The sequence below is a fragment of the Amphiura filiformis genome, chromosome 2 (assembly GCF_039555335.1).
Source record: "Amphiura filiformis chromosome 2, Afil_fr2py, whole genome shotgun sequence".
Lineage (NCBI taxonomy): Eukaryota > Metazoa > Echinodermata > Ophiuroidea > Amphilepidida > Amphiuridae > Amphiura > Amphiura filiformis.
This window is the reverse complement of record NC_092629.1, coordinates 77493171-77615011: the sequence shown is the minus strand read 5'-3', so window position 1 is coordinate 77615011 and position 121841 is coordinate 77493171. Positions and strand designations below refer to the sequence as shown.

The window sequence follows — 121841 nt, the reverse complement described above, 5'->3', positions numbered from 1 at the left end:
TGGTATAAAACGTTTTCATAACATTAAATAACATTTGTTGATAATTTACTGCACAGCAAACATAAATTTTTTACAGAAAACTTTTAAATGTCGGGTTATATAAAGGGTATAAAAACATTTTAATAACATTCCAAAAACATTTTTGAAAACATGGTACAAATCATTCTAAACGGAATATTATTTTGGGGTTGAAAAATATTTTGCAAAAAATGTTTGCCCAAAATATTTACAATAACGTTTTTAAAATGTTTTCACGACCTTTATATAACCCGACATTTAAATGTTATTAAAACGTTTTGTAAAAAACATTTTAAGAACATTTCTGTATTTGCTGGGTGCAAATATTTTAACATAATGTTATTTAAGTGTTGACAAAATATTTGGCCAAAAATGTTTGCAAAATTATGACATTTCGAAAACATTTTAAAATATTGTTGTAGTGTGTTTTCATACAAAACGTTTTAAAACGATTTCATGACCTTTATATAGCCCGACATTTTAATGTTATTAAAACGTTTTTACCTAAACCAAAACCCAAAATATAACTTATTTAAAACGTTTTAATCAAACTGGCGTCAAGAGGATACTAATATGTATAGGAACAAGAACTGTAGTCATGTGAGTGTGTACGTCTTCTATACTAAACATAAGTATTGCAACATCGCCAGGTTTTCGGTTAAAAATCGCCTCCATCAATTTTGCTTTAGGCAATATACCGTAAAACCTCGTCTACAAGCACATAGAGTGCTTTTGATGAAAGCTAAATTTTGAAAATTTATGCAACATCTCCAGGTTTTCGGTTAAAATTCGCCTCCATCAATTTGCTTTAGGCAACATACCGTAAAACCTCGTCTACAAGCACATAGAGTGCTTTTGATGAAAGCTAAACTTTGAACATTTAACACCATTTAACATTATGCAATTCGAGCAAATAAATTACCGATACAAGCATATACAAACAAGTACTATCGCAAGATAAATGTATTGTATTGGCATATTAACGGTACTGATTTAGCTTTAATAAAAACACTATATATGCTTGTAGACGAGGTTTTAAGTTATGTCAAGATTATTCCAATGACACAGTTAAGACCTAGTCACAGGGAGAAGTGGTGTTCAATTTGGTGGTAAAATATTTAGGTTACGAGAGCTTAAAATGACGGAAGTCGGGATGCATATTGCAGATACGGTGAGGCTTTGGGGTCATAGAATATCTGTAAGGATCCTGTATTATGGGAGCCAAAGTGTGTATTTGGCTTTGATGAGGTGTTCAGGGAAATGGTGACGTTAGAAAGTAGCATAGAAGAGGTGGTCAGAAGAAACCAACTTGACATGAAGGACAGAAGACACACTCATAGAAATTGTTCATTGGCATTACTCAGTAAGTTGATGTAAGTCGTTGCGTCAACTTTCCGAGTAATGCCAACGCGTACAATTTAGAGTAACGCTGACTCGATATCATTATGTTGGTCGCACTCATTTGCACTTCATTTATTGAGTTGTTACAACTGAAACTGATACATGTCATGATATAGGACAGAAAAAAAATCGGCTTTGATGAAAAAAAAAAACTTGTGTAGTGTAAAGTAACCATATTCGAAAAATTGGAGGAGAATAATTGTGTAAATCAGCAGTTGAAATAAGGAAGTCTAGGAAAATGCAATCACTCATGAAGTTTTTGAAGATAGCAAAATTTACTAGAGGTGTGCTATAGTTTTTGCTCTGATTACAAAAATAAATATTTGAATACTGCTAATTGTGCAGAAAATTATCCAATTACGTGAATTAAGTAACAAAGTACCAAATTGGAATAACTCAAAACAATAAGTACCAGTAACTTAATATGAACGAGTTACATCAACTTACATGTTGAGTTACAATAACTCAACTAATTGGTTCTTTGAACCTTGTTTATTTTTCTAAGTTCTCTGAACTTGAATTCAGAAGTTGGCATTACTTAAAAAGTTGACGCAACGACTTACATCAACTTTTTAAGTAATGCCAACAAAGTTGATTAGTTAAATTTAGTTGACTGAACTTTTGAGCTTCTTGAGCTTTTTTAAGTTCGGATAACTAAAATGAATTTTGTTTTGGCAACTTTTACACTATTTTGAGTTGTCCAAACTAACTCCTTTTGAATTGCGCCAACAAGGCGAACAAGTCATTTCTATGAGTGCAGAAGTATCCCAAAGATCGCGCGCGATACTAAAAATCTTCAACTGCAATAATAAAGTCACGTGACTTTTGCAAAATAATCTTAACAACTTCAATGACATCAACAGCACTACGACCAAGCTCATGACGTGAATAGAAATATTTGTGCGGAGGCTCACGTGACCTATAATAGTACGAATTTTAGTCTTTTTCAATTTCGCAATCATTGGAATACTTCTTTCTGTCTGCTTTCTTTCCCTGTGAATTTTGACATGAATGAGGTTTTCTTTTACGTTTTCAATCAGCAGTTGTTTTAAACTGATAAAATCACTAGGGAGGAGAAATGAGTTCTCCATGCATACATTGGACCAAAAGGGTGAACATATCTAAGGCCTACCTGTAATGGGTATGCATCTTGGATCTTGCGTCTTGGTCTGAATTGATGGGTTTCTTGAATAATTTTTGGTTGGTTTGGTTTGCTTGGTTGCATGCAGATAAGAGGCTGGATGCTGACAATCCATTCCAACCTCTTAATTCAACCAATATGTGATTGGCATTGCTTCTTTGACGAGTACGCCTTTATCATAAAGATTCGTCGCTCCAGATCGTTGCAACTGTTTTAGTCTATCAATTACAAGTAAATTGCATCTGTTCTTGCCAACGAATGGACTAAGCATCACACTACAATCCATATTTTTCCTGCTATAGTGAGTTTGACTTTATTGAAACACCTGCTGAAACTTTTAAAAACAATCACCTTCATGTCCAAATTCATATCAATGAATCATTGTTGAAAGATGATTTCATGGATGAGTAGTGACTGAGTTATTGGGCACATAAAAGAAATAAACAAACAAACATTTAAATTGAATTAATCAAAACAGTAATAAAGTTAATATCAAGAACGTTTGTGTATATATTTCATGTATACTATGTTGAATTGTGCAACTTTTTCTGAAAGCATCAATTTTGAAACATGTGATTATTTTGGACAAAAGTAATATGATTTTGAGAAGGAGGAACTTTTTTAAAAATCTTTCGACAGTTTACTGTCTATGATTTATTAAACATTTTCACACAAAAGAAAGAAGGCTGATTTTATGATGTTTTTAAACCAGAAAGACAAAACAGAACGAAGACAAACAGCACACAACAACAATGACAAAGACAAGAGGACCAATTCCCCATGTTATATTTTCACCAGCTGCAAAATAAGGAAAATAAATTTGAAAATAATAGTAAAAAACAAAAGTGCAATTAAAAACAGGCTGGCAGGCAAAACGACCTCATCAATCCACCATAAGGTCAAATGTGAATTTCTTAAAATGTTTATCCTATTTACCTTTACCTTCGGCAATCTTATATTCAATATTAAGTTTCATTCTTAGAAAGTTCATGAAAGCTTGGAAATTGGGAGAGGTATTTTGAAACTCACATCTATGAATATAAAACTTCAGACATAATATCAAAAAGTTTATGACATTTATGTGCTAAGAGTCGTAGATATTAATCCAAAACATTTTTTGGTAGTTAGATAGTGTAAAATTAACACCAGCTTTACTTTCAATAAATTGGGTCAAACTGTTCCACAAGCACTTGGTTTTGTCACAATCACAAAATAAATGCACCAAGGATTCCTTAGAATTATTACAAAAACCACAAAGTGGAGACTCAATTCTACCAATTTTATGAAGGAAATTGTTTGTGCAAATTGCTCTGTGAAAAACCTTACACTGAAAAGCCCGAAGTTGAGATTCAATACTGCAAGAAAAGTTATTATTATGAATTTCATTCCAATCCGTATCCTGATCCATATTTAAAATATCAATCCAAAAGCTCTCAGATTTTGCAGGTTTGAGAAGATAGCAAAATGTTGTCGATAGTTAGTAGTGTCATATATGTACAAACCAATTACTTTCCCACGACTAATGCATATAACCAGTTGATTAATATGATATCTTTAACACATGTATTGGGAAACTTCATTTGAAATCCACACACCCTCTATGGAAGGCATCACGTTAATCTGCCACACAGGGAGTGTGAGTTTTTACCAGGGCTACCTGAATGGGTGACTCCATTTGAAGTCCACACCCCCTGTTTGTGAGATTAAGGTCATGTCTTCCATAGGGGGTGTATGGATTTCAACTAGAATAGCTCATTATTCCTCTATTGGTGTCATCGGATAAGTTAAGGATGATGCACGTGTTTACTTATCAACAAATAAACTGTTTGTCCAATCATACTGCAGTTACTGTTTATTTTCCTATACACAATACACTCACCATTGACGCGTGACCTCTACAAACAGTGTATGTTATAGGTATAGGGGATTGCCTAGTTAACGTCACTGTGTAAAAAATAACCATCCAATATTTAAAGTACTCTCTGAAATTCTAGAAAATATGATTTTGTAACATGTCCTAAATTTTTAGCTAATTTAGGTGTTTGGAAATATTCGCACTTTGTTGTTTTAGGAAGGAAGGGCTATCACTCACTTGTGTACCGCTCTCTTGCGAAGGGCATTAAACAATGCTGGTTTACAATATGCAGACTATTGTCTCATTTGGGAAACAATGGCCAACACATTATTAGTACCTTGCGTTTGCTTTATAATCGTTCACCCAACTAAAACTATAATACCAGCTCATTGCAATATCGCACAGGTAAAACAGAAACATGTGTAGTGTGGATATAACCAGAGAAGATCTGATATAACATAGTTGAGCTGTTTTCAATGAGTGTTATCTTTGTTTAATAGCTTTTAATGGGGTTTAAGTCCTACAAAGGTTGTGGTGAATTCTACTGTAGACATAACTGCATCATGTATTCTCTTACCGCTGATTAATCCGGTATTAATGTCAAATGTGTACGATGTAAAAAAAAACCAACTTATCTTATTTTGTCATCATTAACCTTATTTTCTGAATTATTCAATGAGAAAGTGACCAGCTGACCAGACTCATCCCCCGAGTAATGGATTACATAGAGATTGTCCTTTCCCTTCGTTATGTATTGTAACTTGCAATGTTTGCATAGACGTTGGCTAGACTCAAATACTAATAGTCAAGTCAAGGGAAATGTATAACCTCTTTTGTAAAGGTGGGACACCGTTTGTTTAATATACAAATATTTTTTCTTCTTTTTTAATCGGCTAATCTCATACAGAAGCAGAGGTCAATACATATAATTATTTAGATTTAATTGTCCTTAGGACCATCCCACGGTTGTGGGACAAAGGTAAGTAACGTGGGTAAACCAACACTGTGTCCCCTCTCTTGTACATGAAACCAAGCCACACAATATTAATATCATAATTATCAAGATCAATACTTTGAGTCTTGTCCTTGACATGCTACAGGGTATCCAAAAAAACACTTTATTTAGGGAATTATGGGCTTTACCGGCTTATGGGCTATGCATGGATTTTGTTAAGTGTCATTAAATTGTCCACAAAATGGATGTGGGATGGGACATCTTTTGCTCTACTTGTAATTACTAAATTTCTTGGTTATTTATGCTGTTTTGCTTTATGTTGTTTTTTACTTTCTTACTTTGTTGTTTCTTAATTTTTTATTTATAACAGACGTCATTTTTCTTCTTGGGACAAAAAAGGTCACCCTTAAAAGGGCTGTTTAGTTTGTTTTTGGTTCTTCTGAAGTGAGTTTACCGTGCTCTTCTTCCCTCTACCTGCAACCTTGGCGGAAAAGGTTGCCACACCTGAGCGTTAATTGGCCAACATCCTTCCCCGCTCCCCTATTGTAATGTTGATTTGGACAAAATTGTCATCATTTCTACATTACAGTCTCCCAACATTGTAAAATGGGGGGGGCGAGTGTAAGCTGCATGGACATTTGCAACTATTATACAAAATAACACACAACTATCCGATTGCGTGCTTTTAACACCAGAACGTGCAGGTGTGGCAACGAATTTCCGCCAAGGTTGTGGTTGCCTCCTTGACGAATACAGGTTTAAGCCCTGAACCCCATTGCATCAATTGCGTTGCGTAATATCCTTGTGCGCTGGATACTTGCGAATACAGTGGTAACACGGTTGCGAAGATGTTGGTGGCTAGCTTGTGATCATCTCATCATGAATATGTTCCGAAGCCTTATGCCAGTATCGTTCGATGCCATTAACCGTGTGTTTCATTTTAAACTTTGATGTAGCCAAACCTCATCCATGGACAGAGTGAAAAAAAGGGGCATATCTCCAAAAGTTGTGAGCCGATTGAAATAATTGTTTTAGTTTATTAAAGCTATCAATTAACCGTTTGTTTATAAAATATATCTGATCAACTGTTCACAAATAGGAGAAAAAAGGGCGCAATGATGCTTTTTTTTTTTTCTTGTGGGTGGGGGTGGCACCCTGTATTAGAATTCGTATGACTTGCTCTATGTACGCGTAACGTTGGAATGTGGAATAACAGTGCGTTAAAATTCAGCAAAAAAGCAACAAGTCCGCAGGTTTGTTCTGATGTATCGTTACTCATGCGCTATTTTAGTGTCTACTTATCATGGTTATCAGTAAACAAAATTTCCATGGTGCACAAAATTGCAAAACCATTCACTAATCCACTACCAAAATGACTTATTCGGACGAGTCGCGCAAATAATTGCAATTTTAATGCAAAAAAGGGGCCAAAATAAGGTAATTGTGGCTTAAAAAATGCCATAGGCAAGAAAAGTATCACAACTTTGGTCAATTTTGTCCTTGTATTTTGGTGGTCTGCATGGTCTCCACTAGTATAGTGACAACATTTTAGGACGTCGGTCGGAAAGGCTGGTTGGGAAAATAGCACGTCCGCAGACAAAGTAGTGCCTCTGACTTGCGGACAGGCTCTATTTTACACACTGGGTATAACCCCTTATAATATTTTAAATATTTTCTGAAGAACATTCTAAATGTCGGTACAAATAATTTTGATATAACTTGTGTGTATTCTCATGTAATCAGTGTAATTGACAGTGTTACACTAATTGGTAATTTTGCGTGACAAAACCAGTAAGTTTTTACTTACTTAATATTTCGTCCATCTCATCGGAGGACTTCATCAGATGTGAGAATCTGATCCACTTTCCGGGGAAACTGACTTCCGGTTGTGTGTAGTCTCATTTCCAGTCTTCAAAAGTAGGTCATATGCGTGCTATCCTCTCTATTCATGGTCTTTGTCCCCCTCTTTCTGATCTCTAACGCTTCCCGTACTTCGCCAGACTTTCTGACAATAGCTCCTTGCCAAGTATCTTGGAGTCCCCCAATTGACGACATGATTTGCTCACATCTGATGAAGTCCTTTGATGAGATGGACGAAATATTAAGTAAGCAAAAACTTACTGGTTTTGTCACGCAAAAATTACCAATTGATTTGAAGTACAAACAATGAATTTATTCAGTCCCTCATTTCAATATATAGTTTTGGTTTCTCTATTGTTCAGAAACCAAAAATCAAGGGATTAAAATGTGGAGATGAACTGGTATGCAATCATAGCACTATTGTGCTGGGAGGACACAAGAGGGTATATATAATCAAAAGTATAATGGCCTATAACCATACGTATATAATAGCCTATTGTGCTAACATTTTCATTATCGATATCTATCAACGCGGGCGACTTTTGCCGTAGGTGGCACACTTCCATGACACCGTAAAATTACACCCGAGTTCCGAGATTCGTTTGATAAGTTATGCATAGACATCGTTGAGACACAAATGATGGAAATATACGAGACCTAGGCCTACATGTAGAAATCATGTGCATATATTGAGGGGTGGGGGGGGGGTGTTTTGTTTATTTGTCTGAAATATAAACGATGCATGATGATGTAGATGATTTGATTATGAATTAGATTATTCCCCGGAAAGCATAACCCAAATGCATACCTCTTACCTATGTTCCCTCCGCCACCTATATATAACCTCCTCCTCCCCCTCCCACACTCGATATCGACTCTTCCCTATTATTCCACTCCACTCTTGAGCCCCTCTCCCCTCCTTCCCTTCCCACTTCCAATGCTCTCTCCCTCTGTTTCTCTTTCTCCCTTACCCTTACCCCCTCCCCCCTCACACACACACACACACATACCCTCTTTCCCTGGCGATCTCTTCTATCTCTCTCTCTCTATTCTCCAATAAATAAATTGAATAAAAGTTAGTTTAAACCAGCTTTCTATGATATTGATCTTCCGTCATGCGACATGCACATAAATAGAGTTATGTATAATAGTGTTGATATCAATGAAGTCATAATCTGTTAAGTGGCTATTGTAATGTCTGTGGAAATATTTCGATGGTCTATATATTTTCACAGTGAAATCAGCTTAGGCTAATTCGTAGTCTCAAGTCAATGCTTTCAAACTAAATCAATGCTTTCAAATGTAGACTGCTTTGTTCGACTTCTCTGCTCGTGAATATTGCACTGCGAAATTTAAACATTTCTTTTGTATACTTAGAGTAGGTAACTTCAAATCAAATAATTTTACGATCCACACCACTTATAAGAAACTGAAACCAAAACCGAAACTGACTGACACAAATGTTCGGTTTTAAACAAAAGGTAGAAACAATGAGTTCGATATCTTATGATTCAAGTGGTTAGGCAGGACAATAGGAAACCACGTGACCAAAACCAAAACCAAAACTAAAACTATATATTTGAAATGAGGCACTGACCCGTACACGTTTACCCTTTAAAGCAACTGATCTGATAGCCTTACTAAAAATGAAAGGTGATGTGATCAGTGTTATGAATGAGTGAATTGTTTATAACAAGTATGGGGTTATGTGGAGGCTATATTGCCCTGTGACATTTCAATTATTGGCTGATTGAATTTACGGCTCACATTATATAGAAACTATATAGATAAACGGTCTATATAAAAAGAAAGCTACACCTTTTTTTAATTATTTCAAGAGTGACGGAAGACATACAACAATGACAAAGAGTCAGCTTTTATGCTCATATCGGGGTTGATAAGGGGGTGATACTAAATTCATGGTTTTTGTATTAGCAACCGAACGCAAACCTATGACGAATTTTGTTGGCTTGCTTTTAACAAAGTGAGACAAGATATCGATCGGGTTTACTTCTATGATTCTATCAGGCAGCAGAGACTTGTTTTTCTAAACATGTACCAAAAAGTAATTACCCCCCCCCTTTATTATGAGATAATATCTACGCATCAAATTTTAAAACTGAAATAGCAAAAGGAAACCCAGTTTTTTTTTACAAATTTTGATGCCCCATTTGTCTTAACAATTTGTTGCCATGGTGGCCCTTTGAATGAAAAAGGTGCCCATTCAAAACCTATTGATAATGTTGCTTCTGTTGTTAGAACAGTCCTTGACCAGTCATGTAGCTATACTTCAGTAGCCTTTTAGTGCAACTTTTGAAAATGCATCTTTTCAAAGAATCACCATGGCTACAAATGTTGAGCTATCAAGAAAAATGAGGTACATACATTTACAGAATCTTGGGTTGCTTTTTGACAGAGGGGGGGTAATTACTTTTTGGTAGATGTTTAGTTTGACAAGGGGATTTTTTTGGCTTCAGTAATGTCGATATTAGGACTTACTATCAAACATACGAAGGAAATGCATGACAAGTATAAGATATGAACATATTTGAATTCACAACAAGAATTCGTTCACGGAAAGACAAAGTTCACGGATCAGGGGTATATTCATATCTAACCTACTCTGCACTGATTTGACAATGAATAAGTGATTTGAGGCATAATGATACCTGCTTCTTGACTCTGGAAAATAATTTTTAAAAAACTTTATTTTGCATTTAGGTTTTTAAGCCATCTACAAGAAGCAGATTTTGCTATTACTACCAAGAAAATCAAAGATACATCAAAATGTCTACTCTATCAGCACATCAAATGCTATTTCCCATTGGACGCCCCATGCCTTTTTAAAAGAAGTTTATTTGGAAGCAAATGTGCTTCAGGAAGACTGCATGGTGGCAATATCTCAAATTTGTTCAATAGTTTTCTACACAGATGCTGGATGACTTGTCACTAAAGTAAACAAATTACACATGCATTGTGGTCTTGCTAGCTTTTGTCAGGGATATTTGTCTCATATCCCTCCTTTTATGAACACCAATTATTATTTTGTAACAGAAAATAATTATATTATGCATGTTTATACACACATTGCTGGGTTATTACAAAAGTCAATAAACATTCAACTTGACTTAGTTTTGTGCACTGTAATTATTTTGAACATTTTTCTGAAGTAAATCGCCTATTGTAGCTTGCTGAATAGTTTTCTATACAGATGATATGCCTTATCACTAAGTAAACAAATTATACTGACCATTGTGACCTGAATAGCTTTTATTAACCAGTCAGTTATGTATATTGTCAGCATGTGATGGCTATTAGGCAATTGCAAACATGTTTAAAAAAAGGCTAAACAATTCCTACACAGAACAGTCTCACTGCAAGATTAAATAGGCTAAATAGTCCTTGTCATGCGGGGCAGGATTAGATAAAGGCATACAAACGAGGGTATGAGATATAAGGATTTATTTCCTAACCTCTTAACCACATGGCTGGTGGGCTACACTAGCTATTCACGATATAGGGTATGTAAGGGATAAACTGTGCATAAGAGATGTGGGTGCAAGTGGCATTAAAGTTCACTGGGTGAACAAAAACATGTGATACCTCACGGGACCTTGTATTATGGCGCCATATTTGTATCTGTGTGTTCGTATACATGTCCACCTGTAAAAAACAAACAATCTCCGCTATTCAGATATAATGGTATTTGGCTCCCGGCATGAATTTTCCTATTGATTTTATCAATAGGTAAAGAAAATCACACAATAGTGCCTACGGTGTTAGAGTATTAGCGTAAAGCACAAATGAACCAAAAAAGTGTGACTGGGGTCAAACTGAGGTTGCAGTGACGTGCCTGGGATTAAAAGGCACGTGGACCAGCCTGCAGTATTTTAAGATGGCGGCTGGTTTATGTGTAGTTAATTGTCATGTGCAGGGTCCAACGATATTCGCGGCGCGAAATCGTGCGACGTGACGTGCTGTATTAAATTGTCAGCCTTGTTTGAAGCGTCCTAGTAATGTAACCATTTGATAATCTGCTCGTACCGGTGTTGCTTACTTTCGGGTATTTATCATGTATTAAAATTGCGTGTGAAGAAACTTTGAGGCACTATTTAGGCTATCTTGCAAAAGCACACACGTGCAATTAATAGTTGCGGATGTATAGTAGGGGCAACAATAATGATTCCGTGACCAAATCATGGGGCATATGATTTTGTTTTGTGTACTTTTAAGCATGTAAAATGTATGAAATGGTCAAATGGTGTAAAACTCCAGATAGAGGGGGCTTTTCAAAATGCCGCCAAAGTGCCTAAAAATTGCCACAAATTGTGTGATTTGGATATGACATGGTATAATATAATTTCTTATTTTGACATGTTTTTCTTTCTTCCTGTGTTTTATGTGTTTTATGTATAAAAGTTCCGCGCAATTTGTAATTTTTTTCCTGCGCAATTCTCGCGCATTTGGCTATTTTTTTCCCGCGCAATTGGCTATTTTTCCATGCAAATCATTCGTCCCTGCGTGTAAACTCTATTGTTTATCGTGGTGAGTTAACATCTCTTTTAAATGCTGATAAATCGTGGTTTACCGCACGTCTATCTGTTAGAATTCAATTTTTTTAAACAGAATTCTATCATCCAGGCGGTGTGATGCAGTAGAATTTGACACTACCAGATTTAGTTAGATTTCACCCGAGTTCGGCACTTCAGATGCTAAATATTCACGTACAAACTTAAGGTTTACGCACAATAAATTCCACGGTTACATTTTTTGAAATAACGAAATGGGATACTATGGACAGTCGATGAACTAACAGATATTTAATTGCGCATTTAAGGGCTGGGGTATGAACGTTTGGACAGTATTTATTTTGGGACATTAGAGCACCTCAGACCTATCGAATTGCATTCTGAATACGAAGAATGTCATTCTGATATCAAATAATTTTGATTTTGTGAAATTCGCAATTTAATACACATTTTATGGCAAATCATTAAAAATTGATATTTTTGATATTTAACAGTACTTGAAGTAAACTTTATAAATCTGATGATTGATACTTAAAGTGTATGTAGGTGGGATGAAAAGCCGACGATCAATTGAAAATTTTGACCTTTCGTATTGAAGATATGGATTTTTTTCCCAAAACACCAAAAAAATTAGGTCTTTTTGGGAAAAAATCCATATCTTCAATATGAAAGGTCAAAATTTTCAATTGACCGTCGGCTTTTCCTCCCTGCTACATACACTTTAAGAATATATCATTAGATTTATATAATTTACTTCGAGGACTGTTATATATCAAAAATTTGAAAAATATCAAATTTTTATAATTTGTCATAAAATTTGTATTATATTGTGATTTTCAAAAAATGAAAATTATTTGATATCAGAAAGACATGCTTCGTATTCAGAATGCAATTCGATAGGTCTGAGGTGCTCTCATGTCCCACAAAAAATACTGTCGAAACGCAATAAACGCTCATTTTAGATCCCTTAACTCAATATGGAATTCGAGCTCTGTTTGCGGATATTATTAGCGCCCTCTAGGAAGGTCAGGACAAATTATTTTAATAGCAATACGCTATTTAAATCATAATTTTCCAGATGTTAATGAGCAAATGAGCAGTTGTCACACCCTGATTTCTTTTATCCATGCTCACATGCTAAAAGGGCAGCTAGTCATTTCCTAGTTTCAAGTTCTGAGTTTTAGTTTCTCTTTGTTCATAAACCCAAAAATCAGGGGATTAAAAAGAGGGGCAGAACTTGTCTACAATAATAACATCTAAAGCTGAATTTTTTCTACATCGATGAGTGACAGCCATTGTTTTTTCCCCAATGAAGTAGAGCGCTTTTGGTTGTGTTGGAAAAAGAGCCACTGTCTCATCGATCAATCGCTTTTCGCTCAGTGATAGAGTAATAGAGTAATAAATTCAATTATAAAATAGCCTATTATCATGATTGTACGATACTTATTATCGAAAACATATCCACCTTTGTGTTTAAATTAATTGAATATAGACAATTATAATCGATCGGATATCAATCACGCGTGGACATCAGACATGGATGCTAGAAATATAAAACATTACATTTTGGTTTGTATGCTTGTTTGTTTATTTGTTTGTTTGTTTGTATGAGACATAAGCGATGCATGATGATGGATATGAATGATTTTATTATGAATTAGCTTGTCTCCGGAAATCACAACCCATACCTCTTACCTATGCTCGCTTCTCCACTCACCCATATTGTCTCCTCTTACTCCTCAGCTCCCCCCCCCCCGAGCTCCTACCCTCCCCGGTGTTTCCTTCTTCTCCTCGCTTCTCCCCCTACACACCATTCCACTCCTTCCCTCTTCCGATCATCTCTCTCCTCCCTTTGTTTCCCCTTTTCTCCCCACACATCCTCTATCCCCCCCTCTCTCTCTCTTCTCATTTCTTTCGAGCAATAAATATATCACTGTGTATGCGATGTACACATGAATAGGACACTTGAGCATGCTGAGTGTCTATTCGTTTATAATCTCGGTTGAAATATTTCGATGGTCTATATTTTTTCGCAGTGAAATAAGCTAAGGCTTATTCGGAAATCGAACCCACGCTTTCAAATGTAGATTGACTTATTCAACTTCTCTGATCGTAAATATTGCACTGCGAAATTTAAAAACTTCTTTTGTATACTTTGATCAAGGTAATTTGAAACCTGATATTCTGTGTTTGCAAACAGACAAAAAGGTATATCTAATAGCGTCAATCAAGAGCTTTGGCAAGATAATAGTAAACCACGTGACCAAAACCAAAACCAATCCTGAAACTCAGACCTGAAAGCAGTCTGATATTTTAACCTTAAGGTCCCAGCAAACACAAAACGTTTTCGACATCATTGGCAAAAGGTTATACAAGTTTGTCAGAAAACGTTTAAATGTTGGGTTATATAAAGGGTATATTAAGGGTATAAAACTTTTTCATAACATTAAAAAGCATTTTTTGATAATCTACTGCCAAACACAAAATGTTTTATAGAAAACATTTAAATGTCAAGTTATATAAAGGGTATAAATTCGTTTTAATAACATTCGAAAAACATTTTTGAAAACTTCATAGAAACTATTCTAAACAGAAAAATATTTTGCGAAAAATGTTTGCCCAAAATATTTGCAATAACGTTTTAAAAACGTTTTCATGACCTAAATATAACCCGAAATTTAAATGTTATTAAAACGTTTTGAAAAAACAAACATTTTAAGAACATTTCTGTGTTTGCTGGGTGCAAAAATTGTAACATAATGTTATTTAAGTGTTGACAAAATATTGGGAAAAATGTTTACAATAACATTTTGAATACATTTTAAAATTTTGATATTTTTAAGTGGATGACCAGAACGTTGTGAAGAGTGGGAACGCCAAAGTGGACTATACGACCCGCACACACACACAAGCTTTGATGTCTGCCGCTGAGTCACGTCATCATCGCCGCAATCCACCGACAGCTGCCGTTCCTTGCCGCCAGCAAATCCGCTGCTAGCCGTCTGACTTCGTTGCTTGTTGTCGTGCTCCGTCGAGACATCGTCACTCGCCGCCCAGACAACGGTTCAGGCAACGTCGCTAGTCTCCGTTTCCTGCCGCAGCCTTTCGTCCCTTGCCGTCGTGTTGTCGTTGAAGGTCGTTCCCACTCGTCAGCGAATCTTGTTTTTCCTCTTTTTGCCGTCGCTTTGCCGTCAATATTTTGTGATTTTCATGTTCGTCACCTTTCGTTGGTTATCTGCCGTCAGGAGAGGAATGATCTTGAGAAGCTGTATGATGTTCTAAGAGAGGAGACTGAGTTGTAAGAGAAGCTCTTAATCAGGCCTGGGTCACTTTAGTGACCATAACAAATAATAATAATAATTCATTCATTCATTGTATTTTATTAAGTACGTAGGCCTCCAGCCCATAGTACAAAGCAAACAATAATTACAATAATAATAATAATAATAATAACAACAACAACAACAACAACAACAACAACAACAACAACAACAACAACAACAACAACAACAACAACACCGATAACACTAATACTACTAATACATATTTTAATATACTTTGAAATACTTTTAAAATACTTTTTATCTGTTCCATTTCCAGTGACATCTCATACATATAATTGTCCTGGGTAGTATTAGGCAAATGTTCACATGAGGGGCATATAATCTAGCACTACATACGACATTGTTATACTGATTTTTTCAAAGTAAAATCCTAATACATACTACAATACATGCGAAGGTCCAAGGAAAATTAATGTGGTGTCACCGGAGCTGGAATAGATAAATAATAACAATTATAATAGTAACATTAGTATACAAATATTGACTGCTTAATATTCGGGGCACAGTTAACATTATAGGCCCTCGGTGATGTCAAAACCATGACTATGCCCGAAGCGAAGCTGAGGGCATAGTCATAGTTTTGACATCACCGAGGGCCTATAATTTAAAACTGTGCCCCGAATATTAAGCAGTCAATATTTGTTTTATATACCGAATAATATAGATTCTTCTCATTTGATTGGTTAAAAGAATTCCTGAGGCTGAGCTGACAAGGCCTTTCAACTGCATAGGTATTTAAGCATGTTAAGCTTAAATGCACAGTGCATGCAAGAGCATGGGTGCAGAATTTGGACCGATATCTACCGATTTCATATCTAAAACCCTACCGTTTCTGTGCTAACATCACACACTGCCGAGTCTTCAGATCGTAGTAATTTGTCTAAAAAGTGACATTTGGGAGGTATAAATCCTTGACATGTAACAGATTGTAAACAAATCACTGCACTCACTACGGCGGTGAAAGGTCGTACGTCGTCTGCATGGTCAAATTCATCGCGAACTGTGACCACTATAATCTCTTGTACAACACTGTAATCAACGCCGACCGTATAGTGGGTGCGTAATGTATACGAGCGATCTGTGTATTCGGGGTTGCGACTATTCAATTATTTATCGGGCACAGTTGAATCTATGCCCCGAGCATAGTTGCTTATGACGTCATCTTGAGACATAAAAAGGGGGCACAGCTATTTTAATGACTCCATTTTTAACCAACCAGATGAGAGGAATCTATATATGAGGTATATAATAAATTATTGTATATAAACAATATTATTTAATAGAATACCATTATGACGTGAAAAAAATACATTTTTTTGTGGCAAGCATAATCAATTTCCAAACGCAAGTCCTCATTTCTTTGACCTGTCATTAGTCTGGCCATGTTAAGACATACAAAGGATGTGTGTAGTATCTTGTTAGAGCCGATTTGATACCACATTAATTTAATTTGTTAATTTAATAAAAACGCAATATTTCCAGTACTTTTGTCCTCTCTCCTTTTTGGCAAATATTTTAAAAATCAAAATAGTTTCTTTTGTGCTTTTTGTAACTGCTTTTATAAAATATGAAAATATGTTTTTTTTGTGGGGGAGTATCGACGACCATCATAGTGTTCCGAGAAGATCTCGCCGAGTTTTGTGGAATATAATGTAGACCTATTAGAATCCGCCCGAAGAATAAGGCCACGGCCGGTGTGTAAAAATCATTTGGGAGGGGTGGGTGGGCGTTGTGCACTATTTTTGTCCAAATTAAAGTTCAAACTTAATGTTTACTGGGCCAATTTTCAAATTTGCACTATATTTGTTTGGGGGTTCAAAGTAGGGAGTTGTTTTAGGGGGGGTTGAAATTTTATGGGTTGAGTTAGAAAACCAACTCATTGGGAGTTTAACCCCCCCTAATGAAATATTGATGCGGTGTGGGTACTGGCTTTGGCATACATTTCACAACGACGTCTTGATCGTGTACACAGTTGTTAGTACCCCATCCTGGAAACTTGCATTGAGATAAAGATGTTTCGTTTCCCACACATTCCACATTGTGCATCCATATTATATCTGAATCAGGGATTGCATTGAATATGATACCGCTGATCCCCTCCGCGTCCGCACCAGGGTACCCCAACTGATTACAGACCACATTAGCGTCAGCTAAATCCCACCCGTCATCACATATTGTACCAACAGCGCCATCATGGTAAATTTGTACTACACCTTCTCTTCCTCGTTGATAAGGTAGAAGTCGCACATCACCTTCCTGCCCTGTAGGAAAAACACCAAACATTATAAATTGGAATGAAATGTATTAACCCCATGAGAACTACCTGCCTATTGGTCAAAAAGAAGTTGTCCTTATCAATTGGACCAATCAGCAACATTGTAAGAATAATTTCACCACGCAAAAAAAATGGGGGTGAATTATTTGCAAAACTCCAATTTGATTGGTGATTAAAATGAATATAAATTATCATGTAATTGACCAATCAGACGCAATGTTAGATCGGCAGGTAGTGCTTAGGGGGGTAGAGGGTATAGTGTTTACATTATGGTCTACCATACATGCCATAAGAGGATATTTTGGCCTTCTTTGCTTCTTTCTATTTATTATTATATACCTCATCTAAAGATTCCCGTCATCTGATTGGTTAAAAGTGCGGGCATAGTTTTGACTATGCCCGCAAAAGTAACTATTCCCCGGGCATAGTTCTGCGTGTGCTTTTTCCCAGCGTAAAATGATATTACGCACGCGTTAATGTTTTCGCGCGCTATAATTACCCGGAAATCGCAGATTGTAATCTGTGCCGTTCGCATTGAAATTATGTATTAATTTCTCTTACCATAATCGACGCTTTTAAACCAAACAGATGACAAAAATCTTAAGATTTGGTATGTAAAACAAATATTGACTGCTTTTTATTCGGGGCATGGTTAAAATTATAGGCCCGCGGTGATCTCAAAACCATGACTATATGCCCCTCGGCTACGCCTCGGGGCATAGTCATAGTTTTGAGATCACCTTGGGCCTATAATTTTAACCATGCCCCTCATAGCAGTCAATATTTCTATACTATTTTTGCTTTTAATTATAAGGACCAGCATGTTAGACTAAGCTATCCTGACTTGTGTATTTTGCATTATGTCTGGACCATGCATTTTCCATTAGATTAGATTTATTATTATCTTTTCACTCATTACATGATATAAGAATAAGAATAATACATAAGAATAATACATTATAAAGATATTAGGAATAATACGTAATAAATTATAAAATGCATAATACAACGATGAGTGAAGGAATTACAGTACCCTTGATACAGGTATATGGCATTTATTTGACATGGCAGCAGGTTGGTAGACGACAAAAGATGCTAAGTCCAACCAACCAACTGTCATGTCCATCAATGACATATCCTATGTTGAACATTTAAATAAAAATAAAAAATAAAATAAAATAAAATGCACATGTCAAATACTAATTATTGGTAAAAAAGCAATAATTTAAGAATAGCTTTGCATAAGATGATGTTTATACTTTTCCGGAATTGCTGCACTGATGACTAGCATTTAATACCAGAATCAATAGCATTCCAAAGCTTTATACCTGCACGTCTGTCTCAATAAGTCCACCTCTGAAAATTTTGTCATAACATCGTAAAGTAAAACTTTGTACCAATAAAACTTACTTAGAAATAATTATATGACTGTTTACTAAGTGTTGTGTGAAAGTAAAAAAATGTCCATGACTTCATGGCTGAATGAACCCAAATTGAAGACAAAAAAATGCCCTTTCCAAAAGTCACAAAGTAGGTCTATAGACGAATCCAAATCCACGCATTCCTACACCTGACTAGCAGCCTTTAGTTGGGTAGCCATCGGCTACAATGCACCCAAAATGTGAAATGATTCGGCCTTGGCGGAAATTTTAAACTGCATTCCATCACCCGTTTTACACCTTCCGCGAAAACACAGGTAGGCAAAAGAATGATTAAAATTTACAACACAATAGGCCCTACAGTTCCCTTCGGCAAAACACACAGCTTCTACATGGTCTATTCGCTGTTGAAGTGACATAATAATCGGATTAACTACACGCGGTATCAAACGCTACAAATGGATGTACTTGCAAACAAAAGGACTATAACAACATTTATTTTCATTTTAGACTTTTTATAGTCTATATTTTCTTCATTTCAGCTTAATTTAGCAGTTGTCATGGTTGTGTGCAAATTCCTATTACTATTAGATACGTTGTAATAAAACATGATTTTAAACATTTGTATATTACTTTTCTCTGAGGGCTTGCAGCAAAATTGATATTTTATTTTCCTTGGTATGGGTTTGTGGCTAGTAGTCAGGTAATGATGATGATATGATGATGATGACGACGACGACGACGACGATGATGATGATGATAATGATGACGATGATGATGATGATGATGATGATGATGATGATGATGATGATGATGGATAATACAACTGATGTCAGATGATTATTAGAGTCGTGATGGTGACGATGATGGCAGTGATGAGGGATTTAATTTAGTATGAAATTCTCCCCCCCCCCCCTCCCGCACCCATGTGACATATTTACAGCAAGGGCCCGTGCCAAGGCCAAATCGACTTTTACAATGTTTATTGAAGATATAAGATATGCATAATCTCAGTTTGCGAGTAGATAAGAGGTCAAATTCATCATCATCATCATCATCATCATCATCATTATCATTATCATCATCATCGTCGTCATCATCATCATTATTATCATCATCACCATCATCATCATCATCGTCGTCAACATCATCATCATCATTATCATCATCATCATCATCATTGTCATCCTCATTGTCATCATGATCATCCAAGTCTTCATCATGCGAGGCATCGTCATCAACAAAATTTCACGGTTGATTTAGCTCTTATTCCTGCTAATAGGGTAATTAGACTACTCCCAAAATAGCGCTGTCCCATTGCTTTCGAGAACCGCCTTATTACAAACCGAGACAAATTAAGGAAGAATGATACGTACGAGGATGTTTAGAAAGAAAAACAAGTCCGAAAACCGCACTAACACTAACACTAACTACGGTAACACTCAACTTTTCGGGGATCCCCTAATTTCTATAACGCCAATAAAATGACACCTTCATTCATTTTGTCATTATGCTTAGGCTTGGTTGGGGGAATTTCCCGGTTGATTTAGCCCTTATTCCCGCCAATAGCGTAATCATCGTCGTCATCATTATCATCATCATTATCATCATCATCGTCGTCAACATCATCATCATCATTATCATCATCATCATCATCATCATCATCATCATATTCATCATTATCGGAGTCATCATCATCTAGGCATCATATCGGAGTCATCATCATCCTAGGCATCATCATTATATCCAATTCATCATCCAAGTCATATTTAATTTGAGGCATCGGCATCTTGTCATCCTCATCCTCATCATCCTAGGCATCATACGGCAAGTCCTGCCGGCGAGTTAAAATTTTTACCACAAGCACGGAATAGGCCTGGAAGCGGCACTAGAAATTAGCATGAAGCCGCATTTATATGTAAATAGCGTAGTTGTTATTTAAATTTGCGCCCAGACGTATTGAGGGCGACAGTCATGTTATCCAGACAGAGAATGTCTTGATGCGCCAGGCATGTCAAATTGCTGAGTGAATGTGTATAAATCCCCTTTCTGTATAGGTAATAAGCTAGTACATTTCGTGTTCCAGTTTGTTATAACAAAAAAATAAGTATTATATTAAATATATTAAGTGTATAAACTTTGAAATTGACGTGAATTTGAAGTGCTGAGCTCCAAATCTAGCTAAATCGTGTAGTGTGAAATTATGCTGTGTGACCCCCTCTGCGTGGTAGAATTATATTCATAAAACATTGAATTTAACATATAATATGGGCAGCCAACCACGATTTATCAGCATTTAAAACATATATTAATTAACAAAGATAAATAATCAACAGTACAAATGACAATTTAACTAGTAAACAAGTCTGAAATCTTAAAATGTTGCCACGTGATTTCCCGGTCCCGAACACATGATAATGTCTACATGTGACCATTATTCAGATTTACCGAAGTATTTGGAGTATGGTGCACGGCTTGCAGGCAACTGTGTATTTCTTTACCTCCGTATAAAATCAATAATTCATGCTGGGAGCCAAGTAACATTCTGTCTGCTTAGTGCATATTGGTATTTTATTTTACTTGAGAGCATATAGAAATACATAAAGACGAATAAGGCGCCATGATAGAAAGCTATGGAAGGTCAGGTCGGGTATCAAAGGTTATTTTAACTTCAAATACTACTTGTGTTTCACACCTTGCCTCTGTCACGTATTTCCTTCATATTATTGACCTCAAGTCCTAATTTTGACTTTGTTATTGCAAAATGTCATTTCATATCAAATTAGTAGACTTTCTTTGAAAAAAACATATCACTGGTGCCTGATGGGAATATCCGTCCGCCATTTCATTAAACTGGATCGTTTTCGCCTGGTTTGCGCCCAGATGTATTGAGGGCGCGCTATACTCTCATTGAACAGGCAAAGTTCGCAAAACTAACAACGTTGTTATTTGCCAATATCAATTAACATGATCCAAGGGGTCGAACATGAATTATTCATAACGGATCGATAACTGGCCTCACTTTCTAGCTAGTAAACCAGCGGAATTTTTCATAGGTTTTGCGTTGCTAATAGAACAACCGTGAATTTAGTGTCACCCCCCCTTGCCACAAGGTTTGCCTTGCAATTTACAGCAAGTCCTGCCAGCGAGTTACAACAAGTCCCATAAGCGAGTTAAGATTTTTACAGTAAGTCAATTCGCTTACAGGACTTGACGGCATTGCTGTAACTCGCTTACAAAACTTGATGGTGTCGTTGTAACTCGCTAGCAGGACTTGATGGTGTTGTCGTAACTCGCTTGTGGGACTTGTTGGTGTAGTAGTAACTCGCTTGTGTGACTTGTAGGTGTTGTCGTAACTCGCTTGTGGGACTTGTTGGTGTTGTCGTAACGCGCCGCTGGGACTTGATGGCTTTGTTGTAAGTCGCCTTTAACCAACGCACTGAAGGGTCTATTGTGTCCGATTTGAGCGCTGACATATTGGAAAATGTTGCCAATCAATATTCATGAGGGTGTACATTCAACGTCCAGTTATCTAAATTGGGTGACTTGTGTTTGGCAGGTGTGAAATATATCTGACTGGGTGTTTTAATTACGTAACCTAATAAGGTTTTGGCATCATTAAATGGCTGCCTAGTGTTGTTATATGCTTAGATTCTATAATAATAATTATTATTTTCTTTATTCATTCATTTCTTTTCCTTTCTCTGCACTTATTCTTTCTTATGCACACACTTAAGCAGTGGCATAGATTTCTTTTTGACATGGAGGGGGAGGGTGGATTTTTTCAAAGTACTCGGTACATTGAACCTTATGGTACAAATGCGCGGGAAATTTTAGCATAGGCCTATTGAAACTAAACTGGTGAAATATGGGACAAAAGTGGAATTAATTCGCGCGAAGCACTAAAAAATGGCATTTTGTGGCTAACATGGTGGTCAAATATGAGGTTATTTTCAACACAGTCGTCAATATTGGGGGGGGTGGGGTGATTATATCGACCATCCCTCCTGGCAAAATATTGGGGGATCCCCCCCACCACCACCACCCACCCCCGATCTACGTCTATGTAATTTAGAGCCATGTGACTCCATCGCTCGACATCGCTCTCCTTCTCCCTCTCTCTCCATCTCCCCCTCTTCCTTTCTTTTTTTTGTCTTCCTCCCCTCCCCTACAATCTTGATCACCCATCCGCTTCTCCTCTATTCACCTCTCGACCCCTCCTTCACTACCTCAATTGGACCTGGCTTCTAAAATGGATATTCGTGATATTAAGAAATCCATTTGATTTTATTGAACAGGCCTATTACCATGATAACAACATAATACCTGCGAAGTAGTTAATTATAAAAAGTGACACAGATGACCTATATACCTGGCAGCAATGACACGTTGTTACGGATAATCGATCAGCAACTCTATTGGATTTATTTAAATGAGGCGCCTAAATTAAGATGGGTGTAGTTAGGGGAAAAAGTTCACTTTGGTGACCACTCTCTGGCTAGTAAGGTTTGACGATTGATTCGACTTCTATGGACCATTTAGAAAAAAATAGCCACCATGTCCCTCGCGAAAATCCCGGCATTTTTCGCTAGAGGCCAAAATCCAAAATGGCCGCCACCACCATTTTGAAAATTTAAGTTTTGAACCAGAGCACCTATAATCATGCACAAAGACACTTTTTCGGATATGTCGAGTACAAGGATTCCGATTCTGACATTAGTTTGACATTACGGCATCATTTTCACCCAGAAATCCAAGATGGTGGCCGGCACCATCTTGAAAAATTTAGTTTTGAACAAGAGGACCTTAAATCGTGTACAAAGACACTTTTTTGGATAAGTCGACCACAAGGATTTCAAATTTGACATTACTTTGACATTACGAACTCATATTTACCCAGAAATCCAAGATGGTGGCCGCCGGCGCCATCTTGAAAAAAATAAGTTTTGAACCAGATTACCTAAAATCGTGTACAAAGACACTTTTTCCGGTAAGTCGACCCCAAGAAATCCGAATCTGACATTAATTTGACGTTACAAAATAATTTTTGCCCAGAAATCCAAGATGGCCCCCATTTGGTAGAGCGTAAATGTGATTTTTGAATGAGAGCAGAAGCATAAGTGTGTCATTTCCGCCTTATCTGGGGTTCATGTCTCTTATATGGGGTTTCAACTGCCTTATCTTGGGTTTACATCCCTTATCTAGGGATAAGGCGCCTTATCTGTGGTTTAGACGGCCTTATCCTGGGTTTACGTTCCTTACCTGTGGCTAAGATGCCTTAACCTTAGCATATCGCAGTCTAAACCCAGATAAGGCATATAAACCCCAGATGATGCGCCGTAACCCCTTTCGTTCGTATAGGCGCTTTCACGTGACTTTCTTTTGATCACTTATTGACAGTAGCCTGCCTATTATAGCGTTAATGCGCTGTCAGGTCATTAACCGATTTAATGGCGGAAGCCCTTTGTCCCGAACAAAAGGTACCTCTCGATGAATAGCTTGGCGCAAACTCTAATTGGCGCAAAGGAACAATATGCGTTACGTAATCTATTTCCTCTCCTTTCTATACGCTGGCGTAATAATCGGATTAACTACCATAGCAATAGGTGAAAACAATTTTTGAATATACCGCGCTACACTGATACGTTCACGCGGTACCTCTTCATTGAACCATATCATGCTGATTACTTGCACCTGTAAGATTAGTATCTTTGAAAAGACCAGTATTGTATTCAATCTATGATTGCAGATATACACAGGTGATGAGTGTAACCTGCTTGTAGTGCAGCGCGATATGTTCAAAATTGTTTTCACCTATTGCTATGGTAATTAATCCGATTAATTACGTAACTTCGCCAGCGTATATCTAACCTCCTTGGATAGACCTATATACCTGGCAGCAATGACACGTTGTTACGGGTAATCGAGCAGCAACTCTATTGAATTTATTTAAATGAGGCGCCTGAATTAAGATGGGTGGTAAATAGTTCTATATCGACGGTAAAGCGTGCTTTTTGTGTGTGTGCGACAACTCGAGCACACCCTTGTGTGGTATTATAACAAAAGGTACCTCTCGCTAGAGTAGGCGCTTTCACGTGACTCTCGTTTGATCACTTATTGACAGTAGCCTGCCTCTATAGCGTTAATACGCTGTCAGGGCAGTTACCGATTCAATGGCGGAAGCCCTTTGTCCCGAACAAAAGGTACCTCTCGATGAATAGCTTGGCGGAAACTCTAATGGGCACAAAGGAACAATATGCGTTACGTAATCTATTTCCTCTCCTTTCTATATCTAACCTCCTTGCCTTTAACCATGTTAACGTATACATCGTGGGGTTAACTCGCCTTTTTAACTCGCCTAGCATTCCTGACCAACCGATCCTAGTTGAACACCAGTGATAGCGCTCATTCGAAGCAACCCAAATAAGAAACAAATTCGAGCATGTACATGAAGCCCTTTCCACCAATTGCACAGACAGGCCCATACGCAGGATTTCATTTAGGGGTGCTGATTTTGAAACAGTGGACTTTTTTTTTTGCAAGGGGGGGTAATTGCATAAATTGCACAAATTGCTGACGGCTAGAATGGACTTTGTGATCAATGTCATAATTTCTCATATAGTCGGCACGTTAAAGCCCTTTCCACCAATAGCTACTTAATTGCACAAATATTGGAAGCAACTAGGATAAGAGAAAAGTTCAAAATTGCATAAATTGCACAAATTGCTGACGGCTAGAAGGGACTTGGCAATCAATGTCATAATTGCTGATATAGTCGGCACGTTAAAGCCCTTTCCAACCTATTGCACAAATTGCACAAATAGCTATCATTGGAAGCAACCAGGATATGAGAAAAAAATCTAAGTTCAAAATTGCAAAAATTGCACAAATTGCTGACGGCTAGAAGGGACTTGGCGATCAATGTCATAATTGCTTATATAGTCGGCACGTTAAAGCCCTTTCCACCAATAATTGCACAAATTGCACAAATAGCGATCTTTGGAAGCAACTAGAGAAAAAATTCTAAGTTCAAAATTGCTTATATGGCCAGTACGTTAAAGCCCTTTGAACCCTTGTCTTTTGCATTTACTTCTAGCTATTTGTGCTATTTGTACAATTTATATATGTGGCGAATGTAAAATTTCCCTATACCTTAAGTATAGAAAATTTACTAACACAACCAATCCTGCGCCTTTCTCTCCTTCTGATGGTGAGGCTCTGTTCTCTGTTAGAATATATTAGCACATACCTTAAAAGTTGTATTAAGGGTGCGGACCGTGGTTTAGAATCTAGAGGGAGGGTGTCTGTATTATTTCAACACGGAAAGCCCAATTCAACAAAAGTTGTTCTCCCTTGAGGCCGTGCATAAACAAACATACAAAATAACAAACAATTATTACAAAAGCTTATTATCTGGGCTTAAGGGATGGGTATGAGCGTTTGGACAGTATTTTTGTGGGACATGAGAGCACATCAGATTTTTTTGAAATTCGCGATGTAATACGATGGGGGTTCAAAATCGTAAGTGAAAAGAAAGGTAATAGCCAATGTTATTAAAAAGAGATACAAATTGTATATAAACTCCTCAAAAACAGTTTGGAAACTTTCAAAAACGGCTGTATATTAGAATTGTTTTAAATTTATTTCCATGTTGTTTCATATCAGTGAAAACATTGTTGTCTCCTTTCAAAAATGACACCTCATTTGTGACGATAACGTATTCCACGGCTGAGTAACTTTCTTTGAAAGACAGAGCGGTCTCAAAGAAAATGTGCGAAACTGACCTTTATCTGCGCTCATCTCATTGATTTGAGTGAATAAATGAGTGGGTTAAAGCATGAATAAAAGAATGAATGAGACGTTGTTTGCAGTATATCATTTTGAATGAAAATGCTTGGATGTGATTAACAGTTCTTCAGGTGAATCGTAATGGATCAACGCACTAACGCAGTCAATTTCTCTTGCTGGTAGTTCTTCAAGGCGGACCACGCTCCATTTAATACGATAGTCCACGCCGTCAGGCGTGGGTCCTTCTACCACAGAGCAGAGAGTTGATATTCTTGAGAGGGCACTCTATTCACGTGGTTTCCTTTCCAACGCTAAAAGATCACGAATTTTGGTGGTTTGCAAATGAAAAGTGTCCGCACTATCGATTGATTACGTAACTGTTATGAATAATTTATTAGGTTTTTCAATGCAATCGCCTCGACCCATTAATACATATTATCTGTATTATCAAAGTACTTGGAATAGCAATCCGGTGAGTTCACTGAACTACGCCCTAATACTGATGGAGTTTTAATGGCGTTTAATGGCGCTAATCCTCTCCATACACAGATGAACAAATACAATAGATGAAGGTCAACACGTATGACCTCCTATGTGACATGTTATATGTGATGTACAAAAACCTGAATATCATAAAGATCAGTATTCGTTTGTGCATATGAACTGCACATTTACGTTGCTAGATATTACTCATTATATATAATGACAAATATTGGTATTATGACAATACGGTATATACATTGTATATAAAACGACTAATAGATCCTACTATCATGGCGTCATGTCAATGTTCATCATACCCCGTATGTTTCTTAAAATTCATTGATATTTGAGACAAATTGCTGTGCCAATTTTATTGGTGCACAAGTAGATCCGTGTTTTTTTTAATTTTCATTTCCTTTTAATGAACGAATTAAGGTTTTCCACTGCACGGGGGCCACAAGGGTGATACTAATTTTAATGCTATATTTTCAAAACGAATACGTGCTCCTGGTTGGCTCTATAGCGATTTCACAGAAAAGGTATTTCTAGTGCAATGCAGCGTCGGACTCTAGCTGAGAGCGTAGCCTAAGTCATTCCGGACTCCAAAAAGGGCTCTCCATACACAAATGAACAAACACAAAGGAGGGTAGTCTCCTCCGTGACCAGCTTGATTTCGATGGAGCGGAACCAAATTGGCTGCGGAGGAGACGGGTCATTTTTCCATGCAAATTTTTCAGTGTCAGCCGCCTGCTTCTACATTCGACATAACCTTCCCGGAAAGTCGGGAGAAATGTCAAACTGACTAACCACGCCTTCTGACAGCTACTGACGATATTTAGCCAATCAGATTAGACTTGCCTTCCACCCGCCAACTACTAGCTTCCAGCTTCGGATTTACACCACTATTGCGTAACAATATTGATAATTATGTTCATTCATTAATTCAATTTATTTATGTCCTCTTCGATCGCGATCAATGTTCATCATCCACGTGAATGAGCATTGATCTATTTTTACTTCTTCACAGGGTTACCAAACCCGCGAGTTGGTAGCCAATTGGACAAATTCCTGTCCCATAGAAACCAATGGTTAAGAAAATATTGGGCGTCTTTTCAACATTGGCTCCCGCGACTTCGGTAGTTTACTGTCCGTCATAGAAATCAATGGTTAAGAGAAAACTTGGACGACTTTTCGATTATTTGACCCGCGATTCGGGCTGAAATGTTCTTTTTCAAGTTCTTCACTTTGTAGGGCGCGCACATTATACAGGTTTTTTGGTTTGACCATCGCACAGTGTCGACGTCCTATACGATAAATATAAATTTAATACTCCGTTGGTGAGCGAAGGGCGAGTGGTATTTCACCGAACGCAAGAAAAGGAGTTCTATCTGATTGGCTAGCAATCGATCGCTTACGTCGCTTAGTAGTCAACTACAAACTCAAAACTGAGCAATGTATTCAATTCGATTGAAATCGATATTCTATTATTGACGTAGATAAAGAGAGTGATAGTGTGTCAATAATGTACATTGTGTTGCACCTGGATTTTACACGCATTCCTTTATATAATTATTTTCTCAAAGAGTTGAATATGATCACAATTTTTACCCAGGATTTCAATTTTTTTACCGCAAAATTGCAGTTAAACATATCCACAGCAGAATACCGGTCCTCACTAATTAGTGTATTTAATTTCCAGTTAGTGTATTTAGGATAACACCTGTGATTTACCTGACAACAAATAACATTTTCTTGCAATAGAAATATCATATCAAGAAACTCATACAGTATTGTACATAACTATATAGCTAGGCAGAGTGGTGGTAAACCATGCACACAGTTCTGCGATCTGCAGTGTATCACCGGGAGCTAATTTGTATAACTTGCGCGGTGTGGCCTGCGGAATTCGACCTTCAGCAAACTGCAAACCAGTTCGGATTTACTTTATATACTAGTAGTAGGCCATACATACTGTAGTTACTGTCCGTTTTCCTATACACAATACTCAGTGCGCTCACCATTGACGCGTGACCTCTACAAATAGTGTATGTTAGAAGTTTTTTTTTTTCTAATGGCGTCTCAACTGAACGGTCGGGGTTAACCACCGCTGCAAAACTTTTGCGTTTACGGTCCGTCTCAGTTTGTCTCTGTCTTTACGTTGTCGCCACGGACTTCATTTATTCATTCAGGAAGGCACTGGTGAGCTCATTAACTGTTTTTGAACTTAATTTCGCCGGGAATTTATGGTTTTCATAAATGTATCTGGTTTCATATCTCTAGCGCCATTGTGCAGTGTAAAGCCATCAAGCACCAACCCGGGGCTTTTCACCATTACTCCCGTGATTGATTTGGCGTACTATTCAAACTACGATCTGATGTGCATGAGTAGACATTACGTAACTCTGATACAATCGTTCACATCACTGTGTTAACATTTATACTACCATGGCTCCATGCAGGATGATAACTATAGTTCTCACAATATGTTATTCGCAATGCATCGCTGGTTTACAATTCACCATCCCAACTTTTTGCGGGGATGAATGGGGAGATCACGATTCGGCTATCCGTCGTCTAATAACCCCTATTCATTTCGACCTTAGCAGCGAGGATGTTACACCTGCCATAGCAGCAGAACGTTTCTCGGGTATCTTAACTGAATATTTTAGCAGTCACCAAGAGTTTGTTAAAGACCAATCTTCGAAAAGCTACATCTCCTATGAACCGAAAACTGTTGCCGAAGCACGTAAAAAGAAAAACCTTTTACGTAAAAAAGCTTTCTCTAAAGAAGCAACGCCCGAAGATAAGCGATTGTTTCGCTTGGCTGTCAAGACCGTTTCCTTTCTTAATAAACAGGCGAAAAGGAAGAGCGAACATAAATCAAAAGTCCACCATGAAAAACAATACAGAACCGACTTCTGGGGATACTCTAAAAAGATTGTGCAGGGTACATTTGGCCAACAAAGTCCAGCGCCAACCTTCACTAAAGAAACAGCGGACACTTATTACCCACAAAAGTACTCTACCCAGCAAGTTCTGGACCTATCCCAGATAACCTGGTTCCCGTATGTAAATGTCCCGGAAGAGCGCTACATACCTTTTGATATGTGTCCTGTAAAACCCAAAGACATTTAATCCATCCTGAAGCAAAAGAAAGCGACCTCTGCTCCGGGCAACGACGGACTTCTTTATGGGTTGTTGAAAAATTTACCATCAACGCACCATTTCATGGCAACATTGTTTACCAAAATCCACCAATGCGATCCCAACCCGCCGGAATGCTGGTCTGAGTCCAGAGTTGTATTGATCTATAAAGCTGGGGAGACTGATAAACCTGAGAACTTCAGAATGATCTCCTTGACTTCGTGCATTAGCAAGATATTTCACCAAGTTCTTGCCGACAGGACAGGGGCATAACTAACCAAAAATGGCTATATTAACCCAGATGTCCAAAAAGCGTTTTTAAGGGGGATTAACGGCTGTATTGAACATAACATTCTTCTCCAGGAAGCCATCGCATTCTCTAAATCAAGGAAAAAAACCTTGCACGTGACCTTCTTTGATTTAGCGGACGCGTTCGGCAGCGTCAGTCATACCCTAATTACTCATTCCATGAAAAGATTCAATCTTCCGGAAAATACCATCACCTACGCTGAAAATTTATACTCGCGGCTTAGTGGTTCCGTTCGCGGCCCTGACTGGAGTTCGGAAGAATTTCAATTTAGGAGAGGAACATTTCAAGGGGATCCTCTATCACCCATTATTTTCTTGATGTGTTTTAATCCCATCCTCGAATACTTAGAAAATGTTCGTGACAAGCGTGGATTTAACTTAGACGGTACTAAAGTTATTACAACCCCATATGCGGATGACTTTAATATCCTAACAAGTAACAAAGTTCAACATCAAAAGATCATTAATGAACTTCAATGCAAAACCCAGAGTATGGGTTTGACTTTAAAACCTAGTAAATGTCGTTCTCTGTCAATATGTAGTGGTGTTCCTAAAGTGGTTGAATTTGATATTAATGGTGCGCTTGTAACCCCTGTTAAAGAAGATCCTCAGCGCTTTTTGGGATCTCTGATTACTCATTCTGGCAGTCAAATTGATACTTATGAAATGATCAAGGCCAAATTTGAGAATAGCCTTCTGAATATTGACAATTGTCCGGTAAGAAATGAGTTTAAGGTTGCTATTTATAGTAGATATTGCTTACCATCTATGCGTTTTTGCCTTACGGTGCACGAACTCACAAAGTCCTATCTGTCTATGCTAGATAGAAAGACTGATATTTTGTCAAAAATGGCTTGGGATACCCAAAAACGGTTCCAACATAGCGCTGGTCCATATGAACGAGGGGCTTGATATCCCCAGGGTATCTGATATTTAATATACATCGCACTGCCTAGCGTATAGCAGAACCAGATGTCTGGGTGACTCCACAACCAACAAAGCTCTTGATCTGAAACTGCAAAGAGAAGCTATTTGGAAAAAAAAATCTTCCACCGTCGCCTTATGTGATCAGATCCATCAAAGATCTACTGATGGCGATCAGCTCCACCTTTGGAAAATAACAAAACCCAAGATCAAAAGTACTCTGAAAGAGGACACCAGTATTTACTGGAAGTCGGTTGTGGAACCACTCGTGACTCAGGGGGATACAGCTAAACTTTTAAACGAATGTAATACAAATCTTACTTGGAAATCTATTATGTACAGTCTTCCGGAGAGCGTGCTAAAATTTGCTATCAATGCTGCCATTGACAGCCTTCCCACCTTCACAAATCTCTATAAATGGGGAAACGACTGAACGGGAACTGCCCCTCTGTACATGTAAGGGTACCCTTCTTCATATCTTGAACAACTGCAACCATATGCTTGATCGGTACCTCTGGCGTCATAACAACATCATCCGCATCATAATTACCGCTCTGGAGAACAGCCAACTTTTTCTCAATAAACGTGTTCTCATCACGGCGGACATTGAAGGGTACCTTACTGCAGGGGGACGGTTCCCCTGACGTCATACCCACAGTTCAAAAACCCGATATTGTGTTAACGTTTCCGGAGGAGAAAAAAATCATTCTGTTAGAACTCACCGTGCCTTTTGAAACGAACATTGATAAGTCTCACAAGCTTAAGGTTGACAGATATGCTTCCGTGGTAGGCGACATTTCTGACACTGGCTACAATTGCAGTTACATTCCATTCGAGGTTGGTTCAAGAGGTCTAATTACAAAATCGAACAAGACTCGTCTTAACCGCCTCCTGCATGTAGCCAAGTCGCACATCAAATACAAAGATCTGAGGAATGACATCTCCAAAATGGCTCTCACGTCTTCTTTTCCATCTTCCAGGCAAGACATGAAAAAGAGTGGAATGTCAATATCCCCAGATAGCCTACCAGGGTGGCGTATATCTGTCGCCTGATGATCAATGTCATTAATTTGTTGGTTAACCTTTTTAAAAAAATATATATATTTATATTTTTTTGTATCTTTTTTAGGTGTTTTAATGATTGTGTATGTGTAATTTGTATTTCGTTCACGCCATGCCTGGTGGTCAGTAAAGGCCCCAGTTGTCTTGGATGTTTGTTGGTTTCTTTATTCTTTTAAATTTGTATGTTTAAATTGCTTGAATAAAGATGATGGAATAATAATAGGCCATTGCCTAGTTGACGTCACTGTGTAAAAAATAACCGGCCAATATTTAAAGTATTCTCTGAAATTCTAGAAAATATAGTTTTGTAACATGTCCTAAATTTTTAGCTAACTTAGGTGTTTGGAAATATTGGTACTTTTGTGTTTTAGGAAGGATATGTAAACGACAGATAACACCAACAAATATGAAGAAATTATTTCTAAACCAGTCATTAAGCTTCTCATTTTCACCTTGCGTTCGCTTTATAATCGTTCACCCAACTGAAACTATAATACCAGCTCATTGCTCATTGCACAGGTAAAACAGACACAAGTGCAGTGTGTATTTAACCAGAGAAGATCTGATGTAACATAGTTGAGCTGTTTTCATTGAGTGTTATCTTGGTTTAATAGCTTTTAATGGGGTTTAAGTCCTTCAAAGGTCGTAGTGAATTCTACTGTAGACATGACTGCATCATGATTATTTTAAAGTCAACAACATTCAACAATATGATCACCGTGATAGTATGACAGTATCAGTACCGTGGGTGTCAGTGATCCTGGCCTGACACAGTAGACAAACAAACAAACACGCCACACACATGACACATGCATGCAAGGTAACATTGACTATACACTAATCAAACAATGGTATTGATCCTGTACAACTGGTCGTGGTTTATTTACAATCGATTCATTTAAAATCCCCATAGTAAACATAAATTTTGGCAAGAGTTTTCTCTCTCTGGAACGAGCATACATCCACTGGCTCCGCGTAATGAAAAATCTAACATGATTGGTCAATTTAGCTCCGCGAAGCGAAAAGTAAGCTACGCGTAGCAGCTCCACATTGTGGCGGTTACGGCCAGCCATATACTGAACATGCGAAAATCGTAAAAACATAGAATAGAAACAGTGTGGCAGGCTCTCAAAATCTCAAATTGTATGCTTAGCCTGAGTCGCTCGGCCTATCTCGAACAAAATCACCATGCGTAGCTGTTGAAAAACGTGATTTTATCATTAGGCCTCAGTTTATTATTTTTGTTTTACAATTATAAATAAAAATGAATGACGCTGCTATTTTGCATGCTTCGAATAAACTAGGAATTCAAGAAGTTACCCGCCAACAGACGAAGGCAGCTACAAGTTTTTAACAGGGACATGATTTTCCGACATCTGGGGAGCTTTATTTTCCAGTCAGCGCCAATTCGTATTAATTTTCTTAAACATGTCGGCATCGCTATAAAATTTGCCGATGTAGTCATTTGCCGAGCTATTTGTTTTATTCCTTTATGATATAATTAGAATGTAAACTTATAACCATATTATTAGTGTCTAAACTGCAAAAGAAAAGCAGTAACAAGTCGATTTTTTTCTGATTAAATTACGGGTTTTTTTCTCTATGATTTTCGCATATCTTTGTGTGAAAACACAGTAAACGGTTATTTACTGTTTTTATTTTCTTCAAATGTGAGAGAAAAAAAAATATACCATTTAGACATCTGATTTTGAATTATGAAAAAAGTAAATAAATAGTTTTCCATTTTCTGTAGGTCAAACTGTCCGAAGTCGAGTTATCTGATATTCCCTCATGCAGTGAAATGTTTGCAGCTTAAACCAGGTACTTACCGTTCGTTCGTTTTCCTATCTCTTTTTGCTTAGAGTAAAAACTAAAAACACACAATTTGTTTCATTCTTTTATGATATGATTAGAATGTAAACTTAAAATAACCATTTTATTAGTGTCTAAACTGCAAAAGAAAAGCAGCAGCAAGTCGATTTTTTTCTGATTAAATTCGGTTTGTCTTCTTTATCCTTTTCGCATATATTTGTGACTAAAAACCGTAAATGGTTGTTTACTGTTTTTATTTTATTCAAATGTGAGAGAAAAGATAAAAAATATACCATTTAGACTTATGATTTTAAATTATGAAAGAAGGAAATAAATAGTTTTCCGTTTTCTGTAGGTCAAGTTATACGTAGGTCGAGTTATCTGATATGCCAGTATGCAGTGAAATGTTTGCAGACACAATTACGTTAATTATTCATCACTATACATTAAAATATCAAATTTGCATATCAAAACGGTAAAGGAAAACAACCCTTTCCGTTTTCCTATTTTGAATTTATAAAAATAGAAAAACGGTAAATGACTGTTTTCGCTTTTCCGTTTTCATCAAGAAAACTAACCGTCCGTTCGTTTTCCTATCTCTTGTTACTTTGAGTAAAAACTAAAAACACCCAATTTGTTTTATTCTTTTATGATATAATTAGAATGTACACTTAAAATAACCATTTTATTAGTGTCTAAACTTCAAAAGAAAAACTGTAACAAGAATCCAGGTACTAACCAATCGTTCGTTTTCCTATCTCTTTTTTTTTACAGTAAAGACTAAAAAGACTCAATTTGTTTTATTATTTTATTCATATGCCTAGAATGTAAACTTAAATTAACCTTTTCTTGAATTTTATTTTGGTATAAATTGTAAACGAAAAACTGCAATAAGTCGACTTTTTCAGTTTCAATTGCGTTTTTCCTTTTTCTCTTTCACATATTTTTGTGTCGAAAAACGGCAAACGACTGGTTACTGTTTTTCATTTTCTTAAAATGTAAGTGACCCTCCCCCAGAAATATACCGTTCAGATTTCTGATTTTGAATTAAAAAAAAAAGAGCATAGGTCATTTTCCGTTTTCTTAATGAAAGCGGAAAAGCGAAAACAGTCATTTAATTACCATTTTTCTATTTTTATAAATTCAAAATAGGAAAACGGAAAAGGGTTGTTTTCCCTTTACCGTTTTGATATGCAAATTTGATATTTCAATGTATAGTGATGAATAATTAACGTAATTGTGTCTGCAAACATTTCACTGGATAAGGGCATAATCAGATAACTCGACCTACGGACAACTTGACCTACAGAAAACGGAAAACTATTTATTTCCTTTTTTCATAATTCAAATTCAGAAGTCAGAAATTCAGAATATTTTTATTTTTCTCTCACTTTTGAAGAAAAATAAAAACAATAAACAACCGTTTACTGTTTTTGACGCAAAGATATGCGAAAAGGATAAAGAGAACAAACCGTAATTTAAAATCCAGGTACTAACCGTTCGTTCGTTTTCCTATCTGTAAACAGATAGGAAAACTATAAATAGGTCTTTTTTCTTTATGATTTTCGGATATCTTTGAGTCAAAAAACGGTAAACGATGGTTTACTGTTTTTATTTTCTTCAAGTGTAAGAGAAAAAACAAAAATATACCATTCAGAATTCTGAGTTTGAATTATGAAAAAGGAAATAAACAGTTTTCCGTTTTCTGCAGATCAAGTTGTCCGTAGGTCGAGTTAATTATGTTAATTATTCATGACTAATACATTTAAAATATCAAATTTGCATATCAAAACGGTAAAGGGAAAACAATCCTTTTCCGTTTTCCTATTTTGAATTTAAAATAGAAAAACGGTTTTCGCTTTTCCGTTTTCATTAAGAAATCGGAAAATCCCATTTTCTTTTTTTCGTAATTCTAAATCAGAAATCTAAACGGTATATTTCTGAGTTCTTTTCACTTACATTTTAAGAAAATGGAAAACATTTACCAGTCTTTTACCGTTTTTCTACACAAGAATGTGTGAAAAGGAAAAAGAAAAAGCGCAATTGAAACTGAAAAAGTCGACTTATTACAGTTTTTCGTTTACAATTTATACCAAAATAAACTTCAAGAAAAGGTTAATTTAATTTTACATTCTAGGCACATGAATAAAAGAATAAAACAAATTTAGTCTTTTTAGTCTTCAGTCAAAACAAACGAACGGTTAGTACCTGGATTACTAGTAAGACCTATCTATAACTTTGCCTCCTCCACAAAATTTCCGCGTCGTTGAACAGACGTTTCAAATGGACAAATCATATTCAAAATGTTCAGGAGAGTCTGGAGAATCTTTTCTGCCAGTTGTCAAATCTGTAAACCGCGATATTTAAGGATTTTTTACCTGAAAATGGCACATTTAAACTAGCAATTTCTTGAAAACTAAATGGAGTAAAAACTTCATATTTGGTGTGCGGAACACATGTCTCAACGATATTTGAAGTATGTAAACAAAACCATCGCTTAATTCAATACATTTAATTAAAAGGGCAAAAATGTCATTTTTTGGTGATTTTTGTTCAGTTTACCAAAAATAGTTTTTTTTTAAAATTTACATATGTATCTTACAAAGTGTATCAGTTTACTAAGGTGGGTGTTTTGGTCAAAAACATTTTTCTGCGACCTATAGTTTTTGACCTATGACCTCTTGGAATTCATAAGTAGGCCTAAAATGCACGTTTTTAGTGATTTTGGTCATTTGGACCCTTTTTCACCATTTTTAGGAATTTCTTGCATTATAAAAGGTTGAATTACACTTTTTCTATAAACAGGTCTGTGACATGTGCTCAGCACACCAAATATGAAGTTTATACTCCATTTAGTTTTCAATAAATAGCTAATTTAAATATGCTATTTTTAGGTAAAAAATAACAAAAATCCTTTAAAAGCGTGAAGTTGCCATGGATACGGAATAGAACGCGCGGGTTACAGATTTGACAGCATGGCAAAAAAGATTCTCTAGACTCTGAACATTTTGATATACTAGCGGTCACCCGTCTTTCGCGATCAGGGTCTTTCGCGGTTGGTAAATTTTGTTATATTTTGTGTACATGTAAATGTTTTATTTAATGTGATTAATGGTATGAGAGGAGATTATCATTTATAACTTAGAAGTATAATATTTAGTATCTTTTCCATATAAATCAATGGCTTGAAATTGCAATTAGATCATGACCGAAGCAAGTCTTCTTGCCACCATATCATATCCACCGTGACTCCGTGAGAAGTCTTGCCCTGTGGGATGCTGGCCGCTCTGCTATTTAAGATTTTTATGCATTTGTTTCTACAGTACTTTTTAGCCCATTTTGGACAAATTTGTTGTACCTTTTAGCTCATTTTTATCATTTTCATCCAAGTTTGTCCCCCCCCTTGCCCCCCTCTCTCTCTCTCTCTCTCTCTCCCCCTCTCTCTGGAAAAGTCCTGGCTACACCACTGTGCAGCTGAAACAATTTTATTCACATTTCCTTACACTCTATTTCATATAAAGTTATGATTTTTTTTTGGCAACCCTGATTAATTTGTCCTTCAAAAGTTCACTAATTCAATAAACAAACACTCTACTGTTGACTATAGGTTCTCCATAAAAACACAGAATACATGCTAATGTTGATAAATTAGTTGAATAAACAATATATGTTAATTGAGTTTCTACTGTGTTTGAGACTACAGGCATACTTCTACTGTGTCATGTAATAGTTGAGACTACAGGCATAATATCCTCACACCGATGACAGGATCTTCTCTGGTCAACATTAGTGTATTGTGTTGGCCTGAAAAGTTTTAGCATGGAGGTGCTCTGGTAGTGGCATAATTTGACACCCTTAACGTAAACAAAAACAAAATTTGACGTTTTATTGGGGTGCGGACAACTTTACTCTACACAACGCAAAAATCCGTTTTCTGAAATAATGTAAAACGTAGAAGTTTTTAGCCTTACCAAGTCGCCAAACTCAGTAATTTATTATAGATGATTTGTCCATTTGAAACATTTGTCCTACGAAACCGTTAAATATAGCCCTTTTGGCTACATGGCCCCTATACTGATAGTTATTATAAAACTTAGTGCTTTCTTATCCCAACACAAAAATAGTCAATATAGAATTCATTGCGCTAGTTGACATTGTCCTATTTTGCTTTATTACCAACATCATACATGGGGAAAACTATTCTTTTTCTGATTTCTCATGGCGAAACAAATAGTAGAAACCATTTTCAACAAAATTGGAGCAATTTTCATTTTCGTCCCCTGCGGAGCCAAAATTCACCCTATGACGTCACAATGTTACAAATGTGCCCATAACTTTATAACCGTACGTCGTAGATAGGTCAAACTATACTTTTTCTGAAACCTTATGACTAGATGAACACATATGCACATTATTGTTGTTTTTAACCAAGTTCGAGCAATTTTGAACTTGACCACCGTGTAAAAGTTCTATGACCTTTTCCCGCAGATGGCCCATGATTAGTGAATGTTCATAAATACCTTGGTGGGGGATGGAAAATTCCAGGGGGTCACAAAAGTTTTTGACGTTGTAGAAGGGGGGTTAAGAAAGTTTTGACACCCCTAAGTAGAGGGGGGGGCAAACTTTGAAAGTTGTTGCTTTTTAGATATCAATTTCATGGACCAAAATATTGTAAAATACACAAATTTTGCTCGCTACGCGCGCACATTATTTCATCCCGATCATGGACGAAAATAATGTAAAATACAAACTTTTTGCTCGCTACCCGCGCACATTGTCCAATAAAGACATTTTTTAAAGCTCGAAGACATGTACAGTCTCTCTAAAAACAAAAACGGTATAGATTTAGGGGGCACCAAATTTACCAATTCAGCCTCAATTCTGCGCCCCTCCAAGCGATGAAAGTCAAAATTTTCTCGCGCTTCGCGCGCATTTCAGCACAATATCAATTAAAAGAACATTTTAAAGCCGATATTCAACTTCTAGTAACTAAACATTAATTAGTGGTAGGCCTTATTTGTCCAAAAATTCGCGCACTCCGCGCGCAATGGTTAAAGAATTGCCTGCGTCTAAGATATTATGGGTGGGTAGGTGGGGTTTAGGGTCGCCAATTTTGTTTCTTGCCCCGCGCTACCAAACCTAGTTACGCCACTGGTTTCACATGCATTTGAAATATCAACAGTATTTGTGAGTTGTATCACCTTTATATTATTTTACTCACTCTGTTATTTCCAGTTAGGTTTTAACAAATCAAAGTTAAGTTCAAATAAACGGTGTGTAGAATTAATGTTTATTAGTTTTTTAATATTATCACGGTTAGGCCTATCGACAAATGTGACAATATTAAATAAGAGAAAACAAATCTAGAATCATACAAATGACTTTTTGTTAACACTGATTAGGGCCACACGGGTAATGGACAAGAAATATTTGGCAATACCGGATTTACCAGAGAGCCAGTGGATAAAGAAATTAATTAAAATTAAAACAAATTAAATGAGAAAATGAAAGCAAGGACATTTGGCGAAGTATTGTTTTAGAATTCGAAGGAGTCCTAAATGTTATCCTGGCCCCAGGACACTGATTAATGTAAATTCGACCCATAGTTATTGTATCTACTTTTGCCATCAGCATTCAACCTGTTCAATGTGATTTATGCCTATTTTTAATAAAATTCCGAAATCTGACGTATCAATCGTTGTATCGTGCACAAATTATGATTCGAGACTATTTCATTTGACACGGTTGTATGGATTTCAGAAGATCGGTCCTATAATAGATATCGATTAGAGAATTACAGCAAGAGGCTTTGAGGATGCCGTAATCCCTTGACCATCAACCAATCAGAGAGACATATTTCAGAATTATGTTCGTATATTTGAAACTCTTTCAACTCTGAAATATATATTTCAAGTAATCTCGTTTCACATTATAGGTACTACACCCCTGTGGTAAATTTGTGACTATTTTTGCATTTTTCTCAAAAACTAATAACACAGTGGTAACAAAAATTATTCATATTATTGGGGCAAGGAATCCAATTATTACACTGAAATTTCAGTGACTCAAGACAAGCGGTTCAGTATATATGATAGGAAATGAGGTACATCGTAGCGGTACCTTATTTCTTATCATAAATAACGAACCGCGTGTCTTGGGTCACTGAAATTCCAGTGTAGTAATTGGATTCCTTGCCCCAATAATATAAATAACTTTTGTTACCACTGTGTTATTAGTTTTTGAGAAAAATGCAAAAGTAGACACAAATTTATCGAGGGGTGTAGTACCCCCTTAACACGTTTATGGATGTATTGGGATGATCATAAGTAGGTCTATAACATACACCATCATAACATGCCTCAACGATATCAACATGTAAAAAGCTGTTGCAAATTCATAACACAACGTGTTATAATGTATAATGTTATATGCCAAAACTTTAAAAAACAATGAAAATATCAGTATCAATCAAATCAAAACCAGAATGAATAAATACATAGGCCTACAAATAATACTTAAGAAACTGACTAAATCAATATATGACTAAATGTCAGTATAAATGAATCGCTAAATCAATTAATCAATCAGTAATCAATCAATCAATCAATCAATAAATAAATAAACAAATAAATAAATAAACAAATAGGCCTAAATAAATAAATCTATAAATAAATAAATAAATAAGAACTGAATGTGCCATTTATATTATTATTACAATTTTAATATTATTAATATCGTTAGTATTAATAGGCCTTTTAATATTAAGTACAGTTGAATACAAAAAGACATGAAAAGATGTTCATCATTCCGTGCACGAACACTCACTAAATTTACCACTCTTAGAAATTTGGCAACTACGTATCAATTAAGCAACCAATGATTGTAGCACAATATATATTTTCCCGGTACATACTATTTATTGCACGTGTAATACTTTTTGACGTCACGAAAAGTATTGTACATACAATATTGTACGTACAATATGGAGTCTGAAGCGCGCTTAATATTCTCTGCACTGATATAGTAACACAAAAACTTTCATAGCCCGATTTACACTGTACTGGTAAGCGACCTCAAAAATGTGTATTGCTTTGATTGCATTACCAAAATCAATCGATTGAGATACCTAGCACTTGAGATGACTTGAGAGTCCCAAGCTGTGTCCACACATGCACTTATATTATTACCGGTAATTTTTTATCTAGGCTTATGTCCGATCGAATTAAACATTTCCGCTAATCCCTTAGCGCGTCCACATTTGTCGGCAATAGCGCTATACGCTGTCGAAGTTACGTAATAATCGGATTAACTACCATAGCAATAGGTGAATCATGATGATTACTTGCACCTGTAAGATTAGTATCTTTGAAAAGACCAGTATTGTATTCAATCTATATGTTCAAAATTGTTTTCACCTATTGCTATGGTAATTAATCCGATAAATTGCGTAACTTCACCAGTTTATGTCCGACGTGTTATGTCCGATAAGCCTATTACCGGTCATAAATCCCTTTCTACATGAGCATCATCAGAAAATTTAACCCGATTTTAAATTTTTTCACTGAAAATTCACTTTCAATAAACGCCCCTCTTTAGAAAAAATTACAGACGATGCGGTAGGTATGTCATGTAAGAAACATGCAAATTCAAAAGTTCCAAAATTCAGACCAATTTTGTATTTATGTAGGTTCTATTATTATTATTATTGTTATTGTTATTGTTATTATTATTATTTTAGTTTGACAAAGTAGTCCCATTTTACAGTAGACTCTATATCGCATTTTACACATGTAGGCCCTACCGGGTGTATCAAAATGATTGGTACCCACTCAATATCCAGTGAGTATGGACAAGACTGCCCCATCAAAATACAGTATAACATCCACCTATTTTGAAGTTTTATGTAAGAAAAGGTCATAAAAATTTAAACTCTAGTCATTTCAAGAGGAACTAATGTTGAATGTGGAAGAAGCAGGTGTTTTATTAGACAACAAATCTGATGGGTACCAATTATTTTGATACACCCTGTACATGGTGGACATCTTTGAAAAATGACAAAAATAAAAAAATAACAATGTCTCCCATCATCATGCTATTTTTTTCTTGGGGGTCCCAAATTTACAAAAAGTCGGCTTCAATAAAATTGGAATAAAATAAACACACTATCTGTAGTCATGTTGTGTTGTGACTCCCTACATTTTGGTCATCAAAAATATTTTATGACACCCCCTATTTTATATTTGGGACCCCCCTAATCATCTTATAAAATCCAATTACATGCCTTTCTGTTATCATGCTTATGGCTTAATAAATGTCATCTCCATCTACTTCCAGGGCCATACTGCCCCCCACCACTGAGCCCTCTGGAGGGTTTACATTTACCCCCCCCCAGAAACTCGTGTAGGTCATCCCAATAAGGATGGTCAATTGCTCCTGCGCCTGAACTTTTTACCCGATCATGGAGGGTGCGATGGAGAGTTTTCAGTGCCTTTATCTTTGCATGTATCTGCTTCCCCGACCGTATGGGGAATCCCCCCTTGTCATGTAATAGCGTGGCTATCTCCTCCCAAAGCTTTGTTTAATCCCATAAATACTTTCCGTGTCTCTCCAAATTTTGAGGATAGCCAATGTTCCCTTGTCATTCCAACTGACCCCTCTATTGCGTTTATTTATATTAATATTTGCAGCTGCAGCCATGATGACATCACGCAGTAAATTACTCTGCTCAGTGGCGTAGATTTTTTTTGACATTGGGGGGGGGGGTGGAGTTGGGAAAAAATTCAAGTATAGTCAATCCAGCACCTTTTGGCGACAGAATAATTTTTTGGTTCAATTGTGCGCGAAGCGCGCGAAAATTTTTGCGGTGGGGGTGATTGTATGGACCATCCCCTGGCAAAATATTGGGGATTTATCCCCCCACCCCCCCGGATCTACGCCTATGACTCTGCTTAACATTTTGCGCGAGTGATATACTCACAGTTATATCCGACAGCCCAATAGCGCTGCATGTCCACACGTAATTACTATTACCGGACGTAACGTTTCGATCGGTCTTAACAGCTCTTAACCCTGGTCATCTTCAGCCTTAAATTTTCGGATTTAAAGCACATTACGTCGGATATAGTATTTTTTTTTATATCCGACGCTCATTCACACTGCCACTTATATCCGATACTATTACCGACGTAATTTAAGTCCGACTGTGTGAACAAATTGTCGGATTTAAAGCACATTACGTCGGATATAGTTATATCCGACGCTAATTCACGCTGCCACTTATATCCGATACTATTACCGACGTAATTTAAGACCGGTAATAAGTGATTTAAGTCCGACTGTGTGAACACGACTCCAGTTATATAATAGATGCGGTTGAATGATGGCCCGTATAATGGGTGGGGCTATTTTCCATATTTGGATTCATGACGCAACTCATCGACTGGTTTGGTTTGGTCACTGTTTATTATAATGAGAGTGCACTGCTAGGGGTATTGTTTGAATGTGTAAGGACCAACGCCTGACGGCGTTGATTATACTGCTAATTATTGCGTTGGTCCTGTATGGACTACTTGCTGGTCACTTCTTCCATGGAAGAAAGAGATAAGAAGGAACCGCAACAACTTCGATCGGCCAAGTTTTAATCCGCTTATCTATAGACGCATGAAAAGAAAAGCTATTAATGGTACTTCCTTTCATGTATGATCCATTTACCGCGATCGATGCTTGGCGAAATCATTACTGGAAAAAAACTATAACAAACCCATCCACGAACAAACAAACGGTACCCGGAAGTAAGATTCTGGAATTTCACTGATGCTCTGAACATGTATAGTAGCTTTGTTTTGGGATCTACAGTCAAACTGTTTTCTTGATCGTGTTGTGTAGAAAATGTCCTTTAAAACATCGAAAAGGTCATCAAAATCGGCCGTTTATTGCTGAGTTTCATCTTGATCAAATAAGGTAAGATTTTGGTGACTTCATTGCGTAAATTTTCGATGAAAAATAGATGTAATGTTCTTAAATAATTCAAAATGTTCCGGTTGAGTCCGGTCATAAAACCTGATGAATTTAATAGCTTACATGTGGATAATCGTAACTAGCTAACTCGTTTCAGTGCCAAAGACTGCCAACTCTAAGAAGAAAGTCATCAAAGTTCGGGAAAATTGGGCAAAATGGAAGATAGAGATGGAGGGCGCCATCTTGTTGTCAAGTCAAACCTTCCCAGCATGCAACAAGAGGGGTTTTTTTTCGGAAAATTACGGTCGAATCGTTTCGATCACGCACGGAAATTACCGAAAATGACCGATGATCACGTCACCAGAGAAAATCATGCAGTGTGCTTGCACGGAAGGTCATTAGTTCAAATCGTCATCTAGACACGCTCCATGAGACATGCAAATGCATGGAGTACAATACAGAACTAATGGGTATTGATCAAAGTAAATCCTAACAATGTTAATTAAATGTTGGTAAAGGGAGTGAACAAAGTGAATGCGTTCGTTGTGGTTCCTTCTTATCTCTTTCTTCCATGTTCTAATCAACCATGGTCCGGTTGTCAGATCTGGATATTAGCAAGGGGGTGACACTAAATTCACGGTTGTTCTATTGGCAACGCAAAATCTATGAAAAATTCAGCTGGTTTACTAGCTGGAAAGTGAGGCCAGTTATCGATCCTTTATAGCTCGTTATGAATAATTCATGTTCGACCCCTTGGATCATGTTAATTGAGTTTGGCAAATAACAACGTTGTTAGTTTTGCGAACTTTGCCTGTTCAATGAGAGTATAGCGCGCCCCCAATACATCTGGGCACAAAACAGGCGAAAACGATCCAGTTTAATGAAATGGCGGACGGGTATTCCCATCAGGCACCAGTGATATGTTTTTTCAAAGAAAGTCTACTAATTTGATATGAAGTGACATTTTGCAATAGCAAAGTCAAAATTAGGACTTGCTGTCAATAATATGAAGGAAATATGTGACAGAGGCAAGGTGGGAAATACAAGTAGTATTTAAGTTATAATAACCTTTGATACCCGACCTGACCTTCCATCATGGCGCCTTATTCGTCTTTATGTATTTCTATTATGCTCTCAAGTAAAATAAAATACCAATGTGCACTGAGCAGACAATGTTACTTGGCTCCCAGCATGAATTATTGATTTTATACGGAAGTAAAGAAATGCACAGTGTATGTGCATGATGTGCAAGCATACTCCAAATATTTACGGTAAATCTGAATAGTGGTCACATGTTTATATATCATGTGTTCGGGAAATCACGTGGCAACATTATAAGATTTCAGGCTTGTTTATTAGTTAATTGCCATTTGTACTCTTTATTATTTATCTTTGTTAATTAACATATATTTTAAATGCTGATAAATAGTGGTTGGCTGCCCATGATATCTGTTAAATTCAATGTTTTATGAATATAATTCTACCACGCAGAGGGGGTCACGCAGCAGAATTTCACATCACCTGACTTAGCTACATTTCGAAGCTCTGCTCTTCAAATTCATGTAAATTTCAAAGTTTATACATTTAATATATTTAATATGATACTAATTTTTTGTTATAACCAACTGGTACACGAAATATACTAGCTTATTACCTACACAGAAAGGTGATTATCAGCCTTCACTCAGCAAATTGACATGCCCGGCATATGCAGCCATTCTCCGTCTGGATAACATGACTGTCGCCCTCAATACGTCTGGGCACAAATTTAAATAACAATACGCTATTTACATATCAATGCGGCCTCATGCTAATTAAAGCTGCCCCATCCAGGAGTTCATCTATGATATTAGGCTCGAGCTATTGGTCAGCTTGAGGCTAGCATACCTCCAGTGAATCAAGTTGCGGCAACTTTTGGAGTTTCTCGCAGTATGATATGACAGCTCAATGCTAAGTTTCGTCAGACCGGAGATGTCAATGTCAAGGGGAATATCGATGACAGGAAAGACCAGACGTGGTCTAATTCTGCATAAAACCGGGCCACGTTATTTCTATAGATCTGTTGCGCATTCAAATTACATTGTATTGCATCGTAATTTCATTTGTGTCTATGCTAATTATGTTTACACAACATGAATTCGCCGATAATAGGTGATCAAAAGCGATCGGAATGTAACAAAAGTACAGATCGCATTCAGCTTACTTCATATGAGATGATCTTTGGAAAAATACGGCATAATTTGTCTTGGTGCCTGCGGAATGCCATGCAATAAAAATACTAAAACGTTGCGGCAATTCATGATTGACAACTAACAATCGGCATGTCCTTTGTATCCTCCGCTGTCAATTTCCCATCCACTCACTAATCCTCACAAAAGCTTTGTGTTGATTACGTAATGTGTGGAGGCAAATTGCAATAAGTACAATGAAATAATGAGTAGAGCGGGCTCAGAGGCGGGTTTCTTCTTCGTCTTACGTAATAGTATTGTTCTCCAAAAAAACCCGGAAGATTGTCGTCTGGCGCTCTAGCTGAAATACAGCAAGATAATGTAAGATAGTAAATGTAAACCTGTATTTTAGCTAGAGTATCTCGAGCTAGGAAAGACCAGACTGATTGTAGTCAATGGAAATCTCAATGCAATCAAATATCGTGATGACATCTTTCAGCAAGTCGCAGTCCCATTTCTGCAAAACCTTGGATCGAACGCTGCTCTACAGGATGATAATGCTCGACCACACAGGGCAAGAGTTTTAAGTGACTTCATGTAAGAAGAAGGAATTCAACGAATGTGGCTAGCCAATTATAGCCCGGACATTTTTGGGACCAACTTGGTGGGGTTGTACGCACTAGAGTGACAGATCAAACCACCTTGGCTGGTTTAAGACAGATCTTGCTTGAAGAGTGGAATGCCATCCGTCAGGAGCGTGTGGCCAGGTTGATAAGAAGCATGATAAGGAGATGCAATGCTGTTGTAAACGCATATGGGCTCTCTACTCGTCACTCATTTTAGGTAAGTGGCGATTGTTTCAATGAAACAGTGTGATATTCCTTTCTCATGTCTACTGGTGCAAATGGCGCAGACAATGGCAGATTTGGCACATTTTGTTTGAGACATCCTTGTCTTTCAAAGACAGTTACTCAACCATGGAATAAGTTATGGTCACAAGTTTGGTGTCATTGTTTTATAGCCGTTTTGGAAAGTTTCCAAACTTTTTTTGAGGAGTTTATATCAAAAATGGCAGTTTATATGAATTTGATAGCATTTATTATGGGGTTCTCTCACTATTCCGACGGTCCGCCATTCCTAAGGTTCGCTATTCCGAAGGTTCTCTTTTCTGAACGTGCAATTTTACCATTCGCTATTCCAAATGTTATTAAAGGTTCGCTATTCCGAAAAAACGGTTCTCTATTCCGAAAGTTCTCTATTTCGACAATTCTCAAAACACAAACAGGTTCTCTATTCCGAAAACAAAAAGGTTCTCTATTCCGAATATGAAAAAGGTTCTCTATTCCGAATATGAAGAAATGGGTTCTCTATTCCGAAAACGAATAAAGGTTCTTTATTCCGAAACAAGTCACCGTGTTTTCTACTCCGAATATGAAAAAAGGTTCTCTATTCCGAATATGAAAAAAGGTTCTCTATTCCGAAATCTAAATAGGGTTCTTTATTCCGAAATGAGTCACCGTGATCTCTATTCCGAATTATAAAAAAGTTCATTTTTCCGAATCTGTCGATGTTGAATCATCTTTGCGCCCTCTAGCAAGGTCCTTTGGAGTTGAGCAAAGGTTTAAAACTTCGATAGAGGTGTCTGGAGTTCCTCTGATTACTTGTAAAGGTAGAGAACAGTTTACAAGCCTATCCCACAATTAGCTGGAAGTTTGTAACTGTGGAATCTGCAATATTTTGCACGTGAAGAACAATAGAAAATTAGCTACTTTGCATACAATTTGCATACATTAAGATGGTCACCTCACTGTCATCATGCATGGTCATTGAGTATTGCCAATCAGACAAACTGAAAATTCAACAAAATTTAACCAGTGGGGCCTATGTATAGTATATAGGCCTACATCACATAATAAGTCAGCACTGAAAGCCAAACTGGAGTCTAGGTGACTCTAAAAGTAGAGTCCAGCCACTCTGCGACTCTATGTCTAAAATGACTCCATATTGGGAGTCATTTGACACTCTTGAAGAGTCATAAATTTCTTGACTCAGCTGAAGAGTCACTGTCGATGACTCTACACAGGAGTCATTTGACTCCCAATATAGAGTAATTTCAGACATAGAGTCGCGTAATGGCTGGACTCTGCTCCTAGAATAACCCAGACTCCATTAATAGAATCACCCTGACTCCATTACAGGGTCACTCTGAATGTCAGAAAAAATACAAAATAATGATACACATAGATGTACTTCAAGATAAAAATTCAAAGTATAGACCTATCGGAATAGGAGACTCTACTATGAGTTTCACGCCATTGGCGATTGTCAGACGACACGATGGAAAAAATTTAGCTTGACCACCATCCCCTTGGAATGGGAGAATATACATTCCATGGTGTCAAGAGCCAAGCAATTACAGAGTCTGACTCCCTTGAAGAGTAATAAATTTCTTGACTCCGTCGATGACTCTGAATGTAGGGTCAATTGACCCCACAGGTAGAGTCAACTGACTCTCCTGTGATAATCAGGTGTCTCCTTTGGAGAGTCAGTGCTAGTTTACTCCACTTATAGAGTCACTTGACTCAATTCTGGCTATCAGTGAGTGCTGTCAAATGAAAATAGCCGATTGCTCTGCGAAATCATTACTATCATCTGAAAATAGCTGTTGGCTATGTAAAGTCAGTGGTATCTACTGAATGTAGCCGATTACTATGCAAAATCAGTGCTATCTACTGAAGATAGCCAGTGCTATCTACTGAAGATAGCTGATTGCTCTGGGAAGTCATTGCAAACTATTAAAGATAGCTGGTTGCTCTGTGAAGTCATTGCTGAAAAAGCTGAAAAGGTTCCGTCAACTAATCAGTTTTGTTGGCATTACTTAAAAAGTTGATGTAAGTTGTGCGTCAACTTTTAAGTAATGCCAACTTCTGAATTCAAGTTCAGGGAACTTAGAAAATAAACAAGGTTCAAAGAACCAATTAGTTGAGTTATTGTAACTCAACATGTATATGTAACTCGTTCATATTAAGTTACTGGCACCTATTGTTTTGAGTTATTCCAATTTGGTACTTTGTTACTTAATTCACGTAATTGTATCATTTTCTGCCTAATTAGCAGTATTCAAATATTTATTTTTGTAATCAGTGCAAAATTTTGTATACTATAGCACACCTCTAGAAAATTATGCTAACCTAGTTTCATTTTCTGAGTTGTAACAACTCAATAAAGTAAGTGCAAATGAGTTCGACCAACATAATGATATCGAGTCAGCGTTACTCAAAATTGTACGCGTTGGCATTACTCGGAAAGTTGACGCAACGACTTATATCAACTTACTGAGTAATGCCAACAAACAATTTCTATGAGTGTATCAACAGAGGTTACCTGATGGCTATGTGAAGTCATTTCTATTTACTGAAGATAGCTGATAGCTCTGTGAAGGACTTCATTGTTATTTGGTGAAGATAGCTGATTACTGTGTAAAGCTATCTACTAAAGATGGCTATGTGCTACCTACTGGTATTAGCGGATGGCTTTGTGAAGTATTTGCTATCTGCTGAAGACAGGTGATATCTATGTGAAGTCATTACTGAAGATAGCTAATGGCTATGTAAAGTTAATGCTATATAGGCCTACTGGGGTTAGCTGATGGCTCTGTGAAGTTATTGCTTTCTACTAAAGGGAAACAGAACATTTCGCCTCCCTACCATTTCGCCCCCTACATGCTGAACTGCTAAATACAGTGCCCACCCACCGCATTAGTTAGGGTTAGGGTTTAGGGTTATGGACTTAGGGTAATGGCTTAGGGTTAGGATTTTCAGAGCATAAGGGTAAGGGCACTGCTTGAGGCTAGGGATTAGGGTTTTGGTATAGGACTCAGGGTTAAGATTTATAGTTAGGGCTTAGGGTTAGGATTTAAGATAAGGGTCATGTTTAGGGCCCTATATCAATTGTCAACATGATATTTGCCAATTTAAAAATGGCCATATGAAGTCATTGTTATCTATTGATATAAGCTGATGGCTATATAAAGTCATATTCATTTACTGAGGTTGCTGATGGCTATGTGAAGTAATTGCTATCTAATGAAGATAGCTGATGGCTATGTAAAGTCAGTGCTATATCAAATAGCGTAGCCAGCAGGGGGGGGCAGGGGCAGACTGCCCCTGACAATAAATGAAAGAAAAAGGTTTCCCCTCTGATCAAAGGGCAAAGGAAAAGAAAAAAAGGGCAAGGGGCCCCTTTCCATCAAAATTCACCCCGATCATGGGCCAAAATAGTGTAAAATACAAAATTTTTCATTGCCACAATGAAGCCATTTTCATCTCAATTATGGTCAAAAATAGCATCAAATTCAAAATTTTGGCGCACTAGGCGCGAACATCGTCCCAATAAGGCCTTTTTGGGAAGCTCGACTTGAAGACATGTGAAGTATCTCAAAAAACAAAACATTTCAATTTTTTCAGCTGTGGCCCTCAAATTTTATTTGCCCCCCCCCTTGACCAAGAAAGTTGGCAACGCCCCTGACGGGGGGGTGCTGGTGAAAGAAAGAGAGAAAGAAGAAAACGGCACAGTTGTTTGCCATAGCGGGGCAAATTTGAATTGGGTCAATTTGGTTCTGAAGCGAGTTGACCTCATCAGTGACCTTTTGTTTTGATTTGCAAGCAATCGTGAACATGCGAACGCGCTGTCACCTCGGAGCTAATTATGATGAAATTTTGCCTTTTTCGAAATAAATGTTAAGTATTTAGTTGGCGATTACAATGTCAGGTTTATTAGTAATCATCATGTCCATTGTACATTCAACAGATTGAAAGATAGACTAAACGCACGGATATTTCGTTTTTGGCAAATCCTAGTAAAACTAGCATACCACATGCTGTTTGTTAAGGTATTATAGAAATAATATAGCTAAGAATTATTCCGATAACATAATACACGAAAACAATATTTTGTTGCAAAAATGACAACAATAATAATCTCTAGAGGGCCACCTTTAAGATGACGTATGATTTTTGGGCCTACCATGTTTATTTTTTTGAAAAAATTATTATTTTAGGTGGCTACGTACAGCCAGTTTTTGAAGCCAAATTGTCAAAATTGTGCGTAACCTTAATGGGGCTTTTACGTGCTCTCGCAACCTATTCCTTAAAAACATACTGTCCAACCCTAAACTATGCCAAAGCACCCTAAATTATACCGCCCAGGCCTATATCATACCACCAAACCCCAAAGGACTTTGCTAGAGGGCGCAACACGATTCAACAACGACAGATTTGGAAAAAAGAACCTCTTTTATAATTCGGACTAGAGATCACGGTGACTCAATTCGGAATAAAGAACCTTTTTTTAGATTTCGGAATGGAGAACTTTTTTTCATATTCGGAATAGAGAACCTTTCTTCATATTCGGAATAGAGAATACGGCGACTTCGGAATAAAGAACCTCTTTCCGTTTTCGGAATAGAGAACCCATTTTTTCATATTCGGAATAGAGAACCCTTTTTGTGCTGGGGTTGCAACCCAGCACTTATTGCTTGGTTTCTGTTTTCTGTTGTTTCTATAAGTAATTTATGAAGAAAACGGAAACTTGTAAAAATGTTGCAAAAAATTGATCAAAATGTTTATGACAAACAGAAATACTAAAACTGGTCTGTGCAGATATCAGAAATATCGTGTTGACTTTGCATGTTAAGGTAAAATAGGTATATGTTTTAGGAAAATAATTTTTCTAAATCTAGACTAGGAAGTTTTGCTGGTTCTCTTCACTAAAACACTGATCTTGGCAGGCTATGGGATCTGTGGGCAGACACACCGGGTACCACACATGCTTTAATGGAGTTCAGTATCTGTGATGTGTGGTATGTGATCCAATATATCTGGTGATAGTTACCTGCTGAGCAATGATGACATATTCAATTTACACATGTCCCTTACTCTATTCATGTTCCTATAGTCAGATAGTGGTCTGTCTGTGGTGGTCTGTTATCAAATATGTCCCTCACATCGAAGATGTGTGTTAATAAATAGGCAAGATCACTGAATATTGGAAATAATATAGGCCTGTGTAGTGTGTACATTTCCTGGTAACATGATGATGATCAAAAGCTATTAATGCACACATCACCTTCAAATATTTGGGTCTATTTTTATGATGACAAAAATGACACAACTAGAATGAAGCATTAGGGTAGGTTCTACTTAATGATTGGATTTTGTTACTAAGAATATTATCAGTAAACATTTAATTCTTGGCTTTAAAGGTGCTATTTCGGGGTTCAGTATGTGTAGACCTGTAATATGTGGGCCCTACTGGTACCTTTCGAAAAATAATATTTATCGAAATTTTGCTTGTTACTTTGTATGCTTAAATTCTCAAAAAACAAAAAGAGCTATGAATTAATCTATAGGCCTATTATAAGGTGCGAACATCGGTTTTTTTAGGCCACAAGACCATTTAGCAATCCATGTACCGGTATCGGAGTATATGTGCAGGGGTGTTTGTACCCTAACAGTGTCTGCTTGGAGATATTTGAGGACAAAGGTCATCTAGGTGTCAAATGAGGTCATTGTTGATTTAGATTAAGCGATTGGGGAAATTGCTCTCCTTTGTAAAAGTAAATTTCAATGCTTTACCTAGTGATAATAATCTCTGCGTAAGGGAGCATCAGGTGAGTGAAAATGTTTAGAGGTCATAGGTCATCTAGGGGTCAAATTTTGAAATTGTTCGTATTGGGCTTTAAGTTGGTGAACGTAAACCTGAAGAGTAACAACGTAAAGAGCATAAGAATTGCAGATTAGAATTGAAAAGGGACTGATGCAATGAATCCAACTGAGTCATCAGTATATGGGAAAAAGTGCCTGATTTTGGGGTTTGAACCAGCCGAATCTTTGCACTTCCAGTATTTTGACTATTTTTACAAAAAGAAATATGAAGTTACTCATTGTGAAAAACCATGTCCCAGCACATCCCTTTTTAAAGGGATTTTTATTCATATTCGGAATAGAGAAACTTTTCTATTTTCGGAATAGAGAACCTTCGCAATAGAGAACCTATTTAATTTTCGGAATAGTGAACCTTCGGAATAGCGAACATTCGGAATAGCAAACATTCGGAATAGCAAACATTCGGAATAGCGAACTTCGCCCTTTATTATGACCAAGAATAAATTAAAAAATTAAAAAGCACAAAGTACTACCACTGAACTAATGAGCTGTGCAATACAGTATACTTACATTCACGACATTGTACTCCGGCAGCTTCTCCATATTTACAATTGGTATAGCTTCCATCACATTCTTCAATAGCGGACTCGTCACCGCGGCACCCTCCGATACTTAAAAGGGTTGGTACATTGTATCCTTTCCGCCTCACATTAAGTGCGCCATTATAGCCTAAGCTATTACAGATGACATGTGCAGCATTCAGACTCCAATCGAAACTGCAAACCATTCCCCATGTTCCGTTATAGTATAACTCAACTCTTCCTTCTGATGGTGAGGCTCCATCAGCAAGCCGCACAGGAACCGGTAGTTCATTCTCTGTTCGAATATATTACCACACATTTAAGATGTGTTAAGGTGGTACTACACCCCTCGATAAATTTGTGACTATTTTTGCATTTTTCTCAAAAAATAATAACACACTGGTAACAAAAGTTATGTATATTATAGGGGCAAGGACTCCAGTTACTACACTGGGATTTTTGTTAGCATTGTGTATTTTTTTTGGAGAAAAATGCAAAATTTATCAGGGGTGTAGTACCACCTTAAGAGGGCCGACCGTGGTTTGGATTCAAGAAGGAGGGTGTCTGTAAGAGACACACCCATCAGAAAAGGACTATTTCTACCGCGCTTAATAAATTAGTAGTATTTTACCCAGTCTAGAAAAAAGAGAAGTGTGATATTAATGCTTGATATACTACTACTACTACTTTACTGAATCTTAATACCGTAAGTTGATAACATTTGACCCCAGGGTGGCCTTCAAACTTCGGAGTAAGTATCACGTTTAAGAGCCATATCTTTAAGCTCCTCCCATCTTGTAAAAATTGGTATATTGAAAGTGTATTTCAGCTGTGACGAATGCCAATTGCTGACGAAGTTTAGGAAATATCACCTCAAACCCCAATAAATTTGATAATAACAGAACAATGTTACATAAAGTCCGAAATTGTGTCCCCCACAAAGCTTAAATTCATCCTCCATAAGTCCGCCATTTTTTCCATAACTAAATGGTGTTTGTCCTGTGGCCGAATTGGATCAGATTGTGTCACATTTTGTGAGACAGAATTGCCAAACTTACCCAAGAAGCAAACAATACCAACATCGCGATAATGGTCAGTAGAGGTATCAGTGAAGTACCTGCAATCGTCAATGGTGTCCTCTGTACCGCTGCAATGGAGGTCGTGTAACAAAATAGGACCAGTGCCTTCTCCAAACGCGGCATTAGCTGAAACAGGTAGCGGGGAAAATTGGACTAATGAAAGATGATTCCAAGTTTCCCGTCATCCGCCCGCATCACTTTTTTCTTTATTGGCCCAAAAAACTTTATTTTAATTATTTTTTAAATTAATCAATTATCTGAAAATTCGTCGGCTTCATTCCATTGTAGCGTAAGGTGTGACACCGCGAATAATCAACTGTTTGAGAAAATCGGGTTTGAAGAAATGCCAAGTGGAACGCCACAATGGATGGTATTAGTGGAGGAGTGTTTCACATTGAAGATAACAACTAGTTGTCTATCATTTAAATATTTTTAATCCAAATGATTGGACATACCTCTAAGGGGCTGTGCAATAATTACGAGTCGGGGGGGGGGGGGTAAATCTTTCTTTCTCTTTCTCCCTTTGTAGTGCTGACTTCAAATAAGCGAAGATAACTCGCACTGCGGTGTGCACATGCGTCGTCTCATAGGCGACAGAAAATGAATTACGGTGCGTATAAACAAAGTGCAAGTAAAAACTGGAGGTGAGATGATGGAGCTACCTCAGCAGGCGGTCCCTCAATGCGGCCTTGAAGGCGTCGAGGGATGCATACTCAGCTGGATCTGCAGACAGATTGTTCCAGTCCCTGATGGTTTGAGGAAAGAACGAGCTGGTATAGACTGAAGAGGTAGTTGATGGGATGAAGTACCGGGAGTTGTGACCTCTGGTGGATGATTTGAGTGGAGTGAGGTAGTATTTGCACTTGATGTCAACCAGGTCATGATGGATCTTATAGAACATCACCAAGCGGCTCTGGATGCGTCTTTCTTGGAGAGAAGGCCAGTTGAGGGCGCTGATCATATCAGAAACGCTGCTGGTGCGTTGGTAGTTGCCAACAACGAATCGAGCTGCATTTCGCTGAACTTGTTCTACCTTGTTGATATTTCTCTTAGTATGAGGGTCCCATGATGTGGATGCAAATTCAACAGTAGGACGGACATACGTAGTGTACGCAGCTTCCTTTACTTGTTTGCTACAATGACTAAGATTGCGTTGCAAGAAGGCTCTTGTACAGTTGGCTTTCCTGGTGATGGCATCGATATGGGTATTGAAGTCAAGATATTTTGACCATGAACTGTGTAGGATGCTGGTATGGGATTCCTCTTGTTGGTAATTTGGAGGACCTGGCATTTGGCGGCGTTAAACCTCATGAGCCATTTCGATTCCCAGTCTTGGAGAGCGGTGAGGTCTTTCTGCAGTTTAATTGAATCAGCTCTTGAAGATATCTGGTGGTACAAGATGCTGTCATCAGCAAACAATCTAGTAGTGGCAGATGAAACACACGCAGGCAGATCATTAATAAATATCAGGAAGAGAAGGGGGCCTAACACACTCCCCTGCGGTACACCAGATGTGACGTTGGCTTCTGAACTCTTCTGACCGTCCACCAGTACAACCTGTGATCTGGAGTGAAGGAAGTCACTGATCCATTGGAATGTGCTGCCGTGGATGCCATAATGTTTGACCTTAGCAAGAAGATGGCGGTGAGACACTTTGTCAAAAGCTTTTTCAAAGTCCAAGAGGATGACATCTGTCTGGGATTTGTTATTGATTCCCTTAGCAAGGTCTTCTAGGGTGGCAATTAACTGTGTGTCGCAAGAACGTCGCTTCCTGAACCCATGTTGGGCGTCTGACAGAATATTGTTATCAGAGAGGTGACGAATAATGGAGCAGTGGATGATATGTTCACATAACTTGCACAGAACTGAAGTCAGCGAAATTGGACGATAGTTGGCTGCAGAGGATCGACTTCCCTTTTAAACAAGGGAACAACCAGCGCCCTCTTCCATTGAGATGGAACTCTGCCCTGCCGAATAGATGCCTGGCACAGAAGGGTGACTGCCGGAGAAACTTCAACAGATGTCTCTTTCAGAAGTTTGGTTGGAATGCCATCTGGTCCCGAAGCAGTGAAGGGCTTTAGGTTTCTCAAAAGCTTGATCACGCCATTCTGACAAACAGTTATATCATCCATGGTGGGGTGCTGGACTTCAGGCAAATCAAGAAGAGGAGACCCATCATCGGTGGAGAATACCGAAGTGAACTGGTTGTTAAGAATATTTGCTTTAACTTTAGGGTCGGAATGGAGAAATCCTCCATCTTTCAATGGAGCTACACCAACGTTGTCGCACCTCTTTGATTTTATCAAGGCGCCAAGCTTTTTGTTCCTCTTGCTTCCTGGGTCACTGTGGATGATATCATACGTAAATTTGTTATAAGCTTTTCTACAGGTTACTTGAGCCTCCTTCTTCAGACGCTGAAAACGATTCCAATCTCTGACTTTGTTAGTGCGACGAGCTCTTCTGTAGGCACGAGATTTCCTTCTAAGGACACGTTTGGTAGATGAATTGAACCATGGCGTATTACATCGCGTGGTAGTTAGCTTAGATGGCACACAGTCTTCAATGACTTTCTCAAGATCTTTCTGCAGAGAATCTGCCAGGACCTCAACTGGAGTCGAAGTAGTGTACTTTGACGTGAAGTCGAGTGATGACTGACTAACTCTATCACGGATGGTGTCCAAGTTCGCTCTATTCCACAACAGAATTTTACGACGAACCGGCTTTCTTCTGATGGTACGAATGCTTACTTCAGCAAAAACAACATCATGGTCCCTTAAGGCAGGAAGGCCGTGACATGTGTTGATTAACGATGGACGGTTTGTCAGCAGAACATCTAAGGTATTGTCCTTTCTGGTTGGAAAGTCAACTATTTGATGTAAACCAGTTCTGTTGAGGAGATCAATGCAGGTTTCATTGATGGCAATGGTGTATTGACGTGGTGATTTGCGCATGCTGTTAGTTTTCCAGATGATGTCAGGAAGATTTATGTCGCCAGAAATCCATATAGCAGCGCCAGGATGTGCTTGACACAAGTTGATGGCACGGGACATGTCTTCTAAGTAGTTAACATCATTGTAGGACGATACAGGGATGCGACCACAATATCTTGTTTACCATTGACGATCTTTGCTGCCACAAAGTCAGTGTTGGTTTCAATGTCAATTTGGTGGCTGTTTAACGAGTTGTGGATACCAAGTAGGGCGCCACCGTATCCATCTCTACGATCCCGACGGTAAAGGTTGTAGCCTTCCGGGAAAAATTCACCTTGAAGCTTGTTGGGCTTTAACCAAGTCTCGCAGCCGAAGATTACATCAGGCTTGGTAGCGTCGACTAGGCTCCAACATTCATAACGTTTCGCAAAAACACTCTGAAAGTTGATCTCAAAGAGGCGAAGATTCTGAAGATGAGGTCTACCGCTACTTTTGGTGGGGGAAGACTTGGCAAGTGGTGATCCAGGATCGCTGGAGCTACATGTAGATGTTCATGTTCAAATTGCTCGCCCAAAATAGCTCGTCCTCCCTCTTGGCCCACCAAAAATCGCTTGCCCCCCTCTCGGCCTGCCAACAATCTTTATCTTTGCGCCCCTCCCTTTGCACATGCCAATTTGCATATTCGAACGTTTCTGTAGTGTTTTCCTACGCCTTTTAGATCGTGTTATTTAAAAGGTGCCCTGTAAATGTGCCCCCCCCCCTCGGGCTCACAATTATAGCACAGTCCCTAATGCCACTTCCTAGGTTAAAGGCAGGGTAAAGGAAAATACCAGCTGTGCATAGTTTCTTATCAATTGAGGTGGTCATAGTAGGCCTATCATACAGGTTTTTATAAGTGGAATGATTCTTACGGAAACCAAATTGGTTCGGACTATGAATTTTGTGCACAGTAATGAAGTAAAGAATTCAGTTAGAAATTGTCTTTTTGAAAATTTTTGACATAGAGGGCAAAATGATAATGGGACGATAATTGGTGAACTTATGTTTGTCATTAGATCTAAAAATATACGAAAATACTCATAAAATTAAAACGAAATGTTAGAATCAACTACAATTTTAAGCATAGGTCTATTTTGTAGTCCTTTGTATAACTACAATCAAGTGCAAATTTGCTGGGACACTTTCATAGTTCAATGACCCTCCCCGCACCCCTTATTCAATGTTGTATACCAAACGCTTCATTTTTTAAATGGCCTATATTTTTGCTCCAACATTGGTTGGTGGGGGAGGGAGGGGATTCGAAACAGGTTGGAAACTATACAAATAAAATATCACTTGGTGAACTTCATATGACCGGTTTTATTGAACAGAGGGCGCGAAATATGAACAAGTGTCCCAGAGAAATTTGCACTTGATTGTATTAAAAAAAAAAAAAAATAATCTATTACTTTCAGTAAAATTACCATAACTCGCAAACGCGTTGCTCGATTGACATGATTTTTTCACTAATTTAAAACAAATAACATTGCGCATTTTTTGGTTACTTTAATTGTCATTTTTTGTCAAACTAAATATTTTAAGGTATCAAAACGCTGTAATATATGCATTATTTAAGGCATATTTGACACATGATTGCTATTATAAGCGCATTATCTCAACATTCACTTTCAAAACAATTCAAAATTAATCCAAATTAAATCATATTGGAAATATAGAGTACAATCAGTTACAAATACCTACTGAAATAACAAAAAAATCATAAAACAAAACAATTGTTTCCCTTTAGTTCATTGGAAAAAAAAAAAAGAAAAAAGAAAGAAAGAAAGAAAGAAAGAAAGAAAGAAAGAAAGAAAAGAAAGAAAAAGAAAGAAAGAAAGAAAGAAAGAAAGAAAGAAAAATAGCATTACATGGATTCGAACTCGAGATCTCGGGGGCGAGAAGCAAGGCCAGTAACTATATGCCACCGGGAGACTGATGACAACTGCACTCGATTTCAGCGTATTTAATCCTATCATTGCAATGCTACTGTTTTGTGTTATCGAACTTCGATCCAATGAAATCATTCATTAAAACTCATGTTTTGGTCGTATTCAGCATTTATCTAACGTATATTTTGAATATACACGGTCACATTATACATACCTTCCTAACTTTGATATGTTTATTGGTAATTATTCCTTCATTTAAGCCAAATGAGCACGGTCTACCATAATGTTAAATAAATATATATTACTTTTTAAGTTATATTATTCTGGTAGACCGTTATTGCGTCATTAATTCTTGCTATCCTTGTTATAAATAAATTCGCATGAATAACGACAGCTCAACCATAGTGTAGTGGTTTGCTTACTGCCTTCTGATCATGAGGGCTACGGTTCGAAGCTCATTGTCGCCGATATGTTTACTTTTAAATCCTGCTCTTTATCTCTTTTTTTATTTTTGAATACCAATAATAAGCACATTTAAAATGTGTAATTGTATATAATTGTATATACACTTTTTTTTTTGGCATTGTTACGTTGAATTAGCGTGTCTGTGATGGGTAGTTGAAGGCCTATATTAAAGAGTTTAACGTGCATTCCGATAATAGCATTTGAAATATGGTAATGAGTTTGAAAGATCAATGATGAGACAAACATCATGATTCTGTTCTATTTATTTCTATATTTTCTTAATTTCTTATTTGGTTTGCTTTTATTATGTTTGTAAATTCTTCCAAAGGAGAATTTATATGTCCACTCTAATATAAGCAATCAATGTGTCAAATATTCCTTGAAAAATGCATGCATTGCAGGGTTTGATATTTTAAAAAAATGTTTATTTTAATAAAAAAATTTAAAAATTGGCTAATCATGTAATGCAGAATGAAATTATGGTCTTAATTTTGCCGTATCTCCCGACAATGAAAACCAAACATCAATTACTAATGAGTATATCATTGCCTGTGAAAAGGCGTGTTGGAAGCTACCGGCCGGAGAGGCAGCGCAGCTTAGAGCGGAAGTAGTAGGTACTCTCAAATCGGCCAAACCTCCCAAATCCAATGTTGACAAGGATGAGAGAGTCGCCATAAAACAGCTCAAAAAAGAAACATCAATTAAAATATTGAGAGCTGACAAAGGTAGAGCAACAGTTCTCATGGACACCACAGAATACGAGGAGAAGTTGGCCAACATGTTAAACGACACCAACACGTACATGAAGTTGGACAAGGATCCTACGTCCCGGTACAAGAAACAACTTGTCGGAATCCTAAGCCGTTTGAAAAAAGAAGGAAAGATTAGACCAAAGGACAAGAAATTTTTGTACCCGACGGCAGAGATCATCCCCCGCATCTATGGCAGCCCAAAAATACACAAGAAGGAGAATCCGTTGCGCCCTATTATAGACTATACAGGCTCCATCGGCTACAATGTGTCTCGTTCTCTCGCTGACATTATCAGTCCATTAGTTGGAACCACAAGCCATCACGTGTTGAATTCCAAACAGTTAGCTGAGGATTTACAAGACATAACAATATAGGATGACGAGTGCCTGATTTCTCACGATGTTGTTTCTCTTTTCACTAATACACCCATAGAGTTGACCCTGGACATAATCCAGAAGAAATTGGAACAAGATAGCAATCTTCATCAAAGAACAAAACTGACAGTTGACGATATCATGGAATTGGTCAAGTTCATCCTAACCACCACTTATTTCACTTCCAAAGGTATCATCTATCAACAAAAGAAAGGCGCAGCCATGGGCAGCCCCCTGAGTCCAATCGCTGTCGACTTGTTTATGAAATGGTTGGAAGTTCAAGCCATAGCCACTGCACCAGCTGGTTGTAAGCCAAAGCTTTGGAAGCGCTACGTAGATGATGTTCTTGAAATTATCAAACGGGGTGAAACAAAGAACTTGACAGATCACCTCAATCAAATAGACCCCACTGGCAGCATCAAGTTCACGTATGAAGAGGAGATTGATGGCAGCATCCCTTTCTTAGACACCCAAATCACCAGGAAACCAGACGGCACTACCAAATTATCTATCTACAGAAAACCCACACACACCAATCAATATTTGCAATTCCAGTCCCACCACCCCTTGCACCAGAAGTTGGGAGTTGTACGAACCCTTTTAGACAGAAAAGATGCTATTGTCACTGAGGAGGCAGATAAAGAAGAGGATGAAAAGAAGATCAATGAAGCGCTGACGCAATGTGGTTACCCGAGTTGGGCCATCGACAAGGTAAAGGAGCAGAAACAACAACCAAAAACCAGCAAAAATAGGGAGACAAAAGACACCAAAGACAAAACAAAGGGCTCTGTCGTCGTCCCCTATGTCGAGGGTCTCTCTAAGAGGATGTCGAGAGTCTTCAAAAAACATGGTTTCTCGACAGCCATGAAGCCCCGCAGCACCCGTCGCAATATGCTCGTGCACCCCAAAGACAAACGGGACCCCCTCCAAACAGCTGAATCAATTTATGAAATACCTTGCAAGAGCTGTCCTAAGACCTACATTGGAGAGACAGGCCGTCTTTTCAAAACTAGACTATCTGAACACAAAACTGAAGCCGAAAAAATAAGTTCCAAAAATTTTACCAGATCACAAAGAAAGTCATCCACATTCCAAATTCATAAATCGGCAATAACTGAGCACGTCGCAGCCAGTAACCATGTTATCAACTGGGACGAGGCAGCAATCATAGATCAAGAGGCAGACAAAACCACGCGTTGGCTAAAAGAAGCCATATGGATCAGGAGCAGGGGCAAAAACACTATGAACAAGGACGAGGGGGCATACAAATTGGACAGAATCTATGACCAGATCATCTCAAAACGGCAACCTACAAATGTGGCAACACCATCACAGCCACCAAGGACTGCCGACAACTAGAAACACTACAGTCATTGCAGAGTGAACAAGGTTCCTGATAGGAACTGAAATATATCTAGTGAGTACTTTCATTTTTATTGGATCTGTACCAGAACTCTTTTATTTAACATATTATACACATTTAAATCATTAAAATAAACATTTTCAGAACACAACGATTATTGCATTACACTACAATATACAAGTATACGAAATTAAGTTGAACAGTTTGGTACATTGCGAAGTTTGAGTTCATTATCAAACAAAAATAGAAGATTGGGGTGGTTATCATATCTATATTTGCTAATACAAAGCTTGGCAATCACAATTACGTATTTGACAAACAAGTTGTCTTTGATGTGTGAACCATGTTCACCAAACATGACATTTTTAACATTTTATTTCTACCTAACATATTATTGAGAGTTATTCTTATGAAGATTAAGATGAAAACTATTTTTTACAGATGTGCGTTGCAGGGAATTTAGTTATAACGAAATTTTATACATTTAAGTATATATACATTTTCAGGATTATGTTTAGCCAAGTATTGTAATAGTCTATATATTTAAAAAGGGCCATCACAAACCAAAAAGGTTATCAATTGAAAAACCAGGTTTGTCGGCAAACTAGTAGGGGACTCTCTCTTAGAAGTACTCTACTTACCTGCACTTATGGCAGCGCGAGGGAAGCCTAGCATTCGGCATAAAACGTTGGCTTCAGCAAGACCGTTCCGCAAGTCCGTTATTGTGCTCCAATCCTCAACGATCCTCAACTCCACACGACCTTCGTTAGCTGCACGTCCATTAACAAGTCTTACATCAACTAGAGGTAGACCTAAGAGTCATATAAGCAAAAACAGAACATCGTCTTCATGCACAAGACTCATTGTGAAGCAGTTCGCACCAATTATTACAATCTAAACTGAGCTCAAAAAGAAACTTATAATTTTTCACAAGGTCATATCTTGAAATCATGTCCATCAAATTGAACCAAAATTACACACAGATTTACTTCAATACTCTACTCTTAACACATGTCAGTAACCAAGCAGTTATCCAACTGACACAACAGCAAAATGCACTGACATGGGACAGCTTCCTGGACCACATTTACAGCCCAGCCCTGTTTCATGAAAAAGTATATGAAAAGCAGAAAGCAGCACCGTTTTATCATCTGTGCAAGGATCTTGTGTGCATTCTCACATATTTTTTGTCCTGGGTGCCAAATGTTGGGCTGTGAAAGTGAAGGAAGTCCAGGAAGCTGTCCCATGACAGTGCATTTTGCTGTTGTGTCAGTTGGACAACTGCTTGGGGACTGACATGTGTTTTGAGTAGAGTATTAAGGTAATCCTGTGTGTAATTTTGGTTCATTTTGATTGACAGTATTTTAAGATATGACCTTGTGATTCACAAGTTGTAAAAAATTATAAGTTTCTTTTTGAGCTCAGTTTATGTTGTTATACCCGTATGCATAGGTCTTGTTTACAGTTTCAGTTGTGGTTTCTGTTTTTGTTTTCCTTTTTGGATTTCATTGTCATTTTGAAGTGTTAGCTTGGTATGTGCTAAGAACACTTTTAGTCTGGTGTTTTTTACTTTTTGAAAGTTGAAGGAAATATATTTTTGTTTTCGGTTTTGTACGTTATGTAAATTTCTGACATGAAAATTAAGGTGAGAGGTCGGGGCTCGTCTAAACATAAGAAGTGTCGACATTATGCGGTCTTAAATTGGTACGGTTTCAATTTAGTTATGTTATGCGTATAGGTATTCCCGCCTAGACGCGAGTGACTCGTAAAAACAGTCTAGCATCGAAATAACATACTATCCAGGGTGCCTATAGTGGACATGTGGTGCGTCAAATCACCGAAAATTCTGTAATACGACTCTCTATGGGGATGAAACGGAGAGTAAAATGTCCCAAATTCGCCAAATAGATATTCCAATTCTTTCAAGGTTTGGGTAGTCATATAAATATATAACTATGCAACACAAAGGAATTACATTCAAGCGAAAATAATTTAATGCATTAATTCGTAACAATATCATATTATTATTGGTAATGACTGCTTTGGCCAAGAATATCCTTAGCAATGAAGGGGGGATACAACTTGTAAATATGCCAGAGGAAGTAATTTTGCCGACGAAAGTTTGTAAGCTGATAGCACTTGAGCATCATACCTTTACATGGGTACATTAGCCCCATAGGCCGCATAAATAAAGGGCCTGCCGTTTCTCAGTAAATTGAAAACATGCATGTGAACATTATTTTTAAAAGCATTTAATGAAAAACACTACATCAACAGTTTCAAAAGGTTCTCAAAGTGTTATTGTAAAATATTTTTGGCAAACATTGTTACAAAATATTTTGTCAACTCATAATAACATTATGTTAGAATGTTTTGCAGCAATTTTTCAAAAATATTTTCTGAATTTTATTTATTAAAAACGTTTTATACCCTCTATATAACCAGACTTTTAAACGTTTTTAAATGATCCTCGTACAAAATCTTATACTTACCATCATCACATCTAACACCCGCATCTTGATTGTGAACGCAGTTATGTTCTCCATATCCATTATGCTGGCACACACTGAGGGCGCTTTCATCTCCTCTGCAGTTAACATCATCCAAGATTATATCTCCTTCACCTCGACCCCATGTAGCGCCACCTAACGCTATTAATGCACCATTTGCATAGCCTAACTGTTTACAAACTACATTGGCGTCCGCTATAGACCAATTATCGTCACAAACTGTTCCCCATTCTCCGCTGTGTTTTATTTCAACGCGACCTTGCGCCTCAGTCCGGCCGTTCACCAAACGCACCTCGCGTGCTTCTGAAACATGAAGATAGACATTTTTTTATTGGTTAGTGGGCACTTCCATTACCATTTCACTAACCTCATCGTCCATTCTTGCTAAATTACGATATTCACCTGTGAAGTTGCTTACTAATATAGTGTTTTAACTTTAAGTAACAGACAGGGGTGTGTAGATTCAGAATCCACCGGGTGACAAGCCGCCATATCCTTAACTGTTAGCTCCAATTTGATAACAAAGTTTTTACCAAACACTCGATATTGACAAAGATTGATACCAGTTTATGAAATTTGGCGCATTTTGGTTGCATTATCTAACAAGATTCTGCATACGATCTAATCAATCAAATTGTCATCAGTTTTGGTGTAGGACGTGTTACATAAGCGCGGGCGTGTGTCGTGTTTAGTATCAATATAAATATCCAATGTGGTCATATAAAACAAAGGCAATAAGAATTAATAGTTACTTTGCATTAGATGCTTTTTAAATATATGGTGGAATTGATTGACAGATGATGAATTTTTAATGATGTGATTAAAATTATTCCAAAACATAGTACGGCATATTGATATGATTTTCACAGAAAACTCCTTCGATAAAAGGAAGCCTCAACTAAGGAATCCGCTACTCAAAATATACTTTACCGGAACAAATGCGCGTGTACATGCAGCGAGTAAAATTGGCAATTTTGATACTTAAATGGGCCAAATGAGGACAATTATTCCGGGGGGGGGGAGCACTTCAATATGAAATAGATATAGGTGTAGGGCTGACACTTTCGCAGTAAGGGGCATTCGGTGAGAGCAAAATGTAAAAAATATGGGGTGAGAACATGTCATTTTTTAAATGGAATCTTTGGGTGAGAGCCGAAACAGCGAATTTCTAGTTCTAAATGGCTTCAAATTTCTTTTTTGTTTTCAAAATAAGAAACAAAATCATTGATAAATGAAAGTTGCTGTTCAAATTGAACTTGTAAGGGTCTTTGGGTGACAGATCAAATGGAAACATTAGGGGGTCTTCGGTAACAGAGCATGTCTTCGTAAAAAAAACGGGGTCTTTGGGTGACAGCGACGCTGAAAAAGGGGGTCTTAGCAGCCCTACATACGCGTCACCCCCAAAGTGGGAGTGCTGTGGCCTGAACCGGGCTAACGAAAGATGCGCACTACAGCTTATGGTTAATTTTGTCCTGTTATGTGGAACCCGTGGGATTTCTTGAAATACAATCCATCAACACAATGTGGTAGAGTTTACTTGGAAGAAAGGCATAACTCTTTTCTCTCCATAGTACTGATATCATAGCACGATTTAATAAAAAATTCCTATAAAAGGAATAGGGCGGGCAAATACCAGTTTATGAAATTTGGCGCATTTTGGTTGCATTATCTAACAAGATTCTGCATACGATCTAATCAATCAAATTGTCATCAGTTTTGGTGTAGGACGTGTTACATAAGCGCGGGCGTGTGTCGTGTTTAGTATCAATATAAATATCCAATGTGGTCATATAAAACAAAGGCAATAAGAATTAATAGTTACTTTGCATTTATTTAGATGCTTTTTAAATATATGGCGGAATTGATTGACAGATGATGAACTTTTAACGATGTGATTAAAATTATTCCAAAACATAGTACGGCATATTGATATGATTTTCACAGAAAACTCCTTCGATAAAAGGAAGCCTCAACTAAGGAATCCGCTACTCAAAATATACTTTACCGGAACAAATGCGCGTGTACATGCAGCGAGTAAAATTGGCAATTTTGATACTTAAATGGGCCAAATGAGGACAATTATTCCGGGGGGGGTGGGCACTTCAATATGAAATAGATATAGGTGTAGGGCTGACACTTTCGCAGTAAGGGGCATTCGGTGAGAGCAAAATGTAAAAAATATGGGGTGAGAACATGACATTTTTTAAATGGAATCTTTACGAATTTCTAGTTCTAAATGGCTTCAAATTTCTTTTTTGTTTTCAAAATAAGTAACAAAATCAGTGATAAATGAAAGTTGCTGTTCAAATTGAACTTGTAAGGGTCTTTGGGTGACAGATCAAATGGAAACATTAGGGGGTCTTCGGTAACAGAGCATGTGTTCGTAACAACAAAATATGGGGTCTTTGGGTGACAGCGACGCTGAAAAAGGGGGTCTTAGCAGCCCTACATACGCGTCACCCCCAAAGTGGGAGTGCTGTGGCCTGAACCGGGCTAACGAAAGATGCGCACTACAGCTTTTGGTTAATTTTGTCCTGTTATGTGGAACCCGTGGGATTTCTAGAAATACAATCCATCAACACAATGTGGTAGAGTTTACTTGGAAGAAAGGCATATCTCTTTTCTCTCCATAGTACTGATATCATAGCACGATCTAATAAAAATTCCTATAAAAGGAATAGGGCGGGCAAATGAAAAATTGTCAAGAGAAATGAAAGAATGAGTAACTCTTCTTCACAATTAAAAACAGGAAAATATGACACAACATCGATTTCCAATGGGGAATAACACAAAACGTATAAACAAAGTTAAAAGAGTTTTTAACTTTATACGTTTGTTATTCCCCCCTTGGAGGTTGTGTCATATTTTCCCTGATTTTAATCTTATCCATTGCTTATCCTTTGGTTCCCTGCTGGTCAGTTGGAACAGATTGTCCCTGTTTTTATATTAACCCTTCACATCATAACAAAAGACGTTTTATGTTAACATTTCATATAAAACATTGTTATAAAACTTTTGTAGATAATAGTTATTTAAAACATTTTCGTAATCATACCTAGAGTTTTTTTTATCATCAGATAGAAAGAGTTCTGCTTATCTTCTCTGGTGAGACAACAGGGCTGGGATGTCTTTCCATATCAAAGTTTAAAAATCTGTCATATCAATTTCCTCAATATGTTGTTTTGATACAACTTATGAGGGGAAAAGTTTGATTTTACAATATTTCGATATTATTTTTTAACTTTGTAACATTATTATGATTAACATAACTGTATTTCAAAGCGTCAAACTATATCATTATTGTGTCCCAACAAAAGTAATCCAGGGAATAAAATATTCATTCATATGTTTATTTATTTTATTCAACCTGGGCCATTTCTACTGGTGCATTCTAATAATTTGTCTATAATACCTTATACAAGCATCATCAAGCACAATTTGTCACAAGATTTGAAAAGTAAATAACCTATGTACACACTGAACACAATGCACATACAAGCTGTAAAGTATCAGTATAAAATGATATATATGACCTTTACGATGCTATTAATTTAGCCCAAAGATTAGGAAAATTAGCAAAACTAGCAAAACTGGTGAACTGGTACTGTTCAAATAAAAACATCTGCAAATCTTGCAGCAATTTCCAAATAGTATTTATATTACTTAAATAATTATGTTTGTTATTTCTTTTAATACAAACACATTACTGCCTTAAATATCAAAACCAAGTAATAATTACAAAACTCGCCGTAAACTATCACATCTGTGGGTGTTTGGGTATATAACCGGCACGAATATTTTCTCAACACTGCATGTGTCAAAAAGTAGGTCAATAGTCAGACTAATATAGGGCGGGTGCGGCACGCCGCACCCGCCCAAAAGGTACACTACTCCCGCTGTCCTACCTTCACTGCAAACAACGGCGACATCTTGTGAATGATCACACGGGTTATTATTCCGTCCAGAATGACTGCAGTAATGCACGTCGCTTTCGGTGCCCATGCAATTCACCTCGTCCCAGATTATATCACCCGTCCCTTTGCCCAACTTTGCTGCGTGGTTCTCCACTCCAAGGAAGCCAAGAGATTTGCAGGCAACTAAGGCATCAGCAAAATCCCAGTATTTATTACAAATTGTGCCGTCATATACGCCGTCGTAAAAGACTTGTACAATGCCTTGTTTGCCTCCCGTGGTGTTCGCTTGTGGATCGAACAACTGGATATGGCCTCTTGCGGGAGCTTAAAGTGAAACATAATAACATATCGTTATATGTGGCCATGTTAAATGTTAAATGGGTTCTATTCGGAAATTTGATCAAGAATTCGAGAAATAGAAAGTTAACATAAATATAAAATACTGATGTAAACCATTGTTAACACTAACGAGTGAGTACCATAAGCAAATACCATGTACACATAGTTGCCAATAGTAGTTAGAAAATATAAGTGCACTGATTAGTTTCAGTTTCATTTTTATTTTGTATTACAATAACAAGCTTTATGACACTGATTGACACTTTAAATCGTTGAATTGAATTAGGTGATTAAAATAAATAATACAACGCTTAAACATAACCGTAGCCACAATAATAATAGGACCAGCACAAGAAGTGAAGAAATAATAGTCTCTGGTGATGGATCACTGTACAAAAAAGACAAAATCATACCAATTTCTAAAAAAAAATGGAGTGTTATCAAAAACTAAATTTTGATATTTAAAAACGGAATAGAAATGGTATGAAGCTTACAATAACCATCATCGCATCTAACACCCGCATCTTCGTTATGATTGCAGTTATGTTCTCCATATCCATTATGCACGCATGCTGTGAGGGCGGTTTCATCTCCAGTACATTTAACATCATCCAAGATTATATCTCCTTCACCTCGACCCCATGTAGCGCCACCTAACGCTACTAATGCACCACTTGGATAGCCTAACTGTTTACAAACTACATTGGCGTCTTCTATAGACCAATTATCGTCACAAATTGTGCCCCATGTTCCGTTGTGGTTGATTTCAACGCGACCTTGTGACTCGGCCTTGCCGTTCACCAAACGTAATTTGTGTGGCTCTGAAATGTGAATCAGGAAATTTGTTGCCTACATTAGTTAATCAACATCAAAAAGAGTGCTTGATTTACGGAAATGTCGTCCAAATCTTTCGTGATTCTGTTGACTAGGTATTAATCCGTAATCTGCAAAGCACATTAAGGGGGTTACTACACCCCTGCCCAATTTTGTGCCTATTTTTGCATTTTTCTCAAACATTATCGGTAGCTGTAAAAGACAGAAAACAGAAATGACAGAAATGACAGAAAAGACAGAAAAGTTTGGAGTTATGAATTAGAGAGTAGTTATTGATAGTAATGAATGCAAATGAGTGAGAACATAGATAGTGAACATGGTGAAGGAGATGAGTCTGAATGAATCAGTTAGACCATACACTCTATGTGGTCCTAATGTAAAAGTCTGGACTGGACTGTGCCTCAAAGCATGTTTTAAATGGTCAATGCTCTAAAGCTAGAAAGCCTTGACCAGCTGCAGGACCTGCTGATACACAGCAGGTTCGTTTTGCATACCTGCATATTTTTAGTGGCGCAGTGATATAAGCTACTTTATTTGAAGTGCATGTGATGTTGGCGAGAACTTTGTGGTGGTGGAGTACATGGAGAGGGGTGGATGCTATTCACAATTAGATTTTATTAGCTTTTACTATTTATATGGCACAACAAATTGTGATAAAGCAGGAGACACAATTGAAGAATCTATATATCCATTCCAAAAATAAGAAAAGTTGATGGCAATCCAACAATCTATACTGGGATGACCTTGACAATTTTTGGCACCCGATGGTAGTCGCATCCACCAAGTTTGATGGCAATCCAGCAAACTATCAGTTAATGGGAACATGCACCTTTAAACATTAACTCCCAACATTTTAACTCCCACAGCTTCCTGACAACTCTCTAATTCATAACTCCAAACTTTTTTGTCTTTTCTGTCATTTCTGTCATTTCTGTTTTCTGTCTTTTACAGCTACCGCAAAAATTATAGCGCATTGGGGACAAGTAAGATATGTATATTATAGGGGCAAGGACTACAACTACTGCACTGGAAATTTTATTTCAGCACAGACAACAGTTGTGGAGTTACAGTCAAAAATGAGGGGAAACCAATATTTGATCAATAAATTAATAACTACTTGCTTTGAGTTGCTGAATTTTCAGTACAGTAGTACCAATGTGCTATAATTTTTTAGAAAAATGTAAAAATAGGCCCAAAATTGGCCAGGGGTGTAGTACCCCCTTAAATTGAAAGCAAAATAATACTTCTACGCTACTCAAATTTGGCACACTCACCGGAGCGTTTTCACCGGGTCAACCGGCGTCTTCAGCGGATGTTATTGCTCTGAAGATTGTTGTTGCTAGTGATGTAGGACACCTCCGATGAATTCACAGATGACGTCAAACAGGAAGATGTTGTGCCGCCCCTTGGTTCCGGGAATCCGGGGGTCAGGAGGTTGACAGGGCCGATCTTCATAGCAATAACATCCGCTGAAGACGCGCGGCGCCGGTTGACCCAGTGAAAGCGCTCCGGTGAGTGTACCTAATTATTTGATTAGCGTAGAAGTATTATTTTGCTTTCTATTTACGTTAACCGCTACATACGCGTATGAAATACAGTATTACACATTAAATTGAATTACGAATTACAAAGACCAAAACGAACACTAAACATCAAACCCTTGAATCAGGCTAGTGTCATGAGATTAAACATTTTCCTTTTTGAGTTATAAACACGATAACAACCTAAGCAACAAATTGGAAACATGCTTAAACTTGACCAAATGTCAAAATTTCAGAAATTGAATGCTGAATTCCCAAACACAAACCATCAACACTCTAAACATGTTTATTTACCATTACTGTACGAGAAGACTATAAGAACTCTAGACAATATAGCGTGCTCAGGATTTCAGGGGGGGGTAAAACAAAAGCTCTGTGCACAAAGGAAACTTTTTAACTTTTCAAAACTTGGCTATAGGTCTTGTGCAGATATATAATTGCCCATGCGTGCTAGATAATGACGTACCTGGCAAAATTCCCAAGGGGCAAAATGCTTAAATCTGAAATGATAAAAATGGGATTGGTGCCATTTTTTTATATGGCCCCTGTGGTTCCCACGAGGGGTCGAATGCCACAGTAGCGCCAAAACTTAACAAAAATCCCATCATGTTGTAATGTATCTCAAATTTTTCCTCTCATCACAGGGAATAAAAATGTTAATTGTCATACTTTCTTCGGTTCTTAGTTCAGGATTTGTAAGGTCGAATAGGTGAAATGTCAAAAATTTCATTTACAGAGGTCAACATTTAAAAAATGGTCTGATTTCATCGAAACCGGTTTCAAATTACTCCCCTTAACATAAAAAATCTTAAATTATACATAATTCACAATTTTAGTGCATTTTTATATTGCCATGTCCGCCTTCAGAGTTCATGCAGCCAAAGTCCAATAGAAAAATGTACAGGCATTTGACCCATGATTTCGTCCGATTCTGAGGTTACACATTTCTCAAATAAATTGTTTTTCTATTTGGTTTGACGAGAGGAGTAATTTGAGACAAATATCGATTGAATAGGTGCATTTTGAAAAATTGGCTTCTGTGCATGAGATATTTTACATCTGACCTTATTTACTTTATAACTCGTGAACTAAGCACCCTAGTGCATGACCATTGACATCATTATTCTTAGCAATTATGATGGGAACAAGTTGATGCACGTCATACATATATTGCAACATGATAGAACAAATGTTCGTGGGAAGCATAGGTGGCATAGAAAAAAAGTGGAACCAATTCTAGTTTTATCCTTTGAGGTGTAAGGATGCCAAAACACATTGGCTCCCCTAACGTGGGAAAGCTACATGCTAACTTAAAAATCACCCCCATATCGCCTTGTACGATTATGTGGGATATTTTAAACTGTAATCAAGCTTTTTGTAAACTTTATTCCACTTCAGTCGGTAGTTTAGAACAAACGATATGTTTCATCAAACAAAGGGTCAAAAATCGACTTGGGGGATTTCTGCATTCATCAGGGAGAAATTTAAATATGCACAAATGAAAATGTCCTCCTTTTTTACCTTCACGGCAAACAACAGTAACATCTTGGGAATGATCACATACGCTGAGCGCTGAGATGAGACGGCGAGTATATCCAAACAGTCGGGCAAACAGTATATCACCCGTGCCTTCGCCCAGCTTCGCCGCGTGGTTCTCCACTCCAAGGAAGCCAAGCGCTTTGCAGACACGAAGAGCATCATCAAATTTCCAGCCTTTATTACAAAGTGTGCCATATTTTCCGTAGGAAAAGACTTGCACGATGCCTTGTGTGCCTCCCGTGGTATTCGTTCGTGGATCAAAGAGTTGCAGATGGAAATTTTTAGGACCTAGATGGTCAAGGGAAGTGAAAAGATTAAATGGTTATTAGCAAACAGTTGATTGGTCCTGTTCAGGGGGTTCCATTCAGGGATTGCATCAACATATTTGGAAATGTTTATATTACATTGCCACCACTGTTTTACGTTCTGTTTGTCTGCCTGCACTTGTATAGCACTTTGAAAGTCTCGTTTTACTCATCTGTAGCATGTTCTTTTGTCTCTTTAATTGGTTAATTTTATATAAGTAACTTTATAATGGGAGTCAGATACATTCGAGCTTTGCTCTCTTTGACCTCCACACCACTTAATCTTGTAATTTGTATTTTTGTTTTATCTTGGTGAAATAAACTGAAACTGAAAAAATTGGGCTTTTTCGAGAAAAACGCCTTTGAAGGATTATGCTAATAATAACAGAGTCAGCATTCATCCACTATATCTCTCAGTGAAGTGGAGCGACTCCTTTTGAAATTTAAGTTTAAAGTGTACACTATTAAACTGTAACGTTTAAGGAGTACTTTGTGATTCTAGTATCCACATTGCATGGTATGTTTGAGTAGATATCCATGAAAAAAAGTTATTCTCAAGATTTAAGTTGATTCCCATTTTGCGTTTGCGAGTTATTATGATTATGTACATTGCTCCATAGGCCACTGTGATATAATTTCATTATCGTAAGGTTAGTACGCAATTTTTCTGCAGACTACGACATTATAGAGGGCCGGAGGATTCACTTTATCATAATTATAAACAAAATGTTAACGAAATCAAACACATTTTGGAGTAAAAATCGCAGTGTAATGAATAACTGACGTAATTTTAACCAATACAAAAAAATCTTTGTGGTCCATCAAAAAACAAACCTTTTATACAGATATTGAATTTAGCATCAACAGTACACCAAAAAACGGTTCAAAGAACCTTCCATGCTCTTTGTTAGTCAAGAATTTAACCCGGTAACCATTGTTGATGCTATTTCAGATATTTAAGAAAGAACGTGGCCATTTAGTTTGAAGTCTTCTCGAAACAAGACAAAATGAATAGTTTACCAACCCAAAGTTTTACAATTAAACATGACAGACAACAAATAAATACAAATCCAAAATGGCACACAACCCAACTTGAAAAAAAGCAAGGGAATGTGCCGGTATGGGAATCGAACCCACGACCTTGCGATCTCTAGACGGACGCTCTATCCATTAGGCTACCAGTTCCCACTGATAAACGGTGGTTAAAACTGGGTCTAATGTAAGCAGTCGAGGTATACAATACACAGTGTCAACACCCTATATTATAAATATTTTTCCATACAGCGCCATACTCCGTTGGTGAGCGACGGGCGATTGGTATTTCACCGAACGCAAGAAAAGGAGTCCTATCTGATTGGCTAGAAATCGATCGCAAGATCGCTCAGTGGTAAAGTACAAACTCATAATGTATTAAATTATCTTGAATCAATATTCTATTATTGACACAGATAAAGAAAGTTTACATATACATTGTGTTATAGACCATGATGATTGAATATTCTATACAAGCACCTGGATCTTAGGTAAATGGGCTAAATGTGTTCCTTTATATAATTGTAAATTCTCAAAATTAAATATATCACAATTTTTATTTACGATTTAAAAATCGTTACTTATAAAATGCAGTAAAATCAAACACATCAAACAGCAATGGCCGCTAATTAGTGTATTACTTTTCAAGTTAGTGTATTAAAAACAAAACCTGGGATTTACCTGAAAACAAATCGAATTTTCTTGTAATAGCAACATCATATGGGGTACTAGAGCATGCACAAATCGTAATAATGTGTAGAATAGAAACTTAGTGGTATCTCATATGATAGTATGGTGTAAATGGTATGCTTAGCCTGAGTCGCTCGGCCTATCTCGAACAAAATCGCCATACGTAGCTATTGAAAAACGAGAGGATTCGCCGTAGTATCACGGCAATTTTTGACACGAAGATATAGGGATGATGACGCTGTGCAATACACACAAGCAAAATATTACGCAAATTACACAAGTGAAGGAGAACCTTACTGATGCTTAATCGTTTCCCCCGTATAATATAAGTAAAGTAGGTAATGGAGATACGCATCCTGCACCAGTGGCGGTACCATGAATTTTTTTTTGGGGGGGCATGGTGGGGGGGGGGCAAAGTGAATTTCTGGGGGTCGACAAATCTTGCGCCAAATTGCCGCAAAAAACGTAAATTTACGTAATTTTATGTTTTTTGCCTCAAAACTGGGGGGGCAAACTGGGGGGGACAAGAATAATATTTGGGGCGGGTGCCCCCCACCCCGTAGCGCCGCCACTGTCCTGCACAAGAACAAATAAACACTATGGGGAACGATTTTTGTATTCATATTTACAATTCGGTACTGACTATAAGGCCTCGTATCCATAGGCTGTTCCCTTGTGGCTTGTGCCCTTGTTCCGTGTTTACTTTTTCCCATGTGACCTGCCACACAGACAACGAACCTTTGTTTTGCTTAGTGGCCGCTACGGTTCGTTATCTGTGTGGCAGGTCACATGGGAAAAAGTAAACACGGAACAAGGGCACAAGCCACAAGGGAACAGCCTATGGATACGAGGCCTTAAGAAGAGTTATCAAAAACTACGTACGTTTATTCGGTAAACAAATTACACCAGCGTGTTTACTGTCCCCGCAGGTATGATCAGTTAGCACGTTTGTGTGGTTACATGTCAATAGATGATCCTCGAAACCATTGCACTGTACGTCATTGAGTATGATCTGCATAGGTCCGCTGCTGAATCGAGAATTGATTGTTGCTGTCTGTGCCCCTTTGTCGAACCCTAGCTGCTTGCAGACGACATCGGCATCCAGAATGTCCCATTCGTCACAGCATACAGCACTCCATTCCCCTTGATATTGCAATTCCACGCGCCCTTCATTTTCGGTAGCGCCACCAGTTAAACGGATGGTTCCTGTATCAGCTGGTAGAATGGTAACGATTTGGATTACTTTACCTCTTTCTGAGCTATGGAAATATTAATATCATGTTGCAACTTAGTCTCCTATAGAGGTTGTGCATATGACGTATCATCCCGTAAATATGGCGGACTACTCAAATGCATTCAACCAAAGCGTGATTGCAATCTACATAACAAATGCACTTCGATGAAATAATTATGTTGATGACAACATTTGATTGAATGGACTGCACTGCGCCATGATTACGGTAAAGGACACAAATGCACTTCGATGAAATAATTATGTTGATGACAACATTTGATTGAATGGACTGCACTGCGCTATGATTACGGTAAAGGACACCGGTTCAAATCCTTTGCTTGGAGCCAATCGATAAAAACATGCAGGGCCTCTAGATACTAAATTAACCACTGAGCAACTCATAGTGCACTTACGTCCACGGCGAATTCACCGTGACCTTTCCAGCCATAAACCCGCTTATTGAACATGTTGAAGATTAAACCGATATATGCAGTACTAAACCATTATATAGTAATCTATTGTCCAATGCAAATTTATTACCACCTGATCATATTGATCCAATGAGCGACCGAATTGTCCGCTACGGACGACTAATCCAATCGATAATGACTCTATTGACATGTACGAACAGAGCCCCACTGACCGAGTTTTGGGATATTTTTTCACTGGTTTGCAGCTGTTTGCTGTCATTTACTCATAAGGCGGAGTACCGTTATTATAAGGACTATGCCAATTATTTAAAGATTGACATGTAGAGAATAAGCCATAATTGATTGACAGAAAGTACTAAATTTGTACCTATGACGGTTTCATGACGCCAATCTTCAAACTACGATCAAAAAATGGCTGCCCGGTGAAGTAAAATGTGCATTGGAATAACACGGCGAGTTTGGGTAGATGGTAGGATTTCTTTTTAATAAAAATGTATGTTCCCCCGTTATTAAAGCTTGTACCGGATTGAAGTTTCAGATATTTGGAAAAGAATAAGTAATTGAAACAGAGAGAAAGTACTAAAATCATAGCTTTTATACTTTTGATATATGATACTAACTAGTTCATCCCCAATAGCTACGATACAGCGCTACCAGTAGGGTTCAATTGCCTATTGTGAGTGTCCCTGTGTTGTGTGCATACATGTAGTTAACAATAACTGCATGTGTCTTAAAAGGCTAACATGTGTATAATATATGATATATATTGGGTATTAATGCTCACAAGTGATGGTCCTGTCTGTTCTGGCGGCCTCACATTTTGTCGTCTTTGTTGTTGCTTTTCCACACACAACACACACACACACATCCACCCCCTTGCACTATTAATATCATGTCCGAGGACCTGAACAATGACGGACATTTTTACATGTCCAAATGTCCTCGGTGTCCAAAAGTGCTCAAAAAGTTGGTAATACAGGACAAGTGTTAAAACGGTTAACGCTGCGAGAACGTATGCTATAGAGGGGGTAATAGGGTATAAGGCACGAGGTCTTCGGTGTGTTGTTATGTTGGAGTTCTCAGAAGTAATGCTGGGCAAACACACTTAAACTTTGTGCCGTATTAGGCAAGTTTCTGAGAAAGCTTATTTATCATAATTATTTTATTATGTTTGACTAGGTACAATTAAGATACTAGCTTGTAGATCATCAATAAGTGTATTTATTAATTTTAACGATCTTCTTGGTTATTCGTAAGTACTCTTTTTTTGTTAACAACTTGTTGTTTATATCATAGTATATCAAATCGCTATTATAGGGGTCTGCTATTATTATTTTTTTATCAGTATTTTTTTTCTTGGATCATCCTGTATCAATAACTTACAATTATTCACACAGCTAACAACAACATCTTCCGAATGTCCACAAGTATGATTACCCCATCCGTTACTAGTGCATTGTACAAGACTTTGCTCTGTGCCTTTACATTTGACGTTGTCCAACCAAATGTTACCCGTGACATCGGGGATATTTTTGCCGTTAAACGCTCTGGAATAAAATTATGTAACTTAGTTGTGTGTTTACACATCATGTTGATCTCAACATACAGAAGAATACGAGTACCATATAAGGTGCAGCGAAACTCATTCCCTTCGGGCGGGTGACATATAAATCCCTCCAAGTAAATATTATCTTCCTCATGTCTTTACTCGCTCAACTTTTTTCTATTCTTTTCGTTCTTCGCTATCTACAGTTTATGTTAAACCAGTTTATTGTTATCTTAAGGTTACTCGGTAAAGAAAAACCTATTATATACAGGCTATATTCCATGCATGGTCATACTAACATATCCGTTTTACGCAAATATTCTCCCTTTCTGCGAAACATATAGGGTGTTTAACACAACTTACCTATCAGCATATTTAAAGCCTAATTGTCTGCATACAACGGTGGCGTCTCTGTAATCCCAATCATCATCACAAATTGTTCCCCATTTGTCATTATGAAATATTTCAACTCTGCCATTTACAAGGCGAACCGGATCTTTAAACGAAAATAATCACTCGACTCGTAAGCATGGTCTGCTCAAATAATGTATGGGTCACATATCAGTTTATGTCGGTAACTACATTACTTCACTCTTTATACTAATGCTCATGTAATGGATGGAATTCCCTCAGAGGTGTACAAGTTTGGTGGGTCATGCACCATCCAAGCCCTGTGCAGGTTTTTCCAAAACTGCTGGGGTGCAGCTGAACTACCCCAAGAATTTAAGAATGCTATGATTGTCACCATTTTTAAGAAGAGTGACCGCACACAGCAGTTCTGTATTCATTATTTATATATAGCTATTTATAAATCACCATAGGGTACATGGGCGCAGCCATTGCACAACATCGTATCAGCAAACAGTATCTAGATAAAGCATTCACTCTATACAAATGAATAGGAAAACAAGATGCCGGTATTCAGGAATTTTCACAAAAATGACATGTGCCAAAAATCTGAAGATTGGGGGATCCTGTAACTTACATATGTTATGAGAAACTGATTTTAGAGAAAAGTTACCGAAAGCGTTTAAAAATTTACCAAGCGCCATTTGTTTTATAATTGTTTTTATTCGGTAAAACACAAATTTTGAGCGACAAGTTGCTGAAGTCAACTGCCTTAACATTGAAAAGTACAGGAAGACCACCAACTGTGCTAGAGGTCAACTCTCCAGACATACTGGCGCCCAGCCATAATGGCAACCTCCATTGCTCTCTATTAAGAATTTATATATTGCTATTTATCAATAGTGAATACAGGACTGCACAGTGTGGCAACTATAGAGGAATGTCCCTGCTCTCAACTGCTGGTAAACATACTGCCTGAATGCCAATCTGGATTGAGAGCCAGTCGATCCACAATTGATCCAATCTTCACCCTGCGCCAGCTTCAGGGAAAATCAATAGAGCAGCAGATACCACTTTACATGGTCTTCATTGACTTCACCAAAGCATTCGACACCATCGATAGAGAACTATTTTGGAAACTACTGGACTGGAGCATTATGGTTGTCCAGATATCTTAGTCAAGATCATCCGTGAATTTCATGATGGAATGTAGGCAACTGTTCTAGTTGATGGTGATACAACCGAGTCCTTCTAGTTTGTCATGGTGTTAAGCAGGCATGTGTATTGGCACCAACCTTATTTGGTCTCTACCTGACAGTTGTTTTGGAAACTTCATCTAACAACTTATCAGATGGTCAGCATGGAGTTTTCCTCTGTTCTAGAACAGATGACAAATTGTTCAATCTGACTCGTCTCCGTGCCAGCCCCGATGTAAAGAAGTGTGTGTACAAGAGCTCCCATATGCTGATGATACCGTCCTGGTAGCTCAATCCATTGAAGACCGGCAGAACATGTTGGACTGTTTTGTGACTGCATCAGTAGCATATGGCCTTACAATCAACATCAGTAAAACATAGGTCATTTACCAACCTGCTCATGGCACTCAATACCAAGATCCTGATCTCTACATACATGGAGAACCTGTCAAATCTGTCACCAATTTCACCTGGGGAGTGTGATATCCATGGACAATTCCATCGATTTGGAGATCACAAGACGCATTCAGAGTATAAGACTTGTGACCAAAGGTAAGCTGTATCGCGTGTTTGTCCTATCCTGTCTCCTGTATTCTACTGAGACTTACACACTCTATTGGAGGCATATCAAGAGGTTAACCTCCATCCAACTTCGTCACCTTAGATGTATCGTGGGTATATCATGGCAGGACCGCGTTTCTAATGGAGAGGTGCTTCAAAGAGCCAAATTGGAGAGCGTAGAAGCCATCCTAGTTAAGAGCCAACTACGCTGGGTCTGTCATGTCGTGATGATGCCTGATGACAGATTACCAAAAGCTCTGATGTATGGTGAGCTCACAGAAGGAAAGAGAAAACGTGGTGGGCAGACATTTTGGTACAGAGATGTTGTGAAGCGTGATCTAAAGACAGCTGACATGGAAAGCTATTCCCCATTCCAGAAAAATACAGAACTAATTTTTTATCCTGTTTTGCCAAATGAAACAGCTAAATCCTAATCCTTTAGTTAGTCCTAACTGGAAATAAAAAAAGTTCACTATTTCACTAACTTCTTGAAAAAAGAGCCAAAAACATGCATTTTCAGCATGTTTTCTGACATATGATTCACAAAAATCAAAAAATAAATGACTGGTTATAAGAATGAAACATGTCTTTCCCAAAACTTAGAATGCATAAACTGAAATTAGTCTTAGTACAAGTCTTTGGGCTTGATTGTCACAGCATACGAAAAACACCCTAAAAACGCATGTTTTTGGCCCTTATTTCCAAAAATTGGCTAAAAATTAAAATTGGACTTTTATTGCTAGTTAGGACTAACTAAAGGATTAGGATTTAGCTATGTTTCATTTGGCAAAACAGGATGATATTTTTTTATTCCAAAAAATTAGTTCTGTATTTTTCTGGAATAGGGAGTAGTGACCGAGTCAGTTAGAGGAAGAAGATCCACGATGCTGGAAAAACAGTGGAGCGGAAGCGAAAGGAGACGTACCTAGAAGGAAGGAGAAATAGACATCCATCAACTTCGACAACTGTGCCTTCATCGACCTCGATGGGCAGCCGATGATGATGATGGATACTAAACCCCATCTTAGACTAACAGCTTCGATATGTCTTCACATCATAGTAAAAATTGGAAACCAATCTTTTTTTTTTCAACTTGGAGTGTTTGTTGCCGGCCTCGGGCCTGCCGGCACTGCGGCCTTGATGTTGTTTGTTGATTGATACTGGACCCCAGTATCAACAAAACACATCAAGACCGCAAGACCGGCAGGGGACTCTCATGCGATGAATAAACACTCCAAGTAGGACCCCAATATAAGGGCCCCGCAGGGCAAGAAAGCAATGAGTAACTAAGGGTGACGGACTGTCTCTGAAAAATATTAATGGTAAAACCTTGTGTATTTAGTGGCATTTCAACCGTATGACGCCGTACAGGGGTTTTAAGCGCCACATCAATGTATTCACGCGCATCAAGCTCCATCAAGACATTTATATTCTATATATAATTCTTTAGTATGTTACATAACGTTACCGTTGTTTGTGTATCAGGTTGAGTATGCGCAAGGAGGCGAGTGATATACTCCTCGACAATATCTTACCGATCAGGCCAGCTTAGTCTACCGAGCAACACATCTGCCCCGAGTTGTGTAACTTCCGTGATACAAAGGAGCAGGTTAGTTATTTGTTATATATGATGCGATCATGCAAAATCAGTCGGAACTCGGAAATATTGATTTTGAGATATAGTCAAACAAAGGCAATATGTGACCACTCAGCACAACTGAGCCCTGAAGTCGCCAATCATCATTTTTGAGATATTCAACCAAAATATTCTGCTTGAAATTAGCTTTAAAATGATGTATATCATGTCTATAGTACTATTTAAGTAGTGAAAAATCAATAAAACAGTCAATAAATCCTTTGTTTCCTATTGTTTATTGTTAAGTTCAATGGAGCATATCTCAATAGTGGCATTGGCGACATCCGGGCTCAGTTGTGATGGATGGTCACATATTTCCTTTTGTTTCCTTCTGTTTTGGAAACTTTTTATTTGCTCATATCTTTGGAAATGACTGTTCAATTTTAGTGGGGTTTTCTGCAAATGCTTTTTACTCTCCTATAAGAAACTGAAAATTCAATATTTCCGAGTTCCGAATGATTGAGCTTGATCGCACCACATATGTTGATTTATCAAATTACATTTCTACTGTAGTTATTCAAGCTGTGAATCTGGCCACATGGGAGTACGAGAATTATCAATTTAATAGTGAGCAAATAGTTTTCATTTGACAAACTTCTTATCTGTTTAATTGGACTGAGTGGCGTCACCAGGATTTGTTTTTTTGGTTTTTTTTTGGGAGGGGGGGGTCTTAGAGGGCAAAGTGAATTTCGGGAGGGGGACATTTTGCACAAACTTGCCGCAACAGTGGATTTTAATTTGGGTTTTTGCCTTAAGGGGGGTAAAACTGGGGGGGTAAGAAAAATATTTGAGGGCAAATGATCCCCCTTGTCACCCCAATCCCGCAGTGCCGCCACTGACTAGTTGGAGAACTTAATCAGGCGACGATCTTGTTTTATTATGGCTATGTTTAATCCCCAAAACGGCAGGAAAACCAATTGAAACTCCGCTCTGATGCTACAAGGTGAGTAAAAAAAGGTGCAATAGAGCAAAAAATCGATATTTATGTAAGAACCACTTTGAACTTTCCCATTATTGAAAGTTTCTATGAATGCCACACTCAATAGTCACCTTCTGTGAAAAAAATGAAGTGAATCACAACTACAGTTTAATTTTTACGAGTCCTTTTGCTGCGATACCCAATTTCATTATTTGTCCACGAGGTACCATGTATTTTGAATGAGAGCACACAGTTCACGATAAAGGCACCAGCTCTGAAACTGACTTTAACTTAAATAAGGTTGATTTTTGCGTTATTTTAATTTCTTTTTTCTGTTGAAACAAACTTTCTAACATTACTTTAAGTCCTTCATACATCACTCGACTCCAACTCCAGTTTTTTTAAATCCCAATATGTTCAACTCACAGGATATTTTATAATTCACTCCACTTCAATTTGCGCGCATTTCATTTCGACATTTGAAAAAATCCGCCTACAAATTTGTATGTTCTTGATAGAGAATAAACAAAGTAAAGGTAAAATGAAAATAACAACAAATAACGTTTCTTCTCCTTAAACAAGACCAAGGGCAATAACACTTTGGGTGCTCCATTTTATCATACCACTACACTCTTATTTCGCCAATTAAAAAAGTCTTAAACAATCTTAATCAATCTTAAACTCGTGTTAGTTACGTGGTCCTCTCGTCGAAATATTGGTTAAGGGCCCTTAATTTTCTTGTTGTTTAAGGCTCAAATCAATAGTTGGTTAAAACTTTTAACCAATAAATGCATATAGCACTTTAACCAGCTTCAAGTTTAAGTGCTTAACCAACTAGGTTGTTTAAGGTCTTTTAATCAATATTTGCTTAATAACTCTAAACAGATAATGATTTATATGTTCTATTTTATCTAAGGATTGTTTAAGAAATACAACTGCTTAATCAATGGTTGTATTGGATTTAATTATGATTGGGACTTTCTTTCTTTCTTTTTAAAAATTTTTTTATACTGAAACATAATTCATGATAGATTTGAAGTCATCAGATCTTGGTCAACTGTGAGATTCGTTCAAAAATACAATTTCATGCATAAAGTGGTTTTTTTATCAGTTCAACCCGCTATGTATCCGGGCAATGTATCCGAGTAAAAAATTAAAATCTAGTAAGCCTTTCTCTCTCGCATGCATTACGATACAATGCTAAAATACAATACATCAACGCTAATAAATTCACACACTCGATACGGTATCCAGCATACCGATACTTCAATGCATCTCGTCTACATTGTAAGCTATTGTGCGTATGCCCAAAACTGAACATCGCGGTACACACATTGGTGATATACATGTACCGTGCACGTAGAACAGTACAGTACAGTATCGCTAGAATGTCAATCCCAATGACGTTGTTAAATCTAGCAAATGAACGCATCAATATCCATCCTTTATGTCTCAATGATGTCTATGCATAACTTATCAAACGAATCTCGAGTTTGGTGCAACCTGATTGACTCAAACCTACCTATTTGAACGAAGTTTCAGGATACCATAAGCAGCACGACCAGCATTCACTCGTGGCCGCCATTTGCTTTTGTCATTTTAAACAATAATTGGTTAAAATTCCGTGGCGCGAGATGTATCGTTAAACAGGTAAAGTACAACTCCACTAAACATTACACAGTTTAACGCCTTTTAACGTAACAAAAAATAACCACCTTTATACGCTCGAGTTTAACAGTCTTTTAACATACGTTAAACTTTGCAGATTAAGCGCAAAATCACGCCTTTGAACATTAATTGTTTTAAAATCTTAAACTTTTCTTCTTATACTTGGCGACTGTTAACTGCCGGAACAAGAGTGTATAGGGAAATATCAAAGAACACCGCTAACCTGATATATTTTCGTATCTACAATCCCCGAAAAATGTCCTTGAAACGCTTTAGGCATCTTGAATGAAATCAAAAGTGTATTTTTAATGTGCATAAAGATGTTCAATATTTGGAATTAGAAGAAAGCTGGGCCATCAATTAACACCTTTCCCTTCCCCACCCCCCATCATTCAATGTTGCGACACTTTGGAGACACGCTGAACACATTTGCACGTTTCAACATTGCACGGGGGAGTGGGGGGACTTATTTTCCCCTAAAGACGCTTTAACGTTTCAAGACATATTTCGGGGATTGTAGTCAGTGAGTGCGTATTTTACGCTTTATATCTAGTCAGTGAGAGCGTATTTCGCAAGCCCGATATGCGTGTACGGCGAGGTACGCGTATAAAGGCGATTCGCGTAAACCAGGCGCGTAAAATGCACGCAATCTGTAATACGCGGAACAGTCATCTATTTTTTGTAATGTTTTTCCTATTTAGCAGCAATTAAAATGTTTAAAAACGTTAAGAAAAACGCAGTTGTTCCAAATCTACCTTACACAGAGTGGGCTGACATTCAAAATTTAGATGTCTCTTGGACAAACATTAAAATTGGGTATCGCTATAAAATGTGTCATAAAAACAAAACGGTAAATGCTAATTCCTTGATTTTTTCACACAAGGTCACTAATGGATATACAATTTACTAAAAGGTTCAACTCGGTTCTTAAATAAAAATGGATTATTTTCTCTATTGCACTTTTTTTTACTCACCCTGTACAATGCAACAGTTAGCTGTTCAAAACGTTTAAATGATCAACATTTTGCCAGCCATTACACAAGTTGTGAATCTAACTTTTAGCAGTTCCTACTACCGCTAACTGATTAAAAAAAAAAAACTCACCGGGTTTGACACACGATACAGAAACGTCTTTTGTATGCAAACAATTGCTGTTTCCAAATCCAGCATGTAGGCACTCCAAAATTGTAGTCTCATTACCCTTGCATGACAAATCATCTAACCAAATTGGTTGGGAGTTTTGACCACCGCCAGATGAACTGAAACCTATAGCTGAAATTGATCCAAGCATTTTGCAAATGACGGTGGCATCCTGCATATCAAATTCGTCAAAACAAACGGTGCCCCAAAGGTTAACGTAATTAAGCTCCACTCGCCCATCGAATTGGGATTCGCCGTCAACAAGGCGGACTTCAACTTTGTCAACTGCCATAAAAAAAAAAGACAGAATTCCAAATGGTCAATTAGTTTCATCTTCTTCTTCTTCCTCCTCCTCCCCCTTTCCTTCCCTCCTCCTCCTCCTATTCTAATCCGCTACCACATAGTGACCGCGCAAACTATGGAACCGCTTGCTGTGTCGCAGTCCTGAAAATAATCGTCGCAATTCTGGAATTGTGACAGTTCTAGGTTTGTGACGCAGCCTGTCAAAAACATGGAATTGTCACAATTCTTGGGAATTGTGGCAGATCATACTGCAGTTACTGTCCGTTTTCCTATACACAATACACAGTGCTCTTTCCCATTGACGCGTGACCTTTACAAATAGCCCTACGTTAACAGTATGGGGATATGACTAGTTAACGTCGCTGTGTGAAAAATAACCGGCCAATATTAAAAGTACTCTTCTAAGGTTCTAGAAAATATAGTTTTTAACATGTCCTAAATTTTTAGCTAATTTAGATGTTTGGAAATATTCGTACTTTGGTGTTTTAGTTAATGTTATAGGTAATAGTACATTGCCTAGTTAACGTCGCTGTGTGAAAAATAACCGGCCAATATTAAAAGTACTCTTCTAAAATTCTAGACAATATGTGACTCGATCAAGGGAAATGAGTCGGATGTTGCTAATATTGATATTGAGGTATTGGCAAAGAAAGTGTAAAAATTCTTTTGTTTTATATTGTTTTCAGCGATTAATAAATTGATGTAACTTTGCAAAGAAAAATCGTATCAACATGGGGTTTTCAGTTTCTGAAAGCTCTAAATGTCCTCTTTAGAAACATATGTAAAGCTCATTTTCCACCAGGGTCGACATGCGACTCATTCCCCTTGATCATGTCACATATAGTTTTGTAACATGTCCTAAATTTTTAGCAAATTTAGATGTTTGGAAATACTCGTACTTTGGTGTTTTAGGAAGGATATGTAAACGACAGATAACACCAAAAATATGAAGAAATTATTTCTAAACCGTGTTAAGTCAAAAATCATTATGTTGCTCATTTTCAAGAATGCTGGTTTACAAAAAGCACGACATTGTCTGATTTCGTGAACAAAGCCACACATAACATTGTTTCCTTTCGTTTCCTTTATAATCGGTTACCCAACTGAAGCTATGAATACCAGTTTTATTGCGATATCGCACATGAAAACAGTCACTTGTGCACAACCAGAGAAGATCCGATTTAATCAGTTGAGCTGTTTCAATGAGTGTTATCTTGGTTTAATAGCTTTTAATGGGGTTAAGTCCTGCAAAGGTCGAGATGAATTCTACTGTAGACATGACTGCATCATGTATAGTTTGTGACGCAGCCTGTCAACAACTTGAAATTGTCACAATTCTTGCAATTGTGACAGTGTCCACTGTCAAGCAAAAATAACTAATAAAATTAGCTTGCCTGGCATTTGGTTTTGATATATTCCTAGTCGCGTATTGAACAACATGTTGAACATGTTGAAATGTTGACCTTTGTGCGCGACTACTGTCACACGACGTATTACATGGTTCATTTTTTCCTCTAAACAAACTTTCGTAGTCAATTGTCCATTGTTGGATATTTACCCCGAAGTGATAATTATGTGAGCACTTTCAATTGTTGACTCTTGTATAACCCTATGGGGTAATTTTGGGTCATTTATTTAAAAATGCCCAAGGGTGCCATATATATAGAAAGCACAATAAAACAGTGTACGGACGAAGCTTTTGATTGAAGTCAAATATTCCCAGTACCAGACTATGATATCTATCATTTACAGAAAAGCATACGACTGGCGTTTGCGCAAAGTTGTAGATATATTCCATTTTGGTGATCGTGACATGCATTTTTTCTCCTTTCTTAGGCTATTTCGAGTACAATTAACAGTATTTGTTTCTGCAATAATTCAACTTTTACACGTTACTCTTTGCTATCTACTCAATTTTCTGTGGGCTCATACGGGAATTAAATGAGAAATGACTCGTGTATTCCATATTGAGTGTTTGCAGGCTTATTTTAAACATTTTGTTACGTAACAGCAGAGGTCACGCCGGTAATAATTACCAGAATTGACCGAAGTTGCCGTCGCACTGCTTGTAGTCCAGTTATTTACATTGTTGGGCTACTAAACAGTAACCCATCATGAATCTGCCTCCTCTCCTGCATTACCTTGCTGTGGATCCCGTTTCTTTTTGGCTACCATGATCTCATTTGTTGTTTATAATTTATCATTATGTTGTTATATATAATGATTTTTTTCCTTGATTGTCCGAGTCATCCTAAATATTGCATCTGTTTTCCGTTTTTACTCAATAACTCTGGAACGGAATATTGCATTAACATCATATTTCACACATAAACAGTTAATAGATAGGGCTTTATGATGAGTACAAAAAATAGGGTGTGGTCATTAAAAACATCGCTAATGCCTGATTTTGTGTCATGGCTTAGGTCTGAATTACACGAGAATTTTTGGCACAAAAGAAAGAATAATTTTTAAATGCAGTATATTACATCGAATTGCTTCTAATGTAAACGATAAAAAAAGAACTGAATGGGCAATTATTACTTCAAGTTAAAGGAATTGCACCGTATATATAGGCCTATGTTGCATATGTCCATATACAAAAAACAATCACCAGTGCGGCAATTATGGGGATATTTGTACAGTGCCGGTTATGCCGTAAAATGGAGGTAGAAATACAGACAGAAAAAAACCAAGCACGGACATAAAAATCAATAGAATGTCAAAAATAATATAATGAAGGATATTTTAAAATACTAATAAAAAAGAAAAGAAAAAGAAATGTAAATACATTCAGGGACTCGAACCCGTGTTCCACTGCGCCTGTGTCAGACGCCGTATCCGCTCGGCCGGCCACAGAGCCGTGTTATATCAACAGGCTTAAAATATAATATAATACTATTCAAGATGCATGTAAATATAAATATACGCTCTACAGACGATATACAGTAAAAAAACCACATTTGACGGCATTTGTTTCATTAACTGTATATTTATCATATAGCAGGTGTTGGCTGACATTGTACTCCACATTTAGTTCAGTTTATGGCCGGGATATATGACTTCGGGGCAAATTCGAACGATATACACGTCTTTGAAGTAAAGAACTTTAATATAGTATAACTTTCTTTACTTCTATAGATGTGTATATCGTTCGATTTTGTCACGAAGTCATTAAATCCCGGCCAAAAACTGAACTAAATGTAGAGCACAATGTCAGTCAACACCTGCTTTATGATAAATATGCAGTTGATGAAACAAATGTCGTAAAAATGTGGTTTTTTTACTGTATATCGTCTGTATAGAGAGTATATATTCAACGTTCCCTTCCTAAAATCATATACACCCATCCGAGAAGCGTTTACTGTATTTGGCCCTCTATTGACGGCAACACAGGGACCAGAGCGGGAGATTTAATTCGTAATTCAATACTCATGATTGTGTATTGAATATCACTGTTGTGTACAATTCCCGGGTACAATTCTGTATAACACAGTGCAATAAATAATGGATGGAACCCCGACCTCGGGATACCGCCGTTTTACATCGGTGACACCGCAGTAATGCCGAAGTCGGATAGGTGTATAGGAAGAGTGACCACGGCCCACGGTCGCCTGTGCTTCCTGAATGAAGTGTGTTACCTTGTCTAGATCCATACACTTCAACCTCACATAACTGCAAGCTCCCTGTTTTACCAACCAGCTGAACACTCAGATAACGACCCACTTTCTCTGCTTCACAGTTGAACCAAATAGGTCTCCCGTAATAATAGCTAACCTGTCCACACTGTGTGTAGTTTTTTAGATCATCTGGGTTCCATGTCTTACTCAAACGGACAACAGCACCATTAATTCTGTAGCCTTGAAAGTAAGCAGCAAGAGTACAACAAGAATCAACCTACATTTAATAAATATGTACAATATAAATATATCATATCGACTTAAGGTTACCATAATATGGGGCTTTCATGCCTTGATTCCTTAGGGAGGTGGATAGGGGGTCACGAGGGGGCGTTAACGGTTTGATGCTGGAGGAAGGGACACAAGCAGTTTTACAGCAATTTTTCTATGGGATTTTCTCAATTTTAAAATATATTGACGCTTCAGCTACAGTCTGGAAAATGTGTTGATTTTAAATTAGGTTTAAAAAATTGTTTGATTGGCGTAACATAAAAAAAGGTAGACAGGTAGGGACTTTTTTCCTTTTAAAACTGTAAATCAATCTACTTTTCCCTAACCCTAATCCGCTTAACGGTCCATTCAAATTAGCTGCTATTTACCCCCCCCCGAGATACTGCACTACGAGGGAACTTTGCAGCTGGTCCTTGGTATTAACTACAGGTCCTTGGTATTAAACTAGAGGTTGGGAGTGCAAAGCCTTACTGTGAACTTCCCATAATAGGGAATACCAAATGGACACTGCGTTACTAGGTTCTTCAAATATCTCCTTAAACACATTTGTCTAAGATTAATGTCATGGTGTTAAAACAGATCGTAGTCCAAACGTTGACAACTCTGTGCAACTTGCAGTATTCATTAATAATTTTAATAACAATGGTCACGGGATAGGCCTAAATATACTCCAGCGATAAAACTATGCAAGTGCATGAACTATCAAACCATTTCAAATACAGATCATTGCTGTATTGATTTGATAATTCTGGTATCTAATGTATTAGTGTTTTAATTAACGAAATTAAAGTTTGGCTTTAAATTTCTTTACCAGGAGCGCTTTCGAGGAACTTCCTCGTCATCAGCCGATGTTGTTAACATCAGGTGATCAGGTGACATCACACTTGATGACGTCACCGAAGTCGGAAGTTTCCTGCCCCTGGTGCCGCTGGTTTGATCAGGTTGTCCCACACAGGATCTAGTTCCAATCCTGTGTCTCGGTTCACTGAAGGCCCCTGTTGCTTGATCTGGATAGCTTCCAGGACCCTCCTGGGAAATTCTTTTGTTTCTTTCTCCAGTACTTTTACGTTGTCCCAGTCTATTTGGTGCGTGTTTTTGCTCGCTTTTACATGTTCTTGTACCGCCGATTTAGAACCAGCCGCTTTCGACTTGTGCTCCGCAAGTCGTTTTTTAGCTTCCTGCCCGACTCTCCGATGTATGTGGCATGACAATTAGCACATGCAATTTTGTAGACTGTTCCCGACTGTTTCAACTTGTCTACCTTGTCTTTCGGGGAGACCAAGGTCTGACGTAATGTCTGATGTGGTTTGAATGCGGTTGGCACACCTGCTGTGTTGAACGCTCTACGTAGACGTTCAGAGGTTTCTTCAATGTAAGGCAAGGTGACAGTGAAGGCCCTACTCGCGGACTCGGACACAGTTTCCTGTGAGTTAGATTTATTTTTCTTTTCACGAGCACGTAAGAAAGTCCAATCTCTGTATCCACAACTACGGAGCGCTGACTTAATGTGCGATACCTCCTCTTCCTTATCCGATGGGTCCGTCACTATTTCACTTCTGTGAATCAACGTTCTGACGCTTAATTTGTGTTCCAGAGGGTGGTGCGACTCAAGTATTGGTCAAGTATTGGTCAGTGTGTGTTGGTTTTCTGAAGATTTTGATCTTCACACTGCCGTCGCTAACCCGCACGATCAAAGTATCGAGGAAACTTCCGACTTCGGTGACGTCATCAAGTGTGATGTCACCTGATCAGGTTGGTCACTAGTCGTTTCCAAAAAGACATCAGAGCTAACAACATCGGCTGATGACGAGGAAGTTCCTCGAAAGCGAGTAGTGTTGAAGTTTAAATTAATAATTTTCATTGTTATTAACACTACGTATGAATCTGCAACAGATAAGTTGTTTGTATTTGTGAAGATCTCCTAACTAAAGGGTTACACACTACTTCCAACATTACTTACTGCAACAATTATGTCCATAGACTTTTATATAGGTAATGTTGTAAAAATTGCCCAAATCAACTTGCCACCATGGCTCCCAAGTGATATCTGTAAAAAAATAGAAAGAATTATTATTAACAATAAAGGGGCTTTCTTTGTTAACCCGACCCAAATCATATCTGTAAAGAGCAGAATAATCAAATTATATTAGTGGCTTCATCCTATCCCTAAAGTCGCGTTGCATATACCGCGGCATGCAGCACAAATCAGTCTAAATCAACGTCTTGCGATCGTTAGCCGCGGCGTTTGTATCAAAAGTGGTCAACCACATCATTATTTTGTTATAGGGGAGATGTCATATACACATCTTATTGGATTATCTGCATGTATGAAAGAAGTCAAAATTTTTACACCTCACTGTTGCTTTATTATAATGATTGTTACAAACAAAATGGATCATGTATTCTTTCTTATGTTCAATAATCCTTGATTGTTTCTAATATGGCCAAATGTGAGAACGTTCAGCTTTGTCCGCGCGTTCATTTCTTACGTGCAAAATCTTCAATTCAGCAATGTGTGGACAAAGTCAAAAATAAAGGTTCATGGAATTTGCCTAAATCTTGTGATAGGAAAGGTATTTGGGTCTAATGATTTTGTAACTTGATCAAAAATTCAAAAATCCCTTGTTGCCATGGTAACGGTTCTTTGAACATTGCCACAGGGAAAGTATGTTTTTTCAGTTTTTCAAGTATGGAACAATTTAAATTGCTCCTGATAAATGCCTATGTATTAGACGTTACAAAAATAGTATTGCCAGTTTTCTCACCCACCTAGAATATTGTGTAATATGCAATGCAAAATCCCTCTTTTTTGCAATTTTTTTCATTAGTAAAAGTTGTATAACTTTAAAATTCAATAACTCTAAAGAAGAAGTTTGCTGATTAAAGTCAGGGGTTGGATGAGAATAACCATGAATGGGGATGATCAACCAACCAATACAAAAATAGGGTCTTTACCCCATAACGAAGTTTTACTTTAAAGAAAGTTCGCTATTTTCGATAAAAATTAGCTAATAACATAGCACTTTCACAGTATAAAATTCCTTTATTGGCTTGTGATTTGCAAACAACATGCCCAGAATAGTTCATTGGCCAATCATAACCATAGGTCATCATTTATTTAAGTATATATAAACATTTTCACTAAGTAAACTGCCAGTGACCCCTCCCCCAGCCATATGGTTGATATGCATGATCATGAAAAATGCGCAAAGTTAGGCCACAAAATGGTTACCATGGGCATTAATTTTTTTGGTCGTGGTTATCTGTCTTTTACAATCTCTACTCTTCCTAAACAATGGATAAATCGATAATAACCATTGAAACCAAATAAAACGCATTATATTTTAGTTGGTCAATTGGTCATTAAAACCTACACCACTACTCTGGAGTATAGGCTAGGGGGTTTCCATGTATGTGTATAATAATCATTTCTTCTTCTTATTTAGGCCTATATTCACTACTGGACTCATTAGTTGACTTTATCTGAAATACCTCACCAATAATCTAAATATGATGTAAACATAAATTTCGTGGATTTTTGATAAGTGTTTTTTACCAGTTGTTTCTACCTTATCTGGCGTTTATAGCAACCAACTGCAACTGACAGTACCAAGTAACATTTTTCTCTGTTTTATACTATATTTATGTATACTATGTTTTATCTATAAATTTAGTTCTAAGACTGCATGATACTAAAAACAAATCTCAAATGGAAGAAAGATCAAACATTGTACAAAACAATATAAAAATGTTTATAAAAACATGGAGGACTGGGCAATGCACTTGAATTATTGTTTTTAAAATGCAATGTCATAGTGGTTTTTTTTAAAGTTAAATGTGGACATGGTGAAGCCATTGCCAACCCATCATAAAGTGATGCTCCTAAGTCTTTACTTTGTGTAGAATGTTAGAATTATAAACAGAGTCGCTCATGTGTGGGATTTTCTAATGAGATCATGAACAGTGGCTAACAGATGTCTGTGAGAGTTTTATTTTTCATCTTACTCTAAATGGGTATTTCTCTGAAAAGGTGTACTATTGGAAGATAGGCAAATATGAATTTGAAAATGATTATAAAAATGTTTCCTTTACATATCTGTAAGGATGTAAGTCTCTAGTGCATGAAAACAATATTTGGCGCAATCTTTAGAGCGCCCTCTATATTATAGAGGGCGTAATCTGCAGGTTGTGCCAGGTGAGCATCATCTCCGTCACATTTAGGCCAAAAAAGGAAACAAGGACAAAAAATTGTTAAAACTCTTAATTATGAGTTTTATGGATAACTTGTAAGTTGCTTGATTCATGTTTGCTTTTTTGATTAAAAAAATATGATTTTGTACTTTCGTCATTTAGTTGGGACAATGAGAGGCAGGCTGTACGGAAAATGTCATATCTGTTAGTATTTTTTTATACAAACTTAAGTATATTCATAATTTTGCTTGAAATAACTAAATAAATTTCTATTGACATAGTAAACACATACAATATCAATTACATTTCCAAATAGTAAATTCCATGTTGTCTGGGTCAAAGGTGAAATAAAGGTCAACAACAATTGTGATGGAGATGACAATGCTGTGATGGAGATGATAGTGATGTGACGGAGATGATATTTCTACACAAATTCCTATAGAGAATCATCTCCGTCACAGACATTTGATTTCAGTAATGTTTTCACACTACTTGAAAATGAAATTCATATAGATGAGAAGGTTTAGAATTGGTAAGCATTTTCTGATAAACTAAACTGGACTTCGCTGTATCTGAAGATCTGGTGATGTGATGGAGATGATGGTGATGTGACGGAGATGATATTTCTACACGAATTCCTATAGAGAATCATCTCCGCCACGGCAAATTGTGACGCCAACTGATGTAGCGGAGATGATGGTTCAGACATTGCTTACGATTAATAGCAGGGTTAAGCTTACCCACGTGTTACATATCACCACAACAGCTTGTGGGACATATTCAACCATCATTATTTTCCGGAAAAATTCAACAATAAGACTTATATCAAATTGATCAGAAACGTTTGGAGATGATGTTGAATAAAGGTACGCGCGTGTATACTTGCAGATACCCTCAAAATTGGCAGGAAAAGAGTGCCAATGTGCACCTATTCCGGGTTGATGTTTTTCTTTGTCTGTAAAAGGCAGCGTACAGGGTCAAATTATTGACCTCTGATATTTGGTCTTCACCTCCAGCCGTTTTGATGCCAATGTGACGGCAATGATGCAAAACCAAGGGACAGCAATTTTTGACACAAATTTTGAATTATTCCATAAAATTGACTTTAGAAGTGGTTTTAAGCATTTAAACCTTCTTAGACATGATATTTACCCCAGTCAGTGGTAATTTTCACTTCCCACACTTGCTCACAAAAATACTACAAAATCACTAAAATTCGGTGCGTGACATCGGGACATGGGGTTTTCAGGGGGGTCGTCAGATATTGAAGAATTTTTTGACCCCAAGAAATTAATTTTTCCCCACTTGGATGTTCTTAACTATTTTTATACATACAAAAGTCCATGACTAAGCCAAAAAAGAAAAAAAAATCCGCTTTTAAAACTTTTATGAGCGCCGAAAGTCGCGGGACTTAAAAGTTCCCCTTTTCAGAGAATCACCCAAATAATGTTTACATCTTTTATATATATTCCATACGTGCAATAGTATTTAAACTTTTGATCTTCTTGTATGCTTTGATATGTTTTATTGGTGTAGTTGCTTTGGAGCGAGTGGTCATACCCTCATTAGGGGTTTGGTGCTTTTTTCCATCTCTTTCTCTCTCACCCCTCTGGGATCATGATGACTCGCCCCAACACGACTCCTTCTTTTTACTGTTATTTATTTTGAATAATGTATTTCTTCACGTGCAATATCATATTTATTGGTCATTACTATTTGAATAATTTTATCCTTGGGGTGAAACCACCTCCTTTCCACCATTTTCCCAGGTCCAGTTGATCGCACTTTTAGCTGCGGACCTCTCTTTCTGTGGGTTCTGGTTACATGATGAGGTTTCGCCCTTGGTTTTATTTTTGTGTACTTTAAGGGGTACTGCACCCTGTGGTTAATTGTGACTATTTTTGCATTTGTCTCAGAAAGTAGTAGCACACTGGTGGCGGGGGTTGTGTATGTTGTTGGGGCGGGGAGTCCAATTGCTGCACTGGGGTTTCGGTGGCTCGGGACGGGCGGTTCAGTGTATATGATTGGAAACGGGGTACATCCTATCGGTACCTTATTTCTTATCATGAATAACGGACCGCTTGTCTTGGGTCACTGAGATTCCGGTGTGGTGGTTGGATTCCTTGCCCCTGTGATGTGCATGACTTTTGTTGCCACTGTGTTGTTGGTTTTTGGGAGGGATGCGAGAGTGGACACGGGTTTATCGGGGGGTGTAGTACCCGTCTAAGTGATATTTTCTGATATTTAAATCTATGTCATGCTTTTTGTTATTTTTTAATGATTGTAAATTTCACAGCAATTCAGCTTTTATCTGCTACCGTGTCTTTTAATAAACCATGAATGAATAATCTATTTGTCCCCAAAGTAATAGGAGTAATGGGATGATAAAGCTCTGGCTTTTACACTGCTTGCTTCAGGCTCTTGATATACCATTGTACCTGCAGGTTCTGCAAGTTCATCATTGATCTCTCGGAAAAAATACCACTTATTTGTTGTGGGGTCAGACACTCATTTCAGATGTAGGCCAACTAAATGCCCTCTTGTTGCTATTTTACATCCGCCAAAAAACGCATTTGCTTAGCAACAGCAGAAGGGTTTCTCTATTCCCAGCCCGGATTCCCAGTGACCTCCCCATGCTCAAACCCATCAATAATAAATTCTTTTTGCTTCTTGGAATTTTGTTTTGCTGACTTTAGGGCCAATTCATGATCTAATCATATCTCTGATTCAGAAAGAATGCATTGCTGTCCGCTTGTATTTCCTCTTATCTTGGCTAGAAGACTTTTTTAATTTTGGTGTCTATAATTTTGTCATATTTTCCTGACGGAATGTGAGCTACTAGCGTCAACGCTTCAACGATTTATGTATGTCGTTGTGCATGTGTCCTTGGGCAACTGAATAGCGTTTTCAATAGACCTCTTGAATCTACCATAGTAGATTCATCTACTAAAGATAAAGCTCCACATACTTTCTAATGCTGATTGGTGTTCTCGTAGAAATTGGTGAACACTGTTGCTTGTACCGGGTAGCTAGCTGCCTGATGTTAAAAGCAGCACATAGTACATGATGTTGATGATTTTCAAGTGTTTCTTGGTTAACATTTTCTGATGTTGAATTCCCAGAAGATCCGATCTGCTGGAGATGAAACTTTAGTCCTTCCTGATGTTGAGAGGCTAGGCTTAAAACGGCATGCCAAAAAGAACTGCCTGCCCTATCGGCCTGCCAACTAATCGTTGCCCCCCCCACACACACATGCCAAATGTTTGAGTTCCCAATTTGCAAACCTTATAATAATGGTCTAGATGTACATGTATAATGCAAGCGTAGCGAGCAAGGAATTTTGCATATTTGAACATTTCTGCACTGTTTTTCTAAGCCCTGATTAGAGCGTGTATATAGTATAGTCTGCCCAGTAAATGTGCTCCAATGTCCATTGCTACCACCTAGCTTGGAGTGGCAAACTTACAAAAACCCGGGCAAATCAGATGAGTCGTTTACTGGTATATTGTCAATACCCTATGAGCTCCTCTGCGACGGCTGGGAACCATGGTATATGACCTGGCAAAAAATCGCGCCCCCCTTTTTTCGCTTGCCTCCCCCCATATTTACCCTTGCTACAGGGCTTATCATTATTGCACAGACTCTGATTGGTGTTCTCGTAGAGTTGGTAACTCTGTTGGGTGCACTACACTAAATCCTTCCGCATTTGGTGTAACCCTTCATAGTTCCGGTAAAAAATAGCACCTATGCGAAATATATCGGCGTCCCGAGGGAACCAAATTTGAGTGACTCTTGGTTGTTTTGATAAAAAGATAGAATAGGAGCTCAACATTACATATCTGTTCAGAAAATTTTCTGAATCGAATGTGCATGGGTAATAGGCCCTCGGAACAATATCATGGCCGGAACTGGTAATGAGGCGAGCGTGTCGGCTGAAATTCGGGATGGCGCTGTTCAGGAGTTCGTATCTCTCAAGTTTGTCTCAAGTTTGTCTTAACTTGTCCCAAAAAATTAAATTCAAATAAAAGTTTAATCTTTATTTAAGACATTGGTTTGATCAAAATATTAAAAATGTTGTTACATGGGGTAGAAAAACAAACTTATACTTTCTTGTATTGAAATTGGTGAACACTGTTGCTTGTACCGGGTAGCTAGCTGCCTGATGTTAAAAGCAGCACATAGTACATGATGTTGATGATTTTCAAGTGTTTCTTGGTTAACATTTTCTGATGTTGAATTCCCAGAAGATCCGATCTGCTGGAGATGAAACTTTAGTCCTTCCTGATGTTGAGAGGCTAGGCTTAAAACGGCATGCCAAAAAGAACTGCCTGCCCCTATCGGCCTGCCAACTAATCGTTGCCCCCCCCCCCCACACACACATGCCAAATGTTTGAGTTCCCAATTTGCAAACCTTATAATAATGGTCTAGATGTACATGTATAATGCAAGCGTAGCGAGCAAGGAATTTTGCATATTTGAACATTTCTGCACTGTTTTTCTAAGCCCTTATTAGAGCGTGTATATAGTATAGTCTGCCCAGTAAATGTGCTCCAATGTCCATTGCTACCACCTAGCTTGGAGTGGCAAACTTACAAAACCCGGGCAAATCAGATGAGTCGTTTACTGGTATATTGTCAATACCCTATGAGCTCCTCTGCGACGGCTGGGAACCATGGTATATGACCTGGCAAAAATCGCTCCCCCCTTTTTTCGCTTGCCTCCCCATATTTACCCTTGCTACAGGGCTTATCATTATTGCACAGACTCTGATTGGTGTTCTCGTAGAGTTGGTAACTCTGTTGGGTGCACTACACTAAATCCTTCCGCATTTGGTATAACCCTTCATAGTTCCGGTAAAAAATAGCACCTATGCGAAATATATCGGCGTCCCGAGGGAACCAAATTTGAGTGACTCTTGGTTGTTTTGATAAAAAGATAGAATAGGAGCTCAACATTACATATCTGTTCAGAAAATTTTCTGAATCGAATGTGCATGGGTAATAGGCCCTCGGAACAATATCATGGCCGGAACTGGTAATGAGGCGAGCGTGTCGGCTGAAATTCGGGATGGCGCTGTTCAGGAGTTCGTATCTCTCAAGTTTGTCTCAAGTTTGTCTTAACTTGTCCCAAAAAATTAAATTCAAATAAAAGTTTAATCTTTATTTAAGACATTGGTTTGATCAAAATATTAAAAATTTTGTTACATGGGGTAGAAAAACAAACTTATACTTTCTTGTATTGAAATTGGTGAACACTGTTGCTTGTACCGGGTAGCTAGCTGCCTGATATTAAAAGCAGCACATAGTACATGATGTTGATGATTTTCAAGTGTTTCTTGGTTAACATTTTCTGATGTTGAATTCCCAGAAGATCCGATCTGCTGGAGATGAAACTTTAGTCCTTCCTGATGTTGAGAGGCTAGGCTTAAAACGGCATGCCAAAAAGAACTGCCTGCCCCTATCGGCCTGCCAACTAATCGTTGCCCCCCCCACACACACATGCCAAATGTTTGAGTTCCCAATTTGCAAACCTTATAATAATGGTCTAGATGTACATGTATAATGCAAGCGTAGCGAGCAAGGAATTTTGCATATTTGAACATTTCTGCACTGTTTTTCTAAGCCCTTATTAGAGCGTGTATATAGTATAGTCTGCCCAGTAAATGTGCTCCAATGTCCATTGCTACCACCTAGCTTGGAGTGGCAAACTTACAAAAACCCGGGCAAATCAGATGAGTCGTTTACTGGTATATTGTCAATACCCTATGAGCTCCTCTGCGACGGCTGGGAACCATGGTATATGACCTGGCAAAAATCGCTCCCCCCTTTTTTCGCTTGCCTCCCCCATATTTACCCTTGCTACAGGGCTTATCATTATTGCACAGACTCTGATTGGTGTTCTCGTAGAGTTGGTAACTCTGTTGGGTGCACTACACTAAATCCTTCCGCATTTGGTATAACCCTTCATAGTTCCGGTAAAAAATAGCACCTATGCGAAATATATCGGCGAACCAAGGGAACCAAATTTGAGTGACTCTTGGTTGTTTTGATAAAAAGATAGAATAGGAGCTCAACATTACATATCTGTTCAGAAAATTTTCTGAATCGAATGTGCATGGGTAATAGGCCCTCGGAACAATATCATGGCCGGAACTGGTAATGAGGCGAGCGTGTCGGCTGAAATTCGGGATGGCGCTGTTCAGGAGTTCGTATCTCTCAAGTTTGTCTCAAGTTTGTCTTAACTTGTCCCAAAAAATTAAATTCAAATAAAAGTTTAATCTTTATTTAAGACATTGGTTTGATCAAAATATTAAAAATGTTGTTACATGGGGTAGAAAAACAAACTTATACTTTCTTGTATTTTCCCGTGTATTTCAATGGGACGATTATTTAGTGGTGTGTGCCCTTCGAAGACTCATTTTTACATGCTATGGACATGATTAATACCTGATTTTAAGTGCCAAAAAGTTGAGATTTTTGACTGAAACTGATGTCTTTGCAAAGACAAAAAGTATGTTTTTCTATTTCCGTCTACAAATACGCGATTTCATTCTTAAACGCACGAGAAATTAGCTTCAAAACGCAAGTTCCCGTCGAATTGACAATTTAAGACCGTGCCTGAAATTGAGCTATTTTGGCCCCAATATCATAGAAGTGGTCACTTTTGGTTATCTCGGTGCTGAAAAAATGAAACATCTTTGGAATTATTTTGATGCAAAATGTAATTATAAGATCAAAACTCAATTATAACCGTTTTGAAAATAATCACTGAACCTTTAATTGGGTCTCAATAGACATTTAAAGTCAAAGCATACTATATTATGGCCTAATGATGACAAAATAACGGCATTGTTATCTCATGACCAAATGTTCAATTCCCAAGAGAGAAATTTATCAATTAATTCCGTCGGACGCATCACATACTGGTCTATCTCGAAAAACACACATTTCGAGAAAATCGCAATTGAAAATCTTCGTATTAAGTTAACCTTTCTATAATTTAATTATACTATGGATTTTAATGAAAGTGGTTTTAAATTAAAGCATATACTTAACAAATTTATTTAAGTGGAATTTTGAATTATATTTATGTATGCAGTATTGCTTAAAACTACACTAAAGTTGTAGTTCTGTATGTGAAATAGTTAATTTCCCGATATCGTATTTAAAATTCGTTTCATACTGGTCTATCTTAAGGGCTATCTCGATTTCGCGAACAATGATGTGACTTTAGACGCATCACATACTGGTCTATCTCGAGATAGACCAGTATGTAATGCACTTTCAATACGATATCGGGAAATTAACGATTTCACATACAGAACTACAACTTAAGTGTAGTTTTAAGCAATATTACATACGTAAATATAATTAAAGATTCCACTTAAATAAATCTGCTAAGTGTATACTTTAATTTAAAACCACTTTCATGAATATCCGTAGTCTAATTAAATTATAGAAAGGTAAACTTAATACGAAGATTTTCAATTGCGATTTTCTAGAAATGCGTGTTTTTTTCGAGATAGATCAGTATGTAAAAATACGTATTTTGAAAAAATCATAGATAGTTTAAATTAAACATTTTATAACTAATTATCTAGGAAAAATTGAGGTCTGTAATTTGTTGTATTTGAAGAGCTCCGTAAAAAAGAACTATATACCAATTTTCTCAAAAAAGTCAAAAATTCAAGATAGACCAGTATGTGATGCACCCGATGTGGGGTTTCTTAATTTTAGATCTTGCAAAAATAATACACGCAACTTGGAAATTTAACATTTTAGAGTGTCAAATTACCGTTCTATCTACCCATAACACCCCCCCCCCCCCAACTTAAGGCATATGCCTACACGTCCTTATATTATGCATGATCTAAGAGTGGGGGGGGGGGTGAAATGATCACATGTCGCTTTTCGGTCATGTTAAATTTGTGATTGTACATAAATTTTTGTAAACAAAGTCACTTTCCTGATGTTAATGGGATTATAAATATAGTTTAACATGGTCAAAATGTTGCTCTGGCCCTTGAATGCTGAAAATTGCGAAAAGTATCATATTTTCACTCAGTCCGAGCTTGTTTGGAGCCCTGTTTTATAACTTTGGAGTGACTAGCGATAAAAAGCAATTACACTTTTTTAGGATGTTGACCACTGATTCCAAAAATAAAGAATATCACAAATATTTTTTCTTCGAAGACTCATTTTTAAATGCTATGGACATGATTAATACCTGATTTTAAGTGCCAAAAAGTTGAGATTTTTGACTGAAACTGATGTCTTTGCAAAGAAAAAAAGTCTGTTTTTCTATTTCCGTCTACAAATACGCGATTTCATTCTTAAACGCACGAGAAATTAGCTTCAAAACGCAAGTTCCCATCGAATTGACAATTTAAGACCGTGCTTGAAATTGAGCTATTTTGGCCCCAATATCATAGAAGTGGTCACTTTTGGTTATCTCGGTGCTGAAAAAATGAAACATCTTTGGAATTATTTTGATGCAAAATGTAATTATAAGATCAAAACTCAATTATAACCGTTTTGAAAATAATCACTGAACCTTTAATTGGGTCTCAATAGACATTTAAAGTCAAAGCATACTATATTATGGCCTAATGATGACAAAATAACGGCATTTTTATCTCATGACCAAATGTTCAATTCTCAAGAGAGAAATTTATCAATTAATTCTAAGGATGGGGTTTCTTAATTTTAGATCTGGCAAAAATAACACACGCAACTTGGAAATTTAACATTTTAGAGTGTCAAATTACCGTTCTATCTACCCATACCCCCCCCCCCCCAAACTTAAGACATATGCCTACACGTCCTTATATTATGCATGATCTAAGAGGGGGGGGGGGGGGTGAAATGATCACATGTCGCTTTTCGGTCATGTTAAATTTGTGATTGTACATACATTTTTGTAAACAAAGTCACTTTCCTGATGTTAATGGGATTATAAATACAGTTTAACATGGTCAAAATGTTGCTCTGTCCCTTGAATGCTGAAAATTGCGAAAAGTATCATATTTTCACTCAGTCCGAGCTTGTTTGGAGCCCTGTTTTATAACTTTGGAGTGACTAGCGATAAAAAGCAATTACACTTTGTTAGGATGTTGACCACTGATTCCAAAAATAAAGAATATCAAAAATATTTTTTCTTCGAAGACTCATTTTTAAATGCTATGGACATGATTAATACCTGATTTTAAGTGCCAAAAAGTTGAGATTTTTGACTGAAACTGATGTCTTTGCAAAGAAAAAAAGTCTGTTTTTCTATTTTTGTCTACAAATACGCGATTTCATTCTTAAACGCACGAGAAATTAGTTTCAAAACGCAAGTTCCGTCGAATTGACAATTTAAGACCGTGCTTGAAATTGAGCTATTTTGGCCCCAATATCATAGAAGTGGTCACTTTTGGTTATTTCGGTGCTGAAAAAATGAAACATCTTTGGAATTATTTTGATGCAAAATGTAATTATAAGATCAAAACTCAATTATAACCGTTTTGAAAATAATCACTGAACCTTTAATTGGGTCTCAATAGACATTTAAAGTCAAAGCATACTATATTATGGCCTAATGATGACAAAATAACGGCATTTTTATCTAATGACCAAATGTTCAATTCCCAAGAGAGAAATTTATCAATTAATTCTAATGATGGGGTTTCTTAATTTTAGATCTTGCAAAAATAATACACGCAACTTGGAAATTTAACATTTTAGAGTGTCAAATTACCGTTCTATCTACCTATAACACCCCCCCAAACTTAAGGCATATGCCTACACGTCCTTATATTATGCATGATCTAAGAGGGGGGGGGGGGGAAATGATCACATGTCGCTTTTCGGTCATGTTAAATTTGTGATTTTTGTAAACAAAGTCACTTTCCTGATGTTAATGGGATTATAAATACAGTTTAACATGGTCAAAATGTTGCTCTGGCCCTTGAATGCTGAAAATTGCGAAAAGTATCATATTTTCACTCAGTCCGAGCTTGTTTGGAGCCCTGTTTTATAACTTTGGAGTGACTAGCGATAAAAAGCAATTACACTTTTTTAGGATGTTGACCACTGATTCCAAAAATAAAGAATATCAAAAATATGTTTTCTTATAAGGGTGCACTACACTAAATCCTTCCACATTTGGTGTAACCCTTCTTAGTTCCGGTAAAAAATAGCACCTATGCGAAATATATCGGCGTCCCGAGGGAACCAAATTTGAGTGACTCTTGGTTGTTTCGACAAAAAAGATAGAATAGGAGCTCAACATTACATATCTGTTCAGAAAATTGTCTGAATCGAATGTGCATGGGTAATAGGCCCTCGGAACAATATCATGGCCGGAACTGGTAATGAGGCGAGCGTGTCGGCTGAAATTCGGGATGGCGCTGTTCAGGAGTTCGTATCTCTCAAGTTTGTCTTAACTTGTCCCAAAAAAATTAAATTTAAATAAAAGTTTAATCTTTATTAAAGACATTGGTTTGATCAAAATATTAAAAATGTTGTTACATGGGGTAGAAAAACGAACTTACTTTCTTGTATTTTCCCGTGTATTTCAATGGGACGATTATTTAGTGGTGTGTGCCCTGTTGTTTGTAACGGGTAGCTAGCTGTCTGATGCTAAAAGCAACCCGTATTCCAAGCGCTGCCCTCTATCTGTATTTGAATAGCACTGCGATCTGTCTAATCTGCTTAACATGATTAAAAGGCCTGTATGTATAAATATAGCTTGTTTACATCATTTTAAACGGAGACTCATATTTAAGAAGTCACTTAATCTTTAGAAATATATCGTCGGGTGCATCACATACTGGTCTATCTTGAATTTTTGACTTTTCTGAGAAAATTGGTATATAGTTCTTTTTTACGAAGCTCTTCTAATTCAACAAATTACAGACCTCAATTTTTCCTTTTTAATTTTTTATAAAATATTAAATTTAAACTATCTATGGTTTTTAAAAAATACGTTTTTTCACATACTGATCTATCTCGAAAAACACGCATTTCAAGAAAATCTCAATTGAAAATCTGCGTATTAAGTTTACCTTTCTATAATTTAATTAGATTATGGATTTTCATGAATGTGGTTTTAAATTAAAGCATATCCTTAACAGATTTATTTAAGTGGAATCTTTAATTATATTTACGTATGCAATATTGCTTAAAACTACACATAAGTTGTAGTTCTGTATGTGAAATAGTTAATTTCCCGATATCGTATTTAAAGTGCATTAAATACTGGTCTATCTCGATAAGCTTCGAGATAGACCAGTATGTGATGCGTCTAAAGTCACGTCACCGATCGCGAACTTGAGATAGCCCACAAGATAGACCAGTATGTGATGCACTTTAAATACGTTATAGGGAAATTAACTATTTCACATACAGAACTACAACTTTAGTGTAGTTTTAAGCAATATTGCATACGTAAATATAATTCAAGATTCCACTTAAATAATTCTTATAAGTATATGATTTAATTTAAAACCACTTTCATGAAAATCCATAGTCTTAGTAAATAATAGAAAAGTAAACTTAATACGAAGATTTTCAATTGCGTTTTTCTCGAAATAAGTGTTTTTCGAGATAGACCAGTATGTGATGCGTCCGACGATATTCAATATTTATTTCATTATGGTTCTTTAAGGGCTCATATTGAAATACACTACCGCGTTTTCACACAGAAAGAAGGCAGTATTCCCCTCGCTAAGCGCGCGCCTCAGGAAAGCTCGGCAATACAACGGATGGATTATATGCATCAGTGATACACCCTGCCCATGATATCAATCTCTTTCTACCTAGAAGATTATTCAATGTTTTCCAAGTTTCTTTCATGTTAAATTTATTTGATTCAATTTGGGCGGTAATATGGGATTTTTTGGCTGTACGTAGTAAATTATTTAATATATTTCTATATTTAGTATATTTAAGTTTATTTTCTGATGTAGGTTTAGAGATGTACTTTTTATATAGTTTATCTTTAGTTCAAATTGATTTAACAAGGCCTGTAGTGATCCAGGGCTTACGTGGTGATTTACGTTTTGACATTTTAGTTGTTCTTATAGGGCAGTGGATATCTAATAGGCCAGTGGATTTATTAATGAATTTCGTGTATGAGTTTTCAGGATTATCGTCGTGGAGTATAAAATCCCAATTGACAATAGACAGGGAGTTTTTGAAACCTTTAATATTATTTGGTTTGAATTGCCTTGTTTGTTTAGTTATAGGTTGAGAAATGTTATCAAAACGAGAGCCTTTAACAGAAATAAAATTTGGGAAATGATCTGAGAGGTCTGTAACCAAGTTGCCAGATGTTATTTGGTTATCAGTATCATTTGTAAAAATATTGTCAATTAGCGAGATTGTAGTACCGGTCTTGGTTGTGTAGACTCGGGTGGGTCGATCAATACAGGGGAAAAATGAATAGGCGTACATCAGATTAACGAATGTATTGACTTGATGGTTATGGTCAAATTTTAGGAGATCGATATTGAAGTCGCCTAAGACAAAACATTTTTCCTTTCTTTAGAGATGGTATTCAGGGCTGATTCTAGGTCAGAAATGAACTGATGGTAATCGACATATTCTGGTTTATAAATGACGCCAACGATTATATTTTTATCAGGGATTTCGATGAAAACAGAGTCGCAGTCAGTGGCTTTTATTTTAAGGTCAGGTCTTTGAATGAAATTATGTTTAGAGTGGATGAATAAGGACGCACCTCCACCAGATCTATCAGGGCGTATACAGTCTATTCTGTCATAGTTGTCAAGGTCAATTAAATTGGATTCATCGGTTGAATTGAACCAGGTTTCTGTAAAACCTATAATGTCAAAATCATGATTTAGAATCGAAATGTAATCCACAATAGTACTAGCCTTTTTTATTAATACTTCTGGTGTTGTGGTGGAATAAAGAAAATTTATTTTGGCGGAGGGCATTTTCATCAATGATTGAATTAGTATCGTAATATTTGCATTTGCAGCAAAGGTTTAGGTCAATGTTACATGAATTATCTGAAGTTTGGGAGTGTGAATTGAGTACGCTACTAAATTTAGACGGAGTGAATTTGTGCTCTGACATGAAAGTTGACAAATCGGGCATGGTGCGAACGGGACCATGGTGCATGGTGCATGGTGCAGGTGCATGGTGCAGGAGAGAAACTAAATTAAAGTGGAATTTGGTTTTAAAAAAAAGCAAATAAGGTTGGATTTGGTCTGAGGGAAAAGAGGAAGAGAAGCCATTTTACGAGAACAATATGAAACCATGAAGATAAAATAAATTCATGGTTAAGTTAACAATCAATATGTGGTTTAGAACAAATATAAGGTACTCATAGTCCCCTTTGATAATAAATGCAATACAAGAAGTAAATACATTGTAAATCCAGCTGTGTTTTAAATGATTTCGTTTGGGGCACAATACTAGCTGAAATACTCTTTCAGTACTGGATCAGCTGTCTGTATTTTACAGAATATTGACAAACGAAGGCTAGCACAGGAAAGCTGCAGGATGGCGCACACCATCCTGTGTAAGGGAATTTCAATATGAGCCCTAAATACAATACTTTTAATCGAAATATGACCTTTTGTGCCATAAATCCCCCTTAAAAATACATATTTTTTCAAAAACTTGGTACTTTTAAAACTTTAGAAGTTGAGACCCCAATTTTTTTAAACAATATATCTGTCAACAAGGGTTCACTCTAGCTATGACACCATACACTTACAAAATATCAATCTCTTCTTTACATTTACACCCCTTCAATGTTGGCGTAAAATGGCACTTACGATTTTTGCCCAACAATGTGTTTTTCTACTTAAAATTAAGGGATCTTATAAAAGAGTGACAAGCTCTTTCTTCATTTGCAAGGACTACCAAAGCATGCCCCTATCTGAAAATTTTTTTATTATTTGGTCAATTTCGACTAAAATTTGATTTATCCGTTACCATGCCAACAGGTCAAATACAACTTTTTAAATGTAATTTTTAAAATTTCCCCCCCTAAACCCTTTCCATGCTAAAAGAATCAAGGAATTTCTATTTTTTTTGAGTTTGTCCACATATTTAAAATTTTGCTTGACGGTAACAGACCCCAAGTCCTAACATATAAGCAACCTCGTGCAGCACAGGAGAGTTATTTTTAATATTAAGACGGGCGTGCGATCACGGTTTATGTGGGAATCGCAATCTCTCTTATAGCCAAACGGATCCGTGTATGTCTGATCACATGGCAACGTACCGCTTTCTATCGTATGATTGGCAGAAAATGCGAAAGTGCAATCGGACTGATTATTTTATGTTACGTGATTACATTAGCGTCAAAATCATAATCAACTGATAACCTGAACATGTCTATTTACTAAACAGCCGAAAAGAATCTTAACACGTTACTACTGTTTAACTGCTAAACACCGTCACGTAAGTTTGAAGTGTCACTTTTTGACACACCTAGACAAACCTACTAAGATCAAGCAAGAGGGCACTTCGAATTGTATCAAATAGTCATTACCTAAGTCATTAAGCTCCTCTCTTTCAGAACTATAAAGTACCTAATGTCTACGATACCTATGATCTTGAATTAAGTACTTTTATGTATAAACATTTTACCAATCAACTTCCAGAAGCATTTCAAAAGTATTTTGTAAGGCAGAGTAATCTGCACAAGTACCACACGAGAAATAATGAAGATTACCAGGTTCCTAAATCTAAAACGAATTTCGCTCATAAAACCTTAAAAACAGCGGGCCCAATTAAGTGGAATTCACTTGAGAAACATATAAAGACTATAAAGACGATCAAGCATTTCAAAACCAAAGTGAAAGATAATATTATTCTTAATTACATTTAGTATTTTATCTAATTTCCTTGTACGGCTTAAAGTAATTTAATTGTGTATCGTATTTTCTGTAATATAGTTAATGTAGTATTGAATTTATCTCTGTAATCTCTTGCATATTCTTGATCACAAAACAGGCTTTTTTGGTTTTTGTTAGGGTAAATGAGGGGGGTACGTATTGACATTTTGCGGTATATTTTGTTGTTGTTGTTGTTATTTTTGAATTTTTTTTTGTTAGGACAGGGGGTTCTTAATACAGGCCATCCGGCCTTCCGAGAACCTCTTAATTCAATGTATGTGTTTAATTGTTGTGCTGTTATATTTTATATTTGAATGAAATAAAGATGAATGAATGTTAGCAACTTGTTGATTATCTAAACAGGAAACAGAATGATGCATCTTAGAATTAAACATGAAATAGTTCGTAGGCAGAGCTGAGTGCAGCATGATCATAAGTGATATGTTTGGCGAAATTTGGAAGTTGATGCAGTTTGAAAACTCACAATGTTAAGTTTATGACATGTGCTAGAATTGAGTAATTATGTTTTAATTAATAAAAAATGTATCAAAGTGCATTCTAGTTTTGTTTTCATTTATGTTGAATGCAAGACCCTCGTTAAAGATAGGTGAGTTTTATTTTTTAATATATTTTTATTCTATTCTGTTTCGTACCTCACATTGAGTCCTGTACCAAAATAATCCAATTCCCAAGTTTTGAGGTAAATTGGACTAGCAGTTTTGATATTAGAAGTAAAAATGTGTTTTACAACGGCCAATAGAACGGTATGTGTGGCATACCACAAATGGGGATGAGGCTATCACTTGTTCGTTCATAACATCTAAACGGAATATATTTTAGGCCTAAAATTTCACAGGGATTATGAGAAAAATATGAGCTTGTTTACGGTGCCAAAATCTTTATTTTGATAGGAAAGGGTGGGGGGGGTGAGGCTGTCGATCGGGTCACCCATCTTTAAGTGGCATTTACGTTGGTCTTGCAAAATAGTTTAGATTTTGACACCGTGGAATGTAAATTCTCCCATTCGAAGGAGATTGTTGTCCAGCCAATATTTCTCCCACCGTGTCGTCTGACGATCGCCTTTAGGCGTGAAACTCAATGTAACGACTCTATTCCTGAAGTTCTAAACTTTGAAATTTTATACGCTCTCCCTTTTTGGGATTGAGTATCATTGTTGCTGGATTTTAATATGTTATGACGTTGTTTCGACGTATAAAGCACGTTATTACAACACCGTATAAATGTCATGGTCTGACCCCGATACAACGTAATCTACGGACGTCGTAATTACGTTAATTTGTGAACTCGTACTCGTGTGGTGATTTTCGGACGTTGATATAACGTCATAGTGACGTTGTTTCGACGTTCACAACTTGACGTCGAAACAACGTTAAATTAAAGCTCGGGAATAACGTTGTCACAACACGAATACGAGTTCACAGATTTACGTACTTACAACGTCCATATACAGGGTGTAACAAAAAAAGTTGTACAATTTGGAAAATAGAATGACACAAGTATGCCGCTTATTTTTTGGTTGATATTTATATGTCTATCAAGATAATTTCTTTAGCCACCAGATAAGCTGAAGATATGGCCAATTATGTAAACTAGTCTTAAAACCGCCTGGGCCACTTTTGTCTGAGTATGACAAGTGACTGAATAGAGTTGAACCATAGACCAAATGGTGGGTGCTCTTCTAGGATCTGTGTTTAAACAATGGGGTATTCGAAGTTGTAGAAATTATTACATAATAGAATATCTCTTTGAGTTTTTGAAAGTCACAACTAAGCACTGACATAACAACCTCATTTACTAGGTGGCTGCAGCTCAACTACTTCAACCCCAATTCACGTTGGAAGAGCGTACATGTATTTTTATGGTTGTGACACTTCGGTAGCACATGGAGTCATGCAGAAACCAACAGATTGTATATAGCTCAATTTCCAAACTTACCTCTTCCATCAAGGTATACAATTACGTATAACTATCAGAAGTATGTAGAATTTGTCAAGAGTACCAACAGACTGATGCTGGCAAGAGTGGTCGACCCAGAACAGCTAGAAACCCAACTGAACTTGTTTTGTACTTGTACTTGCAAAAACTGTTCTCAGTTTTACCAATGATATCTCAGAGATATGAGAAATTACTTTATTTATAGATTTTAAACAAATATCATATTACTATTAAGTTCATGTCAATATGAAGAAACACCACTTATAATTCTTTTGTGTCAGTTCTTTGATGTTTAATGCATGATTTAGCATAATTATACGCGGTTCAAACTTGATATTCGCAAACATGGCAAAAGTGGCCCAACACGTTTTCTGGACGATTTAATTAATCGGATATAACTTTTGAACCCAAGCTAGTAAAAGATACCAACTAAACGTCTTCTTTTAGGCAAGATATTACTGACTGTATTGCATGTAACATTTGTGCCATAACTCTTTCAGTTTTTTCCTGAGAAGCCAAAATGCAATTGTATAACTTTTATTGTTACACCATGTATTACGGTTGTACGACTCTATATAACTTTTAGACAACGTTATAACATCAACGAAAAATTGTTAGGTGGGTCAACATCAAATTAGTATTCAATGCAAGACAATCGTTAAAAGTAGCACATAAATAATAACAATAATAATACAAATTAATTAATTAATTAATTAATTAATTAATAAAAAAATAAATAAAAACATTTTTGATGCCAATTTACAGCTTAAAAAATAAAAATCACTCCCCAACGTACCAAATGAGCATGATTTCTAGACCTTGAATGATTCCTCACCTGTATGTGAACAGCTGTTAAAGTCAATAGTTTTAGTGATACCATCAACAGCTCTTGAAGCTGGACTCCCAGTAGCAGTAGAACTTTGAATTGCAACCTTTCCTAGAGCAAGATCTAAAAAAAGTATCAGGAATTAAGTTATAAACAAGCTAAAATAAAATATCAGAAAATAGCACTGCTCCTGCTGTATTAAAGCTGTACGCAATAAGAAAAAATGGATGGCGTAACAAATGGGTAAGGAACCTGCTTAAGGAACATATCAGATAAAAATTCCTTTAAAAGGGAAAGCCAGCCTCAATGTAGAAGAGGTCTTGTAATTAGTTTTGGTCAATGTGAAAGGCATTTTTAGGATCACGCTTACATCTACATGACAGTCCACCAAACCATCAACGATGAGAACATGCTCACTGAAACAGCAGAAAACAGTAATTCCTAATCTCATGTCAACTCTTTTAATTCATTACTCCAAATTGTTCTGGTCTGTTTTTTTGTTTTGTTGTTGTTGTTGTTTTTGTTTTTTTGTCTTTTCAGATTTTTACCCACGATATCTCAATTTCCAATTTTGTAATACCAGAACTTACGAACTCAATATCTTCGCTTAGGAATGTCCGATTTCACTGCTTTCGATATATACACTGCCGGTTTGAGTTAACTTACATGTACATTTTATTTTAAAATAACTTAATTAATTCGCAATATATAGTTTAAGCCTACTATATTATAATAGATAGTGGCCAGCACATTTATAAAGGACTGGTTACTCACTACAATCTTCACTCTTAAACTGTGTTTTTCTGAATGTGCTGATCATGTTGATTGCTAGTCGGAAACTCCTGCGAAGCTATGGACATGGCATCTTACACATACTCCATTCTATAACAGTCTGCCTAGTGCCTTGTGTGTTTTCTCTTCAATCATTTTGTTGAATGTAATTTTATGAATCAAATAGTTATGTGTCATTTTATTTATAATAAAGAAGTTATTAAATTAATAAAGTAAGACAATTTATTTATCTATAAGTGCATGTCAAATGGGGTACATTGTTCAATACTATAGGCCTACATGCATAAATTATGCCCATATTATAGCTAGGCCCTAAAAACTTTATTTTGCATCGGATTTTTCCGTTGAAAAGACAAAACTGATGTTTATGATAGCAACCATTTCATCAATAACATTTTGAGTCATTTTTATCCATAAAACGACACAGGATATGATAGATAACTACTTTCACATCAATGTGGTCCATATGATCACAGATTGTTGAGAATCTGTGATATGATCCGGGGATATGATGAAGATTTTGATTCTATAGATCTGTTATCAACATGATATCACGCTGTTCAGTGGTCAAGGAGTAAGGACCCCGGTTAAGGACACTGATATGACATCATAGGTGATGTCAGATTTTCTTCTGCTAACCATATGATGCTATATATTAACTATTATTGTTACATTTAGGCCTATACCTAGAACTTTTAAAGTCATAATTAGTTCAAACATAACTTTGGTAATACTCACTCGTTTTCGTTCGTTGAAACGGCAAAACATACTTACTTTTCCTTACAAATCGAATTAAAATATTTAAAAAAAATTCAACCACAAAAAGTTTTAAACAAAAGTCATTCCAATACCAATAAAAATAATCTCTTGAGCATACAAACACCATCCCAGAAACAGGTACCAGCCCGATGGGCTGGCGAAAAGAGCCGTTCACCTTGAAGAACATTTATTAGCTTGTACCTGCCACCCATATCCCACAGGATGATCTCACCGTAGCGTGTGATATGGCCTGGTATAAAGACGCCTAGTAAAAGTATCCATACAGCTGATGAATAAATTTAGGCCTACCCCTTAAATTGGCCCATACGTACGTCAAGGACGATGTTTGCTCAGAATCCTAACAATTCTCAACGTTTCTATAATTAATTAGCAAGATAGTATTTGGTCTCTTTCTTAACACCATATTTAGGGAGAGCGACCACCCCTAGGGACGCACCATTAGATTCTCAGGGGGGGGTAGGACATTTAAAATAAAAACTTCACCCACTACATAAGCCAAAAAAAAAATCCCCACCAATACTAAAAAAAAGTAACTCAAAGTGTATAAATGCATGAAAATTTAAAAAAAAAATGCCCCCACCCCAACTTCCTACCCCACCCTGAGAATCTTATAGTGCGTCCCTAGTGGCTGTGCACCTTCCCGGCATAAACCTCGATTATTTCCAGGTGGCGATCGGCATGATAAACAAGACGGCAAAGCTGCTCAGTCGTATGGCACGTATTTTACGCAATACAAGAGAAGCCCAATTCACTCGGTGAAGAAACAGGTATATATTGATGAAAAAAATCTGATTTTCTTGATCCAAAACGCCGGTTTGATCACGGAACCAGTTTTTCATCGATATACTGGTTTCCCCTCGAAAACCAGGCGCGATATTCCTGTCTTGTTGCATACTATATAGGCTACTTGCAGCTACTTGCCATAGGCCTATACTCGGCACATGGAAGTGAATTTCTCGGCGATTCAGTTTGTTCTGTATTTAATTAATTTAAAGCTAAGTTAGTGGGGTTGGGGTTCGTTAACGAACCTCTGTGGGGTTTAGATTTTAATACTATTATTTATTAACATACTTGTTTGTTTTGGGATTGTGTGAGCTTAATTTTCAAAATAATCCCATTCGATTACATAGTAGACAAATGAAAATCACGTAATTTATTAAATTCGTTACCTTGTACTAGTCCTAATCCATTTACTCGAACCTCACATAACTGCAAGCTCTCTGTTTTACCAACCAGCTGAACACTCACATAACGAGCCACCGTCCCTCGTTCACAGTTGAACCCATTAAGTCGGCCTGCATGGACTTCTCTCCATCCAACTGGATAACCACACTGTTTGTAGCTTCTTAGATGATCTGGGTCCCATGTTTTGCTCACCCGGACAACAGCACCTTCAATTCTATATTCTTGAGTAAATAATAGTAAAACAAGAAACCTAAAATTTGCTCAAACACTGCTATACCGTATCGACTCAATTATCGTACCTCGCCTAATAAGCGCCCCAATGGATGTTATCAACCGGGGTTATCAAGTGGCATAAACTTAATCTAAACCTTCCAGCTTGATTTAAAAATCATCGTTTTAAGAAGTGTCACCTGAATGTCATTGAGTTAAGCGCATGGTGCGCAAATTAGGTCAAATTATTACGAAATTATACGGTACTGTGTTTAAGTATGTTCATCTAAAAAAAAAAATCAATACATTATGCGAGTACATACTTCAATGGTGGACCGAATGTGCAGGGAAATTATAACCTGGACCTTAATTTGCAAAGTTCTTCTAAAGGTCACCAACAACTTCTGCCAATACTTACTGCAATAAGGGCACTTAGCGTCATTGAATATCACCACATTTACTTCGGTAATGCGGTAAAAATTGCCCAGATCAACTTGCCACCATGGCTCCCAAGTACTATCTGTAAAAATACATTTTAAAATTAAGGGTCAGTTCAGTAAAACAGACTAACGTTACCTATTTATATTTAGAAAACTTTTTGGGAAATGAAGACCCAATTGAAGCCATTTGGTGGACCATTTTGTCACTATTATTGTGTAAAATTTTAGATTGAAAAAGCCTAAAATTTGCGAAAAAACGGCCAGTTGAAGCCATTCGTGGACAGGTTTTGACTTTTATTGAATTAATTCGTCGGCCGTATCACATACTGACGTATTTGCAAAATACGCATTTCGAGAAAATCGAACTTGAAAATCTAGCGATTTTGATTTGCTTATATTATACATAATCTTGATTAAAATATTATTGTCGATTAACGCGGCTGTGTACTCTAGACATTGTTTCTTTCGCGAAATTGATTTTTTTTAAATGTTTGTACTTTAAATGTTATGTTTTTTATAAATACAAGGAATGAAAATCCAGATTTATAAACTCCAACTGCAATATTTTAAGGATTTTATTTCACTATTCCACTCGTGTTTGAAATTTAAAAGGAAAGAAAATCTTTGTTGTACCAGCAGGGTACACGCGCGAAATAACGCATCGCGTTGCGTATCGCGCAATTTGGTAACGCATAGATACGCTACGCATACGCGACGCTTATCTGCATGCGTGGCGCATCTTATGGAAACACCACGGAAGCACTGTCAAATGGCTCCGTTTTAGCTGATAAAATTTTTTTTTCAAGTTCTTTCCCCCGATTTAAACATAAAGATATGAATAGATTTCGCCCAAACTTCTCAAGGGGCTGTGGATTTACCCGATGTTCACGTAATGTAAGGTAGAAAAACGAGAACTGCCGCATTCTCCTGTAAGCTTGAACAAAGTGCAAAATGTGACCACTTTAAACTTCAACGGCCTTTATTTCAATGCTAATTTTAGGTACACGATAACTCAATAAAAAGCATGATTGACTTAAGAAACGGTTTTCTCATTTTTTTATATTTTGGTCTATTTCCAATTTTAGGCATCATTTTGTGCAAATAGAAGGTTGTGAATTTTAAAAAGTTAATTTTGATGCCTTATATGGTCAATATCTCCAAAAATAAGGCCAATATCAAAAAACTAAAAAAAGCGTTTTTGGAATGGTGCCTCAAGATTAAGAAAAAGCAAAACAACAATTTTTGGAAAAAGTGTTTTTTGTTATGATGTACCGAACAAAAATTGCCAAAAATTCACTTTTTTGTGATTTTCTTCATAATTGTTGTTTTTACACCAAAACTGTACTTATATTAAGATTCATTGATGTCTTGCCTTTAAAAAAATGTATACTTTTACATGTACAATTACAAAGTTATGGAACTTTTACTACATGCGTATCTGAGAGTACACAGCTACCTTAATGGGGTACTACACGCCTGTGGTAAGTTTGTGACTATTTTTGCATTTTTCTCCAAAAATAATAACACACTGGTGACAAAGTTATGTATATTATTGGGGCAAGGAATCCAATTACTACACTGAAATTTCAGTGACTCAAGACAAGCGGTTCAGTACATATGATAGGAAATGAGGTACATCCTAGCGGTACCTTATTTCTTATCATAAATAACAAACCGCTTGTCTTGGGTCACTGAAATTCCACTGTAGTAACTGGATTCCTTGCCCCTATAATATACATAACTTTTGTTACCAGTGTGTTATTAGTTTTTGAGAAAAATGCAAAAATAGACATAAATTTATCGAGGGGTGTAGTACCCCCTTAAAAAGGTTAACAGTAATGCAAATATACCATATTTTGAATATAATTCACATATCACTATCAGAGCATAACTTATTCTGCAAAAAAATCAGTATTACATAAAATACGTCACTATGTGAAAAGGACTAATGTCAATTTCGCCATTCAAATGACAATTAATATGTCGCGCAAATAAGTTAGTATGTGAAACAGTTACGCAAATACGTCAGTATGTGAAAAGGACAAAACAGCAATTTTGCCGTGCAATGACAGAGTCGCGCAAATACGTAGCGCAAATACGTCAATATGTGAAACGGCAAATTATTCAAATTGCAGATACGATATACTGGATATAATTGAATTAATTAATATCATACTAATTAAGCCACTTCGAGGCATGGTTTTTGGTGAATATATAGAGTAGAACATAACAAACTAATATACCAATTTTCTCAAAAATGTTAAAAATGTCGAATACGTCAGTATGTGATACGGCCGAAGAATTATTGCTTTATACGTACCCATAAGGTTGCGTCACGTAGCGGGTGTCTGAGGGCCGACTTACTGATATAGCAAGACATTATACAAAGAGATACCTCATTTTGGTGCCAATCACAACATTGAAAACAGGTATAAATCAAAATAATGGTCGAAGGGCAACGTTTCCAAAGCAGTATAGTATAGACGTACACGCAAGCTTTCGTGCGGGAAACTTAAAAACATACTGTCGTGCCAGTTGTGCCCTTTTTATATGATTTGATACGATGCCGATGACTACAGCTATTCCAAAATCAGTCTGGAATCCAGACGAAAAGTTGTATGTTGGTACAAGGAATTCAAAGTAATTTTATCATAAAGAGACCCACATAGAGGAATACGACATCTATCGTGAGCCAATCTGCATTATGTTGCCTACAAAGCAGACGATCAGACATAAATTCTTAAAGCAGCATGACCAGATATCCGTCTTAACTTCATGGCAAGCTGAAAACGCATTGAAAACGCCAAATTGCAGTCACAAAATATATATATGATATTAGTAAATCACCATAAAAACAAAGTATGTGCCCTAATATTTGTCTTTGGCATGTCGCTATTTTGAAATATCACCAAAAAATTTGGAAAAACATCCCAAAATTTAAATAAACATGAACCTTCCAAAATACATATTCGTACTCGACGACCCAGTCACTACCTGCCGCTGTGATTTGGGGTAACTCGTCGTTTCCCCTCTCCAGATACCTGTACTTCAAGTTCGCCCATACCCCAGCCCATAACTCAATTTGGCCAAGGTATGGACTTGGGTGGGTTTTATATTCAGGTATTCAATTATTAAACATAATATATAATAATACGTTGAAAAAGACACCATTGCATCTGGTCGGATTCGAACCTGCGACCTTCGGAGGTCGCTTGTTCGAATCAGGCCAGATGCATTGTGTTTGTGGGTGTGTGGGTGGGTGTGTGTGTTTTTTCAACATTTATGTGCGCTGGCTGCTCTAGGTAAAGATTAAATTTTGTTCATCCTATCAACCCAGATAACTTATCATTTTCAATATATAAGATGACTTTTTATAGTATGACCAGACATGCAAATCTAACTTTGCAAGAATAAATCAAAATCAGCACCAATAAAACAAATATAGCTTGACCAGTACTAAAAACCCTGAGCGAAATCTAATTAAATTAAAAGAACCACCGTTTAGCGAGAATTTATGTAAGTTACACAGCTGAAATTATAAGAGTACTAGAGCCACATAGTGGTGATAGTCTACTGACAGACTGCAAATTAAGTCGGGAGAGGTGGACCCCAGTTGACCTTTGACACGACTCCTGGAAAATGTTCCAAACTGTTCCCTGGTGATGATGTTTGTTGATCGGAGCAACTTACTTTGACCTGACCTTTGATCTGGGATGACCTTTGCGGATTCATACTCCCCGAGGGTCAGGGATTATTTGCCGCAAGTTACAGCCCAATCGGAGCAGCTTTTAATTTGACCTGACCTTTGATCTCGGATGACCTTTGATGTTTCCCCAAGTGTCAGGGATCATTTCCCCTGAGTTAAAGGCTGATCGGAACAACTTCAAATTTGACCTGACCTTTGACCTTGGATGACCTTTGCAGGGATTATTTTCCCCGAGTTTCAGCCCGATCGGAGCAACTTTAAATTTGACCTGACCTTTGACCTCAGATGACCTTTGCGGTTTCATACTTCCGGAGTGTCGTGGATCATTATCCCCGAGTTACAACCCGATTGGAGCAACTTTAAGGCATTATGGGTAAACAACCACTTCACATTGCATTATGGGTAGGCTTACACAACCACTTCCATACCCTTACCAACATACAGAAATGACAAATCTCTACCATTCGCAAACCATTCAGACAAAGTTTGAAATTGAAAAATAGTTTGCATCAATGAATTCTGGGTAGACATTTCGGTGCATGCATGTGTTTACTTGAACTATTCTCTAGTGACATAGAGGTATGTGTAAGGTCTTATGGGTAGGCTTACACAACCACTTCCATACCCTACCAACAGGCAGAAATTTCGCAGACCATTCCGACAAAGTTTGAAATTGAAAAATAATTTGCAGCAATGAATTCTGGGTAGACATTATGCCATTATATGTGTTACATTACTTGAACTACATGTATTCTCTAGTCTATTATAATGGTATTGTATTATTCAACCAAAAGACAGCTCAGATAATATTGGGATCACATCTACTTTGTATGCTGATCAAAGTAGTAATCATGGTAATTTATCTCAGTCTAATCTGAGAAGTCTGATCAAAGTAGTACTTTCTCTCAGTCTAATCTGAGAAGTCTGATCAAAGTAGTACTTTCTCTCAGTCTAATCTGAGAAGTCATGTTATATGGACTTGTATGTCTATGGCCAGTGAAAATACTTGTGTGCTAGTTTTATTCTTTAATCATAGATTATCAAATGCTTTAATAGTAACTTGATACTATAGGGATAAACAAAATACTATGTTACCATAGATTATCAAAAAAACATTTTTTGATTTTTGACAATCTATGATTGAACAAATAAACATAGAAGTAAGTCCCCCATGAATTGTGTCAGTATTTGAGTATCTTTGTTATAACCCACTTAGCCATATTTTCTGCCAACCGCACTTTGTAAGACAGATATATCCACAGACCGATATGGCCTTGTTAGTGGTATGATACTACGTCATAGTATAAACAGGACATGCTCGTTTGGTCATTATCCCTACAGTCGTTCCGATTGAAGCCTGTGAAATATGTTATCCGAAAACAATGACTGATTCCTCACCTGTATGCGTACAGCTGTTACCGTCACTAGTTGTAGTGCGGATACCATCAACAGCTCTAGAAGCGGGACTCCCAGCAGCAGTAGAACTTTGAATTGCATCTTTTCCTAGAGCAAAATCTACAAAAAATTACAGGTATTATATATATAAAGTAAATAGCTTATGTAAGCATTAGCCTTACCTCCTGAAAACTTGTAAAGTTCTGAATATTAAATTACAATCACACGATGTGACTATGTGGTAAAAGTCAATCATTGTCAATGGCGCAGAATTCGGCCACTAATTTATAATCTATAATTTATACCTACATTAAAACATTACCGCAAGTAAGGAGTACAAATTTTTACTCGGCATGACTTGCATATTAGTAAAAACTAGAGCCACATTGTGGTGATAGTCTACTGATAGACCGTAAATTAAGTTGGGGGAGGGGGACCCTTGGCCTTTGACACGACTCCTGCAAAATGTTCCAAACTGTTCCCTGGTGATAAGGTTTGTTGATCGGAGCAACTTTCAATTTGACCTGACCTTTGACCTGGGATGACCTTTGCGGGTTTATACTCCCCGAGAGTCAGGGATTATTTTCCGCAAGTTACAGCCCAATCGAGGCAGCTTTTAATTTGACCTGACCTTTGACCTCGGATAACCTTTGAGGTTTTCCCAAGTGTCAGGGATCATTTTCCCCGAGTTAAAGGCCGATCGGAACAACTTCAAATTTGACCTGACCTTTGACCTCGGATAGCCTTTGCGGTTTTAGACTCCCCGAGTGTTGGGGATGATCATTTCGCCCCGAGTTACAGCCAGATTGGAGTAGCTTCAAATTTGACCTGACCTTTGACCTCGGATGATCTTTGCAGTTTGGTAGGGATTATTTTCCCCGAGTTACAGCCCGATCGGAGCAACTTTAAATTTGACCTGACCTATGACCTTAGATGACCTTTGCGGTTTCATACTCTCGGAGTGTCGGCGATCATTATCCCCGAGTTACAACCCGATTGGAGTGACTTTACAAATTGCATTATGGGTAAACAACCACTTCACATTGCATTATGGGTAGGCTTACACTGCATTATGGGTAGGCTTACACAACCACTTCCATACCCTTACCAACATACAGAAATGACAAATCTCTACCATTCGCAAACCATTCAGACAAAGTTTGAAATTCAAAAATAATTTGCATTAATGAATTCTGGGTAGACATTTCGGTGCGTGCATGTGTCAGATGTGTTTACTTGAACTATTCTCTAGTGACATAGAGGTATGTGTAAAGTCTTGAATTACTGATCTTGGTTTGGCTGCCTACCCTACATGTATACACAGACCGATTCAGGTCTTGGAATTGTATGTTTGTGTGAATAGTA

At 37.3% G+C, this 121841-nt stretch overlaps 1 protein-coding gene across 1 annotated transcript; it reads right to left on the bottom strand.

Annotated features, from left to right (window-relative positions):
- Positions 1–15113: 15113 nt before the first annotated feature.
- LOC140143486 (scavenger receptor cysteine-rich domain-containing protein DMBT1-like) lies at positions 15114–113731 on the bottom strand. Its single transcript, XM_072165321.1, has 16 exons — positions 113695–113731; positions 111978–112091; positions 92096–92182; positions 89866–90084; positions 85889–86209; positions 78820–78952; positions 78294–78457; positions 76128–76460; positions 73201–73506; positions 69799–70125; positions 68957–69289; positions 65034–65354; positions 63183–63353; positions 54709–54855; positions 53640–53945; positions 15114–17364 (listed from the first exon to the last, which is right to left on the bottom strand). Exons 1-16 carry the CDS (start codon positions 113729–113731, stop codon positions 16991–16993), a joined length of 3693 nt encoding a protein of 1230 aa, XP_072021422.1. The 3' UTR covers positions 15114–16990.
- Between the last annotated feature and the right edge of the window lie 8110 nt (positions 113732–121841).

Bases quoted from the DNA above. Each gene is read 5' to 3' on its own strand.
- LOC140143486 (XM_072165321.1), bottom strand. From the start codon at position 113,731: ATGGGTGGCAGGTACAAGCTAATAAATGTTCTTCAAG. The intron at 76,461-78,293 runs GTAAGTTATTGA...CCATTCTACCAG, and splicing joins TGTTAGCTGTGTGAATAATT to CTGATACAGGAACCATCCGT. The intron at 69,290-69,798 runs GTAAGCTTCATA...TTTCACTTTAAG, and splicing joins TAGATGCGATGATGGTTATT to CTCCCGCAAGAGGCCATATC.